Source organism: Heterodontus francisci, chromosome 32, assembly GCF_036365525.1.
Source record: "Heterodontus francisci isolate sHetFra1 chromosome 32, sHetFra1.hap1, whole genome shotgun sequence".
Lineage (NCBI taxonomy): Eukaryota > Metazoa > Chordata > Chondrichthyes > Heterodontiformes > Heterodontidae > Heterodontus > Heterodontus francisci.
The window spans coordinates 2,411,242-2,555,028 of record NC_090402.1 but is presented as its reverse complement, the minus strand read 5'-3'; the positions used below and the strand labels follow the sequence as shown (position 1 = coordinate 2,555,028).

Below are 143,787 nucleotides of genomic sequence, written 5' to 3'. Positions count from 1 at the left end.
AGTGAGTGTGAATGAGTGTGAGTGAGTGTCAATGAGTGAGTGTAAGTGAGGTTGCATCTTCTTAATTCACCCCTTCGTAACCCACCACTTGCCCCTAGGCCCTTCCTCTGGCACTCTGCACTGTGACTCCTCTCCCTGCACAAGGAACAGCTTTTGTGAATCAGAAGGAGAATAAAGAGTGAGACAGTATTCCTCACTTTATTGACGGAATCTTACAATCTGGGATGAATACATTTTGGGAATAATGATCAGAATAGGTCGGGAATATCCCTGAGCCAATGGTGAATCTCTGAGGTCTTCGATCCCTCCTGCAGCTGCTCAGTGGACATTGACTACACCTGGAGCTGCAGAATTTGCAGAGGAAGCTGAAAAACACACAACAAAGTCACAGCTCAGCCACTGCAGTCACTAACTGTCAACACAACGTGGGCAATTTCATCAACAGACATCACAGGTAAAATCTGCGGCAAACTTACTGAGTGAGCTATTTCATTAACATTCAATCATTTCCTGTCAGCAATTACAGAGAAAAACCTTATGTAGGTCAACACCAGTTCTCGCAGGACAGACACTGTATGGGGTTAGATACAGAGTAAAGCTCCCTCTACACTGTCCCCATCAAACACTCCCAGGACAGGTACAGTACGGGGGTTAGATACAGAGTAAAGCTCCCTCTACACTGTCCCCATCAAACACTCCCAGGACAGGTACAGCACGGGGTTAGATACAGAGTAAAGCTCCCTCTACACTGTCCCCATCAAACACTCCCAGGACAGGTACAGCACTGGGGTTAGATACAGAGTAAAGCTCCCTCTACACTGTCCCCATCAAACACTCCCAGGGCAGGGACAGCACGGGGTTAGATACAGAGTAAAGCTCCCTCTACACTGTCCCCATCAAACACTCCCAGGACAGGTAGAGTACGGGATTCCTCCATCTTGAGCGAGAATGAAGACCATTCTCAGCAACCAGATTGTTGACATTCCTGACAGTGTTGATGTCACTTTGAAAGGCCGTATTGTCATTATAAAGGGGCCTCGAGGAACATTGCGCAGGGAATTTAACCACATCAACCTGGAACTCAGTCTTCCTGGCATCAAGAAAAAGAAGCTTCGAGTTGACAAATGGTGGGGTAACAGAAAAGAGCTGGCTACGGTGCGGACAATCTGCAGTCACGTACAGAACATGATCAAGGGCGTCACAGTAGGTTTCCGTTACAAGATGAGATCAGTGTATGCTCATTTCCCCATTAATGTGGTTGTTCAGGAGACAGGATCTCTAGTAGAAATCCGTAACTTCCTGGGAGAAAAGTATATTCGTAGAGTCCGTATGAAGCCAGGTGTTTCATGTATAGTTTCCCAGGCCCAGAAAGACGAGCTTGTCCTTGAGGGAAATGACATTGAGCTGGTATCCAACTCTGCTGCCCTGATTCAACAGGCAACAACAGTCAAAAACAAGGATATCCGAAAGTTCTTGGATGGTATTTACGTCTCTGAGAAGGGTGCAGTTGTTGAGACCACAGCATAGACATAATGGATTAAAGCTGCTCTTATTCAGCAAGCAACAACAGTGAAAAAGAAGGATATTCGTAAATTCCTGGATGGCATCTATGTGAGCGAAAAGACCACTGTTATCCCACAGTTCACTGAATAACACTCAGCTCTTTCGGATACTCAACTCTTTCAGATAATAACAGTTGAATAAATTTTATGGACTGAAAAAAAAAACGGGATTAGATACAGAGTAAAGCTCCCTCCACACTGTCCCCCATCAAACACTCCCAGGACAGGAAAAAAAAAGAAAAAAAAAAACAGGGTTGGCTGCTCTGTGATTGGGAATCCTGAGTGTTGAGTGCCTCAACGAGGTGCAGCTGATAGTGCTGCAATCATTTGCTGGAGGTGCTGCTGGAGAGGGAGAGCGGAGGAGAGAACTGCAAAAACTGTGAACAATTTTTTCTGCAGAGGAGGAAAAGACTTTGGAATAAGGCTGTATTTCAAGGTGGGTGTTGAGCATCAGACTTTTATTTATTTGGACATTTGGGAGAGGTTGGAGGGGCAGGAAGAAAAAGGGGTGGGGGCTGTACAATTCTGCAGGGAGCTGTGCAGTTGCACTAAACATACAAGGAAGCTCCCTCCCCACCTGAATTGCCCAGCCTGGGTCAGCTGAAGCTGCCTGGCTAAATAGACGGAAGGGGATAAATAGTGCCTGGGCAGCTTCAGCTGACCCTGGTGAAGACGCCTCCCCCAACCAGAAGACCAAGTGTGCTGGCAAAGGCTGTTTTAAGTGTGCTGTGTGCACCACCTCCTGAGAGCAAGTCATCCCTCACAGTCTGTCTTTCCCTCTCCTCTAGGCCCTCAGCCTCTCCCCTAACCTGTTGTTTGTTTGTTTGTGAATCTTTCAAGTTATTTGAATTGCAAGCCTACAATTTGGGGTGGGTTTAGCTCTTAGACCCATGGCAAGCCCTTCATCACAGGTGGCAGGGCCCTCTACTACCTATGCAGCTGCAGCCTCTGTGGCTGCCCACGTAACTCAGTCACCTTTTAAATTGCGAACATCCAGCCATGGGGTGAAGAGCTATCCCCACCCCAACATGTCCATTGAGGCCTGCGTAAAGGCAATGGCTGAGGTTGTCGGCCCCTCGGCCATTGTTGCGGCCTCAAAGATGTATGGGAAGGCTGTGTTTTTTCTGAGGACTGAGCGGGCGGTGTCCCTGGACCTGAATAAAGGGCTCACTGGGGGGGACCTTCCTGCTGGTGGACCCTCTGGGGGCCACTGCACAGCGGATAATGTTGTCCAATGTCCTGCCCTTCATTCCCAGTGAGCTCCTCCTCCCCCACCTGCACCGTCTGGGGGAGGTGAGGTCGGGGAGAACCCCAATCCCGCTCGGTCTTCGGGAAAACAGCCTCCGGCATGTTTTCGCTATTTATGCAGTTGGTGTGGGAGGAGGTCTTGGAGGGCCAGTTTAATGTGGAGTTCCAGGGGACGGCCTATCGTGTCTTCTGGACCTCGGACGGGGTGCGATGCCGTGCCTGCAAGGGGGTGGGTCAAGTTTGTAAGAACTGTTCCAACCTCCCGGCTGCCAACTCCATCTTGGCCGCCCAGGGTGGCGCCACTGCACCTCCCCCCACACATCATACAGACACAGCTCAGTCAGTTCTGGAGTCTGTGGTTTTCACAGCCTCCGGCTGGGAGGAGAGTGCCCGTCCAAGTGGAAGGAAGGCGCAGAGTAAAAATAAACACCAAGAGGCGCGTCCCCTGGACACCATGACACAACCCGAGCCTGAGCTCAGCCCAAAGCCCGTTCCCAGGGAATCTACCTGTCTCAGGGCTGGGCTCAGGCCCAGGGTAACTAAAAAAAAAAAAGGAGGGTGCGGAGGCCTCTGATGACATGGAGGTCTCTGAGCCTCTGTGCCCAACTGGGAAAAAGAGGAGAAGGCACCCCTCTACAGAGGTAACACAGGGCCCTGAGGTGCAGGTCCCATCTGTTGGAGGAGAGCTGTCTCCTGTTTCGGGTCCCCCTGCCACAATCACCATCAAGTTTGTAAAGCCTGAGCACGAGCTCCCTACCCCTCAGGATGGAGGAGAGGGGGAGACCCCTATACGTGTGGCCCCTCTGGGGGAAGCCAGTGGAGCCCTGCTTGTGGAGGAGGAGCCTGGGGACGCCTCCCATTCTGCCACTGGGTCGGGTGCGTGGAGTCGAGGACGAGGACGAGGACGAGAAGGGTCGGCCCTCCCAGCCAGAATCCACTGCCAACCAGGAGACACCCGACCCGGTTGTAACTGAAAATGCTGCCCATCTGCTGGGCCTGTGGGTGCTGGCGGAGCGGGAGATGGCCTCCTCTCTCCGCCTCCGGTCTCTGCTTTGGCTGGATCCGGAGTTGGGAACTTCCATCTCTCCTGGACCACTCATTAGCCTGGGGACTAAGGTGGAGGGGGGTCCTGAACCGCTGGTACCCACAGGCTCCAGTTCCATCTTAGAACCCAGAGAGGACTCCTCCGCCATCGATCCTGGGGGTGGGATCGTGATGGAGGTGGGACCAGCTGGCGCGGCCGGGACGTCGCCCCATAGTGTGTGGTGGGTGTGTCGGCTGCTGGCGGTGACGACCCGGAGGAGGATGGGGACTCGGTGTGGGGCACGGAGGATGATCTTGATTCCATCGCCAGTGAGGTGGTGGAGTCCCTCGTGCCTTCCACCAAGTCTCTTCTCATCCCCACGGCGGAACTCCGGGATTTCCTCGCGGCTTGCAGGGGTTGCCACAATAAAGTTCAGCTGGCCCTCGGCCGTTGGTCGAATCTGGCGCTGATCATCCAGTCCGTCCGTGCCGCCCTTAAGAAAGTGGGCAAGGACACGGGCGTGAAACTGGTTGAGAGGCGCCGTTTTAATGTGTTCCTCAGTGGGTTGCTGGGGGAGTGGAGGGCCAGGTGCACTTCCGTTCCCTCCTCACAGTGAGGTGTTGGTGACGGTTTTTTAAAGTATCTTTGACATGAAGATAACAATAGCCAGCCTCAACATCAACGGCAGAAGGGGGTCTCACCACAGATTTCACAATCTCTCAGTCCTTAGGGAAGGGAGATACGCGGTGAGCTTTCTGCAGGAAACCCACACCATTCCGGGAGACGATGCCACCTGGCTCCTGGAGTGGCAGGGTGGGGTCCACATGAGTCACCTCACCCCTATTTCTAGTGGGGTGGTTATCTTGTTGGCCCTGACTTTTCAGCCGGAGATCTTGGGGGTCAAGGAGCTAGTGCCGGGCTGCTTGCTCCACCTCACCATTCGCCTGGGTAGCGTGCCGCTCCACTTTGTGAACGTGTACGCGCCCAGGCCCGGCGCATTGCAAGCGCATCTCTTTGAAGAAGTGTCCGCTCTCTTGAGCTCTATCGATAGCGGCGAGTGCATCATCCTCGGGGGGGATTTTAACTGCACGAGGTGGGGGATCGCTCCGGTCCCCAGCGCAGCCAAGCGTCGGTGGAGAAGTTGAGGGAATTGATCAGCTCCCTCAACTTGGTGGATGTCTGGCGGAATCTCCATCGTGACTCCAGTGCCTTCACGTGGAGGTCTGGAGGAAGAGGGTCCCAAATCAACTGCCTCTACTTTTCGCAGGCGTACGTCTCCCGTGTCTTGGCGGCCCCCATGCGGCTGGTGCCGTGCTCGGACCACCACCTGGTGTGAGCGGAGTTCACTCCGCTCCGCACGCGGGCGGGTTCCGTGTACTGGCACTTTAACAACCGGCTACTGGAGGACGAGCGATTTCGGGACTCGTTCCGTTGATTCTGGGCCGACTGGAGAAGGAAGCAGGGGGGCTTCCCCTCCTTGAGGCTATGGTGGGATGTGGGCAAGACTCACATCCGCGTCTTCTGTCAGGAGTACGCGAAGGGGTCGACCAAGAGGTGGGAAGCCGAGATCGGGCGCCCAGAGAGGGAGGTGCTTGACTTGGAATCCCGCCTCGGTCATGCCGTCATGAACCCGACCCTGTGGCAGGCGTACAAAGAGAAGAAGGGCGCGCTGAGAAACCTGCAGCTCATAGGGTCCCGAGGCACGTACGTGAGGTCGCAGATCCAGATCCTGAAAGATTTGGACTGCGCCTCACCCTTCCTCTACTCGCTGGAAAAATGGCGGGGGGTCCGTAAGCAGCTCGTTGAGCTGCTGGCCGATGACAGCTCCTCCATCACGGATCCGGAGGGAATGGGCCTCCTGGTCCGTACTTATTACAGTGCGTTGTTCTCTCCGGATCCGTCCAGCGAGGACGCGCGCAGAGTTTTGTGGGAGGACCTGCTGCAGGTCAGCCCGGAGGGCGCCGAAGGATTGGAGGCTCCGCTCCCGTTGGCGGAGCTGACCGACGCCCTCCACCAGCTCTCAAGGGGCAAAACCCCGGGGCTGGATGGGTTGACCGTGGAGTTCCTCAGGCGTTCTGGGACATCCTGGGGGAGGATTACGCGCGGGTCCTGGGGGAAAGCCTGGCGACCGGGGAGATGCCCCTCTCGTGGCACAGGGCGGTCATCGTCCTGCTGCCGAAGAGGGGCGATCTCTGCCTGCTTAAAAACTGGCGTCCGGTCTCCCTCCTCAGCACGGATTATAAGATCTTTGCCCGGGCTATGTCTACCCGCCTGGGCTCCGTGCTGGCCCACAGGATCCACCCCGACCAGTCCAACACTGTCCCGGGCCGGTCCATCCAGGACAACATCCACCTGGTCCGGGACCTGATCCATCTTTCCCAGAGGACTGGTCAGTCGGTCGCCTTTCTCTCCCTCGATCAGGAGAAGGCGTTCGACAGGGTGGATCACAAATACCTTTTCGAGACTCTGCGCGTTTTCGGACTTGGGCCGCATTTTGTGGCCTGGGTCCGACTTTTATACGCCGCCGCAGAGTGTCTAGTCAAAGTTAACGGGTCCTTGACGGCGCCCCTTCGATTTGGGAGAGGAGTGCGTCAGGGGTGCCCCATGTCCGGCCAATTGTCCACCATCTGCGTGGAGCCCTTCCTGTGCCTGCTTCGCAGGAGGTTGACAGGACTGGCTCTGCGCGAGCCGGCCATGCGGGTCGTCCTCTCAGCTTAGGCCGATGATGTGCTCCTCGTGGTTACAGATCCCGTTGACTTGCAGAGGATGCGCGACTGCCAGCAGACCTTTTCTGCCGCGTCCTCCGCGAGGATCAATTGGGAGAAATGTTCCGGTCTCCTGGTGGGTCAGTGGCGGGTGGACTCCCTGCCGGAGGAGTTGACACCTTTTGCGTGGAGCACCACGCACCTCCTCTATCTGGGAGTCCACCTTAGCCCTGCTGAGGAAGCCTGGCCGGCAAACTGGCAGGAGTTGGAGGCGAAAGTCACCACTTGGCTGGGGCACTGGACAGGACTGCTCCGAGTGCTTTCCTACGGGGGCTGAGCGCTGGTCATAAACCAACTGGTGGCCTCGATGCTGTGGTACCGGTTGGTCACTTTGGCCCCCCCCCTGCCTTCGTCACCAAGATCCAGAAGAAACTCGTCGATTTCTTCTAGGGCAAGAGGAAACACTGGGTCTCTGCCGCGGTCCTGAGTCTCCCGATCGAGGAGGGCGACCAGTCGCTGGTGTGCGTCCGCACCCAGGCTGCGACTCTCCGCCTTCGGACCCTGCAGAGATACCTGTCCATCGAGCGTCCTCCCAGATAGTGTGCACTGGCGACGTCTTTTTTCCGCCAGTGTCACTGCCTTCAAGACGACACGCAGCTCCCGGTGGAGTCCGTTAGCTGCGCCTCTCTGAGGGAGTTGCCTGTCTTTTACCGGGATCTATTCTGAGTCTGGAACATGGTCGCCTCCAGTCAGGGTGCTCACCCGCCAGCGGAGGAGAGCGCCTCGGCTGTCCGGGTGGCCGACTCCGGGGACGGACCGGTGGGCGGAGGAGTAGCCGAAGCCCCCGGGATGCCCCTCACTGCGGGTGACGAGGGGGCTCGGGAGAGCAGAGCGTTCCCAGCCAAGCTGACCCCCGCTCGGCCGGAACTGCTCATCGGACCCAGGCCCCAAAACCCTCTTCGGGAGCCGGTCCCGCACAACCCGAGCCGCCTCTCGGAAATGCCCTCCGTGCCATTCCAATTGGTGCCGAGGGGTTTCCTGTACGGGCTGCTCCTGCACACTCTCCACTTCCTCGCCCACGTCAGCCAGCCGGACACGCCCTGGCGGTCCGCGTTGCCATCTGGCGGCGAGGGGAAACCCCAATGGAGGTCTCTCTACACGGGGGTCCTCCCCCTTTACATTGGGGACCTGTGGTGGAGGGTGTTGCACAAGGCAGTCCTGTGCAATAGACTTTTAAGCAGGTTCATGGACTCCCAGGCCGCTTGTAATTTCTGCGGCCTGGACGAGTCCGTGTTCCACATATATACGGAGTGTGTGAGGTTGCAGCCCCGCTCTGCGTATTTGAAGGGGCTGCTCCTCAAATTCTGGCTGCACTTCAGTCCCACGCTCCTGATCTTTGGGCACCCGGTGCGGAGGGGCTTGGGCCGGGAGGAGGATCTCCTCGTCGGTCTGCTCCTGGGCCTGGCCAAGGTGGCAATTCACAGCTCCAGGCTGCGGGGGGGTCTCTCCTCCATGATTGCCTGCCCCACTTCCATGGTTACGTTCGCGCCCGGGTGTCCCTGGAGAAGGAGCATGCGGTGTCCGCTGGTACGCTTGAGACCTTCTGCGACCGGTGGGCACTGTTGGGACTGGAGTGCATTGTCGACGCCGAGAATGGCATTTTAATTTGAGTTTTTGGTTTATTTATCTGTTTTAATAAAGTTATTTTAAATATATAAATATATATATATATATATATATATATAAAGGGGGCCTGCAGTATAAAGGACACCTTTTTACAAAAAAAAAGGTTAGATACAGAGTGTTCTGACCAAGGTGGGAGTAATGCACTGTCAATTCAGTCCCGTTACTTGACAGGTTTCATCATATTATTTTAGTTTTCAACTGTGGTTCAGGCTTCACTCTCACCTCTGAGACAGATGGTCATGAAACCAATTCAAGAGCACGACATCCAGGCTGACCCTTCCAGTGCACTACTGAGGGAGTGCTGCACTGTCAGAGGGTCAGTACTGAGGGAGTGCTGCACTGTCAGCAGGTCAGTACTGAGGGAGTGCTGCACTTTCAGAGGGTCAGTACTGAGGGAGTGCTGCACTTTCAGAGGGTCAGCACTGAGGGAGTGCAGCACTGTCAGAGGGTCAGTACTGAGGGAGTGCTGCACTTTCAGAGGGTCAGTACTGAGGGAGTGCAGCACTGTCAGAGGGTCAGTACTGAGGGAGTGCAGCACTGTCAGAGGGTCAGTACTGAGGGAGTGCAGCACTGTCAGAGGGTCAGTACTGAGGGAGTGCAGCACTGTCAGAGGGTCAGTACTGAGGGAGTGCAGCACTGTCAGAGGGTCAGTACTGAGGGAGTGCAGCACTGTCAGAGGGTCAGTACTGAGGGAGTGCAGCACTGTCAGAGGGTCAGTACTGAGGGAGTGCAGCACTGTCAGAGGGTCAGTACTGAGGGAGTGCAGCACTGTCAGAGGGTCAGTACTAATTTGCTGTCTTTTGGATGCGGGTTTATGCTGAGGCTCTGTCTACCCTCTCGGGTTTATGCAAACAATGCCATGGCCACTATTGGGGAAGAGCCAGTGTGCTCTCCTCGCTGTCCAGGTGTTGAAGAAATTTGATTGTCAAAGAAATTCTCCGGACTCAGACCTTGAGCATTAACAAATTTTATTGCATGATATCATGGAGAGCACACCTTTCCTAATCACGGTCCGGTGCTACTCCAAAGCGCTCCAGATCTCTGCGGATTTATATAGTACAACAGATGCCGAGCTGACAGTTTCCCAATTCGTTACAAAACTACAAGATAGACACAGGATGGCCTTCGTGACTATACACCATGTAGAATCCGAGGTCAGCTTCGCATAAGGCTGTACGTAACAAACTATTATTTTCCTTAAGTTAATGCATACTCCAGATACCACATTCGCCCGTTGATAACGTCTGTGTGGGTTGCTGTTTTGCTTAGCAGGTTGCTGCAGACAAACGAGTCATTAAAGCAAAGAGCTGTAGATCCCAATGTCAGCAAAACTGCTACCACAATCCCTCCTTTTTGATCATAAGATCAAAGGAGCAGGTCCTGGGGGATTATCCGGCGGTGGAGGCTCGGAATCAGAAGGGTAGTCCTCGGTCTGATTGGGGCACTGCCTTGTCATCCTCTCCTCAAGCAGTTTCTTATTCCCCTATCTCCCTGGGACCGTTAGGCTGAGCCACCCTCGGACAAGGGGCGTGGGTTTGCCTGGTCAGTATGTTTCTCACACTAACTGTTCCTTAGGAATGTGTCATGTCTGGGTGATGAGATAAGAAGAGTGTTGCTGAAGCACAATGTCTCTCTCTGCTATTGCGCTATACCAGCTGCAAGGCCAAGTTGCCTCTGCAGCCCTGAAGTTATGAAGTCATTTCTGATAAGCTGTCCCTCCCTGCAGCACTGAAGCTAGCTTGTTAGCAATACATGATTGATTAATTATTTCATCTTAAATGTCCCCATAAAATTCTGTTCTTAAAATTCTGTTCTCACAGTCCCCCCTTTGATTCTTCAAAACACTTTTAAGAATCCTTCCCTTGATCCCACCTAGGTGCCTTTGATGGTCTCTATTTGTCTAGAAACAGCCTTCAACACCCGGAAGGGTCGCACTCAATACGTTGCCTGCTTGTGCCACAAGAGGAACCTGCGGGAACTCTGTAAAGGCATATGTTTTGCAGGGGCTTCAATTACTTGTTTACAACATAAAAGGTGGTACACTTGTACAATTACAATTTCATTTAAGCATCACTGTTACATAATCGATTGTACAAACATAATACAATTCCATTCTTAGAGTACATTGATCATTCATTAATTCAAAGAACAAAGAAAATTACAGCACAGGAACAGGCCCTTCGGCCCTCCAAGCCTGCGCCGATCCAGATCCTCTATCTAAACCTGTCGCCTATTTTCTAAGGTTCTGTATCTCTTTGCTTCCTGCCCATTCATGTATCTGTCTAGATACATCTTAAAAGACGCTATCGTGCCCGCGTCTACCACCTCCGCTGGCAACGCGTTCCAGGCACCCACCACACTCTGCGTAAAGAACTTTCCACGCATATCCCCCCTAAACTTTTCCCCTTTCACTTTGAACTCGTGACCCCTAGTAATTGAATCCCCCACTCTGGGGGGAAAAAGCTTCTTGCTATCCACCCTGTCTCTACCCCTCATGATTTTGTACACCTCAATCAGGTCCCCCCTCAACCTCCGTCTTTCTAATGAAAATAATCCTAATCTACTCAACCTCTCTTCATAGCTAGCGCCCTCCATACCAGGCAACATCCTGGTGAACCTCCTCTGCACCCTCTCCAAAGCATCCACATCCTTTTGGTAATGGGGCGACCAGAACTGTACGCAGTATTCCAAATGTGGCCGAACCAAAGTCTTATACAACTGTAACATGACCTGCCAACCCTTGTACTCAATACCCCGTCCGATGAAGGAAAGCATGCCGTATGCCTTCTTGACCACTCTATTGACCTGCGTTGCCACCTTCAGGGAACAATGGACCTGAACACCCAAATCTCTCTGGACATCAATTTTCCCCAGGACTTTTCCATTTACTGGATAGTTCACTCTTGAATTGGATCTTCCAAAATGCATCACCTCGCATTTGCCCTGATTGAACTCCATCTGCCATTTCTCTGCCCAACACTCCAATCTATCTATATTCTGCTGTATTCTCTGACCGTCCCCTTCACTATCTGCTACTCCACCAATCTTAGTGTCGTCTGCAAACTTGCTAATCAGACCACCTATACTTTCCTCCAAATCATTTATGTATATCACAAGCAACAGTGGTCCCAGCACGAATCCCTGTGGAACACCACTGGTCACACGTCTCCATTTTGAGAAACTCCCTTCTACTGCTACTCTCTGTCTCCTGTTGCCCAGCCAGTTCTTTATCCATCTAGCTAGTACACCCTGGATCCCATGCGACTTCACTTTCTCCACCAGCCTACCATGGGGAACCTTATCAAACGCCTTACTGAAGTCCATGTATATGACATCTACAGCCCTTCCCTCTTCAATCAACTTTGTCACTTCCTCAAAGAATTCTATTAAGTTGGTAAGACATGACCTTCCCTGCACAAAACCATGTTGCCTATCACCGATAAGCCCATTTTCTTCCAAATGGGAATAGATCCTATCCCTCAGTATCTTCTCCAGCAACTTCCCTACCACTGACATCAGGCTCACCGGTCTATAATTACCTGGATTTTCCCTGCTACCCTTCTTAAACAAGGGGAAAACATTAGCAATTCTCCAGTCCTCCGGGACCTCACCCGTGTTTAAGGATGTTGCAAAGATATCTGTTAAGGCCCCAGCTATTTCCTCTCTCACTTCCCACAGTAACCTGGGATAGATCCCATCCGGACCTGGGGACTTGTCCACCTTAATGCCTTTTAGAATACCCAACACTTCCTCCCTCCTTATGCCGACTTGACCTAGAGTAATCAAACATCTGTCCCTAACCTCGATATCCGTCATGTCCCTCTCCTCGGTGAATACCGATGCAAAGTACTCATTTAGAATCTCACCCATTTTCTCTGACTCCACGCATAACTTTCCTCCTTTGTCCTTTAGTGGGCCAATCCTTTCTCTAGTTACCCTCTTGCTCCTTATATATGAATAAAAGGCTTTGGGATTTTCCTTAACCCTGTTTGCTAAAGATATTTCATGACCCTTTTAGCCCTCGATTCCTCGTTTCAGATTGGTCCTACATTCCCGATATTCTTTCAAAGCTTCGTCTTTCTTCAGCCTCCTAGACCTTATGTATGCTTCCTTTTTCCTCTTAGCTAGTCTCACAATTTCACCTGTCATCCATGGTTCCCGAATCTTGCCATTTCTATCCCTCATTTTCATAGGAACTTGTCTCTCCTGCACGCTAATCAACCTCTCTTTAAAAGCCTCCCACATATCAAATGTGGATTTACCTTCAAACAGCTGCTCCCAATCTACATTCCCCAGCTCCTGCCGAATTTTGGTATAGTTGGCCTTCCCCCAATTTAGCACTCTTCCTTTGGGACCACTCTCGTCTTTGTCCATGAGTATTCTAAAACTTACGGAATTGTGATCACTATTCCCAAAGTAGTCCCCTACTAAAACTTCAAACACCTGGCCGGGCTCATTCCCCAACACCAGGTCCAGTATGGCCCCTTCCCGAGTTGGACTATTTACATACTGCTCTAGAAAACCCTCCTGGATGCTCCTTACAAATTCTGCTCCATCTGGACCTCTAACACTAAGTGAATCCCAGTCAATGTTGGGAAAATTAAAATCTCCTATCACCACCACCCTGTTGCTCCTACATCTTTCCATAATCTGTTCACATATTTGTACCTCTATCTCACACTCGCTGTTGGGAGGCCTGTCGTACAGCCCCAACATTGTTACCGCACCCTTCCTATTTCTGAGTTCTGCCCATATTGCCTCACTGCTCGAGTCCTCCATAGTGCCTTCCTTCAGCACAGCTGTGATATCCTCTTTGACCAGTAATGCAACTCCTCCACCCCTTTTACCTCCCTCTCTATCCCGCCTGAAGCATCGGTATCCTGGGATATTTAGTTGCCAATCGTGCCCTTCCCTCAACCAAGTCTCAGTAATAGCAATAACATCATACTCCCAGGTACTAATCCAAGCCCTAAGTTCATCTGCCTCACCTACTACACTCCTTGCATTAAAACAAATGCACCTCAGACCACCAGTCCCTTTGTGTATATCATCTGCTCCCTGTCTACTCTTTCCCTTACTCACGCTGACTTCATTATCTAGTTCCTTACAGGCTTTAGTTACTACCTTCTTCCTGTCCACTGACCTCTTCATTTGGTTCCCATCTCCCTTCCACATTAGTTTAAACCCTCCCCAACTGCGTTAGCAAAAGCACCCCCAAGGACATTGGTTCCAGTCCGGCCCAGGTGTAGACCGTCCAATTTGTAATAGTCCCACCTCCCCCAGAACCGGTCCCTCCTGCACCATCTCTCAAGCCACGCATTCATTCTGACTATTCTTTCATTTCTACTCTGACTATCACGTGGCACTGGTAGCAATCCTGAGATTACTACCTCTGAGGTCCTACTTTTTAACTTGGCTCCTAACTCCCTAAATTCTGCTTGTAGGACCTCATCCCGTTTTTTACCTATATCATTGGTGCCTATGTGCACAACGACAACTGGCTGTTCACCCTCCCCCTTCAGAATGTTCTGCAGCCGATCTGAGACATCCCTGACCCGTGCACCTGGGAGGCAACATACCATTCGGGAGTCTCGTTTTCGACCACAGAACCGCCTATCTACTCCCTTTACAATCGAATCCCCTATGACTATAACCCTTCCACTCTTTTTCCCGCCCTTCCGAACAGCAGAGACAGCCACGGTGCCATGAACCTGGCTACTGCTGCCTTCCCCTGGTGAGCCATCTCCCTCAACAATATCCAAAACGGTATACCTGCTGTGGAGGGAGATGACCGCAGGGGACAACTGCGCTGCCTTCCTGCTCTTTCTCTGCCTTTTGGTCACCCATTCCCTTTCTCCCTCAGCAATCCTAATCTGCGGTGTGACCAATTCGCTAAACGTGCTATCCACGACCTCCTCAGCATCGCGCATGCTCCAAAGTGAGTCCATCCGCAGCTCCAGAGCCGTCATGCGGTCTAACAAGAGCTGCAGCTGAACACACTTCCAGCACGTGAAGGAGTCAGGGACATCAGCCGTGTCCCTGAGCTCCCACATTGAGCAAGAGGAGCATAACACGGGTCTGAGATCTCCTGCCATTTTTAATCTTAAGCTTAACTTAGATAAATGAAAAAGGAACGAAAAGTTTTTACCAATCACACGATTAAAAAAAAGAGAAATAGAAAAAGCCTTACCTTATCTACACACCACCGAGTCCTTTTTTTTTTGGTTAGAGGAGGAGGGCGGGAGGGAGACACTACATGTGTAGTGTCTCAGGTTCAGAAACCGGCCAAATATATAAGTTTTTACTTACCCAGAAGCTCCCTGGTCCGCCGAAAACAAAAGGAAAATTAAGTTTAAGTTGAAACTGACCTTCCCAGCTGATCACTCGCTCGCACCCTCTGCTTCCGAATAAGCTGCTGCAATGAAAGGCAAGTTATTTTAAACAGCCCAAATATATAGGTTTTTACTTACCCAGAAGCCCCCTGGTCCGCCGAAAACAAAAGGAAAATTAAGTTTAAGTTGAAACTGACCTTCCCAGCTGATCACTCGCTCGCACTCTCTGCTTCCGAATAAGCTGCTGCAATTTTAAGTATATATGAAAAGGTTATACAATTACCCTTTTATGGCATAACTAATTGTCCCTCCTTTGACAGAGCAAGTTCGAACACTAATTGCTTTTCGGGTAGCTGTCCAACCTGTGTTCATACATCCTCTTACATCGCCTAATTAATTTCTAAAGTTGCCAAATTAAGTAGGTCACATATAACACCATGATTCCCAAAACCACTATCAGGACATGGGAGATAATTCTAAACCAGGGGTGTATCTGGAAGTCTGACCCCCAGTTCCATAAGTCCTCCTGCCATTTATCTCGTCAATCTCATCTTGTAGTATCTTCGACTGTTGTTCCAGATTGTAGTACACTACAGCAATGACTTCTAGCTGCTGTCTCTCTTTACCCAAGTCTGTGGGAAATGGATGAATAGTATATTCATAGTCCCGGAGGTAATTTGTCAAATCCTCCTTAATACTTTCTGTCACAGTTATCGTTTCTGTCTTTTGTTTATGTATCTGTACCAACTCCATCTTCCCTACTCGGGTTGGTATTTGTGGGTTGAACCAAAATGTACTGTTGCTCACCGGACAAGTCCGTTTATGTCCATACTGATACTCCTTCCCTGTGGTGGTTAAGCAATATCTCCCCTTTCCCATATAGGCCCACATGGGTTAGTCCTGACAATGCTTTCCTAGTTTCCATGGTGCAATTTACAGTGGTATTAAATCCACATTTTGATTCTGCCATTTTATTTATAGGATGAGGACATATGACCACCTGGTTTTCCAGACTACACTCAGACAATGGACAATGTTGTTCCAATTACCTCTTTTCCAATTTCCATAACATTTCCATAACATAGGGTAATATATCATAGTATTTTATGTAATCTTTTCCCCTTATCACCCCTATATTTTCTACTTTGTATAATTGCATCCCTAACTTATCTCTCAGAATTACAGGTATTCCCAACACTACTCCAATACTCATAGATCCTGTATTTACACATTCCTGACCTTTCCATACCTTAAGTTTTCTGAGTTGGCACCTGGTAATTTTATCATTTGTGTGACTAGCTAAGTCCTCCAACTGGGTGTCATTGATCCAAACTGGCACCCGTCCTGCACCAATTTGCCTCCAATCTGAGATATTCAATAATACCGGTACCAACTCCAGCTTTATATTATCATATACAATTTTATTAGTTTTTATTATCGCAAGTCCATTTTTTGGTCCTGCAGTTAAGGCAGGGCAAGGGAGACCAGTCACTTGTGACTGCTGGGTCGTAACCTTACTCGTCGGTAATTCGGATGTGGGGGTAATCGTGGGGGTTGGTGCTTTTTGTCTGTTTAATCTCACAACCTGGAATAGGAACTGTCCTTTTTTTTTTAGAGCTTTAATATCTTGCGCTAGGGGGAGTTCGAGGATTGTCTGCACTCACTTTTGCTCTATCTCATGCTTTCCCTGTGTTACTACTATTCCCAAATAAGAAACCTTTTCCTTCATTATCTGTGCCTTTTTCAGCTTAACTTTCACTCTGACCTTCTGGAGGAAGGTGGAATATCGATGGATTATTATAAAATCCCTGGGAGAGACACGTCCAGGTGAACTGTTGTCCCTGGAACGTAAACTTAAAGAACCCAATGCTAATATCCAACACAGTAAACCACTTAGACTGTTTTGTTTTTTTTATTTTCTAAAACTTTGATTGTCCTCTTAAATATCAGATAAATTTCCCTTTGAGTGCTTTAAATAACCACTCATATCAATTAAATTTTGTTTATAGATTCCAATTTCCTATGCCCAGACTTGGTTGTACTTTTTGTACGTTAAAGACAGAAGTGCTTGCAACTCTCTCTCCTTCTCAAGCACTTTGTCTCATTGATAAAGATGCTGTGACATTTGATGTCTGCAATTAAATTCTTAAATTCTCAAAGCTGCTGGATCTCTTGCTGTGGCATCAGTTCTCACATGGCCTTGGAACCTGCCGTCACCTGCTTAAAAAAAACCACAAAGAATCCATTGTGGCTCTGCCCCTGAGCCCAATGGGTTAATTTGTCCACTTATATCTGTCAATTTAGAAATTTAAAATTTAACAATGTCCAATATGTATAAATTTGACTCTCAGCAATGCAAAAAACTGCAGCAGGGTTAAGTTTTTTGTTTGTCTCCAAGGGGGCGGAGCAAAACATTCTCAGCTGCGTCACTTTACGTAACCTTTCTTTTCTGGTCGAAAAGAACTACTGTCCATTTTAAACTTTTTTTCAATCCTTTTGGTATCCTTAGGATTTGAAAACAACAAAATCATTAGTAACATTATCAACTTCAAAGGAAAACATCTCCTTCAGGAAAGACAGCATTTTAGATCAAACTGCATTTGTTTTCAAATTGTTAGCATCTTTTGTAAGAGGTTTCTAATGCCAGGATTTTTTTATAACAAAGATGATTCCAAATTCCAATTCACTGAAATAAATATTTAAAAACCAAAACTGCCAATGTTATATGAACGAATCTTGTGTCTGGAACTGAAGACTCCTCCAAAACTTGACATAATAAACTTGAAAGTTCATTGTGGCCACAAATGAAATTTCCAGTTTTTCAACTTAACAGGTCAATTAACCTTAATAGTATTAATTTAATTCAGACTTATTAACTTATAATACTTATTAACTACACACAGAACAGAATAGCACGTGCTTATTTTAAAAGATAGGTAAATTACGTCATTTTTCTTGTTCTTCAGGCGCCTTTTCAAATGACTGTAATAAAACCAAAAACTAAAGAAAAAGTTATTTAACATTCTTACAACAAAAGATTTAACACCAGCTTTTTAAACAGACAGAATCTTTCCTATATCTCCTTTGTTTATCCAGCTCTCTCTCAAACCAATATCCAATTCCTGACATTTGCTACTTAAAACAGTCAATAAAACATGTCTTTAATTTAAACTCCAGAAGCTAGAACAGATTTTAAACTGGAACTCCAATTAGAGCAGGAGTTGTAAACTTCAAATTGGATTTCTGCCAAACATCTTCAGACCTTCAAGGCTGAAGCTCATCTCTTAGAAAATTGTTCATTGCCTTTTCACAGTTGCAAAACCAACTTTTAAAATAATAAAACTTTAACTTAAAATATAATTCAAGTTAACACACTCAACAATCACTTTTCACACTCATTCAATTCCAAACAACTTAATAGACTGATGCTTTCAACATTAAAGCCAGACAACAAAGAGTTAACGACAGTCAGTTCCACAGAACACAATTTGTACAGAACACAAGCTGTACATCCCAGACATTCAATTCATTCGTGGACGCTTCCAACATTCACACATTCGAATCAAAGACACAGTAACTTGTTTTTATTCTAAAACATAGTCTTTTATGTCACTCTGCCATAAACTTTGTCAAAGATTTTCTTCTTTCTTCAGGCTTAGGGGGCTGATGGCCTTTCGCAATTCTTTAAATTTATCTAAACACCGGAGCATGTAAGCATTATCCCATGAGGGATCGCCGCACCCACTCTCAACACATGTCCTCCAGTAATCAATCTTTTCCAATTTAAAGGAGCCTCCATAAGGCCAGTTGCCGTGGGACCACTCGTATAGATCGGAGGTGAAAGGAATAACATATCTACTGTCACCTGTCTCCCTCCAAACAATATCGGCTGGTGACCCTGGCGGAACCAGAGGGTCTCCTACCTTCGTTTTACATTGCACATATTTACCGGGGCGCTTCTGCGTCTTCCTCGAGGGGGCAAATGGACGTGGGCCGCCCTTCTCAGGTTTACTTGTCCCCGGGGGCGGCCCTTCTTTCTTACGTTTAGAACTCATCGACCCCATCGTCACTTCCTCAGTTCCGAAGCGCGGATCTACGATCTGTGGAGAAATGAACAACAAACCAAACAAAGACAAACTTGCGCTGGCGCCGTTGTCAATCCCTCAAGGTCATCTTAATTGATTACTATTCCCGGCGTTCTATGGCAGCGGTCTTTCCAGTTCCGTCTTGTCACAGCGTCTTTCCCTAACTTGGGATCAGTCTGTGGACTCGGGTCAGGATCACGCAGCCAGCCGGTTCTATACTTTAGGTTCGCTCAGGCTCCCGTAATTAAGGGATCCTGCCGACTACGCCAGATTGTTGAAGAAATTTGATTGTCAAAGAAATTCTCCGTCTCAGACCTTGAGCATTAACAAATTTTATTGCATGATATCATGGAGAGCACACCTTTCCTAATCACGGTCCGGTGCTACTCCAAAGCGCTCCAGATCTCCACGGATTTATATAGTACAACAGATGCCGAGCTGACAGTTTCCCAATTCGTTACAAAACTACAAGATAGACACAGGATGGCCTTCGTGACTATACACCATGCAGAATCCGAGGTCAGCTTCGCATAAGGCTGTACATAACAAACTGCTAGTTTCCTTAAGTTAATGCATACTCCAGATACCACATTCGCCCGTTGATAACGTCTGTGTGGGTTGCTGTTTTGCTTAGCAGGTTGCTGCAGACAAACGAGTCATTAAAGCAAAGAGCTGTAGACCCCAATGTCAGCAAAACTGCCACCACACCAGGGCAATAATTATCTTTCAACCAACATCATTAAAATGACCTGCTCATTATCACATTATTGTTTGTGGGATCCTGCTGTGCAATAATTCACTTCCGTGTTTTCTACAATAGAACAGTGACTACATTTCAAAAAATACTTTATTAGCTATCCACTCACCCCGCGATGGGCAGCTCCTCGGCTGTTATTTTGGAACCTGTGCTGCCATGATACTGATGAAGAGGCAGTGAGTGAGTGAGCTGGGTCTTTGCTGCTCTGTTACACAGGCCGGAGGTGCAGCACTGGATTCGGAGACCGGGTAACTCTTCCTGTTGGCAGTGACGTGCTGTGCCACAGCCACTTGCCAGGACCACCCCCAACACCACTGAGGAAAGGTGACACATCATTGCTCAGACAGAGGTGCGTTGCAATCACTGAGCGACACCACACTGCAGACTTCACACAGCTTGGCCTGGCTCATGACAACACTCCGAGAATCAAGACAAGACAAACTCCAAGAGCACAAGAAATAGGAGCAGGAGTAAACCATATGCTAGTAGACCATTCGGCCCTTCGAGCCTGCTCTGCTATTCAATACAATCATGGCTGATCTGGGGCTTCAACTCCACTTTCCCACCTGCTCCCCATCTCCCTCAATTCCCTGCGAGACCAAAAATCTATCTAACCCAGCCTTAAATGTATTCAATGATGGAGCATCCACAATCCTCTGGGGGAGAGAATTCCAAAGATTCACAATCCTTTGAGTGAAGTAATTTCTCCTCATCTCAGTCCGAAATGATTGGCCCCTTATCCGGAGACTGTGCCCCCGTGTTTTAGATTCCCTGAACAGTGGGAATAATCTCTCGGTGTCTACCCTATCCAGACCCTTCAGAATCTTGTATGTTTCAATGAGATCGCCTCTCATTCTTCTAAACTCCAGAGAATATCGGCCCAATTTACTCAGCCTCTCATCACAGGACAACCCTCTCATCCCAGGGACCAATTTAGTAAATCTTCACTGCACTGCCTCCAGTGCAAGTATAACCTTTCTTAAATATAGAGACCTAAACTGTGCACAGTATTCCAGGTGCAGTCTCACCAAAACCCTGTACAATTGTAGCAATACTTCCTTATTGCTGTACTCCAATCCCCTTGCAATAAAGGACAACATTGCCATTTACCTTCCTAATTGCTTGCTGTACCTGCATGCTAACTTTCTGTGTTCCTTATACAGGTGCACACAAGTCTCTTTAAACATCAACACTTACAAGTTTCACACCTTTAAAAAATATTCTGCTTGTCTATTCTTACGACCAAAATGAATAACAACACTTCCCTCCGTTATACTCCATCTGTCATCTTGTTGCCCACTCACTTAACCTGTCTATATCTCTTTGCAGCCTCTCTATGTCCTCCCCACAACATACCTTTCCACATAGCTTTGTATCATCAGCAAACTTAGATACATTACTCTCCATCTCTTCATCTAAGTCACTAATATAGATTGTAAATAGCTGAGGCCCCAGCACTGATCCTTGTGGCACTCCACTTTTCACTGCCTGCAAACTGGAAAAGGCCCAGTTTATGCCCACTCTCTGCTTCCTGTCTGTTAACCAATCCTCTATCCACGCTAATATATTACCCCCCAACTCCATGAGCCCTTATCTTGCTGATTAACCTTTTGTGTGACACCTGATCGAATGCCTTTTGGAAATCCAGGTATACTACATCTACTGGTTCCCCTTTACCTACCCTAATAGTTACATCCTCAAAAACTCTAATAGATTCATCAAACAGGATTTCCCTTTAGTAAAACAATGTTGTCTTTTTCTAATCATACTGTGCTTTTCGAAGTATACTGTTAAGAATTCCTTAAGAATAAATCCCAACCTTTTCCCGACGACTGATGTGAGGCTAACTGGCCTGATGAAAAATGGTGTAACATTTGTTAACTTCCAATCTGATGGGACTGTTGCTGAATCTAAGGAATTTTTGAAAATCAAAGCTAACGCATTCACTATCTCTGCAGCTATCTCTTTTAGAACCCGCGGATGTAGGCCATCCGGTACCGGAGATTTGTCAGATTTTAGTCCCTTAAGTTTCTCCAATACTTTTTCCCTGCTGATATTAATTTCCTTGATTTCCTCACTCTTTTTAGCCCTGAGGTTACTGTTTATTTCTGGTATGAACAAACCTCCAAAGATAACCACATCCCATCCGCCACACACACTGACTCTCACTGGGGTATGGGTTCCACAGCTGCCAGCCACCTTCTGTTATCTCCCAAGTGGCAATGCATCCTGTGTGAACGTTGACTGAGTGTCAGTAGCTATTGGAATGCCAGTCAGAGTTGACTGTCATCCTGTTCTCACCTGGCACCCATGCTGTCCATAGTAACTATGGAGATGAGGTTCAATTTGTTGTTCTTGTCCTGGCCACTTACCACTCTCAATCCTGATGCAGAATGTGTGTTTGAAGCCTCGATGTGAGGGTGAACAGGTCATTGGCTCAGGATTGGAACAAGCGACACCAAGCCTCCCTCTGCCACTCATCAAGTTACAGTGATAGCACTGGAGTCCATTCACTGGAATAAACAGATTAGCACAGGAGACAAGGATCAACACCCCCCCCCCCCCAAAAAAATAAACCCCCTGAATAAATCGCCAAAGAAAAGCCCCCGAGTAAATCGCCAAAGGAAAGCCCCCGAGAGAAATCCCCAAAAGAAACCCCCTGAGTAAATCCCCAAAGAAACTTTTACTTTTTGGGGGAGGGGGGGGGGGTGGAGAGACCTACCAGGGGAAAGCCACAGTGGCCAGGTCTCTGGCACTGAGCCTGGCTCTGTGGCTCAGAAGGGAAGGGGGGAGAATAGGAGAGCGATAGTGATAGGAGATTCAATGGTTAGAGGAACAGACAGGAGATTCTGTGGTCGTGAACGAGACTCCCGGATGGTATGTTGCCTCCCGGGTGCCAGGGTCAGGGATGTCTCGGATCGATTCTACAGGATTCTTAAGGGGGAGGGGGAGCAGCCAGAAGTCGTGGTACACATCGGTACCAATGACATAGCTAGGAAAAGGGATGAGGACCTGAAAAGCGAATATAGGGAGTTAGGTTGGAAGCTAAAAGGCAGGACGAGCAGAGTAGTAATCTCAGGATTGTTACCGGTGCCACATGCTAGTGAGGCTAGAAACAGGGAGCGAGTGCAGCTGAACACGTGGCTACAGAACTGATGTAGGAGGGAGGGCTTCAGATATGTAGATCATTGGGATACCTTCTGGGGAAGGTGGGACCTGTACAAGGAGGACAGGTTACATCTGAACTGGAGGGGCACCAATATCCTGGGCGGGAGGTTTGCTAGAGCTCTTCGGGAGGGTTTAAACTAGTTTGGCAGGGGGATGGGAACCGGAGCTACGGATCAGTGGATGGGGTAGCTGTTGAACAGGCAGATACCGAGTGCAGAGAGTCTGTGAGGAAGGTTAGACAGTTGACAGGGCAAAGTTGCAGCCAGTATGATGGGTTGAAGTGTGTCTATTTTAACGCAAGAAGTGTCAGGAATAAGGGTGATGAACTTAGAGCATGGATCAGTACTTGGAGCTACGATGTTGTGGCCATTACGGAGACTTGGATATCACAGGGGCAGGAATGGATGTTGGATGTTCCGGGGTTTAGATGTTTCAAAAGGAATAGGGAGGGAGGTAAAAGAGGTGGGGGAGTGGCATTGTTAATCAGGGATAGTATCACAGCTGCAGAAAGGGAGGTCGTTGAGGAGGGTTTGTCTAATGAGTCAGTATGGGGGGAAGTCAGAAACAGGAAAGGAGCAGTCACTTTATTGGGAGTTTTCTATAGACCCCCCAATAGCAACAGAGACACGGAGGAACAGATTGGGAGGCAGATTTTGGAAAGGTGCAGAAGTAACAGGGTTGTTGTCACGGGTGACTTCAACTTCCCTAATATTGATTGGAACCTCCTTAGTGCAAATAGTTTGGATGGAGCAGATTTTGTCAGGTGTGTCCAGGAAGGTTTCCTGACTCAATATGTAGATAGGCCGAGTAGAGGGGAGGCTATATTGGATTTGGTGCTTGGCAACGAACCAGGCCAGGTGGCAGATCTCTCGGTGGGAGAGCATTTCGGTGATAGTGATCACAACTCCCTGACCTTTACTATAGTCATGGAGAGGGACAGGAGCAGACGGGATGGGAAAATATTTAATTGGGGGAGGGGGAATTACAATGCTATTAGGCAGGAACTGGGGAGCATAAATTGGGAACAGATGTTCAGGGAAATGCACGACAAAAATGTGGAGGTTGTTGAGGGAGCACTTGCTGCGACTGCTGGATAGGTTTGTCCCGATGAGGCAGGGAAGGGATGGTAGGGTGAAGGAACCTTGGATGACAAGAGATGTGGAACAGCTAGTCAAGAGGAAGAAGGAAGCTTACTTAAGGTTAAGGAAGCAAGGATCAGACAGGGCTCTAGAGGGTTACAAGGTAGCCAGGAAGGAACTGAAGAATGGACTTAGGAGAGCTAGAAGGGGACATGAAAAGGTCTTGGCGGGTAGGATTAAGGAAAATCCCAAGTCGTTTTACACTTATGTGAGGAACAAGAGGATGGCCAGAGTGAGGGTAGGGCCGATCAGGGATAGTGGAGGGAACTTGTGCCTGGAGTCGGAGGAGGTAGGGGAGGTCCTTAATGAATACTTTGCTTCAGTATTCACTAGTGAGAGGGACCTGGTCGTTTGTGAGGACAGCGTGGAACAGGCTGATATGCTCGAACAGGTTGATGTTAAGGAGGAGGATGTGCTGGAAATTTTGAAAGACATGAGGATAGATAAGTCCCCGGGGCCAGACGGGATATACCCAAGGTTATTACGGGAAGCGAGGGAAGAGATTGCCGTGCCTTTGGCGATGATCTTTGCATCCTCACTGTCCACTGGAGTAGTACCAGATGATTGGAGGGTGGCAAATGTTATTCCCTTGTTCAAGAAAGGGAATAGGGATAACCCTGGGAATTACAGACCAGTCAGTCTTACGTCGGTAGTGGGCAAATTATTGGAGAGGATTCTGAGAGACAGGATTTATGATTATTTGGAAAAGCATAGTTTGATTAGAGACAGTCAGCATGGCTTTGTGAGGGGCAGGTCATGCCTCACAAGCCTTATTGAATTCTTTGAGGATGTGACAAAACACATTGATGAAGGAAGAGCAGTGGATGTGGTGTATATGGATTTTAGCAAGGCGTTTGATCAGGTTCCCCATGGTAGGCTCATTCAGAAAGTAAGGAGGCATGGGATACAGGGAAATTTGGCTGTCTGGATACAGAATTGGCTGGCCCATAGAAGACAGAGGGTGGTAGTAGATGGAAAGTATTCAGCCTGGAGCTCGGTGACCAGTGGTGTTCCGCAGGGATCTGTTCTGGGACCTCTGCTCTTTGTGATTTTTATAAATGACTTGGATGAGGAAGTGGAAGGCTGGGTTAGCAAGTTTGCCGATGACACAAAGGTTGCTGGAGTTGTGGATAGTGTGGAAGGCTGTTGTAGGTTGCAACGGGACATTGACAGGATGCAGAGCTGGGCTGAGAAGTGGCAGATGGAGTTCAACCTGGAAAAGTGTGAAATGATTCATTTTGGAAGGTCGAATTTGAATGCAGAATACAGGCTTAAAGACAGGATTTTTGGCAGTGTGGAGAAACAGAGGGATCTTGGGGTCCATGTCCATAGATCCCTCAAAGTTGCCACCCAAGTTGATAGGGTTGTTAAGAAGGCGTATGGTGTGTTGGCTTTCATTAACAGGGGGATTGAGTTTAAGAGCCGCGAGGTTATGCTGCAGCTCTATAAAGCCCTCGTTCAACCACACTGGGAATATTGTGTTCAGTTCTGGTCGCCTCATTATAGGAAGGATGTGGAAGCTTTAGAGAGGGTGCAGAGGAGATTTACCAGGATGCTGCCTGGACTGGAGGGCATGTCCTACGAAGAAAGATTGAGGGAGCTAGGGCTTTTCTCATTGGAGCGAAGAAGGATGAGAGGTGACTTGATAGAGGGGTACAAGATGATGAGAGGCATAGATAGAGTGGATAGCCAGAGACTTTTTCCCAGGGCGGAAAGGGCTATCACCAGGGGGTATAATTTTAAGGTGATTGGAGGAAGGTTTCGGGGAGATGTCAGAGGTAGGTTCTTTACACAGAGAGTGGTGGGTGCGTGGAATGCACTGCCAGCGGTGGTAGTAGAAGCAGATACATTAGGGGCATTTAAGCGACTCTTGGATAGGTACATGGATGATAGTAGAATGAAGGGTATTTGATCTTAGAGTAGGTTAAAGGTTCGGCACAACATTGTGGGCCGAAGGGCCTGTACTGTTCTATGTTCTATAGTCACATGGAAATATGAAATTGTGGCGATAACGGAGATCTGGCTCAAAGAAGGGCAGGACTTGGTACTAAATATTCCCTGATACAAGGTGTTCAGGAAAGTTAGGAAAGGAAGGAAAGGGGGAAGGGTGGCAGTATTGATTAAGGAGAACATTGTAGTGCTGGAGAGAGAGGATGTCCCTGAGGAGTCAAGGACAGAATCTACTTGGTTAGAGCTAAGGAACAAAAATGATGTAATTACATTGCTCAGTGCAGTCTGTAAGCCACCAACTAGTGGGAAAGATATAGAGGAACAAACTTGCAAGGAGATCAGAGAGGTACAAGAATTACAGAATAGTTATAATGGGGGACTTTAATTATCAGAATATCGACTGGGGTAGGAGTAGTGTAAAGGGCAGAGAGCAGCAAGAGTTCCAAGAATGTGTTCAGGACAATTGTCTCCAGCAGTAGGTTTCCAGTCCAATGAGAAAGAAGGCATTGTTAGACCTGGTTCTTGGAAATGAGGTGGGCCAAGTGGATCAATTACCAGTAGGAACATTTAGGGGACAGTGATCATTTTATCCTAAGGTTTAGGTTGGCTACGGAAAAGGACAAGAAACAATCCAGAGTAAGAATAATTAACTGGGGAAAAGCCAACTTCAATGGGGTAAGAATGGATTTGACCCAGATAAATTGGAATCAAACGTTGGCAGACAAAACTGTAACTGAACAATGGGTTACCTTTAAAGAGGAGATAGTTCGGACAGTCAAGGTATATTCCCACGAAGGGGAACAGGTAGGGCTAACAGATCCAGAGCTCCCTGGATTACAAAAGCGATAGAGATTAAGATGAAGCTGAAAAAATGTGCTCAGGACAGATGTCAGGGGAATAACACAACTGAGAACCAGGCTGAATATAGAATGTTCACAGGAGAATTGAAAAAGCAAGTAAGAGAAGCAGAGAGTATGAAAAGAGACTGGCAGCTAACAAAAAAGGAAATCCAAAAGTCTTCTAGAGACATATAAATAGTAAAAGGATGATAAAAAGAGGAGTGGGGTCGATGAGGAACCTAAAAAGGGATTTATACATGGAGGCGGGGGCATGGCTGAGCTATTAAATAAATACTTTGCATCTGTCTTTACCAAGGAAGATGATGCTGTGCAGGTCATGGAGGTAAGTTAGACATTTGAAGGGTTTAATTTTGATAAGGAGGAGGTGTTGGATAGGCTGTCTGTACTTAAAGTTGATAAGGCGCCAGGCCCGGATGAGATGGATCCAAGGATACTGAGAGAAGTGAGAGTGGAAATTGCGGAGGCACTGGACATAATTTTCCAGTCTTCCTTAGACTCTGGAGTGATGCCTGAGGACTGGAGAATTGCAAACATTAAACCCTTGTTCAAAAAAGGGCATAAAGGTAAGCCCAGCAACTACAGGCCAGTCGGTTTAACCTCAGGGGTGGGAAAGCTTTTAAAATCGATAATTTGGGACAAAATTAACAGTCACTTGGGCAATACAGGTTAATTAGGGAAAGCCAGCATGGATTTGTGAAGGGTAAATCATGTTTAACTAACTTGGAGTTTTTCAGTGAGATAACAGAGAGGGTTAATCAGGATAAAGCTGTTAATGTGGTGTACATGGACTTCCAAAAAGCATTTGATAAAGTACCACATAACAGACTTGTGATCAAAGTTAGAGCTCATGGAATAAAAGGGTTAAGAAACATAGATACAAAATTGTCTGAGTGACAGGAAACAGAGAGTAGTGGTTAATGAATGTTTTTCGGGCTGGAGGAAGGTTTGTAATGGAGTTCCCCAGGGATCAGTGTTGGGACCCTTGCTTTTCCTGATATATATTAATGACCCAGACCTTGGTGTACAGAGCACAATTTCAAAGTTTGCAGATGATATGAAACTTGGAAGCATTGTGAACTGTGAGGAGGATAGTGTAGAACTTCAAAAGGACATAGACAAGTTGGTGGAATGGGCAGACAAGCGGCAGATTAAATTTAATGCAGAGAAATGTGAAGTGATTAATTTTGATAGGAAGAATGCAACGAAACAATATAAAATAAAGGGTACAATTCTAAAGGGGGTGCAGGAGCAGAGGGACCTGGGTGTATATGTGAACAAATCATTGAAATTAGCAGGAGAGGTTGAGATAGTGGTTAATAGATCATACAGTATCCTAGGCTTCATTAATAGGAGTATGGAGTACAAAGGCAAGGTGGTTATGTTGAACTTGTATAAGACACTAGTTCAGCCTCAGCATCAGAGTATTGTGTCCAGTTCTGGGCACCGCACTTGAGGAAAGATGTGAAGGCATTGGAGAGAGTACAGAAAAGATTCACGGGAATGGTTCCAGGGATGAGGAACTTCAGTTAAGTGGATGGATTGAAGAAGTTGGGAATGTTTTCTTTGGAGAAGAGAAGGTTGAGAGGAGATTTGATAGAGGTGTTCAAAATCATGATGGGTCTGGAAAAGGTAGATAGGGAGAAACTGTTCCTATTTGTGAAAAGATCGAGAACCAGAGGGCACAGATTTATGGTAGAGTTATACAGCAGGTAACTGGCGAAAGCAGCAACAGTGACAGAAGGAAAAACTTTTTTATGCAGTGAGTTGTTAGGATCTGGAATGCATTGCCTGAGAGTGAGGTGGAGGCTGGTTCAATCGAGGCATTCAAGAGGGAATTGGATAAATATCTGAAAAGGAAGAATATGCAGGGCTATGGGGAGAAGGCCGGGGAATGACATGGGGTAAATAGATCTTTCGGAGAGCTGCGCAGACACGACGGGCTGAAAGGCCTCATTCTGTGCTGTAACAGTTCTGTGATTCTGTGATTGGTTACAGCATTGCCTGCTGCAGGCTGAGCCTACGAGTTGTAACTTGCTGCTCAGGCACTGGGTCCTGGGAGAGAAACTTCCTAAAACTCAGCCCCGTCACTCATGGATTTTCTCTCCATCCAGCCTAATATAAAGGGTGCTGTTTAGTGTCAGTCCATGCTGGTCAGGGCTGGTCAGTGTCAGTCCATGCTGGTCAGGGCTGGTCAGTGTCAGTCCATGCCGGTCAGGGCTGGTCAGTGTCAGTCCATGCCGGTCAGTGTCAGTCCATGCCGGTCAGGGCTGGTCAGTGTCAGTCCATGCCGGTCAGGGCTGGTCAGTGTCAGTCCATGCCGGTCAGGGCTGGTCAGTGTCAGTCCATGCCGGTCAGGGCTGGTCAGTGTCAGTCCATGCCGGTCAGGGCTGGTCAGTGTCAGTCCATGCCGGTCAGGGCTGGTCAGTGTCAGTCCATGCCGGTCAGGGCTGGTCAGTGTCAGTCCATGCCGGTCAGTGTCAGTCCATGCCGGTCAGGGCTGGTCAGTGTCAGTCCATGCCGGTCAGGGCTGGTCAGTGTCAGTCCATGCCAGTCAGTGCTGGTCAGTGTCAGTCCATGCCGGTCAGGGCTGGTCAGTGTCAGTCCATGCTGGTCAGTGTCTGCCCATGCCGGTCAGGGCTGGTCAGTGTCAGTCCATGCTGGTCAGGGCTGGTCAGTGTCTGCCCATGCCGGTCAGGGCTGGTCAGTGTCAGTCCATACCGGTCAGTGCTGGTCAGTGTCAGTCCATGCCGGTCAGGGCTGGTCAGTGTCAGTCCATGCCGGTCAGGGCTGGTCAGTGTCAGTCCATGCTGGTCAGGGCTGGTCAGTGTCAGTCCATTACCGGTCAGGGATGGTCAGTGTCAGTCCATGCTGGTCAGGGCTGGTCAGTGTCAGTCCATTACCGGTCAGGGCTGGTCAGTGTCAGTCCATGCTGGTCAGGGCTGGTCAGTGTCAGTCCATTACCGGTCAGGGATGGTCAGTGTCAGTCCATGCTGGTCAGGGCTGGTCAGTGTCAGTCCATGCCGGTCAGGGCTGGTCAGTGTCAGTCCATGCCGGTCAGTGCTGGTCAGTGTCAGTCCATGCTGGTCAGGGCTGGTCAGTGTCAGTCCATGCCGGTCAGTGCTGGTCAGTGTCAGTCCATGCTGGTCAGGGCTGGTCAGTGTCAGTCCATGCTGGTCAGTGTCAGTCCATGCCGGTCCGGGCTGGTCAGTGTCAGTCCATACCGGTCAGTGCTGGTCAGTGTCAGTCCATGCTGGTCAGGGCTGGTCAGTGTCAGTCCATGCTGGTCAGTGTCAGTCCATGCCGGTCCGGGCTGGTCAGTGTCAGTCCATGCCGGTCCGGGCTGGTCAGTGTCAGTCCATGCCGGTCAGGGCTGGTCAGTGTCAGTCCATGCCGGTCAGGGCTGGTCAGTGTCAGTCCATGCCGGTCAGTGCTGGTCAGTGTCAGTCCATGCCGGTCAGGGCTGGTCAGTGTCAGTCCATGCCGGTCAGTGCTGGTCAGTGTCAGTCCATGCTGGTCAGGGCTGGTCAGTGTCAGTCCATGCTGGTCAGTGTCAGTCCATGCCGGTCAGGGCTGGTCAGTGTCAGTCCATGCCGGTCAGGGCTGGTCAGTGTCAGTCCATGCCAGTCAGGGCTGGTCAGTGTCAGTCCATGCCGGTCAGGGCTGGTCAGTGTCAGTCCATGCCGGTCTGGGCTGGTCAGTGTCAGTCCATGCCGGTCAGGGCTGGTCAGTGTCAGTCCATGCCGGTCAGGGCTGGTCAGTGTCAGTCCATAGCGGTCAGTGCTGGTCAGTGTCAGTCCATGCCGGTCAGGGCTGGTCAGTGTCTGCCCATGCCGGTCAGGGCTGGTCAGTGTCAGTCCATGCCGGTCAGGGCTGGTCAGTGTCAGTCCATAGCGGTCAGTGCTGGTCAGTGTCAGTCCATGCCGGTCAGGGCTGGTCAGTGTCTGCCCATGCCGGTCAGGGCTGGTCAGTGTCAGTCCATGCCGGTCAGGGCTGGTCAGTGTCAGTCCATAGCGGTCAGTGCTGGTCAGTGTCAGTCCATGCCGGTCAGTGCTGGTCAGTGTCAGTCCATGCTGGTCAGGGCTGGTCAGTGTCAGTCCATGCTGGTCAGTGTCAGTCCATGCCGGTCAGGGCTGGTCAGTGTCAGTCCATGCCGGTCAGGGCTGGTCAGTGTCAGTCCATGCCAGTCAGGGCTGGTCAGTGTCAGTCCATGCCGGTCAGGGCTGGTCAGTGTCAGTCCATGCCGGTCTGGGCTGGTCAGTGTCAGTCCATGCCGGTCAGGGCTGGTCAGTGTCAGTCCATGCCGGTCAGGGCTGGTCAGTGTCAGTCCATAGCGGTCAGTGCTGGTCAGTGTCAGTCCATGCCGGTCAGGGCTGGTCAGTGTCTGCCCATGCCGGTCAGGGCTGGTCAGTGTCAGTCCATGCCGGTCAGGGCTGGTCAGTGTCAGTCCATAGCGGTCAGTGCTGGTCAGTGTCAGTCCATGCTGGTCAGGGCCTGCCCATGCTGGTCAGGGCTGGTCAGTGCCAGTCAGCATTCACCAGTGCCAGTGACTGCCAATTAGTACCAGTCAGTGCCAGTTAGTACTGGTCACAACTTATATATACTTACCTTGTTGTTTCGGCTGTTTCTTTTTACAGCGGCGACAGGGAGAGTGAGGTGGCAGCTGGGTAAGTAAGTCCTATATATTTGGGCAGCGGCTGAACCCGAGGCACTACACCTGTAGTGTCTCCCACCCGCCCTCCTCCTCTAAATAAAAAAAAAAGGACTCGGTGGTGTGCAGATAAGGTAAGGCTTTTTCTATTTTTTTTTTCCTGTGATTAGTGAAAACTTTTCAGTTCCTTTTTCGTTTATCGAAGTTAAGACTAACTTAAGCTTAAGATTAAAAATGGCAGGAGATCTCAGACCCGTATCATGCTCCTCTTGCTCAATGTGGGAGCTCAGGGACACGGCTGATGTCCCTGACTCCTTCACGTGCTGGAAGTGTGTCCAGCTGCAGCTCTTGTTAGACCGCATGACGGCTCTGGAGCTGCGGGTGGACTCACTTTGGAGCATCCGCGATGCTGAGGAGGTCGTGGATAGCACGTTTGGCGAATTGGTCACACCGCAGATTAGGATTGCTGAGGGAGAAAGGGAATGGGTGACCAAAAGGCAGAGAAAGAGCAGGAAGGCAGCACAGGTGTCCCCTGCGGTCATCTCCCTCCAAAACAGGTATACCGTTTTGGATACTGTTGAGGGAGATGGCTCACCAGGGGAAGGCAGCAGTAGCCAGGTCCATGGCACCGTGGCTGGCTCTGCTGTTCAGAAGGGCGGGAAAAAGAGTGGAAGGGCTATAGTCGTAGGGGATTCGATTGTAAGGGGAGTAGATAGGCGGTTCTGTGGTCGAAAACGAGGCTCCCGAATGGTATGTTGCCTCCCAGGTGCACGGGTCAGGGATGTCTCAGATCGGCTGCAGAACATTCTGAAGGGGGAGGGTGAACAGCCAGTTGTCGTTGTGCACATAGGCACCAATGATATGGGTAAAAAACGGGATCAGGTCCTACAAGCAGAATTTAGGGAATTAGGAGCCAAGTTAAAAAGTAGGACCTCAGAGGTAGTAATCTCAGGATTGCTACCAGTGCCACGTGATAGTCAGAGTAGAAATGAAAGAATAGTCAGGATGAATGCGTGGCTTGAGAGATGGTGCAGGAGGGAGGGGTTCAGATTTTTGGGACATTGGGACCGGTTCTGGGGGAGGTGGGACTATTACAAATTGGACAGTCTACACCTGGGCCGGACTGGAACCAATGTCCTTGGGGGTGCTTTTGCTAACGCTGTTGGGAGGGTTTAAACGAATGTGGCAGGGGGATGGGAACCAAATGAGGAGGTCAGTGGACAGTAAGGAGGTAGTGACTAAGGAAAAGAGTAGACAGGGAGCAGATGATGAATGTAAAGGGACTGGTGGTCTGAGGTGCATTTGTTTTAATGCAAGAAGTGTAGTAGGTAAGGCAGATGAACTTAGGGCCTGGATTAGTACCTGGGAGTATGATGTTATTGCTATTACTGAGACTTGGTTGAGGGAAGGGCATGATTGGCAACTAAATATCCCAGGCTATCGATGCTTCCGGCGGGATAGAGAGGGAGGTAAAAGGGGTGGAGGAGTTGCAGTACTGGTCAAAGAGGATATCACAGCTGTGCTGAAGGAGGGCACTATGGAAGACTCGAGCAGTGAGGCAATATGGGCAGAACTCAGAAATAGGAAGGGTGCGGTAACAATGTTGGGGCTGTACTACAGGCCTCCCAACAGCGAGTGTGAGATAGAGGTACAAATATGTAAACAGATTATGGAAAGATGTAGGAGCAACAGGGTGGTGGTGATAGGAGATTTTAATTTTCCCAACATTGACTGGGATTCACTTAGTGTTAGAGGTCTAGATGGAGCAGAATTTGTAAGGAGCATCCAGGAGGGTTTTCTAGAGCAGTATGTAAATAGTCCAACTCGGGAAGGGGCCATACTGGACCTGGTGTTGGGGAATGAGCCCGGCCAGGTGTTTGAAGTTTCAGTAGGGGACTACTTTGGGAATAGTGATCACAATTCCGTAAGTTTTAGAATACTCATGGACAAAGACGAGAGTGGTCCCAAAGGAAGAGTGCTAAATTGGGGGAAGGCCAACTATACCAAAATTCGGCAGGAGCTGGGGAATGTAGATTGGGAGCAGCTGTTTGAAGGTAAATCCACATTTGATATGTGGGAGGCTTTTAAAGAGAGGTTGATTAGCGTGCAGGAAGGACATGTTCCTGTGAAAATGAGGGGTAGAAATGGCAAGATTAGGGAACCATGGATGACAGGTGAAATTGTGAGACTAGCTAAGAGGAAAAAGGAAGCATACATAAGGTCTAGGAGGCTGAAGAAAGACGAAGCTTTGAAAGAATATCGGGAATGTAGGACCAATCTGAAACGAGGAATTAAGAGGGCTAAAAGGGGTCATGAAATATCTTTAGCAAACAGGGTTAAGGAAAATCCCAAAGCCTTTTATTCATATATAAGGAGCAAGAGGGTAACTAGAGAAAGGATTGGCCCACTCAAGGACAAAGGAGGAAAGTTATGCGTGGAGTCAGAGAAAATGGGTGAGATTCCAAACGAGTACTTTGCATCGGTATTCACCGAGGAGAGGGACATGACGGATGTTGAGGTTAGGGACAGATGTTTGATTACTCTAGGTCAAGTCGGCATAAGGAGGGAGGAAGTGTTGGGTATTCTAAAAGGCATTAAGGTGGACAAGTCCCCAGGTCCGGATGGGATCTATCCCAGGTTACCGAGGGAAGCGAGAGAGGAAATAGCTGGGGCCTTAACAGATATCTTTGCAACATCCTTAAACATGGGTGAAGTTCCAGAGGACTGGAGAATTGCTAATGTTTTCCCCTTGTTTAAGAAGGGTAGCAGGGAAAATCCAGGTAATTATAGACCGGTGAGCCTGACGTCAGTGGTAGGGAAGCTGCTGGAGAAGATACTGAGGGATAGGATCTATTCCCATTTGGAAGAAAATGTGCTTATCGGTGATAGGCAACATGGTTTTGTGCAGGGAAGGTCATGTCTTACCAACTTAATAGAATTCTTTGAGGAAGTGACAAAGTTGATTGATGAGGGAAGGGCTGTAGATGTCATATACATGGACTTCAATAAGGCGTTTGATAAGGTTCCCCATGGTAGGCTGATGGAGAAAATGAAGTCGCATGGGGTCCAGGGTGTACTAGCTAGATGGATAAAGAACTGGCTGGGCAACAGGAGACAGAGAGTAGCAGTGGAAGGGAGTTTCTCAAAATGGAGACGTGTGACCAGTGGTGTTCCACAGGGATCCGTGCTGGGACCACTGTTGTTTGTGATATACATAAATGATTTGGAGGAAAGTATAGGTGGACTGATTAGCAAGTTTGCAGACGACACTAAGATTGGTGGAGTAGCAGATAGTGAAGGGGACTGTCAGAGAATACAGCAGAATATAGATAGATTGGAGAGTTGGGCAGAGAAATGGCAGATGGAGTTCAATCAGGGCAAATGCAAGGTGATGCATTTTGGAAGATCCAATTCAAGAATGAATTATACAGTAAATGGAAAAGTCCTGGGGAAAATTGATGTCCAGAGAGATTTGGGTGTTCAGGTCCATTGTTCCCTGAAGGTGGCAACGCAGGTCAATAGAGTGGTCAAGAAGGCATACGACATGCTTTCCTTCATCGGACGGGGTATTGAGTACAAGGGTTGGCAGGTCATGTTACAGTTGTATAAAACTTTGGTTCGGCCACATTTGGAATACTGCGTGCAGTTCTGGTCGCCACATTACCAAAAGGATGTAGATGCTTTGGAGAGGGTGCAGAGGAGGTTCACCAGGATGTTGCCTGGTATGGAGGGCGCTAGCTATGAAGAGAGGTTGAGCAGATTCGGATTATTTTCATTAGAAAGAGGGAGGTTGAGGGGGGACCTGATTGAGGTGTACAAAATCATAAGAGGTATAGACAGGGTGGATAGCAAGAAGCTTTTTCCCAGAGTGGGGGATTCAATTACTAGGGGTCACGAGTTCAAAGTGAGAGGGGAAAAGTTTAGGGGGGATATGCGTGGAAAGTTCTTTACGCAGAGGGTGGTGGGTGCCTGGAATGCGTTGCCAGCGGAGGTGGTAGACGCGGGCACGATAGCGTCTTTTAAGATGTATCTAGACAGATACATGAATGGGCAGGAAGCAAAGAGATACAGACACTTAGAAAATAGGCGACATGTTTAGATAGAGGATCTGGATCGGCGCAGGCTTGGAGGGCCGAAGGGCCTGTTCCTGTGCTGTAATTTTCTTTGTTCTTTGTCAGTGCTTGTCAGTTCTGGACAGTGCCAGTCAATGCTGGTCAGTAACAGTCAGAGCCTCAGTGTCAGTCAGCGCTGTAGTCCCGGTCAGTGCTGGTGTATGACCCATGTCCCAGGCTCACTGTAGTTCTGGCTTTTCTCTAATTCAGGGATCACTTGAGAAAATCTCCAAACACTCGGCACCTCGACTGCTCAAAACATGTAATTGTCCCACAGGTTTCGCAACCTTCACCACCTGCCCAGCCCAGCCACACTGTCCAGACCACCCGCCCAGCCCAGCCCCGTCCAGACCACCCGCACCGTCCAGGCCAGACCACCCAGCCAGTCCAGACCACCCACACTGTCCAGACCACCCGCCCAGACCACCCGCACCGTCCAGGCCAGACCAGCCAGCCAGTCCAGACCACCCACACTGTCCAGAACTCCTGCCCAGCACTGGTCAAATGGGGTTCTTGTGCCTGAATCTGACCCACTTTACCCCACTTGTACAGTGAGGGAAAGGGTCGAATGAACTCTCCATTTCTTTTCTGGTTCACTGCATTGCTGTGAGCTACACATGATCGATCAGCAAGTGGGTCTCTCGGTTGGACACAGCTGGGTGAATTCTGAATGAATTGCGAGACAGGCACAGAAACAAGGTTAATATTTTACATTGAGGCAAAAATGAAACTTGGACTCTGGGAATAGTGAAGAGAACAAGTGAGATTTTAATGAGAGTCTGTAACAGACAATAGACACATGGACTCTAAGACAGTCGGTGGACAGAGTAGACATGTTGCTGTTTCAGGAATGACTGCTGATCCCAGGAAGAGCTATTCCTGAGACGCAAGAAGCTGGGAACGGTGGCGGAGCAGAGGGATTTAGAGGATCCAACTACAGAAATCACCGAAAGCTACTGGATGGTGACTGGAATGTTGGCTTTTTAACCTGCCTCTCATTCTTGTGTCATGTGCCATTGTTGTTTGTGATGTTTCCATTAAATTAATTTACATCTCAGTAACACTGGACTCTTGTCCTGCAACATCTCAGACTGAGCTAACAGTGCAACAGCTTCTTTTGTCAGAACCCCCCAGATAGGGTCAAACTGCAGCCTCCCCCACAATCATGATTCCCAGTTAGGCTCTCAGCTGTATTTCCGAGGCTCTCACTCTCCTGTTGATTGGTCGTCTGGCAGTAAACTGTCAGAGCCTAGCAGTGGACGCGATTCCTCGTCAGAAACCAGCTCCTGATCCCGGGACAGAACACACAGGGTGAGCAGGTAGAGCAGGGACCCTGAAACGAGAGAGAGCAATTCAAAACCCAATAGAGGAGGCAACACAGGCAGGGCTTGAGAGTATTTGAACACTGAAAAATGACATAATAACAACTTGTATTTATATAGCACCTTTAACATAGTACAACACCGCCAAGGTGCTTCACAGGAGTGTTATCAAACAAAATTCAACACCGAGACCAAATAAGGGCATGTTAGGACAGGTGACCAAAAGTTTGGTCAAAGAGGTTGATTTTTAAGGAGCGTCTTAAAGGAGGAGAGAGAGGTGGAGAGGTTCAGGGAGGGAATTCCAGAGCTTAGGGCCCAGGCAGCTGAAGGCACGGCCGCCAATGGTGAAGCGATGGGGATGGGCAAGAGGCCAGAATTGGAGGAGCGTAGAGATCTCAGAGTTGTCGGAGCTGGAGGAAGTTACAGAGATAGGGAGTGTTGGCGGGGCTGGAGGAGGATACAGAGATAGGGAGTGTTGTCGGGGCTGGAGGAGGATACAGAGATAGGGAGTGTTGTCGGGGCTGGAGGAGGATACAGAGATAGGGAGTGTTGTCGGGGCTGGAGGAGGATACAGAGATAGGGAGGGGTGTAGGGGCTGGAGGAAGTTAGAGATAGGGAGGGAAGTCATAGAGTCATAGCAAGTCATAGAGACAGTTGTCAGGGCTGGAGGGGGTTACAGAGACAGGGAGGGGTTACAGAGACAGGGAGGGATTGAGGGCTGTGAGAAGGAATATAGGTGTAATAGGCTTGATTGCGTAGAATTTAGAAATAGTTAGTGTATTATGCCTTTAGAGTTAAAGATTGAATAAATGGTTGGTTTTCAGAGCTCACTGAAGTTCCCCTTTAAGATGGTAGAGTTAAACATTTCAAGGTCTCTGTTAGAATAGAATCTCTGTTACCAGGGGCTTGGAAGATAAACACACAAATTGAAATATCCTGTATGACCTCAGTAAGAGGTAGCAATAAAACTTAATTGGTTTATGGGGTTGTTGTTCAGACAGGTCGGCTCCGGAGGTTGCTGTGGGTACCATGGAAAGGGTAATTAACAACAAATGGAATGTACTCACAGGAGCAAGAGAGGTCAGGTAAACACAATTATGAACATTTTGACCAGATAAAAGCTCACAAACTTCAAATTCCAGTAAAACATTAAATTAAAGATATAGATTTTAAAAGGGAACACAGGTCACATCTAATGCAAATGTCATAGGACACCTTAGAAATAGTATAAAAATACAAGGTTATGAAGCAAACACTTAGGAGTGTTGAATCCTCAAACAACACTTCACATCCCATGCCTTATTTGGGGATTTAAGGTACACATTTACTTTAAATTTTCATGGATATTCTAAGATAATTTTGCTGTAACATTAGCAAGGTTAAACTTTTGGATTCTATGTTAGAAATAAAAATGTGTTATACCTCTCAGTAATATTTAATATTGTGATATATTTATCCACTTAAGTTTATTGCATGTTAAATTCTTTAACAAATATATAAAAGTGAATAAATCATCTCATGTAGTATTCTGTATACAACTACAAGAACCCCCTCTCTGTCTCTTTAAGTGGAGAGATATGCATTGAAGAGAGTTTCCCAGACCCTTATAATATCTGGGATATTTATGACTTAGCCATAAAAATATTAGAAGTTGGCTATCCGAAAGATGGTAAAATTCTCTGTTGGTTTTCTTTGAGGAAAAGCTGGTGCAATTCTTTGGACCCAAATAAGTGTCTGAGAATTTGTCTGGTTTGAACTTGTTTAAAGGAGATTTGTGGGGATGTGCTCCTGATTTGGTTTAGTCCCTACAAGGTCATAAATCACTTCAGCTGGAGGAGGTTACAGAGACAGGGAGGGATGAGGGCTGGAGGAGGTTACAGCGATAGAGAGGGTTGTAGAGCTGGAGGCAGAGGAGAGGAATATAACTTTCAGAGAGGACTGTGATGTTTGCTTCTTGTGGCTGGGATCACAGCTGTCCAGAAAGCATCGTCAGGGATAACAGCATTTGATGGTAAATAAATGGATCCTAGAGAATGTTCCTGAGCATTTGGGGAGGTGACGCACCAGTAATGTACATGCCAGGGCACAGCACAAGCAGAGCAACCCGCAGACCCCAGAGCACAGTTAGTGGCGTAACCAGTAATGGGGCGTTCCCCCCAACATTAGAAATGATGAAGATGTAGATAGCCACAGCAGGAGTGCGAATCGAGGGGGTGACCAGCTCAACAATAACGGTTAATGTGACGCCGATTCCCATCTCACCTGGGGGGGCAAAGAGAGAAAAAGAGAGACAGCATTGTCACTGGCAGAGAAAAGTAATGTCACTACGCAAAGGCTCACAGCAAGAGAACGCCGACTCTGCCCCCACACGCGCGCGCCGACTCTGCCCCCACACGCGCGCGCCGACTCTGCCCCCACACGCGCGCGCCGACTCTGCCCCCACACGCGCGCGCCGACTCTGCCCCCACACGCGCGCGCCGACTCTGCCCCCACACGCGCGCGCCGACTCTGCCCCCACACGCGCGCGCCGACTCTGCCCCCACACGCGCGCGCCGACTCTGCCCCCACACGCGCGCGCCGACTCTGCCCCCACACGCGCGCGCCGACTCTGCCCCCACACGCGCGCGCCGACTCTGCCCCCACACGCGCGCGCCGACTCTGCCCCCACACGCGCGCGCCGACTCTGCCCCCACACGCGCGCGCCGACTCTGCCCCCACACGCGCGCGCCGACTCTGCCCCCACACGAAACAGATTTAATGAAATTTTAATGCATTTCCCCCCCCCTTGGCATTTCCAAACATTCCTGCCCTTTCTCCCCCAAAAAATGTCAGCAACTTTGCCCTTTACCCCTTCGATCACCCACCCCTGACCAATCCGCAACATTTTAACTTCACTCCCCCCTCCCCACAGGTTTTGCACCACGTTTGTCCAAACAGGGATTCGAAGGCATGGTATTGTCGGCTGCTGGAATGAGGATTGGTTCAGTGATCTAGGAGGCAGCGAGACCCTCAATATATAAGCAATGTAAATTAGTTTACATATTTAAATGGGGATCCTGTTCCAGAGCAGCAGGGGGGCTGCCACGAGGGCTCGCCGCCGCCAAGATCGGCACAGGGCCTGTTACCGTCGGGGTCGGTGGTGGCCTCCACCGCACTGATCTTCATTGCACCCCCCCCACCAAACATTCATGACGGTGGAGGGGCTCGAACATCCAGCCCCACATGTCTGATACATCCACCATGTCTCTAGGGAAAGTTCACCCTAGTTGCAAACAGATACATTGAGTTAATATGGAACTGGGACTCACCCATTATATTGGCTGGGATTAATGAGAGGAAACAGTATGGAGGATTCAGCCAGAGAGCTCCAGCCACAAAGGGTGCAGCTGCTACCTGCAGGAAACAGAGGCCGTGAGACACAAACACCAGTAATTCCAGCACTTAATCTCCCGAAACCCCGAGCTGCAGCCTTAAACTCCCCAAATAAACATTTACAAACCACAGCTAGCTGCTAATCAGGTTCCCCATTTCGTTGCTCCTGTCCTGACAATAAATTCACACAGGGGAGGGGTCAGGGGGACAGATTCCCTCAGGCACCAGTCATTCCATGACCACCCCCCACACAGTAGCTCAACCCAGTGCCCATTTCTCACAGGCTGAATATTCAACCATGTGTGATGGGTGAATCAGAGTAAGTAAATCCCACCCTCAACCCTGAGCTCAAATCAGATCCTGCCACCATGGGGGTCACCATCAGGAGCAGGATCCCAGCTCACATTTCCTCTCTCAAACTCACCGAGACCAACTACAGCCCAAGGCTGACATCAGCACAGGCCAAGGACGGACTCTGGGACTGCACTGCTCGGCAAAGAACTTGCATTTCTATAGCCTCTTTCATCACCTCAGGATGACCCCAAAGCGCTTTAGAGCTAATGAAATACTTATTATAGGGCAATCACGGTAGTAATGGAGGAAATGTTGTGCATGACCTGAAGGGTGACCCATCTTAGGGATTACATCAGAGGAAGTGATGTCGAGTTAGTTGCAGGTGGAGCCTGACACAATTAGCTACATTGCCATGTGCTCCTGCACTGACTATTGTGTATAAATGTCCCAGTTCTATTAGAATAAAACCCCACGTTTATTCTGAATATTACTTGCATTCCTATGACTCTGAAGAACAGATCACACACCAAAAGACAAGGAATATTACAGGAAACACAGCAACCAATTTGCACCCAGAAATGCCCCTGCTCTTCAAGTAGTGTCTGTGGGATCTTTTACATCCATCCAAGAGGGCAGACCTCCAACAGTACAGCACTCCCTCAGTACTGACCCTCCAACACCGCAGAGCTCCCTCAGTACTGAACCTCCAACAGTGCAGCACTCCCTCAGTCCCGACCCTCCAACAGTGCAGCACTCCCTCAGTCCCGACCCTCCAACAGTGCAGCACTCCCTCAGTTCCGACCCTCCAACAGTGCAGCACTCCCTCAGTTCCGACCCTCCAACAGTGCAGCACTCCCTCAGTTCCGACCCTCCAACAGTGCAGCACTCCCTCAGTTCCGACCCTCCAACACCGCAGCGCTCTCTCTTTACTGACCCTCCGACAGTGCAGCGCTCCCTCAGTACTGACCCTCCGACAGTGCAGCACTCCCTCAGTACTGACCCTCCGACACCGCAACACTCCCTCAATACTGACCCTCCAACAGTGCAACACTCCCTCAGTACTGACCCTCCGACAGTGCAGCACTCCCTCAGTACCGACACTCCGACAGTGCAGCACTCCCTCAGTACGGACCCTCCGACAGTGCAGCACTCCCTCAGTACGGACCCTCCGACAGTGCAGCACTCCCTCAGTACGGACCCTCCGACAGTGCAGCACTCCCTCAGTGCTGATCCTCCGACAGTGCAGCACTCCCTCAGTGCTGATCCTCCGACAGTGCAGCACTCCCTCAGTACTGACCCTCCGACAGTGCAGCATTCCCTCAGTACTCACCCTCCGACAGTGCAGCACTCCCTCAGTACTGATCCTCCGACAGTGCAGCACTCCCTCAGTGCTGACCCTCCGACAGTGCAGCACTCCCTCAGTACTGACCCTCTGACACTGCAGCACTCCCTCAGTGCTGACCCTCTGACAGTGCAGCACTCCCTCAGTGCTGACCCTCCGACAGTGCAGCACTCCCTCAGTGCTGACCCTCTGACACTGCAGCACTCCCTCAGTGCTGACCCTCCGACAGTGCAGCGCTCCCTCAGTGCTGACCCTCCGACAGTGCAGCGCTCCCTCAGTGCTGACCCTCCGACAGTGCAGCGCTCCCTCAGTACTGACCATCTGACAGTGCAGCACTCCCTCAGTACTGACCCTCCGACAGTGCAGCACTCCCTCAGTACTGACCCTCCGACAGTGCAGCACTCCCTCAGTACTGACCCTCCGACAGTGCAGCACTCCCTCAGTACTGACCCTCCGACAGTGCAGCACTCCCTCAGTACTGACCCTCCGACAGTGCAGCACTCCCTCAGTACTGACCCTCTGACAGTGCAGCACTCCCTCAGTACTGACCCTCTGACAGTGCAGCACTCCCTCAGTACTGACCCTCTGACAGTGCAACACTCCCTCAGTACTGACCCTCTGACAGTGCAGCACTCCCTCAGTACTGACCCTCTGACAGTGCAACACTCCCTCAGTACTGACCCTCCGACAGTGCAGCACTCCCTCAGCATTGCATTGGAAGTATCAGCCTGGACTTTGCACTCAAATGTCTGGAGTGCGACTTGTCCCCATGACGATCAATGTTGTCCAACATACGCCCCGCAGTGCAAAGGTTTATTAAAAGTCCACCAGAAAACCCTGAATGTGTCTGAAGTTCAGAAATGGATGTTCCCAATGTCAGCTCTGAAACTGACTTGTGATATTTCTTAAAAGTGTTCAGCTGTCTGCTGCACATTCCCACTGCAACTGTCAGAGAGAGAGAGGGAGGGAGGGAAAGAGGGGACAGAGAGAGAGAGAGGGAAAGAGGGGACAGAGAGAGAGAGAGAGAGAGAGGGAAAGAGGGGACAGAGAGAGAGAGAGAGGGAAAGAGGGGACAGAGAGGGAAAGAGGGGACAGAGAGGGAAAGAGGGGACAGAGAGGGAAAGAGGGGACAGAGAGGGAAAGAGGGGACAGAGAGGGAAAGAGGGGACAGAGAGAGAGAGAGAGAGAGGGAAAGAGGGGAGAGAGAGAGAGAGAGAGAGAGAGGGAAAGAGGGGACAGAGAGAGAGAGAGGGGGGAAAGAGGGGACAGAGAGAGAGAGAGGGGGGAAAGAGGGGACAGAGAGAGAGAGAGGGGGGAAAGAGGGGACAGAGAGAGAGAGGGGGGGGAAAGAGGGGACAGAGAGAGAGAGGGGACAGAGAGAGAGAGAGAGGGGACAGAGAGAGAGAGAGAGGGGACAGAGAGAGAGAGAGAGGGGACAGAGAGAGAGAGGGGGACAGAGAGAGAGAGAGGGGACAGAGAGAGAGAGAGAGAGAGAGAGAGGGGGACAGAGAGAGAGAGAGAGAGAGGGGACAGAGAGAGAGAGAGAGAGGGGACAGAGAGAGAGAGAGAGGGGACAGAGAGAGAGAGAGAGGGGGACAGAGAGAGAGAGAGGGGGGACAGAGAGAGAGAGAGGGGGGACAGAGAGAGAGAGAGAGAGAGGGGACAGAGAGAGAGAGAGAGAGAGGGGACAGAGAGAGAGAGAGAGAGAGGGGACAGAGAGAGAGAGGGGACAGAGAGAGAGAGAGAGAGGGACAGAGAGAGAGAGAGAGAGAGGGGACAGAGAGAGAGAGAGAGAGAGGGGACAGAGAGAGAGGGGGGACAGAGAGAGAGAGAGGGGGGACAGAGAGAGAGAGAGGGGGGACAGAGAGAGAGAGAGGGGGGACAGAGAGAGAGGGGGGACAGAGAGAGAGAGAGGGGACAGAGAGAGAGAGAGGGGGGACAGAGAGAGAGAGAGGGGGGACAGAGAGAGAGAGAGAGGGGGGACAGAGAGAGAGAGAGAGGGGGGACAGAGAGAGAGAGAGGGGGGGGACAGAGAGAGAGAGAGGGGGGACAGAGAGAGAGAGGGGGGGGACAGAGAGAGAGAGGGGGGGGACAGAGAGAGAGAGGGGGGGGACAGAGAGAGAGAGGGGGGGGACAGAGAGAGAGAGGGGGGGACAGAGAGAGAGAGGGGGGGACAGAGAGAGAGAGGGGGGGACAGAGAGAGAGAGGGGGGGGACAGAGAGAGAGAGGGAGGGGACAGAGAGAGAGAGGGGGGGACAGAGAGAGAGAGGGGGGGACAGAGAGAGAGAGGGGGGGACAGAGAGAGAGAGGGGGGGGACAGAGAGAGAGAGGGGAGGGGACAGAGAGAGAGAGGGGAGGGGACAGAGAGAGAGAGGGGAGGGGACAGAGAGAGAGAGAGAGGGGGGACAGAGAGAGAGAGGGGGGACAGAGAGAGAGAGGGGGGACAGAGAGAGAGAGGGGGGACAGAGAGAGAGAGGGGGGACAGAGAGAGAGAGGGGACGAGGGGTCAGAGAGAGAAAGGGGGATAGAGAGAGAGAGAAAGGGGGATAGAGAGAGAGAGAAAGGGGGATAGAGAGAGAGAGAAAGGGGGATAGAGAGAGAGAGAAAGGGGACAGAGAGAGAGAGAGAAAGAGGGGACAGAGAGAGAGAGAAAGAGGGGACAGAGAGAGAGAGAAAGAGGGGACAGAGAGAGAGAGAAAGAGGGGACAGAGAGAGAGAGAAAGAGGGGACAGAGAGAGAGAGAAAGGGGGGACAGAGAGAGAGAGAAAGGGGGGACAGAGAGAGAGAGAAAGGGGGACAGAGAGAGAGAGAAAGAGGGGACAGAGAGAGAGAGAAAGAGGGGACAGAGAGAGAGAGAAAGAGGGGACAGAGAGAGAGAGAAAGAGGGGACAGAGAGAAGGAGGACAGAGAGAGAGATAAAGGGGGAGAGAGAGGGAGATAAACAGAGGGAGAGAAAGGGGGACAAACAGAGAGGGGGAGTGATGGCACAAAGAGAGAGAGAGTAAAGAGGGATCGAGATATGGACAGAGTGAGAGAGTGATCAAGATCACTCTTGACAGAATGATATCTATCTGGAATACTCCACATCACTACAACAAATGTGCGGGCAAACATTGACTATTTGTGCAAGCAAAACAAATGCCAGGTTTCTCACTAAACCAGTGACCAACATAGTGAAGAGAAAGTAAGTCAATTAATAATCTTCTCATTTAAAGCTTCTTCACAAAAATGCACATTTGTTGCTGTTTTGATAAATAGTAAGATAAATTTTAATGCCTTTATCTTTCTGAAATTGTCTCACCGTCCCCCCATGTAAGATTTTAATGTGGCCCCCCCACATGAAAAGGTTAACACCCTGGTCTAGAGATTGAGGGCCAGAAGACTGGAGAAGTAAATGAGACTGTGGTCAGAGTATCAATCACTCACCTGACTGAGGACGAGGACCCAGACCCGTGCGTACAATCCTCTTCTTTTAACCAATTGGTCCGAAATAAACCCTCCAGAGACAGCTCCGAGACAGCCTCCAACTAGCGGTATCCATGACAACCAGTGGCCCACATCCACACCGCTATAGTACAGATTGAAATACAGCTGGGTATTGTAGGCCCAAACATATCCTCCTGAAATCGGTAAAACACAAGCTAAAACCATCACTGCAGCCAGGAGTGGAGTGCCCTGTAGTAACTGACCTTTCACCTTTCTCCATTCATTTTCAGGCTGTGTCTAGGATTAATTGCCCTGAGAGTTTCTTACAACAGAGAGAGTCGCATTGAGCCACTTCAGAGAGCTGTCAAGACTCAAGCATGTTGGTGTGGGACTGGATTCACATCTCGGCCCAGACTGCATAAGTGAAGGCAGGATTCCTTCCCTAAAGGACATAAAGTGACCAACATGGACTTCATGCTCACCTTTATACTTCCAGATTTTGAATTCAGACTCTCAAGCCACCCCTTGTATAATTTGAATTTATGATCTCTGGATTATGAACTCTACACTCCTGAATCCACAATTGACAGTTCCCCTGTACAGATCCTCCCATGTTTGGAGAGCATTCCATGTTCCTGGACACCATCTCACACCTCCCTCGATACCGAGCAGCCCATCACACACTGCTTTCAAATAGTACAGATTGAGATCTCGTCCTGTATGAAATGAGTCTGGGATAGTTCCAGACAGTACCCGACAGCAAAAATAACAATACATCAATATAACTAAATCATAAACTGTGAAAGTTGAAAATGAACAGCCAGATCCAAAGATCCAGGTGGGAGCAATTCCTCACAGAGGAATGTTTGATAGGGACAGTGTAGAGGGAGCTTTACTCTGCATCTAACCCCGTTTTTTTTTTTTTTACAGTGTAGAGGGAGCTTTACTCTGTATCTAACCCCCTTTTTTTTTCTAACTCCATTTTTTTTTTAGGTGGCCTTTATACCCCAGGCCCCTTTTATATTTTTCACATCGAGGGGGCCTTTATCCCTCAGGCCCCCTTTATGTACATATTTACAGTTTTAAAATAACTTTATTAAAACAGATAAATAAACAAAAAAACTCAAATTAAACTCAAATTAAAATGCCATTCTCGGCGTCGACGATGCACTCCAGTCCCTGCGGTGCCCACCGGTCGCGGAAGGCCTCAAGCGTACCGGCGGACACCGCATGCTCCTTTTCCAGGGACACCCGGGCGCGAACGTAACCGCGGAAGAGGGGCAGGCAATCGGGGAGGACGGACCCCCCGACGGCCCGCAACCTGGACCTGTGAATTGCCACCTTGGCCAGGCCCAGGAGCAGACCGACGAGGAGATCCTCCTCCCTGCCCAAGCCCCTCCGCACCGGGTGCCCAAAGATCAGGAGCGTGGGACTGAAGTGCAGCCAGAATTTGAGGAGCAGCCCCTTCAGATACTCAAATAGGGGCTGCAACCTCGCACACTCCGTATAAATGTGGAACACGGACTCGTCCAGGCCGCAGAAAGTACAGCTGGCCTGGGAGTCCGTGAACCTACTTAAAAGCCTATTGCACGGGACTGCTCTGTGCAGCACCCTCCACCCCAGGTCCCCGATGTAAAGGGGGAAGATTCCCGCGTAGAGAGACCTCCATCGGGGTTTCCCCTCGCCGCCAGATGGCAACGCGGACCGCCAGGGCGTGTCCGGCCGGCTGACGAGGGCGAGGAAGTGGAGAGTGTGCAGGAGCAGCCCGTACAGGAAACCCCTCCGCGCCGATTGGAATGGCACGGAGTGCATTTCCGAGAGGCGGCTCGGGTTGTGCGGGACCGGCTCCCGAGGAGGGTTTCGGGGCCTGGGTCCGATGAGCAGTTCCGGCCGAGCGGGGGACAGCTCGGCCAGGATCGCTCCGCACTCCCGAGCCCCCTCGCCACCCGCAGTGAGGGACGTCCCGGGGGTTTCGGCTACTCCTCCGCCCGCCGGACCGTCCCCGGAGTCGGCCGCCCGGACAGCCGAGGCGCTCTCCTCCGCCGGCGGGGGAGCGCCCTGACTGGAGGCGACCATGTTCCAGACTCGGAAAAGATCCCGGTAAAAGACAGGCAACTCCCTCAGAGAGGCGCGGCTAACGGACTCCACCGGGAGCTGCGTGTCGTCTTGAAGGCAGTGACACTGGCGGAAAAAATACGTCGCCAGCGCACACCATCTGGGAGGACGCTCGACGTACAGGTATCTCTGCAGGGTCCGAAGGCGGAGAGTCGCAGCCTGGGTGCGGACGCACACCAGCGACTGACCGCCCTCCTCGATCGGGAGACTCAGGACCGCGGCAGAGACCCAGTGTTTCCTCTTGCCCCAGAAGAAATCGACGAGTTTCTTCTGGATCTTGGTGGCAAATACAGGGGGCGGGGCCAAAGTGACCAACCGGTACCACAGCATCGAGGCCACCAGTTGGTTTATGACCAACGCTCGGCCCCTGTAGGAAAGCACTCGGAGCAGTCCTGTCCAGCGCCCCAGCCGAGCGGTGACTTTCGCCTCCAACTCCTGCCAGTTTGCCGGCCAGGCTTCCTCAGCGGGGCTAAGGTGGACTCCCAGATAGAGGAGGTGCGTGGTGCTCCACGCAAAAGGTGTCATCTCCTCCGGCAGGGAGTCCACCCGCCACTGACCAACCAGGAGTCCGGAACATTTCTCCCAATTGATCCTCGCGGAGGACGCGGCAGAAAAGGTCTGCTGGCAGTCGTGCATCCTCCGCAAGTCAACGGGATCTGTGATCGCGAGGAGCACGTCGTCGGCATAAGCCAAGAGGACGACCCGCATGGCCGGCTCGCGCAGAGCCAGTCCTGTCAACCTCCTGCGAAGCAGGCACAGGAAGGGCTCCACGCAGATGGTATACAATTGGCCGGACATGGGGCATCCCTGACGCACTCCTCTCCCAAAGCGAAGGGGTGCCGTCAAGGACCCGTTAACTTTGACTAGACACACAGTGGCGGCGTATAAAAGTCGGACCCAGGCCACGAAATGCGGCCAGAGTCCGAAAGCGCGCAGAGTCCCGAAAAGGTATTTGTGATCCACCCTGTCGAACGCCTTCTCCTGATCGAGGGAGAGAAAGGCGACCGACTGACCAGTCCTCTGGGAAAGATGGACCAGGTCCCGGACCAGGTGGACGTCGTCCTGGATGGACCGGCCCGGGTGGATCATGTGGGCCAGCACAGAGCCCAGGCGGGTAGACATAGCCCGGGCAAAGATCTTATAATCCGTGCTGAGGAGGGAGACCGGACGCCAGTTTTTAAGAAGACGGAGATCGCCCTTCTTCGGCAGCAGGACGATGACCACCCTGCGCCACGAGAGGGGCATCTCCCCGGTCGCCAGGCTTTCCCCCAGGACCCGCGCATAATCGTCCCCCAGGACGTCCCAGAACGCCCTGAGGAACTCCACAGTCAACCCATCCAGCCCTGGGGATTTGCCCCTTGTGAGCTGGTGGAGTGCGCCAGTCAGCTCCGCCAACGTGAGCGGAGCCTCCAATCCTTCGGCGCCTTCCGGGCTGACCTGCGGCAGGTCCTCCCACGAAACTCTGCGCGCATCCTCGCTGGACGGATCCGGAGAGAACAACGCACTGTAATAAGTCCGGACCAGGAGGCCCATTCCCTCCGGATCCGTGATGGAGGATCCGTCGTCGGCCAGCAGCTCAACGAGCTGCTTATGGACCCCCCGCCATTTTTCCAGCGAGTAGAAGAAGGGTGAGGCGCGGTCCAAATCTTCCAGGATCTGGATCCGCGACCTCACGTACGCGCCTCGGGACCCTATGAGCTGCAGGTCCCTCAGCGCGCCCTTCTTCTCTTTGTACGCCTGCCACAGGGCCAGGTCCGTGACGGCATGACCGAGGCGGGACTCCAAGTCGAGCACCTCCCTCTCAAGGCGCCCGATCTCGGCCTCCCGCCTCTTGGTCGACCCCTTCGCGTAATCCTGACAGAAGACGCGGATGTGAGTGTCGCCCACAACCCACCAAAGCCTCAAGGAGGGGAAGCCCCCCTGCTTCCTTCTCCAGTCGGCCCAGAATCGACGGAACGAGTCCCGGAATCGCTCGTCCTCCAGCAGCCGGTTGTTAAAGTGCCAGTACGCGGACCCCGCCTGCGTGCGGAGCGGAGTAAACTCCGCCCACACCAGATGGTGGTCCGAGCACGGCACCAGCCGCTGAGACGCGGGAGACGTACGCCTGCGAAAAGTAGAGGCGGTCGATTCGCGACCCCCCTCCTCCAGACCTCCATGTGAAGGCGCTGGAGTCGGGATGGAGATTCCGCCAGACGTCCTCCGCGCTCGGGACCGGAGTGATCCCCCACCTCGACGGTGCAGTTAAAATACCCCCCCGAGGATGATGCACTTGCCGCTATCGGTGGAGCTCAAGAGAGCGGACACTTCTTCAAAGAAGCGCGCTTGCAAAGCGCCGGGCCTGGGCGCGTACACGTTCACAAAGTGGAGTGGCACGCTACCCAGGCGAACGGCGAGGTGGAGCAAGCGGCCCGGCACTAGCTCCTTGACCCCCAAGATCTCCGGCTGAAAAGTCGGGGCCAACAAGATAGCCACCCCACTAGAAATAGGGGTGAGGTGACTCATGTAGACCCCACCCTGCCACTCCAGGAGCCAGGTGGCTTCGTCTCCTGGAATGGTGTGGGTTTCCCACCCCCAGGATCGATGGCGGAGGAGTCCTCTCTGGGTTCTATTGTGAAACTGGAGCCTGTGGGCGCCACCAGCCCAGGACCCCCCTCTACCTCCGTCCCCAGGCCAACGAGTGGTCCAGGGGAGACATAAGATCCCGACTCCGGAAATCCAGCTGGAGCCGAGACCAGAGGCAGAGAGAGGAGGCCATCTCCCGCTACGCCAGCACCCACAGGTCCAGCAGATGGGGCAGAATTCTCAGTTTTCACCAGGTCAGGTGTCTCCTGGTTGGTGGTGGACTCCGGCTGGGAGGGCTAACCCTCTGGGGCGTCGCCCTCCCCTTCATTCATGGCACCCGACCCAGTAGCAGTGGCGGAATGGGCGGCGTCCCCAGGCTCCCCCACCACAAGCAGGGCCCCACTTACTCCTTCAGGAGGGGCCTCATGTACCGGGGCCTTCCCCTCCCCTCCATCCTGAGGAATAGGGAGCTCCTGCCCGGACTTTGCAGCCTTGGTGGTGGCGGTAGGGAGAAACTGAAGATCCGAAACAGGAGGCAGCTCCCCTCCAACAGATGGGCCCTGCACCTCAGGGCCCTGTGTTATTTCTGTGGAGGGGTGCCTTCTCCTCTTTTTCCCACTAGGGCGCGGAGGCTCAGAGATCTCCATGTCATCAGAGGCCTCCGCCTCCGCACCCTTTTTTTCCTTTTTAGTCACCCTGGGCCTGAGCCCAGCCCTGTGACAGGTGGATTCCATGGGAATGGGCTTTGGGCTGAGCTCAGGCTCGGGTTGAGTCAAAGTGTCCAGTGGACGCGCCTCATGATGTTTCTTTTTTCCCCGCGTCTTCCTTCCGCTCGGACGGATGCTCCCCTCCCCGCCGGAGGCTGTGAAAACCACAGCCTCCGGAACCGACTGAGCGGTGTCTGTTGGATGTGCGGGGGGAGTGGGAGGAGGTGCTGTGGAACCACTCTGGGCCGCCGAGGTGGAGCTGGCGGCCGGGAGGTTGGGGCAGTTCTTCCGAACATGCCCCACCCCCTTCCAGACGTGGCACCGCACCCCGTCCAAGGTCCAAAAGACGCGGTAGGCCGTCCCCTGGAACTCCACATTAAATTGGCCCTCCGTGTCCTCCTCCCGCGCCAGCTGCATAAATAACTGGCGGCGGAAGGAGTAGACATGTTGGAGGCTGTGCTCCCGAAGACCAAGCCGGACTGGGGTGATCCCCGACCTCACCTCCCCCAGATGGTGCAGGTGCGGGAGGAGGAGCTCACTGGGAATTAAGGGTGGGACGTTGGACAACATTATCCGACGCGCAGTGGCCCCCAGAGGGTCCACTGGCAGGAAGGTCCCCCCCACAGTGAGCCCTTTACTCAGGGCCAGGGACACCGGCCGCTCGGTCCTCAAAAAGAACACAGCCTTCCCATACATCTTTGAGGCCGCAACAATGGCCGAGGGGCCGACAACCTCGGCCATTGCCTTTACGAAGGCCTCAATAGACATGTTGGGGTGGGGATAGCTCTTCACCCCATGGCTGGATGTTATTAATTTAAAGGGTGACGGGGCCACGTGGGCAGCCACAGAAGCTGCAGCTGCATAGGTAGTAGAGGGCCCCGCCACCGGTGATGAAGGGCTTGCCATGGGTCTAAGAGCTAAACCCACCCCAAATTGTGGGCTTGTACACCAAATATCAGCGATTCACTGAAAATATTGAATATGTATTAAAGACAAGCAAACAAACAACAGGTTAGTGGAGAGGCTGAGGTAATAGAGGAGAGGCAAAGGCAGGCTGTAAGGGATGACTTGCTTTCTGGAGGTGGTGCTCACAGCACACTTAAAACAATCTTTAAACTTGGTCTTCAGGTTGGGGGAGTCGTCTTCACCTGGGTCAGCTGAAGCTGCCCAGGCACTATCTATCCCCTTCCGTCTGTTTAGCTGGGCAGCCTCAGCTGACCCAGGCTCGGCAATTGGGGTGGGGAGGGAGCTTCCCTGTGTGCTTTTGCAGCAGCACAGATTCCTGTTGAATTGGCAGTCCCACCCCTTGTTGTTCCAGCCACTTGTTCCTCCCCCAACAGTCCAAAGTAAATTACTGGTGTTCAGCACCCACCTCCAGACAAAGCCTTGTTTCCAAAAAATGTCTCTTTCTTCTCTTTAATGGAGATTGTTGTTGAAGTTTAACCTCTGCTTTGTTGTAACTGCTCTCCCTTGCTCAGCATAGCTCCTCTCTCCACCTCTGCAACCTCCAACTGCCACCAGCACTCTCAGCTGAGGCTCATTGCTGCAATCAGCAGTCAACACTCCACTTAGCCAGCAGCCAACCCCAGTGCTGTACCTGTCCTGGGAGTGTTTGATGGGGACAGTGTAGAGGGAGCTTTACTCTGTATCTAACCCCAGTGCTGTACCTGTCCTGAGAGTGTTTGATGGGGACAGTGTAGAGGGAGCTTTACTCTGTATCTAACCCCTTGGAAGTTACTCTTTCATTGATGTGAGAATGGTAACAGATGGTGTAGCAGACTCACAGCTTTTGCAAAGCTCATTTGAGAGCAGTAAGATTGAGTGAGGCAAATGGAACAGATGGATTTAGAATTGGAGCCTGATGATAAATACAATGTGCAGTGCTGTGAAAGTATTCCTGAGTAGGATATTAAAGGGTAAGGGAGTAAGGGGGAGAATGGGGTTAAACTTGGTATGCTAGAACATTCTATGGCTCTGTGAAGCATTTCAGTTTTACGTTATGGCTTTGATATATCTGCGATGTGATAAAGACACTGTTGGCACTATATAAATGCACGTCCCTCATTTACCTGCATTCCTGACAGACCCAGCGAGACAGAGGAGCAGGAGTGGGGGTCTGATGAATGGTCGCAGACACTGCAGTACTTTCTGGCCAAGGGTCAGCCTGTGGGTCACGGTAGTTTTGTCATCATCATCACTTGTCTTCGCAGCTCGAAATTCACGAACTGTCAGCAGCAGAATGGCGCTAACAATGAACCCTGGGATAGCGCTAAGGAAGAAAGCCCATCTCCAACCCTGAGGGAAACACAGTGTCAGAAAATCACAGCATTTCACAACTGCTTAAAGCCTGCTCAAACAAAATCAGAGAATGCCATACACCCAGAATATTAACCTGACCTCCCCTCTCAGCTGCTCAATCCTTTTCCGATTTTATTTTTCCCTCCTCTCAATAGTGACCTTGGGTTTGGGCCAGTGATGACCCATCGGGTCAGTGATGGCCCATCGGGCCAGTGATGACCCATCGGGCCAGTGATGATCCATCGGGCCAGTGATGATCCATCAGGCCAGTGATGACCCCATCAGGTCAGTGATGACCCCATCGGGCCAGTGATGACCCCATCGGGTCAGTGATGACCCCATCGGGCCAGTGATGACCCATCGGGTCAGTGAAGACTCCATCGGGCCAGTGAAGACCCATCAGGCCAGTGATGACGCATCAGGCCAGTGATGATCCATCGGGTCAGTGATGATCCATCGGGTCAGTGATGACCCATCAGGCCAGTGATGATCCATCGGGTCAGTGATGACCCATCAGGCCAGTGATGACCCATCAGGCCAGTGAAGACCCATCAGGCCAGTGATGACCCATCGGGTCAGTGAAGACCCATCAGGCCAGTGAGGACCCATCGGGTCAGTGAAGACCCATCAGGCCAGTGATGACCCATCAGGCCAGTGAAGACCCATCAGGCCAATGATGACCCATCAGGCCAGTGATGATCCATCGGGTCAGTGAAGACCCATCAGGCCAGTGAGGACCCATCGGGTCAGTGAAGACCCATCAGGCCAGTGATGATCCATCGGGTCAGTGATGACCCATCAGGCCAGTGAGGACCCATCGGGTCAGTGAAGACCCATCAGGCCAGTGATGACCCATCAGGCCAGTGAAGACCCATCAGGCCAATGATGACCCATCAGGCCAGTGAAGACCCATCAGGCCAGTGAGGACCCATCGGGTCAGTGAAGACCCATCAGGCCAGTGAAGACCCATCAGGCCAGTGAGGACCCATCGGGTCAGTGAAGACCCATCAGGCCAGTGAAGACCCATCAGGCCAGTGAGGACCCATCGGGTCAGTGAAGACCCATCAGGCCAGTGAAGACCCATCAGGCCAGTGAGGACCCATCGGGTCAGTGAAGACCCATCAGGCCAGTGAAGACCCATCAGGCCAGTGAGGACCCATCGGGCCAGTGAGGACCCATCGGGTCAGTGAAGACCCATCGGGTCAGTGATGACCCATCGGGTCAGTGAAGACCCATCAGGCCAGTGAAGACCCATCAGGCCAGTGAGGACCCATCAGGCCAGTGAGGACCCATCGGGTCAGTGAAGACCCATCGGGTCAGTGAAGACCCATCAGGCCAGTGAAGACCCATCAGGCCAGTGAGGACCCATCAGGCCAGTGAAGACCCATCAGGCCAGTGATGACGCATCAGGCCAGTGATGATCCATCGGGTCAGTGATGACCCATCAGGCCAGTGATGACCCATCGGGTCAGTGATGACCCATCAGGCCAGTGAAGACCCATCAGGCCAGTGAGGACCCATCGGGTCAGTGAAGACCCATCAGGCCAGTGAAGACCCATCAGGCCAGTGATGACCAATCAGGCCAGTGATGATCCATCGGGTCAGTGATGACCCCATCGGGTCAGTGAAGACCCATCAGGCCAATGATGACCCATCAGGCCAGTGAAGACCCATCAGGCCAGTGAAGACCCATCAGGCCAATGATGACCCATCGGGTCAGTGATGACCCATCAGGCCAGTGAAGACCCATCGGGTCAGTGAAGACCCATCAGGCCAATGATGACCCATCAGGCCAGTGATGACCCATCAGGCCAATGATGACCCATCAGGCCAGTGATGACCCATCAGGCCAATGATGACCCATCAGGCCAGTGATGACCCATCAGGCCAGTGAAGACCCATCAGGCCAGTGAAGACCCATCAGGCCAATGATGACCCATCGGGTCAGTGATGACCCATCAGGCCAGTGAAGACCCATTGGGTCAGTGAAGACCCATCAGGCCAGTGAAGACCCATCAGGCCAATGATGACCCATCAGGCCAATGATGACCCATCAGGCCAGTGATGACCCCAGGCCAGTGAAGACCCATCAGGCCAATGATGACCCATCAGGCCAGTGATAACCCATCAGGCCAGTGAAGACCCATCAGGCCAGTGATGACCCATCAGGCCAGTGAAGACCCATCAGGCCAATGATGACCCATCGGGTCAGTGATGACCCATCAGGCCAATGATGACCCATCGGGTCAGTGATGACCCATCAGGCCAATGATGACCCATCAGGCCAGTGAAGACCCATCAGGCCAGTGATGACCCATCAGGCCAGTGAAGACCCATCGGGTCAGTGAAGACCCATCAGGCCAGTGATCCATCAGGCCAATGATGACCCATCGGGTCAGTGATGACCCATCAGGCCAGTGAAGACCCACCAGGCCAATGATGACCCATCGGGTCAGTGATGACCCATCAGGCCAATGATGACCCATCGGGTCAGTGAAGACCCGTCAGGCCAGTGAAGACCCATCAGGCCAATGATGACCCATCGGGTCAGTGATGACCCATCAGGCCAATGATGACCCATCGGGTCAGTGAAGACCCATCAGGCCAATGATGACCCATCAGGCCAATGATGACCCATCGGGTCAGTGATGACCCATCAGGCCAATGATGACCCATCGGGTCAGTGAAGACCCATCAGGCCAGTGATGACCCATCAGGCCAATGATGATCCATCAGGCCAGTGAAGACCCATCAGGCCAATGATGACCCATCAGGCCAATGATGACCCATCGGGTCAGTGAAGACCCATCAGGCCAGTGATGACCCATCAGGCCAATGATGACCCATCGGGTCAGTGAAGACCCATCAGGCCAGTGATGATCCATCAGGCCAGTGAAGACCCATCAGGCCAATGATGACCCATCGGGTCAGTGAAGACCCATCAGGCCAATGATGACCCATCAGGCCAGTGATAACCCATCAGGCCAGTGAAGACCCATCAGGCCAATGATGATCCATCAGGCCAGTGAAGACCCATCAGGCCAATGATGACCCATCGGGTCAGTGATGACCCATCAGGCCAATGATGACCCATCGGGTCAGTGATGACCCATCAGGCCAATGATGACCCATCGGGTCAGTGAAGACCCATCAGGCCAATGATGATCCATCAGGCCAGTGAAGACCCATCAGGCCAATGATGACCCATCGGGTCAGTGATGACCCATCAGGCCAATGATGACCCATCGGGTCAGTGATGACCCATCAGGCCAATGATGACCCATCGGGTCAGTGATGACCCATCAGGCCAATGATGACCCATCAGGCCAGTGAAGACCCATCGGGTCAGTGAAGACCCATCAGGCCAGTGATCCATCAGGCCAATGATGATCCATCAGGCCAGTGAAGACCCATCAGGCCAGTGATGACCCATCAGGCCAGTGAAGACCCATCAGGCCAATGACGACCCATCGGGTCAGTGATGACCCATCAGGCCAGTGATGACCCATCGGGTCAGTGAAGACCCATCAGGCCAGTGATGACCCATCAGGCAAGTGATGACCCATCAGGCCAATGAAGACCCATCAGGCCAGTGATGACCCATCAGGCCAATGAAGACCCATCAGGCCAGTGAAGACCCATCAGGCCAATGATGACCCATCAGGCCAGTGAAGACCCATCAGGCCAGTGATGACCCATCAGGCCAGTGAAGACCCATCAGGCCAATGATGACCCATCGGGTCAGTGATGACCCATCAGGCCAGTGAAGACCCATCAGGCCAGTGATGACCCATCAGGCCAGTGAAGACCCATCAGGCCAGTGATGACCCATCAGGCCAGTGATGACCCATCAGGCCAGTGAAGACCCATCAGGCCAATGATGACCCATCAGGCCAGTGAAGACCCATCAGGCCAGTGAAGACCCATCAGGCCAATGATGACCCATCGGGTCAGTGATGACCCCATCGGGTCAGTGATGACCCCATCGGGTCAGTGATGACCCATCAGGCCAGTGAAGACCCATCAGGCCAGTGATGATCCATCGGGTCAGTGATGACCCCATTGGGCCAGTGATGACCCCATTTGGGCCAGTGATGACCCCATCAGGCTAGTGATGACCCCATTTGGGCTAGTGATGACCCCATTGGGCAAGTGATGACCCCATCAGCCCATAATGACCCTATTGGGCCAGTAATTACCCCATTTGGGCCAGTGATGACTCCATTGGCCAGTGATGACCCCATTGGGCCAGTGATGACCCCATTGGGCCAATGATGACCCCATTTGGGCTCGTGATGACACCATTGGGCTGGTGATGACCCCATAGGGCCAGTGATGACCCCATTTGAGCTGATTATGACACCATTGGTCCAGTGATGACCCCATTGGACCAGTGATGACCCCATGGGCCAATGATGACCACATTGGTATATCAATGGCTGCTTTGGGCTCACTCATTGCTTCCGCAAACCAACCTCTGGGACGACCTCATGTTCCCTCCTGTTCAGGGGGCTATCCGATCCCAGGACGTCCCAAAGCACTTTACAGCCAGTGAAGTACTTTTGTCGTGTAACCATTGTTGTAATGTAAGAAATGCAGCAGCCAATTTATGCACAGCAAGCTCCCACAAACAGCAATGTTGTAATGACCCAATAGTCTATTTTTGTGTTGCTGGTTGCAGGATAAATATTGTCCCAAAACACCAGGGTGAACTGCCCTGTCTTTTTCCAAGTAGTGCAATGGGATCTTTTACATCCACTTGGGAGGGCAGACGGAGCCTTGGTTTTACTTTGTGGGACACAAACCCAGGTGTTTGTTTTCAAAGTTGTTTCAATGACCTTCTCAGCTGTGTTGTCCATTTTGGACATACATGTCTTAATTTTTCTGTGTTCTGAGGTCCACTCACAACAGGCTCCATTTGAGGGAGAGGCACCTGCGACAAGAGGAAATAGTTCAGTGGTGGGGGGTAGTGAGGGGCCCTGCAGGGCTGGAGGTGAAGCTTACCTGCCCCAGGATGTTGGCCCTGGTAACATAGTTCCCGACAGCATATGACAGGCTGTAGCCAGCGTAGATTCCCCAGTTATAGAAGCCCATGGCCAAACCTCGGGACACCTTTGGGAAGTAATCCATGATCAGACTGACTGCGAACGGTGTGCACCCGGCCTCACTGTGAAATAGAACATAAGACATGAAAACCGACAGAAAAATTCACATCTCCACAATTTCATTGAATGATACAGCACAGAAGGAGGCCATTTGGCCCATTGTGCCTGTGCCAGCTCTTTCAAAGAGCTATCCAATTAGTCTCACTCCCCCTGCTCTTTCCCAAAAGCTTTGCAAATGTTTCTTTCCCCTTCAAGTATTTATCCAATTTCCTTCTGCTTCCACTGCCCTTTCAGGCAGCGCATTCCAGATCACAACAACTCGCTGTGTAAAAAAACAATCTCCTCCTCTCCCCTCTGGTTCTTTTACCAATGATCTTAAATTTGTGTCCCTCTGGTTACCAACACTCCTGCCACTGGAAACAGTTTCTCCTTATTTACTCAATCAAAACCTGTTACGACCCGGTGTGAAAGGGGTCTAGGGTTCCCTTTCAGCCTTCACCTGGTCTTACCGTAACAGGGTTTAATTTTAAACACACCGTGTTTTTAGCTCCCTCTTGGTGAATCCTTGTTCACCGCTTTCCAATTATAAGGCAAAGAAACCAGCACAAACAGGTTTTCTTAGATTTAAAGAAGAAAAGTTGAAATTTATTAAACTTGAACTTAAACTCTAATTCGGTTGATGCCTACGGGTATATGACACGCCCAAGCTAGCAAACATACGTGATACACACATGCAAATAAAGACAGAAAAGAGCAGAAGAAAAATAAAGTGGAATGTTTGAGGCAATATCTGAAGAGTTGTTGTTACGGTTCTTTGAGCTCACTGTAGAGTCCTTGATTGTAGGTAGATTTTGCTTTTCGTTGGGGCCCAGTATTCTTCTTAAACCTTGTTCTCTTTAGGAGACTTCTCTTGCTTGAGGTTCATGTGTCTTCAGTAGATTCAGAGGCTTGTGAGAAAGAGATGGGAGCAGAAAGGAGAGATCTTCTCAGTCCAGGAGCAAACAGAGACTCTGACTTCCAACTCTCTGTGGCCAGTTCAAAAGGAAATCCTGGAACAGCAGGTTCCAGGATGTGACCAGCTGGTCTAACCAGTTTTGACCCTTGTGGATTGTATCCTCCTTAGCAGGCCCTGGTATGCGCTTCCTTACCTTCGATGTCTGCTAGTATGAAAATGTTTTTTTCCAGCCACAGCTGATCCGTTTAACAAGTCATTTCCTCACTCCAACAACAGTTAAAAATCAATGTTCATGACAAAATTGATGTGCCTCATTCTTGGTAGGTGGGGGCCTAGCATGACAAAACCCTTTACAATTTTGAACACTTCAATTAAATCTCCTCTTAACCTTCCCTGCTGTAAGGAGAACAATCCCAGCTTCTCCAGTCTCTCCCTGTAACTGAAGTCCCTCATCCCTGGTGATGACGATGGCAGATTCTTCGCAGGTGAAGTATATGGGAAGGCTTGTCTCTGTGGTTTTTGGCGTGATCGTTGGTGACTGAAGAGGCCAATTCTTGATCTTCAGGCTCTTGAGCAGTTGGGGCACAAGAACTCCTGGTTTGTAGGGGCTCTGGTAGAAGCAGATTCCTTCCATTGTTGGTGCCTTTCTTCAGCAGCCTCACGTCTGTTTGTTTTGAACTTGTAGGTTGCTTTCCTGGTTGTTGTGTGCCAGCTGTCTCTGTCAGCAGCATCCTGCTCCCACACCCGTTGGTCATTGTCAGTCACAGAGAGCTGTCTTTTCAGCTGGTCTTTGAAGTGTTTGTGAGCTACATGTTAATTTCACTTACCGGAGCATAATTCACCATAAAGCACTGCTGTTGGCATTCTGGAATCCTCCATGTGTGACACACGTCCTGCCCAATGCAATTGGCATTGTAAGAGAATGCATTCAATGCTGGGCAGATTGGCTCTGTTGAGGACATCATTGTTTGTGGTGTAGTCCTGCCATCTGATGTTCATGATGGATTGAAGACAGTGTTGATGGAAGCTCTCCAGCAGTCACATTTGTTTTCTGTACAGAACCCATGATTCTGACTCATACAAGAGGGTGGCGATGATAATCGCTCTGGAGACTTGAATTCTGGGAGAGATGCGTAGTGAATGGTTTCCCCAGATACACTTTGCAAAGTGGACAAAGGAGCTGTTGGCCTTAGACAGTCAATTGCCTATGTCCTTGTTTGCAGTGGCATCATTTGAGGTAATGCTACCCTAGACTGGGAATTGTTCCATTGCATTGAGGTTGCTGCTGTCAATGTTGATCTGCAGTGGATTGTAATTTCCTCAGGGCTGTGGTTGGTACAGCTCTTCTGTTTTCTTTAGGCTAATAGTAAGGCAAAAGGCATTTGCTGTCTCAGAGAAACAGTTCACAATGAGCTGCACTGCCTCCTCTGTCTGTGCCAGAAGGGGGCAATCATCAGCAAACAGAAGCTCCTCGATAAGCTCTTCTGCAGTAATAAGATCAGAAAGTTCTGGATCTACTCAGCAGGTCTGGCAGCAACTGTGCAGAGAGAAAAGAGAGTTAATGTTTCAGGTTGGTGTGACTTTTCATCAGAACTAAGCTCTGCTGTGGTTTTGGTATTTGCCAGCAGTTGTCACAGGTTGAAGAGACTGCCATCTGTTTGGAAGTGGATGGATCCGTCAAGCCTACCTTTGTCTCTTGAAGCATCCTGCTGAAGAAAATAGAGAAAGGGGTCAGTGCCAGAACACACACTTGCTTAACACCATTGGAGGTAGTGAAGCTGTCTGAGAGGGCTCCATTCTACTTGACCAGACCTTTCTGGCCTTCATGCAGTTGACAGAGAATGATGAGCAACATTAGAGGGCACCCCGATTTAGATAGTATCTTCCAAAGTCCGTCCTGGCTGTATCGAATGCCTTGGTGAGGTCTACAAACGTAACGTACAGGCCCATGTTTTGCTCTCTACACTTCTTCTGAATCCATCTCAGCACAAAAATCATGTCTGTAGTTTACCTATTGGGTCTGAATCCGCAGTGACTTTCGGAGAGATATTCTTCAGTTATTGTCAGAACAAGTCTATTTAGAAGCACTCTGACCAAGATTTTACCTGCAATGGAGGGTAAGGTGATGCCTCTGTAGATTGAACAGTCAGACTTCTCTCCCTTGTTTTTGTACAGGGAGATAATCACTGCATCTTGAAGCTCCTGAGGCTCCGTCCCCTTCTCCCAGCATGTTGTAAATCAATCTGTAAGCCTATCAAGGATCATCTCTCCTCCCTGTTTATAGACCTCGGTTAGAATCCCATCCATTCCGCGGTCTTAGTGTGATTTTAATTATGCTGTAGTGGTCTTGGTCACTTCATGGGTTGGTCATTCATCCAGCTCAGACTTCACTTCCCTCTGTATGATCTTTGTGATGGATGCCTCCAGCACCATCCGCTGGTCACCAAGTAGGCTCTCAAAATGTTCTGACCATCAATGTAAGATAGACTCTTTATCTATGAGGACAAGAACACAAGAACTAGGAGCCGAAGTAGACCATATGGCCCATTGAGCTGGGTTGTGCCATCCAAAGATTTTAGTGATGCCTGCACCTGGTAGAAAGGTCCATATACAGATCTCAAGGTTTTATAGAAGGATTTCATATCTCCCATATCTGCATACGTTTGTATTCTATAAGCAAGAGCTGTCCATCAGTTGTTTTGGATGACTTGGAGGTTGGTTTGCAGAGTGCTGCAGACCTCTCTGTGTGCAGCTTCTTTTAGCCTGGTCAGCAGGACATGCAAGTTATCTATTTTGGCAGGAGTGTTTCTTTTGAAGTAGAAGCTCTTGGAGTTCCATGTCATTTTCATCAAAGCAATCCTGGATTCTTCTGGTTGAGAAGCTAATCACTTTGGCAGCTGTTTCTTGGGGCAGATTTCAACAGTTCCCATTGCGCTGCTGGGTTAATATCACTGCCCAGAGTTGGGTCACTGCCACTGCAGCACAGACACGATGGGCCGAAGGGCCTGTTTCTGTGCTGTATAACTCTATGACTGCCGAGTTTTGGAAAACTGCTTTTACATCTGGTAGATAGATTCTATGGATTTGTAGTTTCCTTGTTTGTGGGCCTTTTCTTTAGGGTGTTGGATTGATTCTGAAAGCAACGTTAGCTTGGACTAAACTGTGTCAGTGTAACAAGAAACTAATAAAGAAAGGGAAAAGAGATTATAAACGCAAGCTAGTGAGAAACATAAAGGCGGACTGTAAAAGGTTCTTTAGGTATGTGAAAAGGAAACGATTAGCAAGGACGGATGTGGGTTCATTGCAGGCGGAGACAGGAGAGTTTGTGATGGAGAATGAGAAAATGGTGGAGAGACTAAACAATTACTTTGTGTCTGTCTTCACGGAGGAAGAGACAGAAAATCTCCAAGAAATACTAGGGAACCAAGGGCCTTGTCAAAATGAGGAACTGAAAGTAATTCGTATTAATAAAGAGGCAGTACTCAAAAAATTAACTGGACTGGAAGTTGATAAATCCCAGGACTAGATGAGCTACATCCCAGAGTATTGAAGGAGGTGGCTCTAGAGATAGTGGATGCATTGGTGATTATCTTTCAAAATTCTATAGATTCTGGAAGGGTTCCTGCAGATTGGAAAAAGAGAAAACAAAGAAATTACAGACCTGTTAGTTTGACGTCAGTATTAGGGAAAATGTTAGAATCTATTATAAAGGATGAGATAACTGGACACTTAGAAAATAATGATATGATTGGGCAGAGTCAACATGGATTTATGAAAGGGAAATCATGTTTGACAAACCTGTTGATGTTTTTTGAGGATGTTATTTGTAACATAGATAAAGGAGAACCAGTGGATGTGGTGTATTTGGATTTTCAGAGGATTTTGATAAGGTCCCACACAGGTGGTCAGTAAAAAATTAGAGGACATGGAATTGGGGATAATATACTGCTATGGATTGAGAATTGGTAAACAGACAGAAAGCAGAGAGTAGGAATAAATGGGTCATTCTCAGGATGGCAGGCTGTTACTAGTGGGGTACCACAAGGATCAGTGCTTGGACCACAGCTGTTCACAATCTATGTAAATGATTTGGATACGGGACCTAACTGTAATATTTCCAAATTTGTGGATGACAGAAAACTAGGAGGGAATGTAAGTTGTGAGGAGGATGCAAGGAGGCTTCAAGGGGATTTGGACAGGCTAAGTGAATGGGCAAGAACATGGCAGATGGAATATAATGTGAATAAGTGTGAAGTGATTCACTTTGGTAGAAAAAACAGAAAGGCAGAGAATTTCTTAAATGGTGAGAGGTTGGGAAGTGTTGATGTCCAAAGAGACCTGGGTGTCCTTGTTCATGAGTCACTAAAAGCTAGTTTGCAGGTGCAGCAAGTAATTAGCAAGGCAAGTGATATATTGGCAAGGGGATTTGAGTACAGGAGTAAAAATGTATTGATTCAATTGTATAAAGCCTCGGTGAGACTACACCTGGAGTATTGTGTACAGTTTTGGTCGTCTTATCTAAGGAAGGATATACTTGCCATAGAGGGAGTGCAACGGAGGTTCACTAGACTAATCCCTGGGATGGCGGGATTGTCTGATGAAGAGAGATTGGGGAAACTGGGCCTGCATTCTCCAGAGTTTCGAAGAGTGAGAGATGATCTCATTGAAACTTACAAAATTCTTACAGGGCATGACAGGGTAGATGTAGATAGGATGTTTCCCCTGGCTGGTGAGTTTAGAACCAGGGAACACAGTCTCAGAATAAAGGGCAGGCCATTTAGGACTGAGATGAGGAGGAATTTCTTTACTCAGAGGGTGGTGAATCTGTGGAATTCTCTACCCCAGAGGACTGTGGAAGCTCAGTCATTGAGCATGTTCAAGACAGGAATTGATTGATACTAATGACGTCATGGGGATAGTGCGGATAAATGCATCAAGGTAGATGATTAGCCATGATCTATTTGAATGGTGGAGCAGACGTGATGGGCCGAATGGCTTAATCCTGCTCCTATTTCCTATGTTCCTATAGCAGTCAACACTGAGCATATCTCTGGTGTGTAGTATGTCCTATATGTCTCATTGGCGCACCAGAATATAATCCAAAAGGTATCGGTGCTTTGAGCATGGATGGCTCCAGGTGGTTTTAAATCTGTCTTTCTGCTGGAGGAGAGAATTAGTGATGTTGAGTTCGTGCTCCACGCAGAATTCCTACAGAGGTCGACCATTATCATTACAGTCGTCAATGACATATCTACTCAAAACACCTTGTCAATGCTCTTGGTCACATCGAGCTCTTGTGTTTAAATCTCCAAGTATGATGAGCTTATCTTTGGAGTTAATGTTCAGTCGAAGGTTGTGCAGGTCACGGTCGAAGCCTTCTTCGGTCACTATATCGGCTTGTAGGGTAGGAGCATATTTACTGATAATAGTGGTGAACTGGTTGCCATGGATTGGTACTCGGTGGGATATGAGTTGATCAGAAAAACCAGTGGGGAGGTTCTGAAACCTGCTGGCAATGGAGTTCTTAATCATAAATCCAACAGCTGAGAGGCGTTATTCATCTTTACCTTTCTCCAAGCAGAAAAGTGTATAACCTGCTCCACGCTCTGTCAATGACATCTGCTCAGTGAAGCAAACTTCACTGAGTGCTGTGATGTCCAGCCCAGCAAGCTCTCTGGCTACGATTCTGTAATTTCTTTCACAGTGTCTCTGGTCATCTAAATCTGACATTGTGCTGTTACGACCAGGTGAGAAGGGGTCTAGGGGTTCCCTCTCAGCCTTTGCCTGCTTTAACCGTAACAGGGTTTAATTTTACAAACACCGTGTTTTTGGCTCCCCCTTCAGTGAATCCTTGTTCACCACTCCAATTGTAAGGCAAAGAAATCAGACAGGTTTCCTTAGGTTTAAAGAAGAAAGATAGAAGTTTATTAATCTTAAACTCTAATCCGATTAACAACTACAAATATGCGACGTGACCACGCGAGCATGCAGACATGATAAACACACACGCAGATAGAGACAGAAAAAGTAGAAAGAATAAAGAGGAACAGTTTGAGCAATATCTGTTAGTTATTTACTGTCCTTTGAGTTCAACGTGGAGTCTTTGGTTGCCGGTAAATCCCGCTGTTTGTTGGGGCCCAGTTCATGCTTCAACTTGTTTCAATGACGGAGTCTTTTCTCTCTTGAGGTTTGCGTGTCTTCTGTGGGTCCGGTGGCTTGGGAGAAAATGATAGAGAGAGACAGCCAGGCGAGAGACTTGCTTGTTCCAGCTTCAGTTGCACACTGCCTTCCGAATTCAAACTGTCCTGTGGCTAGTTCAAAAAACCTGGACCAGACAGTTAGTCATGTGACCAGCTGGTTTAACCAGTCCTGGCTCTGTGGATTGTATCATCTTAGCAGGGCCTGGAATGCACTTCTTTACACCTTCAATGTCTGATGATGAAAATCCATTTGGGTTAATTGGAGCAGCGAATAGTCCTTTGTGTCCACAAGCAGCATCTCTTAGTATGCAAATGTCCTTCCAGCCCAGTGTCTGGTGATCTTCAAACAAATCATTTCTTCACTCCAGCAACAGTTTAAAATCAATGTTTATTAGACAAAATTAATATGCCTCATTCTTGGCATGTGGGGGTCCGCATGACAGTGTGAACATTCCAGCACACAAGTTTTAGGATGTTTTGTCTCTTTTTTTTTGTTTTCATTACCACTGTCTTTCGCACCAGATGCCTGTCGGCTACAGTCGGCCAACCAGATGAGTTGTGACAAGCAACGTTTGGGCTTTTGGAGCAGGCAGTGCTCTCCCGAGAGAAGGCTAATTGGTCACTCAGAGGCTGCCAGATGATGTTGTTCTCTCGGGGTAACAGGTAAGTGACCAGATAACTGAGTGTCTGACATGCAGGACTGAAGCCGGGACAGTCAGTGTCATCTTGGACCTGCCAATTCCTCCTCTCCCATCACTGCAGGAATTTTCTTCCCACCTGCTCTGTCTGTTTAAAATGGGAATCAGCTCGCGGAGACTAATGGAGGTGGGTGGGGGGGGGGGGGGGGGGGGGGGGTGGGGTGACAGTCACTCAGTGACTCAGTCTGTTCCCAGCAGCAGCCACAGACGTCCCATCTCCTCAACCCCCCGCCTCAGCACTGAACCCCCTCAATAAACCCCCTGCCTCAGCACTGAACCCCCTCAATAAACCCCCTGCCTCAGCACTGAACCCCCTCAATAAACCCCCTGCCTCAGCACTGAACCCCCTCAATAAACCCCCTGCCTCAGCACTGAACCCCCTCAATAAACCCCCTGCCTCAGCACTGAACCCCCTCAATAAACCCCCTGCCTCAGCACTGAACCCCCTCAATAAACCGCCTGCCTCAGCACTGAACCCCCTCCATAAACCCCCCATGCAATTGTCTGAGCACTGAACCCCCATCGCACTCGGTGATAATCCCCCTCAGTAACTAACCCCTGAATAAAAACCTGTGCCCGCAACCACCACCCACTCTCCCACCCCAAGCCCCAGGGTTGGAAAACACGGCCCTGCCTGGCAGTGCTGACCACCCACCCAGGGAGAACCCCCCTACCCCCGCTCTGCTAGTCTACTCCAGACCTAATCCCACAGTCCTGTACCTTCCTCTACTGCAATTGTTGATCCATTTCCCCAGAACACGTAGAACAATCTCAGGCTGCATTCAATGCTCCAACAATCCTCGAAAAAAAGAGATTTCTCCTGAGCTCCCTGCTTTAACTCAACTAACTAGAGGAAATATTCTCCTTATTCACTTTATCAAACAGGTTATTAAATCTCCTCGGTCTCTCCTGCAGCAAAAACAGTCTGAGGATCTTCTCCTGATGTCTTCAGTCTCACCGCCCAGTCCCAGACCCTCTCCCTATCCCTGTTTCCAGGGACACTTTCTGCCCTGGGCAGTATCTGGAGTGACAGCTGCAGGGTCCGGATCTGAGTCTGGAACCCCTCGACTTCCCCCGAGTCACTCCCGTTCCTCTCGGCTGCCATTGCTCAGTTCCACTATCTAACCCTCGCAGACTCTCTTGTAGTGTTTGGAGTCTCCCTTCATTCCTGGTACCATTCGAATAAATTCCCTCGGCACCTTTGTCAAGAACCTTGGGTCAGAACTGAATCCAATGCTGTTTCCACACACCTTCTACCCACCATGTCCCGGGATACAGGGATCCGGGGAGAATCCAGGATGAGTTCACCCCCTCCCTTACTCGGGGTTGCATAGTGCTCCACCCACTGCCCCAGCAGAGGCTAATCAACCCAGTACAGACTGCACCCATTTCCCAGATCTCCCCCCACTCCCCTCCGTCCACTCCCCTCCATCCACTGCCCTCCACCCACTCCCCTCCGTCCACTCCCCTCCGCCCACTCCACTCCACCCACTCCCCTCCACCCACTCCCTTCCCCCCAACCCCCCTCCACCCAACTCCCCTCCTCAATCCCCTTCACCCAACTCCCTTCCACCCACTCCCCTCCCCTACTCCCCTCCAATTAACTCCCCTCCCCCACTCCCCTCCAACCAACTCCCCTCCGCCCACTCCCCCCACCCAACTCCCCTCCACCCACTCCCCTCCACCCAACTCCCCTCCGCCCACTCCCCCCACCCAACTCCCCTCCACCCTACTGCCCCCACCCCACTCCCCTCCACCCACTCTACTCTGCCAACTCCCTTCCGCCCACTCCCCTCCGCCCACTCCTCTCCCCCCACTCCTCCCCCCCACTCCCCTCCACCCACTCCCCTCCACCCACTCCCCTCCACCCAACTCTCCTCCACCCAACTCCCCTCCCCACACCCCTCCACCCACTCCCCTCCACCCATCTCCACTCCCCCCACTCCCCTCCACCCAACTCCCCTCCCCCACTCCCTTCCACCCAACTCCCCTCCCCCCACTCCCCTACACCCAGCTCCCTCCACCCAACTCCTCTCCCCACACTCCCCTTCCTCCTCTCCCTCCAACCAACTCCCCTCCCCCCACTCCCCTCCCCCCACTCCCCTCCACCCATCTCCCCTCCCCCCACTCCCCTCCACCCAACTCCCCTCCCCCCAACTCCCCTCCCCCACTCCCTTCCACCCACTCCACTCCCCCCACTCCCCTCCCCCCAACTCCCCTCATCCCACTCCCTTCCACCCAACTCCCCTCCACCCACTCCCCTCCACCCACTCCCGCCACCCACACCCCTCCACCCAACTCCCCTCCCTCCACTCCCTCCAACCAACTCCCCCCCACTCCCCTCCACCCACTCCCTTCCACCCACTCCCCTCCCCCCATTCCCCTCCCCCCACTCCCCTCCCCCCACTCCCCTCCACCCTCTCCCCTCCACCCACTCCCCTCCACCCCACTCCCCTCCACCCACTCCCCTCCACCCCACTCCCTTCCACTCACTCCCCTCCACCCAACCCCCCTCCACTCCCCTCCACCCAACTCCCCTCCACCCTCCACCCGACTCCCTTCCACCCTCCACCCAACTCCCCTCCTAATTCCCTGCTCCAGCCCCTGATTTTCTATTGTCTGACACAAAATACAAGCAGTGAACATGGTTAAATTCCAGTCGCTGCTTCTACAGGTAGTACAGGAGAGGCTCCGATATGGGCCCCGCTCTCCAGACCCTGCTTTAGCCTCTGGGGACACGGAGCAGAGTCACTGCCTACACCTCATTTCAAACACCAATTGGAAAGTAGTGAGGATTGTGCTGAGGAGAAAAGTTTGTTGATCATTATCTGGGCCCAGGAAGCACAATAACTGGGCCAGGGGCTGGCAAACAGTTGGTGACAGTAAGACAACATGGAGGGTGCAGACATCACCTGATCCCTTGCCCAAAGCGCAGTAGTACCAGGTGCCAGTAACGTTTGGCAAATCCCATCAGCAACGTCATGAGGCTCCAGAGAAAGAGGCTGACAGACAGGAAATTCTTCCGATTCACCCGATCAGCCACAAATCCAAAGAAAATTCCTGAGGCAGAAACACAGAAAGCTGCCGTTAATGCAGCGCACCAGGATCTGAGGGAAAGACTGGGACAATCAAAGAACCTGTGACTACAGCACAGAGGTTAAATCAAACTGTGTGGCAGCAGGTGATACAGAGCAGTGAGCAGAGCCCAGGTTCAAATCCTGCTCCATGCTAACTCAGCCAAATTAGCAATAGGCTCAAACATAGAAAATAGGAGCAGGAGTAGGACATTCGGCCCTTCAAGCCTGCTCCACCATTCATTCTGATCATGGCTGATCATCCAACTCAGTAACCTGTTACCGTTTTTGCCCCATACCCTTTGATCCCTTTAGACCCAAGAGCTATATCGAACTCCTTCTTGAAAACATACAATGTTTTGGCCTCAACTGCTTTCTGTGGTAGTGAATTCCACAGGGTCACCACTCTCTGGGTGAACAAATTTCTCCTCATCTCAGTCCTGAAAGGTTTACCCCATATCCTGAGACGACGACCCCTGGTTCTGGACTCCCCCACCATCGGGAACATCCTTCCTGCATCTACCCTGTCAAGTCCTGTTAGAATTTTATAGGTTTCTATGAGATCCCCCCTCACTCTTCTGAACTCCAGCAAATATAATCCAAACCGACTCAGTCTCTCCTCATACGTCAGTCCCACCATCTCAGGAATCAGTCTGGTAAACCTTCACTGCATTCCCTCTGTAGCAAGAACATCCTTCCTCAGATAAGGAGACCAAAACTGCACACAGTATTCCAGGTGTGGCCTCATCAAGGCCCTGTATAATTGCAGCAAGACATCCCTGCTCCTGTACTCGAATCCTCTCGCTATGAAGGCCAACATACCATTTGCCTTTTTTACCACCTGTTGCACCAGCATGCTTACCTTCAGCGACTGGTGTACGAGAGCACCCAGGTCTCGCTGCATATTCCCCTCTGATCTCAGCCTGAAGGATCAAGAGGAGTAATTCAGGGAGGGTTCCTGCTCACTGATGACTAACAAGAAACCCTATCTTGGGTGAGGTTAGGACTTCCTGGTTCAGAGAATGGTACAACTCAGACCGAGGCCATTCGGCCCATCAAGCCTGTGCTGACTCTTTGAAAAAGCTATCCAATTAGTCCCCACTCTTCCTGCTCTTTCCCCACAGCCCTGCAATGTTTTCCTTTTCAAGTATTTATCCAGTTCCCTTTCAAAAGTTATTATTGAATCTGCTTCCACCGCCCTTTCAGGCAGCGCGTTCCAGATCACAACAACTCACTGTGTAAAAAACATTCTCCTCATCTCCCCCTCTGGTTCTTTTGCTAATTACCTTCAATCTGTGTCCCTCTGGTTACTGACCCTCCTGCCACTGGAAACAGTTTCTCCTTATTTATTCGATCAAAACCCTTCATGATTTTGAACACCTCTATTAAATCTCCCCTTAACCTTCTCTGCTCTAAGGAGAACAATCCCAGTTTCTCCAGTCTCTCCCTGTAACAGAAATCCCTCATCCCTGGGATCATTCTAGTAAATCTCCTCTGCATCGTCTCCGAGGCCTTGACATCCTTCCTGAAGTGTGGAGCTCAGAAATGGACACAATCCTGCAGCTGGGGCTGAACCCAATTATTTATAAAGGTTTAGTGTAACCTCCTTGCTTTTGTATTCTGTGCCTCTATTAGTAAAGCCCAGGATTCCACATGCGTTTTAAAAGCCTTCTCAACTTGTCCTGCCACCTTCAAAAATTTGTGTACATAAACGCCCAGCTGTCTGTTCCTGCACCCTCTTTAAAATTGTACCATTTAGTTTAGATTGAATTTAAAAGAAATCAATGGAGCTGGCAGGAAAGTGGAGTCGAGGTTACAGTCAGATCAGCCATGACCTTATTGAATGGCGGAGCAGACTCGAGGGGCTGAATGGCCTACTCCTGTTCCAAATTTGTATGCTCTAAATTCTTAATCCCTCACAGTGGGAATCCCCCTCAGTGAGATCCTACTTTATTTGTACTTCATGCAATGATGCTACATTTCAAATATTTTAAAAATTAGAAAACGCTTAAAGTAACAAAAGAATGTCACTGCCAAGTCCAAATCTGTCCTCAGTGTGTGGCGGACACTCACACTCACACGCTCACACACACTCACACGCTCACACACACTCACATGCTCACACACACTCACACTCACACGCTCACACACACCCACACGCTCACACACACTCACACTCACACGCTCACACACACTCACACGCTCACACACACTCACACTCACACGCTCACACACATACACTCACACACATACTTACACTCACACTCATTCACACTCACACACATACACACATATTCACACTTACATTCACACACACACTGACACACTCACACACACACTGACACACACACATACACACACTCACTCACACACACTCACACTCATTCACACTCACACACACACTCACACACAGACTTCCCACTCCCTAACCTGGTGTACTGAGCACCTGTAACACCTTACCTACTGCCCTGGGAACTCCTGACTCGATGTGACTCAGTACAACACCAGGTGGTGTATCTATATGTTGAGCCAGAAGGTGAGCAAATGCTTACAGGATTAAGGCAGACACAGAAGAACAGCATCTGTTCCAAACATCATTTGTAATTTCAGTATAGTGTTTCAGTGTAATGTGGGCTTTTCTATGTCTAAAGAGTAAGTTTCAAAATTTGCCGATGATACCAAACTTGGAGGTGTGGCAGACAGTGAGGACGATACAAATCGACTGGAACAGACATAGACAGGCTCTCAGAATGGGCAGAGAGGTGGCAGATGGAATTTAATACTGACAAGTGTGAGGTGATGCATTTTGGCAGAAGGAACAGGGAGAGACAATATAGACTTAATGGCACAGTTCTAAAGAGTGTGCAGGAACAGAGGGACCTGGGGGTGAATGTGCATCGATCTTTGAAGGTGGCAGGACATATTGAGAGAGTGGTTAGTAAAGCATATGGGATCTTGGGCTTCATAAATAGAGGTATTGAGTACAAAAGCAGGGAAGTTATGCTGAACCTTTATAAAGCTCTGGTTAGGCCCCAACTGGAGTAATGTGTTCAGTTCTGGTCACCACACTTTAGGAAGGATGTGAGGGTCCTTGAGAGGGTGCAGAGGAGATTTACCAGAATGGTTCCAGGGATGAGGGATTTTAGTTACAAGGTTAGTTTGGAGAAGCTGGGATTGTTCTCCTTGGAGCAAAGGAGATTGAGGGGAGATTTGATCGAGGTGTACAAGATTATGACAGGTTTAGACAAGGTAGATAAAGAAAAGCTGCTCCCATTAGCTGATTGTACAAGGACCAGGGGACACAGATTGAAGGTTTTGGGCAAGAGATGTGGGGAATGTGAGGAAGCACTATTTTACACAGTGAGAGGTAATGACCTGGAACTCACTGTCTATGAGGGTGGTGGAAGCAGAAACAATGAATGATTTCAACAGGAAATAGGATGGGCACTTGAGGGAAATAAACTTGCAGGACTACAGGGATAGAGCAGGAGAATGGGACTGACTGGATTGGTCTACAGAAAGATGGCATGGATTAGATGGGCTGAATGTCCTCCTTCTGTGCCATAATGAAGCTATGACTCCTGATGTGCTGGGCAGATTAGACAACATTATTTGATGGAAACACTGACCTGTGAAGGTGAAAATGAGGATGAAGACAGGACCAGCCATCACCTGATATTCCCATCCAGCTCCATCATAGTTCCACTGACAATATCGCGTCTTGTTCTCATTCAGGAGAGCCAGGCAGCTGGGAATCAATGCAGGCTTTGATTATCTCAGAATTCACTGGCTCTCTGTTGACTCTGTGTTTCATTTGCTTCAAGTTTAAGTTCCTTCCTCTGCAGCACACTCCCCGCATCGACACAACATTCTGTGACTGTCAGCTGAATTTACAAACATCTCGTTCAAAATCACCCTCAAGTCAGTTCAGCCCCATTCACACTCTTCAATCTTCCGCTACATCTGCCACTATCCTGAGCTCACAATCAGGAAATACCTCTAAAAAAACTTGCTAGTAATATAATGGCTAATAATGGTTTATACTCATATTAAGAAAGTAGCTAAGGCAGATTTGAGTCATTTCAGACATGCACAGGCGACACTGTAATAGACAACAAAGTAATGGCAGATTTATTAAACACTTTGCATCTGATCACAACAAGGAAGACAATAGAAATAACATTAACTGATAGAAGGGAAACAAAAACTAAATCAAAGGGAGGAATGTACTGCATCAATATTAGTAACAAAATGGTAATGAAGAAAATACTGGAACTTAGGATCGATAAATCTCCAGTAGCTGATGGTTTCCACGCCAGAGTATTACAAGAAGCAGGTGAGGGGATTATAGAAGTGTTAGTTATTGGCATGGATAATCTGACACAGGCATTCTTTTCAGCCGTGAACATAGGGAGAATAAGATAGGGGCTCATACTCGCACACTCCCATGTGTTCATACACACGCACACACACATACAGACACACACATGTACATACATACAGACATGCACACGCACACACATTTACATTCCCACTCCCAGACACACACTCTGTCCGCTCTAGAAAGCATTGAGGTGAAGCTTTGGCCTGGCTTTGAAGGAGAATGTAAAAGGATTGTTACAAATTATTTTGTTTAGGTCAAGCAAGATGAGCCACTGATGTGTGGAACTGTGGTGTGTTCATTATTTTGTATTATTACAGAAAAACAAATTGTACTGAACAAACTAAGTGAGTTCAATCATAAATTCATGTCCACTGCATCTTATTGAGTGTTTCTCAGTCAATCTTTGAAAGGACTGAATAAACACATATGCAAAAAAAAATTAATCTCCAGTTCAGATCCCTAGGGATTGGTGAATGTGGGGTCCTGTTGCTACATCCTGGGTTATGTTAATAAGTAGTTACATATGGGGCAGCATGCTGCATCCCTCAATGTAAGGGGCTCAGACGGTTCACAGCAGGTGCCAGCACTGTGCTACCCAAGTAAATGCATATGGCTAGACCCTAAAGTTGTGACACTTTACTGCCCCCTCACATTGCTTGTACACCTTAAATCAGTAACCAATCATAAGCCCAAGTCTAACACTTGATCCATTCTCTTTAACAGGTGAGCTTGCATCACATAAAGATTCTCAGAGACTGCCACCCTCAGGAGTATACCACTATAGTTGTCCACCTGAAGTAACATCTGCTACCTGGGCCGACTCACCTATCTAAATCTGCCTGTAATTTGTATGGAATCACTAACATCCCAAGTACATTACCAGTGTCCTTAAAGAAAGGGATTGGTTAAGGACTGCTTCAATCCAGCACCCCAATGAGGAGCACCCTTTGTAGGGAGCATGCAGGAAATCATGGGTTTGCAGTCTGTGAGATTCCATCATTTATTTATTAATCCATCCTTGTCATTTTAAAAATGTTTTTCAGTTTTTTATGCAGTGAGCTGTGATCTGGAGTGCACTAATTGAAAGGGAATTGGATAAATACCTGAAGGGGGAAAATTTAGAGGGTTTTGGGGAAAGTTCAGGGGAGTGGGGCTAACTGGACAACTCTTCCAAAGAGCCTGCACAGACACGATGGGCCGAATGGCCTCCTTATGAGCTGCAAGATTCTACAATTCTATAATCCACCCTACACATCCCACTCTACTTAATTATATTGTGATTTTTCCATGTGCCCTGTTACCACATTCTTAATTATAGATTCTAGCATTTTCCCAACACTGATGTTAAGCTAACTGGCCTATGGTTCCCTGATTCCTCTCTCCCTCCTTTCTTGATTAGCAAGGTTACATTTGCTGCTTTCCAATCCATGGGGACCACTCCAGAATCTAGGGAATTCTGAAAGATCAAAACCAATGCATCCACTATCTCTGCAACCACCTCTAGGATGTTGGCCATCAGGTCCAAGCAATTTGTCATCTTCTGGTTCCATTAATTTCTCCAATATTTTTTCTTGACAATATTTATTACTTTAGGTCCTTTACTCTCATTAAACCATTGGTTTCCCACAATTTCCAGTATGTATACAAGCCACACTCCAGAGACATAAAACTGCACTGTCAGAGGGTCAGTACTGAGGGAGTGCTGCACTGTCAGGGGGGCAGTACTGAGGGAGTGCTGCACTGTCAGGGGGGCAGTACTGAGGGAGTGCTGCACTGTCGGAGGGTCATTACTGAGGGAGTGCTACACTGTCAGAGGGTCAGTACTGAGGGAGTGCTGCACTGTCAGGGGGGCAGTACTGAGGGAGTGCTGCACTGTCAGGAGGGCAGTAATGAGGGAGTGCTGCACTGTCAGGAGGGCAGTAATGAGGGAGTGCTGCACTGATGGAGGTGCCGCCTATCGATGAGATATTTAACCCAGGCCCTGTCTGTCCTGTCCAGTGGATGTAATATGGTATTGGAAGAAGAGCAGGGGAGTTCTCCCCGGTGTCCTGGGGCCAATATTTATCCCTCGAACAACATCACTAAAAACAGATTATCTGGTCATTATCACATGGTTCTTTGTGGGATCTTGCTGTGCGCAAATTGGCTGCTGTGTTTCCTACATTGTAACAGCGACTTTACAGGGAAACAATTGTTACTTGGCTATAAAGCGCTTTGGGATGTCCCAAAGTTGTGAAATCTGCTATAGTCAATGTTATTTCAGCTTCCAGACACACTGAAAGGAACAGCAGCTGCCACGAAAACTCTCTCAGACTCAAAACCACTTGGGTATTTCCAGTTTCTATTTAAGTTGTTAAATTCTTTCCATTTTCATAAACGCTACTTCTTGCTGAAATAAAGTGCTTTCTGCTTATTCTAGCCTGTTCAGTCAGTTCCAGATTCTTGCTGTGAACTTTGCGATTCTAGTGCAGGTCTCTGGCCCACCCTGACATCTCCTCAGATCCACCTAGCTCCTTCCCTACGACTCACCATCACCACCTCTCACTAACACTGACTCCAGAGCTGCTCAAACCTCATCCACATCTTCTGCTACCTGACCTTTCCCTCCCCAGGTCTCTCCAAACTCCGAATTTCCACAAGTCAGGTGCTGTCAGCAGCATCACTGCCAATTTCCTTCCAACAGTCCCCTGCTTTCCAACTCTGATTTAACGGGTATTCCTGGAGGTTTGACCATGTGACATTTGTTTATATCTCTCTCCTCACCCCGACAGCCCATTTCCCATCTCCCCCCCCACTCCCAATTCCCCAGTCTCCACATCCCCGGGCTTCATGCCCCATTCCCGGGATGCCAGCCCTGGTCTCTCTCTGATTTACTCACCTGTCCTGGGAGCTAGCATTGTGGCATTGTGCTCTGCTCCACTCTGCACTCTCCCTGGGGAGACAACTCTTTTCCCCAAACTGAATGTCCTGGGCTAGGGGCTGGATTACAATGGCCAGGAGGTAGCGGTCCAGTTGATTGAGGAGGTAGGTGAGTAAGAGGCAGCAGAGCACGTGGAGTGGGTAGGCACCAGCCTGACAGATGCTCGGCCACTTCATTGCCCTAAAAACTCAGACACAACTCTCTGCAACTCTCAGCCTCCTTGGCAGAAAACGTTCCACAAAATGACAGCAGCTGCAAATGGTGTCAAACAGTTAATGAAATGCTGAGGTTTCACACAGCCTCACTTCCTTTATCTTACTCCAACTAAATATAGAGACTCCAGAAATAAGCAACAGACACAGAGACACCAACAAAATCAGCCAACTGGGAGAGACGCCCCCCCCCGCCAGAGACAGTCAGCTGGGAGAGACCCCTCCCCAGAAACAGTCAGCTGGGAGAGACACCCCCCCCCACCCCCCCCAAAGAGAGCCAAGTGGGAGAGACCCACATACATCCCTGCCTGAGACAGTCAGCTGGGAGAGACCCCTCCCCAGAGACAGTCAGCTAGGAGATAGCCCTCCATCCCAAGAGAGACAGAGAAAACCCACAACCTGCTCCACCGAGAAGGACAAGGGCAACAGATGCATGGGAACACCACCACCTGCAAGTTCCCCTCCAAGTCACACACCATCCTGACTTGGAACTATATCGCCGTTTCTTCACTGTCACTGGGTCAAAATCCTGGAACTCCCTTCGTAACAGCACTGTGGGTGTACCTACCCCAAATGGACTGCAGCGGTTCAAGAAGGCAGCTCACCACCAGCCTCCCAAGGGCAATTAGGGATGAGCAATAAATGCTGGCTTTGCCAGTGACACTCACGTCTCATGAATGAATAAAAAAAATTGCAGCTGTGGTGCGTTGGTGGTGGTGGAGGGAGTGAATGTTTGTGGATGGGGTGCCAATCAAGCAGGCTGCTTTGTCCTGGATGGTGTGGAGATTCTGGAGTGTTGTTGGCGCTGCACCCATCCAGGCAAGTGGAGAGTATTCCAGCACACTCCTGACTCGTGCCTTGTAGTTGGTGAACAGGCTTTGGGGAGGTGGGATACTCATCACAGAATTCCCAGCTTGTTATCTGCTCCACTACTATGGTGTTTATGTGGTTGGTCCAGTTAAGTTTCTGGTCAGTGGTAACCCCAGGACGTTGATAGTGGGGGATTCAGCGATCATAATGCCATTGAATGTCAAGGGGACATGGTTAGATTCTCTCTTATTGGAGAAGGTCATTGTGTTGTGTTTATGAATTTTATTTGTCATTTATCAGTCCAAGTCTGAATGTTGTCCAGGTCTTGTTGCATCAGGATACGGGCTGCTTCAGTATCTGAGGAGTTGCGAGTGGTGCTGAACATTGTGCAATCACCAGCGAACATCCCCACTTCTGATCTTATGATTGAAGGAAGATCATTGATGAAGCAGCTGAAGATGGTTGGGCCAAGGACACTGCCCTGAGGAACTCCTGCAGTGATGTCCTGGGACTGAGATGATTGACCTCCAACAACTACAACCATCTTCCTTTGTGTTGAGTATGGTTCGAGTCCCTGATCACAATCTAGTCATTCCTTACACGAAGAAGCGAATTATTATTGAGATTACCTTTGATGCCCAGTTGCCCTGATGGCACAGACCGTGCAGGCTGACAAATCAATAATGAATTACCAGATAATGGTCAATGTATGGGACCTGTTCCCCAGTGAGAGTCAATGTGTGTGGGACCCATACCCCAGTGAAGGTCAGTGTGTGTGTGGGACCCGTACCCCAGTGAGAGTCAGTGTGTGTGTGGGACCCGTACCCCAGTGAAGGTCAGTGTGTGTGGGACCCATACCCCAGTGAGAGTCAGTGTGTGTGTGGGACCCGCACCCCAGTGAAGGTCAGTGTGTGTGGGACCCATACCCCAGTGAGAGTCAGTGTGTGTGTGGGACCCGTACCCCAGTGAGAGTCAGTGATGTGTGGGACCCGTACCCCAGTGAGAGTCAGTGATGTGTGGGACCCATACCCCAGTGAAGGTTAGTGTGTGTGTAAGACCCGTACCCCAGTGAGAGTCAGTGTGCGTGGGACCCGTACCCCAGTGAGGGTCAGTGTGTGTGGGACCCGTACCCCAGTGAAGGTCAGTGTGTGTGTGGGACCCATACCCCAGTGAAGGTCAGTGTGTGTGGGACCTGTACCCCAGTGAGAGTCAGTGATGTGTGGGACCCATACCCCAGTGAGAGTCAGTGTGTGTGTGTGGGACCCGTACCCCAGTGAGAGTCAGTGATGTGTGGGACCCATACCCCAGTGAGAGTCAGTGTGTGTGTGTGGGACCCGTACCCCAGTGAGAGTCAGTGATGTGTGGGACCTGTACCCCAGTGAGAGTCAGTGTGTGTGGGACCCGTACCCCAGTGAGAGTCAGTGTGTGTGGGACCCGTACCCCAGTGAAGGTCAGTGTGTGTGTGAGACCCGTACCCCAGTGAGAGTCAGTGTGTGTGGGACCCGTACCCCAGTGAGGGTCAGTGTGTGTGGAACCCGTAATCCAGTGAGAGTCAGTGCGTGTGGGACCCATAGCCCAGTGAGAGTCAGTGTGTGGGACCCGTACCCCAGTGAGAGTCAGTGTGAGTGGAACCCGTACCCCAGTGAGAGTCAGTATGTGTGGGACCCGTACCCCAGTGAGAGTCAGTATGTGTGGGACCCGTACCCCAGTGAGAGTCAGTGTGTGTGGAACCCGTACCCCAGTGATGGTCTCTGTGTGTGGGACCCTTCCCCCAGTGAGAGCCAGCATGTGTAGGATCTATATCTGTTAGTGACAGACTGCACCCACTTGTCCTGTACCCCATTGTTATAGTGACAAACAATAGGTGTGTTTTGATAATAAATTGACATTCGATATTGAGTCTCCATTCTGTAATAGTGTGTATTTAATAGAAATGGATTGCAGTGTGAAATCTGTTTCCAGTCGACATACTACTTCCTCCCCAACAAAAAAAACACACGCGGTTTTTATTATGTTCAAACCTCTTGTATTAACCGAGAAGCGAGGGGGGAAAATACACCTAAACCTCAGACAGCTGAAAGTCTTGACGCCAGAAGAGATCATCACAACTATTAGACTATTCACAGGTAATGGGAAGTTATTTCCTCAGTGTCTATTTATTACACAGTACGGTCAGCAACTCAAACCAACTGAAATGTTAAAAGATACTGGCTCCAAATTCACGAGGCCCTGTACAAATCATGTCCAGGAAAAGCTGTCAGCATTGCAGATCACAGGAAAAAGTTCAGGTAAAACACATTTCAGCACCAATTTCCAGCCAACCCCTCAACCTCCCGACATCTCCTGCATACAAACTCCAATTCAGAGGCTGCAATGTATCTCCCCCCGTGCTCTGGCCAGTTTGCTCAATGAATTGGACGGACCAGAAAATCCCAGGTTCCCCCACTGAAATGAGTTCTTGTCACAGACAAAAGGGTCCTTTCTGTGACCTTGAAAGCTTGAGCCACTTTCCAGGAGTTAAAGCCTCTGCTCAGGAGCAGGAGCGTTGGCCAATTCTGATCTCCCTTCCTCAGCTCAGCGGCACTAAGACCAATCGTAGCCATGACTCACCTCGATCAGCCACCAGAGCAGGGAGTGAACTGGGCCCTGCTGCATTACTCCATCCCGCACAAAGAGCTGTTCCTCCCCAACCAACCAGCCGTGGACTTGGAATGCTAAATGTAGCCCATCACTGAATTAAAAATGTAAATACCTCCCAGTGTAGTCCCAGGACGGTGGTGTTGCTAACTCAAGGTTGTGCTATGGAAATCAGATCACAGTTATTCCCATACAGTATGAAACTGGGAATGGGAGCAGAATGGCCAGTACCACGGGCCTGACACCTGGTGACAGTACACCATGCTCCATGGAAGCAATCACAATAGGAGCTCAAGGTTACAAGGATTAATCATCAGCTGTAACAGTGATAGACCTGGTGACCTCAGAGATGCTCCCATTGGTGATTTAGGTCCACACATAACATGGCAGCTCCTCTCCCCCGGGCAATATGCACTGACAGCTGGCTGTCTAACGGTACCATCTAAAGGGGGTGGGGACAAACCTAACAGGCCCTCTGGGCACAAGCTTCTGCACAGCCCACCCCCAAGATGGCAGGGAGTGCTGGAAGCAGTGCTGCGAAGGCTGAAAACTGCTGGGAGAGATCGGTACACAAGCAGCATTGAGGGTACGTTTACCAGGCTGAATCTTCCCACATGGCAGTCGATCTTAGACTGGGCAGGGGTTTGGCAAACCAGAACCCCATGGCAGGACTGTCCAAGGTCACAGGAGTCAGTGGCAGTGACCAGTCAGTACAGTTGGTCAGTTACCTGGGGCCGTGGCTGGAGCTGCACTGGGGGGAGACGGGATCTCGAGACAAGGAGACACAAAAAAAAATTTAAAAGACAAAGATAGTTGCCTGGCTAATTTAAACTCTCGGCCAACCAGCAACAAATTTACAAAAACATTTTACCAACAACTAAACCTGCTTTTAAAAAAATGAGTTTTCACAAGAATCCAGATGGGTAAAAACCACAAATGATTTGGTCACTAAAAAAACTTTAGTCAGGTGTGTGTGTGTGTGCAGGCGTGTCTGCACTGCTTGAGTGAATTTTTTTAAGCGTACAATAATTTGCTAAGTGTTATGAATCCGCAGTAAAAAACGGGATTTGTTCCGATGCTCCCACTGGGTCTGTAATCCCATGTCACCGGTCCAGGCAGGGTCTGCACAATCTCAGACATCAGGAGTTCGAGGGGCCTGTCCCCACGTTAGGCAGGCAGGAACAGGGTGCACTTCTCAAAGTGGAGATGATGCTCTCTAACAGTCACTCCTCCACAGTTTGATTGTCTTGTCATTCTCCAGTGCTGCTGATGCGATGATGTTTTCTGTTGGGTGACAGGCTGTGGAGATCACAACGTCTGCAATGGAAATGGAATAATGAGTCGATGAGTACAGAGAGAAAACCTCTCCAATACATGTCACAACCCTGTGCAGTGAGCTTAGACAGACTAATGGGCAGAGATCAGGATCACACAATTGCTGCTGGATGTCTGCTGCAGTCAGGGGCTGTGGTTGCATGACATCAACATGGGGCCTAGCTGTACAGTTAGAGCTAGGCCATTCAGGGGTGATGCCAGGAAGCACTTATTCACACAAGGGGGCTAAATGGCCTCCTCCTGTTCAGATTGCTTCCCAGAAGCAAACAGCCCAGCCCAAGGGAAATAAGCAAAATTGTAACAAGCTCTAATTAAAACCATACATACGCAATTGAGGGAAATAACACAGCTTAGTCTGCATGGGATCCAGTGAACAGGAGAGAATGTACAAGAGCCAGAAACCTGCACAACACCATTAATGCAACTTGCATTTATATCACACCTGATATCATCCTCTGGGTATCCAGAAGCACTTCACAATGAAGTGCTGTTACAGTGTGAAGTATTCTGTAGGGAAGTTCAGCAGCAAAGCTTTCAACCAAAGCACATACTTTGGAAACTCTCCTTAAATTCCACTTCCTCATTACATCTCCCACACTTTGTAAACCTCCATCACAGCATCCGCTTCACCCATACTCACCACCCCCATCCCCCCACTTCCTTCAATCACCTCCCGAACTCTGTGGCAGGATGTGAATAGTGATATTCCCCCAAGGATCTGTACTGGGACCTCAGGTTTTGATCATTTTTCTCAATGACTTGGATGAAGGAATAGTGAGTTGCATATACAAGACTGCTGGTGACACCAAGTTAGTTTAGTTTTTAGTTTAGAGATACAGCACTGAAACAGGCCCTTCGGCCCACCGAGTCTGTGCCGACCATCAACCACCCATTTCTACTAATCCTACACTAATCCCATATTCCTACCACATCCCCACCTGACCCTATATTTCCCTACCACCTACCTATACTAGGGACAATTTATAATGGCCAATTTACCTACCAACCTGCAAGTCTTTTGGCTTGTGGGAGGAAACCGGAGCACCCGGAGAAAACCCACGCAGACACAGGGAGAACTTGCAAACTCCACACAGGCAGTACCCAGAATTGAACCCGGGTCACTGGAGCTGTGAGGCTGCGGTGCTAACCACTGCGCCACTGTGCCGCCCTGGCAGCATGATAAACACTGCACAGGCGAGCAGAACGTTGTAAAGAATTCTGATGAGAGATCACAGAGCTGAAACACGAACTCTGTTTCTCTCTCCACAGATGCGGTCAGACCTGTTGATTGTTTCCAGCATCCACAGTATTTTGCTTATGTGAAGTTGTAAAGTGACATTGATCGATTCAGTGAGTGTGTAGAACTATGACAGCTGGAGTTCAATGTGGGGAAGTGTGAGGTCACCCACTTTGCACCCAAGAAAGATCAGTCAGAGAACTTCCCAATGGGGAGAAGCTGAGAGATTTAGGGGGCCAAGTAAAGAAATCAATAAAAACTATTAAAAAGTCAAATGGAATGTTAGCCTTCACCTCCAGAGGACTGGACAATATGTTACAGCTGTATGGAGTTCTGGTCAGACCCCCTTCTGCAAACTGCATTCAGTCCTGGGCACCTCAGGATGGATATATTGTCCTTGGAGGGGGTGCAACACTGATTCACCAGAATGATACAGATAAAAAGGGTTAAATTATGAGAACAGGTTACGCAGACTAGGCTTGTATTCCCCCGAGTGTGGAAGGTTAAGCGGTAATCTAATTGAAGTGTTTAAAATGATTTGTAGGGTAGACAGAGAGACACTTACTCTGGCGGGGCAGTCCAGAACAAGGGAGCATAACCTTAAAATTAGAGCCAGGTAATTTCTATTGTTAATGAGATGTGAGCGTCACTGGCCGGGCCAGCATTTATTGCCCATCCCTAATTGCCCTTGAGAAGGTGGTGGTGAGCTGCCTTCTTGAACCTATGCAATCCATGTGGGGTAGGTACACCCACAGTGCTGTTAGGAAGGGAGTTCCAGGATTTTGACCCAGCAATGATAAAGGAACGGCGATATAGTTCCAAGTCAGGATGGTGTGTGACTTGGAGGGGAACTGGCAAGTGGTGGTGTTCCCATGTGTCTGCTTTCTTTGTTCTTCCAGGTGGCAGAGGTCATGGGTTTGGAAGGAGCCTTGACGAATTGCTGCAATGCATTTTGTAGATGGTACACACTGCTGCCACTGTGTATCAATGGTGGAGGGAGTGAATGTTTAATATGTGGTGCCAAACAAGCGGGCTGCTTTGTCTTGGATGGTGTCGAGCTTCTTGAGTGTTGTTGGAGCTGCACTCATTCAGGCAAGTGCACAGCACTCCATTACATGTCTGACTTGTGCCTTGTAGATGGTGGACAGGCTTTGGGGAGTCAGGTGGTGAGTTAATCGCCATAGAATTCCTAGCCTCTGACCTGCTCTTGTAGCCACAGTATTTATACGGCTACTCCAGTTCAGTTTCTGGTCAATGGTAACCTCTAGGATGTTGATAGTGGGGGATTCAGTGATGGTAATGCCATTGAACGTCAAGGGGAGATGGTTAGATTCTCTCTTGTTGGAGATGGTCATTGCCTGGCACTTGTGTGGCGCAAATGTTTATTGCCACTTTTCAGCCCAAGCTGGATATTGTCCAGGTCTTGCTGCATTTCTACACGGACTGCTTCAGTATCTGAGGAGTCGTGAATGATGGTGAACATTGTGCAATCATCAGCGAACATCCCACTTCTGACCTTATGATTGAAAGAAGGCCATTGATGAAGCAGTTGAAGATGGTTGGGCCTAGGACACTACCCTGAGGAACTCCTGCAGTGATGTCCTGGGACTGAGATGATTGACCTCCAACAACCACAACCATCTTCCTTTGTGCTCAGTGCAACTCCAACCAGTGGAGTCAGGATGTCAGGAAGCACTTCACACAAAGGGTCATAGAAATCTGGAACAGTCTCCCCCAAAAAGCTGATGGGGCTGGGGGTGAATTGAAAATGTCAAAACTGATAGATTTTTGTAGGATAAGGGTAATAAAGGTTATGGAACCAAGATAGGTAAACGGAATTAAGGTACAGCTCGGCTATGATCTAACTGAATTGGGGAACAGTCTGAGGGCTTACTCCTGTTTCTGTAGTCCTCTGTTTGTAGAACTTTGAGGGTTTTATGTTTTATTTGGTGCAGTTGGGTAACACTCACCTGAGTCAGAAAGTCAAAGGTTCAAGCTTCACTTCACACTTCAAGTACTTTAGTGAATGTGAGGAGTGTTCGTGCTGTTTTTGAGGGAGTAAATAGGAGGATTGTTGAGGGTAGCGTGTTTGATGTAGTCTACATGGATTTAGCAAGGCTTTTGACAAGGTCTCACATGGCAGACTGGTCAGTAAATTAAAAGCTCAGGGAATTAAGGGGAAAGTGACAAACTGGGAGGGTGGAGTTCCGGACCGGTAAGTATAAAATACTTACCTCGGGGATTCGCGGCCTCCATCCAGGGAGACGACTCGGAGGGCGGAGTTCCGGTCCGGTGAGTATAAAAACCTTACCTCGGGGATTCGCGGTGTCCATCCAGGGAGACGACTCGGAGGGCGGAGTTCCGGACCGGTGAGTATAAAAACCTTACCTCGGGGATTCGGGGCCTCCATCCAGGGAGAAGACTCGGAGGGCGGAGTTACCGACCGGTAAGTATAAAAAACTTACCTCTGGTAAAAAAAAAACTGAAGAAGTGATGTCACAGGAAAGCTGTGACCTGATTGGCTGGGAGGGAATTTGTACTGAATTTGAAAATAAAACATTGATAAAAATTGATTAAAACCCTAATTAACTAATTAATAGGTAGAGTAACTAAACCAGAAGGAGATTACTGTATTTAGTATTTAATATTTATAGTAGGAATCTAGCACTAGGGACCATATAGTTAATTATAACAATTTAGTAAGGATTTAATAAGTATTTATTTATTTTAAATTAATTTATTAATTAGTGCTAGAAATGTCAGTTAGAGGGGTGAAGTGCTTCACCTGTGAGATGTGGGAAGTCCGTGACACTTCCAGCATTCCGGACAACTACATCTGCAGGAAGTGTACCCAGTTGCAGCTCCTCACAGACCGCATGGATCGGTTGGAGCGGCAACTGGATGCACTTAGGAGCATGCAGGTGGCAGAAAGCATCATAGACAGGAGTTTTAGAGAAGTGGTTACACCCAAGGTGCAGGCAGATAGATGGGTGACCGCTAGAAGGGGTAGGCAGTCAGTGCAGGAATCCCCTGTGGCTATCCCCCTCTCTAACAGGTATACTGTTCTGGATACTGTTGGGGGGGATGGCCTATCAGGGGAAAACAGCAGCAGCCAGAGCAGTGGCACCACGGCTGGCACTGTTGTTCAGCAGGGAGGGACAAAGTGCAGAACAGCAATAGTTATAGGGGACTCTATAGTCAGGGGCACAGATAGTCGCTTCTGTGGACGTGAAAGAGACTCCAGGATGGTATGTTGCCTCCCTGGTGCCAGGGTCAAGGATGTCTCTGAACGGACAGGGGGCATTCTGAAGGGAGAGGGTGAACAGCCAGAGGTTGTGGTACACATCGGTACCAATGACATAGGCAGGAAGAGTGGTGAGGTCCTGCAGGGAGAGTTTAGGGAGTTAGGTAGTAAGTTAAAAAACAGGACCTCTAGGGTTGTAATCTCTGGATTACTTCCTGTGCCACGTGCCAGTGAGGCTAGAAATAGGAAGATAGTGCAGCTAAACACGTGGCTGAGCAGCTGGTGGAAAAGGGAGGGTTTCAGATATCTGTACCATTGGGATCTCTTCAGGGACAGATGGGACCTGTACAAGAAGGACAGGTTGCATCTAAACTGGAGGGACACAAATATCCTGGCTGCGAGGTTTCTTGGCGTCACTCGGGAGGGTTTAAACTAGTGTGGCAGGGGGGTGGGAACCAGAGCAGCAGGACAGCAAGTGAAATAAATGAGGGGGAACTAGTAAATAAGGCCAGTAAGACTAAGAGGAAGAGCAGGCAGGAAGATGTTGCTGAGCACAGCGGGACTGGTGGTCTGAAGTGCATTTGTTTCAATACGAGAAGTATAACAGGTAAGGCAGATGAACTTAGAGCTTGGATTAGTACTTGGAACTATGATGTTGTTGCTATTGCAGAGACTTGGTTGAGGGAAGGACAGGATTGGCAGCTAAATGTTCCAGGATTTAGAAGCTTCAGGCGGGATAGAGGGGGATGTAAAAGGGGTGGGGGAGTTGCATTACTGGTTAAGGAGAATATCACAGCTGTACTGCGGGAGGACACCTCGGAGGGGTCATGCAGTGAGGCAATATGGGTGGAGCTCAGCAATAGGAAGGGTGCAGTCACGATGTTGGGGGTTTACTACAGGCCTCCCAACAGCTAGCGGGAGGTAGAGGAGCAGATATGTAGACAAATTTTGGAAAGATGTAAAGGTAACAGGATTGTAGTGGTGGGTGATTTTAACTTCCCCTCTATTGACTGGAACTCACTTAGTGCTAGGGGCTTGGATGGGGCAGAATTTGTAAGGAGCATCCAGGAGGGCTTCTTGAAACAATATGTAGATAGTCCAACTAGGGATGGGGCCGTACTGGACCTGGTATTGGGGAATGAGCCCAGCCAGGTGGTCGAAGTTTCAGTAGTGGCGCATTTCGGGAACAGTGACCATAATTCTGTAGGTTTTAAGGTACTTGTGGATAAGGATAAGAGTAGTCCTCGGGTGAAGATGCTAAATTGGGGGAAGGCTAATTATAACAATATTAGGCAGGAACTGAAGAATTTAGATTGGGGGCGGCTGTTTGAGGGTAAATCAACATCTGACATGTGGGAGTCTTTCAAACGTCAGTTGATTAGAATCCAGGACCAGAATGTTCCTGTGAGGAAGAAGGATAAGTTTGGCAAGTTTCGGGAACCTTGGACAACGCGGGATATTGTGAGCCTAGTCAAAAAGAAAAAGGAAGCATTCGTAAGGGCTGGAAGGCTAGGAACAGACAAATCCCTTGAGGAATATAAAGACAGTAGGAAGGAACTTAAACAAAGAGTCAGGAGAATTAAAAGGGGTCATGAAAAGTCATTGGCAAACAGGATTAAGGAAAATCCCAAGGCTTTTTATACGTATATAAAGAGCAAGAGGGTAACCAGGGAAAGGGTTGGCCCACTCAAGGACAGAGAAGGGAATCTATGTGTGGAGCCAGAGGAAATGGACAAGGTACTAAATGAGTACTTTGCATCAGTATTCACCAAAGAGAAGGACTTGGTGGATGATGAGCCGAGGGAAAGGATAATCTCAGTCATCTCATTATCAAAAAGGAGGAGGTGTTGGGTCTCTTGCAAAGCATTAAGGTAGATAACTCCCCAGGACCTGATGGGATCTACCCCAGAATACTGAGGGAGGCAAGGGAAGAAATTGCTGGGGCCTTGACAGAAATCTTTGCATCCTCATTGGCTACAGGTGAGGTCCCAGAGGACTGGAGAATAGCCAATGTTGTTCTTTGTTTAAAAAGGGTAGCTAGGATGATCCAGGAAATTACAGGCCGGTGAGCCTTACGTCAGTGGTAGGGAAACTATTAGAGAGGATTCTTCGGGACAGGATTTACTCCCATTTGGAAACAAACGAACTTATTAGCGAGTGGCAGCATGGTTTTGTGAAGGGGAGGTCGTGTCTCACTAACTTGATTGAGTTTTTTGAGGAAGTGACGAAGATGATTGATGAAGGAAGGGCAGTGGATGTTATCTATATTCTTCTTTGGCCTCCTTGTCTCGGGAGACAATGGGTAAGCGCCTGGAGGTGGTCAGTGGTTTGTGAAGCAGCGCCTGGAGTGGCTATTAAGGCCAATACTAGAGTGACAGACTCTTCCACAGGTGCTGCAGATAAAATTGGTTGTCAGGGCTGTTTCGCAGTTGGCTCTCCCCTTGCGCTTCTGTCTTTTTTCCTGCCAACTGCTAAGTCTCTTCGACCCGCCTTTATGGCTGCCCGCCAGCTCTGGCGATCGCTGGCAACTGACTCCTACGACTTGTGATCAATGTCACAGGACTTCATGTCGCGTTTACAGACGTCTTTAAAGCGGAGACATGGACGGCCAGTGAGTCTGATACCAGTGGTGAGCTCGCTGTACAATGTGTCCTTGGGGACTTCAGTAAAGCCTTTGACAAGGTCCCTCATGGCAGACTGGTACAAAAGGTTAAGTCACACGGAATCAGAGGTGAGCTGGCAAGATGGATACAGAACTGGCTCGGTCATAGAAGACAGAGGGTAGCAGTGGAAGGGTGCTTTTCTGAATGGAGGGATGTGACGAGTGGTGTTCCACAGGGATCAGTGCTGGGACGTTTGCTGTTTGTAGTATATATAAATGATTTGGAGGAAAATGTAGCTGGTCTGATTAGTAAGTTTGCGGACGACACAAAGTATGGTGGAGTTGCGGATAATGATGAGGTTTGTCAGAGGATACAGCAGGATATAGATCGGTTGGAGACTTGGGCGAAGAAATGGCAGATGGAGTTTAACCTGGAGCAGTGTGAGGTAATGCATTTGGGGAGGACAAACAATGCAAGGGAATACACAATAAATGGTAGGATAGTGAAATGAGTAGAGGATCAGGGGAACCCTGGAGTGTATGTCTACAGATCCTGAAGACAGCAGGACAGGTAGATAAAGGCGGTTAAGGAGATGTCCAGGATGCTTTCCATTATTGCCCAGGGAGGTTATGGTAGAACTGTATAAAACAATAGTTAGACCACAGCTAGAGTACTGCATACAATTCTGGTCACTGTATTATGGGAAGGATGTGATCACATTAGAGATAGCACAGCAGAGATTAGTAAAGATGCGGCCAGGGCTGGAGAATTTCAGCTATGAGGAAAGATTGGAGAGGCTGAGGTTGTTTTCTTTGGAACAGAGGAGGCTGAGAGGAGATTTAATTGAGGTGTATATAATTATGAGTGGCCTAGATAGAGTGGACAGGAAGGACCTATTTCCATTAAAAGATCAATAACCAGGGGCACAGACATAAAGTAATCAGTGGAAGGATGAAAGGGGAGTAAGGAGTCCTTTTTTTCACCCAGAGTATGGTGGGGTCTGGAACTCACTGCTTGAAAGGGTGGCAGTGACAGAAACCCTCATCGCATTGGAAAAGTACTTGGATATGAATTTGAGGTGCCGTAACCTACAGGGCTTATAGTCCGAGAGCTGGAAGGTGGGGTTAGACTGGATAGCTCTTTTTCAGCCAGCACAGACACGATGGGCAATAAATCTTTGTATGTTGTAGCCCTAATGTGCTCGATCCCACATGTGCTGCGTATAGGCAGGGGCCTCGGTTGCTCACCTGTGTGTCCCTGTAATTTCTGCACTATTTCCTTCGTCTGGAGGTTCCAGATATACACAAAATTATCCTCAGATCCTGAAACAATCCACTTCAAAAAGAAAAATCACAATTATTAATCACAAAAAGCAAACATTATTATACAATTTAAAGCACAGAAATAGGCCATTTGGCACAACTACTCCTTACTGGTGTTTCTGCTCCACACGAGCCTCCTCCCACTCCCTCTCCATCTCACCCTATCACCATATCCTTCTATTCCTTTCTCCCTCATGTGTTTGTCCAGCTTCCCCTTAAATGTATCGATACTATTCACCTCAACCACTCCCTGTGGGAGCGAGTTCCACATTCTCACCACTCTCTGGGGAAAGAAGTTTCTCCTGAATTCCCAAATGGATTTATTGGTGACTATCTTATATTTATGGCCCCTAGTTCTGGTATCCCACAAAAGTAGAAACATCTTCTCTATGCCTACCCTATCAAACTCCTTCATAATTTTAAAGACCTCGATCAGGTCACCCCCTCAGCCTTCTTTCTCTCTTCTACAGAATAAGCCCCCAGCCTGTTCAGTCTTTTGATAGGTATAATCTCCCAGTTCTGGTACAACCCTTGCAAATCTGTCTCCAGTGCCTCTATATCCATTTTGTAATATGAAAATCAAAACTGTGCACAGTTAAGTGTGGTTAAACGTACACAGATGAACTTGTAACCTAAAATATCTCACTCAGATCACATCTGGCAGTGCTGAGATTAATACTGGGAATATAGTCCCCGCACCCTCGGAGCGCTACAAACCTACAGGGAAAGAGGCCCCATCCCTGATCTGTGCCATGTTCGCGCAGCGGGCTAACCTATAAATGCCCTCAGGGTTCCTGCGCCCGCAACCCCATCACTAGCCAGTAACCCCTGCTAGAAATTGACAAGGTTGGTCCACTGTACTGCTCTCCACAGTTCAATAACTCACCATAACTCATGCAAGAAGAATGATGACTTGGGGAAGAGGCACGCAAGGGAGGCTGGATCACAGATACCAGCAGCCAGCCAACAGCTTCAGGAGAGGAGGGGCAAATGTGGAACGCCATTACCCTGTAGCCCCGTAATGAAATCGGAGTGACAGGGAACCCCATTACCCTGCAACCCCGTAATGAAATCGGAGTAACAGGGAACCCCATTACCCTGTAACCCCGTAATGAAATCGGAGTGACAGGGAACCCCATTACCCTGCAACCCTGTAATGAAATTGGAGTGACAGGGAACTCCATTACCCTCAACCCTCTAACGAAATCAGAGTGACAGGGAACTCCATTACCCGCATCCCTGTAATGAAATCAGAGTGACAGGGAACTCCATTACCCTCAACTCTGTAATGAAATCAGAGTGACAGGGAACTCCATTACCCTCAACCCTGTAATGAAATCAGAGTGACAGGGAACTCCATTACCCTCAACCCTCTAATGAAATCAGAGTGACAGGGAACCCCATTACCCTCAACCCTGTAATGAAATCAGAGTGGCAGGGAACCCCATTACCCTGCAACCCCATAATTAAATCAGAGTGACAGGGAACCCCATTACCCAGCAACCCCGTAATTAAATCAGAGTGACAGGGAACCCCATTACCCTCAACCCTGTAATGAAATCAGAGTGACAGGGAACCCCATTACCCTGCAACCTCATAATGAAATCGGAGTGACAGGGAACCCCATTACCCTGCAGTACTGTAATGAAATCGGAGTGACAGGGAACCCCATTACCCTGCAGTACTGTAATGAAATCAGAGTGACAGGGAACCCCATTACCCTCAACCCTGTAATGAAATCGGAGTGACAGGGAGCCCCATTACCCTGCAACCCCATAATGAAATCGGAGTAACAGGGAACCCCATTACCCTGCAGTACTGTAATGAAATCAGAGTGACAGGGAACCCCATTACCCTGCAGTACTGTAATGAAATCAGAGTGACAGGGAACCCCATTACCCACAACCCTGTAATGAAATCAGAGTGACAGGGAACCCCATTACCCTCAACCCTGTAATGAAATTGGAGTGACAGGGAACTCCATTACCCTCACCCCTGTAATGAAATCAGTGTGACAGGGAACCCCATTACCCTCAACCCTGTAATGAAATCGGAGTGACAGGGAACCCCATTACCCTTCACCCTGTAATGAAATTGGAGTGACAGTGAACCCCATTACCCTCAACCCTGTAATGAAATCGGAGTGACAGGGAACCCCATTACCCTGCACCCTGTAATGAAATTGGAGTGACAGTGAACCCCATTACCCTCAACCCTGTAATGAAATCGGAGTGACAGGGAACCCCATTACCCTCAACCCTGTAATGAAATCAGAGTGACAGGGAACTCCATTAACCTCAACCTTGTAATGAAATCAGAGTGACAGGGAACCCCATTACCCTGCAACCAGTAATGAAATTGGAGTGACAGGGAACTCCATTACCCTCAACCCTGTAATGAAATTAGAATGACAGGGAACCCCATTACCCTCAACCCTGCAATGAAATCAGAGTGGCAGGGAACCCCATTACACTGCAACCCCATAATTAAATCAGAGTGACAGGGAACCCCATTACCCAGCAACCCCGTAATTAAATCAGAGTGACAGGGAACCCCAATACCCGCAACCACGTAATGAAATCGGAGTGACAGGGAACCCCATTACCCTCAACCCTGTAATGAAATCAGAGTGACAGGGAACCCCATTACCCTGCAACCTCATAATGAAATCGGAGTGACAGGGAACCCCATTACCCTGCAGTACTGTAATGAAATCGGAGTGACAGGGAACCCCATTACCCTGCAGTACTGTAATGAAATAAGAGTGACAGGGAACCCCATTACCCTCAACCCTGTAATGAAATCGGAGTGACAGGGAGCCCCATTACCCTGCAACCCCATAATGAAATCGGAGTGACAGGGAACCCCATTACCCTGCAGTACTGTAATGAAATCAGAGTGACAGGGAACCCCATTACCCACAACCCTGTACTGAAATCAGAGTGACAGGGAACCCCATTACCCTCAACCCTGTAATGAAATTGGAGTGACAGGGAACTCCATTACCCTCACCCCTGTAATGAAATCAGTGTGACAGGGAACCCCATTACCCTCAACCCTGTAATGAAATCGGAGTGACAGGGAACCCCATTACCCTTCACCCTGTAATGAAATTGGAGTGACAGTGAACCCCAATACCCTGAACCCTGTAATGAAATCGGAGTGACAGGGAGCCCCATTACCCTGCACCCTGTAATGAAATTGGAGTGACAGTGAACCCCATGACCCTCAACCCTGTAATGAAATCGGAGTGACAGGGAACCCCATTACCCTGCACTCTGAAATGAAATTGGAGTGACAGTGAACCCCATTACCCTGCACTCTGAAATGAAATCAGAGTGACAGGGAACCCCGTTACCCTCAACCCTGTAATGAAATCGGAGTGACAGGGAGCCCCATTACCCTCAACCCTGTAATGAAATCGGAGTGACAGGGAGCCCCATTACCCTCAACCCTGTAATGAAATCGGAGTGACAGGGAGCCCCATTACCCTGCAACCCCATAATGAAATCGGAGTGATAGGGAACCCCATTACCCTGCAGTACTGTAATGAAATCAGAGTGACAGGGAGCCCCATTACCCTCAACCCCATAATGAAATCGGAGTGGCAGGGAGCCCCATTACCCTGCAACCCCGTAATTAAATTGAAGTGACAGGGAACCCCATTACCCTCAACTCTGTAATGAAATCAGAGTGACAGGGAACCCCATTACCCTCAACCCTGTAATGAAATAAGAGTGACAGGGAACTCCATTACCCTCAACTCTGTATTGAAATCAGAGTGACAGGGAACTCCATTACCCTGCAACCCCGTAATGAAATCAGAGTGACAGGGAACCCCATTACCCTGCAACCCCGTAATGAAATCAGAGTGACAGGGAACCCCATTACCCTGCAACCCCGTAATGAAATCAGAGTGACAGGGAACCCCAGTACCCTCAACTCTGTAATGAAATAAGAGTGACAGGGAACTCCATTACCCTCAACTCTGTAATGAAATCAGAGTGACAGGGAACCCCATTACCCTGCAACCCCGTAATGAAATCAGAGTGACAGGGAACCCCATTACCCTGCAACCCCGTAATGAAATCAAAGTGACAGGGAACCCCTTTACCCTGCAACCCCGTAATGAAATCAGAGTGACAGGGAACTCCATTACCCTCAACTCTGTAATGAAATCAGAGTGACAGGGAACTCCATTACCCTGCAACCCCGTAATGAAATCAGAGTGACAGGGAACTCCATTACCCTGCAACCCCGTAATGAAATCAGAGTGACAGGGAACCCCATTACCCACAACCCCGTAATGAAATCAGAGTGACAGGGAACCCCATTACCCTGCAACCCCGTTTTGAAATCAGAGTGACAGGGAACCCCATTACCCTGCAACCCCGTAATGAAATCGGAGTGACAGGGAACTCCATTACCCTCAACTCGGTAATGAAATCAGAGTGACAGGGAACTCCATTACCCGCAACCCTGTAATGAAATCTGAGTGACAGGGAACCCCATTACCCTGCAACCCCGTAATGAAATCAGAGTGACAGGGAACTCCATTACCCTGCAACCCCGTAATGAAATTGGAGTGACAGGGAACCCCATTACCCGCAACACCGTAATTAAATTGGTGTGACAGGGAACTCCATTACCCACAACCCTGTAATGAAATCAGAGTGACAGGGAACCCCATAACCTGCAGTCCCGTAATGAAATTGGAGTGACAGGGAACCCCATTACCCTCAACCCCATAATGAAATTGGATTGACAGGGAACCCCATTACCTGCAGTCCCTTAATGAAATTGGAGTGACAGGGAACCCCATTACCTGCAGTCCCGTAATGAAATTGGAGTGACAGGGAACTCCATTACCCACAACCCTGTAATGAAATCAGAGTGACAGGGAACCCCATTACCCTGCAACCCCGTAATGAAATCAGAGTGACAGGGAACCCCATTACCCTGCAGTCCTGTAATGAAAGACGAACTGTTGGTCTTACCTTGCCACCAGTAACAGAGAAGTTGGCGAATATGCAGTACTTCTCGTTTTTGTGCCCTGTGTAGGTCTTTAAACACTGAAACACACACAGTGAGGGTCAGAAACTCATCCGAGCCAAGCATTGATGCACACCATCAGCAAACAACATTAGCTAAAGCACTTGGGGAAATATACAGGCAAATTACCAACCATTTCATTGGACATGAAGATGGTGCAGGTAAAATATTTAAATATGAAATCCCTCACTAAGTCTGACTCTGGCAATTCTGCATCTCTTTGATACAGGCCCACAGGTCTGTTTGTTGCTGGCATAGCAACTAATGCCCTGACTGCCTGAGTCTCGGGGAAGGAGCACATGTCGGCTCACATTTTCAAACGGTATTTTTTTTTAATTGGTAGGTGGCTCCTCCTTCTGGCCTACTTGCAAAATGTATTTTCACTGAATTAAACAGCCCAGAAGGAGGCCATTCAGCCCTTCGTACCTGCGCCAGCTCTTTGAAAGAGCTCTCCAATTAATCCAACTCGCCTGCTCTTTCCTCGTAACCCTGAAAATTTCTCTCTTTCAAGTATTTATCCACTAAATCTGCTTCCACCAACCACCCTTTCAGGCAGAACATTCCAGATCACAACAACTCACTGAGCTTTAAAAAAAAAATTCACATTTTTGTAGCGTCAGGTACTAAGTTCCACTGTCCGCACAGGTCTCAGGTTCCAGCTGAATGAGTTGATCAAAGACAAAGGCAACAATTCGGGATATAATTGGACTCATCACTGTTGGATAGGGAAATAAAATTAGACACTTTCTTTCAGGCCTGCTCAAACGTGCGCCTGACTGAGGTTCAGCAGGACGTAGAGCAGGTTGAGTCATGATACCCGAACTGCATGCAGACATTCATTACGAAGGTCAAACGTGAAGAACGCCCATCTGAGTCAAACATTACAGGGCACCTGTACCCAGTGAGAGTCAGTGTGTGTGGAACCCGTACCCCAGTGAGAGTCACTGCGTGTGGAACCCGTACCCCAGAGAGACTCACTGCGTGTGGAACCCGTACCCCAGTGAGATTCACTGCGTGTGGAACCCGTACCCCAGTGAGAGTCACTGCGTGTGGAACCCGTACCCCAGTGAGAGTCACTGCGTGTGGAACCCGTACCCAAGTGAGAGTCAGTGTGTGTGCAATTGTACCCCAGTGAGAGTCAGTGTGCGTGGAACCCGTATCCCAGTGAGAGTCAGTGTGTGTGGAATTGTACCCTAGTGAGAGTCAGTGTGCGTGGAACCCGTACCCCAGTGAGAGTCAATGTGTGTGGAATTGTACCCTAGTGAGAGTCAGTGTGCGTGGAACCCGTACCCCAATGAGAGTCAGTGCATGTGGGACCAGTACCCCAGCGAGAGTCAGTGTGTGTGGAACCCATACCCCAATGAGAGGCAGTGCGTGTGGAACCCCGACCCCAGTGAGAGTCCGTGTGTGTGGGACCCGTACCCAAGTGAGACTCATTGCGTGTGGAACCCGTACCCCATTGAGACTCACTGCGTGTGGAACCCGTACGCCAGTGAGAGTCAGTGCGTGTGGAACCCCTACCCCAGTGAGAGTCAGTGTGTGTGGAATTGTACCCTTGTGCGAGTCAGTGTGTGTGAACCCATACCCCAGTGAGAGTCAGTGTGTGTGTACCCGTACCCCAGTGAGAGTCAGTGCGTGTGGGACCAGTACCCCAGCGAGAGTCAGTGCATGTGGGACCAGTACCCCAGCGAGAGTCAGTGTGTGTGGAACCCATACCCCAATGAGAGGCAGTGCGTGTGGAACCCCTACCCCAGTGAGAGTCCGTGTGTGTGGGACCCGTACCCAAGTGAGACTCATTGCGTGTGGAACCCGTACCCCATTGAGACTCACTGCGTGTGGAACCCGTACGCCAGTGAGAGTCAGTGTGTGTGGAACCCGTACCCCATTGAGACTCACTGTGTGTGGAACCCGTACCCCAGTGAGAGTCAGTGTGTGTGGAACCCGTACCCCAGTGAGAGTCAGTGTGTGTGGGACCCGTACCCCAGTGAGAGTCAGTATGCATGAAACCCGTATCCCAGTGAGAGTCAGTGTGTGTGGGACCCGTACCCCAGTGAGAGTCAGTACGCATGAAACCCGTATCCCAGTGAGAGTCAGTGTGTGTGGAATTGTACCCTAGTGAGAGTCAGTGTGTGTGGAACCCGTACCCCAGTGAGAGTCAGTGTGTGTGAACCCGTATCCCAGTGAGAGTCAGTGTGTGTGGGACCCGTACCCCAGTGAGAGTCAGTATGCATGAAACCCGTACCCCAGTGAGAGTCAGTGTGTGTGGGACCCGTACCCCAGTGAGAGTCAGTACGCATGAAACCCGTATCCCAGTGAGAGTCAGTGTGTGTGGGACCCGTATCCCAGTGAGAGTCAGTGTGTGTGGGACCCGTATCCCAGTGAGAGTCAGTGTGTGTGGAACCCGTACCCCAGTGAGAGTCAGTGTGTGTGGAATTGTACCCTAGTGAGAGTCAGTGTGTGTGGAACCCGTACCCCAGTGAGAGTCAGTGTGTGTGAACCCGTATCCCAGTGAGAGTCAGTGTGTGTGGGACCCGTACCCCAGTGAGAGTCAGTGTGTGTGACACCCGTACCCCAGTGAGAGTCAGTGTGTGTGCACCCATACCCCAGTGAGAGTCAGTGCGTGTGGGACCAGTACCCCAGCGAGAGTCAGTGTGTGTGGAACCCGTACCCCAGTGAGAGTCAGTGTGTGTGGGACCCGTACCCCAGTGAGAGTCAGTGTGTGTGGGACCCGTACCCCAGTGAGAGTCAGTGTGTGTGGAACCCGTACCCCAGTGAGAGTCAGTGTGTGTGGGACCCGTACCCCAGTGAGAGTCAGTGTGTGTGGGACCCATACCCCAATGAGAGTCAGTGCGTGTGGAACCCCTACCCCAGTGAGAGTCAGTGTGTGTGGGACCCGTACCCCAGTGAGAATCAGTGCCTTCAACTGTGGAAGGAAAAGGATTCAAAATAAAATCCATCAGACTTGCAACACGTACCTTTCCTTTACTGTAGTCCCAAAGTTTCAGAGTGCTGGAAAATAGAGAAATATTTGTGTTAGTAAATAAAATTCAAGATTTGTCCAAGTTAGGTCACAGCTGCTCCTGCCCCAGACCGGAGCAGCTCGCTCCCCTTCCCTGACCCAGCTTACCTCACCAGAAAATCTACAGCATGGGAAAAGGAACATCTTTGTCACAATAGGTTCAAGTGAATCCCAGGAGATCACACCACACTACCCCACTCCAGCACAGGGACTCTCAATACCAAGTATGCCGTCCAGCTGAGGGGTCGTTTCACCATCCCAAACCACTTTCTGCTGTAATTCTAACGTGTGGTCAGGCTCGGTGTTACACAGCTACTGCGATTAAATCATGGGAAAGGGCAGTGACATGGGGCGAGAGGAAGGGGAAGGCGTGACCATGGGATGGGGGTGGGGAAAACGCCAGGCAAGGGGGGTGGGAACCCTGGGCAATACCAGGCAAGGAGGGGTCAGCCCTGGGCAAGAGGGTCAGTTTACACACCCATTCTGATCTCCTGCGCAGAATCAGATTTCCTACTCTCTGAGTGAGGAGGGTGTGGGATGGGAGATTAGAAACAGCCAGCAGACAGAGAGATTCCAGGTTTGGGAAGAACGTTTTCTCTCACACCAGTCAGGAGGTGGAGTTTTGGATCACGAGACACCAAGGCTGCGATCAGTGAACAAGCAGTTGGTAGGAGCTCCTTACTTGTCAAGTGTTGCTGCCAGAATGTATTTCCCGTTTGGGGAGAATTTCACGAAGGACACAGGAGGATTATCATCATCTGTTGAGAGAAACACAGTCAATGTGGAGTTGAGACTGCCCACTGGCCCTGAGGCTGCACAGAGGGCTGAACTGGACCAGCAACAGCCCCCAGGGAACATGAATAAACAGTAAATTTTCAGCACTGTGCATGCAGATGGATCTGTTTGGCCTGGGTCCTTGGTTAATGATAGTCACATCCAGTGTGGATCTAAGCCCTGTAGACTGGGAAATTTCCAGACATTCCTCCTTGGTCTGTGCAGATCTCAGTCAGAGCAGGGTTCCTGCTCCTGATCACTGTCCAGTGACCTCTGTGTGAGAGAGAGGAAAATCAGCCTGGGTTCCTGCTCCTGATCACTGTCGAGTGACCCCTGAGTTAGAGAGGAGAAAATCAGCCAGGGTTCCTGCTCCTGATCACTGTCCAGTGACCTCTGGGTTAGAGAGGAGAAAATCAGCCCGGGTTCCTGCTCCTGATCACTGTCGAGTGACCCCTGAGTTAGAGAGAGAGGAGAAAATCAGCCAGGGTTCCTGCTCCTGATCACTGTCCACTGACCCTTGGGTTAGAGAGAGAGGAGAAAGTCAGCCAGGGTTCTTGCTCCTGATCACTGCTGGAAAATATGTGGACAGAATCAGGCAAAACCAAGATACCTGCCATAGGTGAATAGCTTGCCAACCCACACTATCTTGTCTCACTTACAATGATTGGCCACAAGTGGAAATATACCAGGGACAGGGAGAATCAGCTGTGAGGCTAGGCCAGCATTTTATATTTTAGTTTACCGAGTGCAACAGTGCGGCTGGATACAAATGAACACAGTCGACATCTCGGCAGTCAGAGTGCAGGGCCAGACTTGCACTGTTCCCCTGCTGCCGCATCCCTCCAGTTCACCAGCCCACGCCCAGGACCTCAGGATCACTTACCGATCAATGTTTTAAGGCATTGGCCCGATGCAGTGTCCCAAATTCGGCTGCAAGAACAGAAAAAAACGCTGTTTAAAAAGGATCTGTGCCCAAAACAGCTTTCCTCTTTCAGATGCCAACCAACACCTTGTGCTTTTGGCCATTCAACTGAGGGATTTCAGTTATGTGGACAAACTGGAGAAGCCATAGAGCAGAATAGGATAAGGGGAGATTTAATAGAGGTGGTCAAAATTCAAAAGGGAATTTAATCAAATTAATAAGGAGTAACTGTGTCCACTAGCAGGAGGATTAGTAATCAGAGAACACAGATTTAAGATAATTGGTAGAAGACCCAGGAGAGGTGAGAAGAATTTTTTTCAAAGTGAGTTGTTGTGATCTGGAATGCGCTGCCTGAAAGGGCGGTGGAAGCAGATTCAATAATAACTTTCAAATGGGAATTGGAGAAATACTTGAAGAGGAAGAGTTTGGAGGGTTGTGGGGAAAGAGCAGGGTGAGTGGGACTAATTGGATAGATCTTTCAAAGAGCTGGCACAGACATGATGGGCCAAATGGCTTCCTTCTGTGCTCTAAGATTTTCTGCTAAAGTTCTTTTAAATTAGGAAGTTGGCTGTTCTGCAAAACACACAAGCTACAATCAGAGGCTTCAATACTGAGACTCAGAACTAAGGAAGCTCCCCAACCTGGAGCAGCCAGGGAGAGGCACAGCATGCTGCCTTGTTTACACACTCCGTTCAGGATGACAGCAACAGAGTTTCAAACACCCGCTGCTGGTGCTAGAGAGATATCTCCACCCAGGTTTGTCGTATTATTCGTAAATTACAACAGTGACTATGCTTCAAAACTGCTCTATTGACTGTAAAATGCTTTGGGATGTCCCAGGGTTATGGAAGGTGCTACAGAAATTTGATTCTTCCCTCCTTATTGTGGCCAATATTGCAGGAATTTAAATGCAAGTGAATAAACATGGAGCAAAATTCACAAAGTAACTGCTGCAATCCAAGTAACACTTACCACAGCCCATCGTAACTACTGGAGACAATGAGGGATCCATCTCTGTTAAAATGTACCTGGGAGGACGAATTCAATACGAGACCCATCATATAAACAGCCAAGGCAGCATCTCAGTGCAACACAAACCTCCACAAGATGGCAGTATTGCACAATGACACCAATTCCCTCCAAAAGTGACCAACATTTTATAAAATAAACCCATGCACGGGGGTTATAAATAACAACAAATGATAACCACTATTGTTATATATAGGGGCATAGACTCCAAGGGTGAAGTTATGATTTGGTACCTTTGTTCATCCATAGTCAGAGACTGCATGCAGTTTGGACAGCCTATTATAAAAACCATAGAGAGCAGAGTGTGATTCAGCAGGAAAATGCCAGGAATGGGAGACTGCAGTTGAGTGTTGAAATACTGGGACTGTTTACACTGCAGCAGAGAAGGCTAACAAGAGATTGAATGTTGGTTATTCAATTTATGTGAAGAGCTGTGATCAGGTGAACGGGGAAAGATTATTCCTTCTGACTGGGGAGTCAGTGTCAAGGGATCAATTTAAAGGTCCTCAGAGTGGTGGGTGGGATTAGGAGACATTTCACACAGAAGGTTGCGGGAGCGTAGAATACTTCATTGCAGGCAGCGACAATTGCATCCTTTAAAGGAAAATTGGATAAATATTTGCTGTAGAGAAAGATACAGGGCTATGGGATGAGAGCGAGGCAGTGGGGTTGAGACAGGGCTATGGGTTTGGGATTGAGACAGGGCGAATTTTTTTTTTAAATATTCATTCATGGGATGAGGGCATCGCTGGCCAGGCCAGCATTTATTGCCCATCCCTAATTGCCCTTAAGAAGGTGGCGGTGAGCTGCCTGCTTGAACCGCTGCAGTCCACGTGGGGTAGATACACCCACTGTGCTGTTAGAAAGGGAGTTCCAGGATTTTGACCCAGCGACAGTGAAGGAACGGCGATATAGTTCCAAGTCAGGATGGTGTGTGACTTGGAGGGGAACTTGCAGGTGGTGATGTTCCCATGCATCTGCTGCTCTTGTCCTTCGAGGTTGTAGAGGTCGCGGGTTTGGAAGGTGCTGTCTAAGGAGCCTTGGTGCATTACTGCAGTGCATCTTGTAGATGGTACACACTGCTGCCACTGTGCATCGGCGGTGGAGGGAGTGAATGTTTGTAGATGGGGTGCCAATCTAGCGGACTGCTTTGTCCTGGATGGTGTCGAGTTTCTTGAGTGTTGTTGGAGCTGCACCCATCCAGGCAAATGGAGAGTATTCCATCACACTCCTGACTTGTGCCTTGTCGATGCTGGACAGGCTTTGGGGAGTCAGGAGGTGAGTAGGGTAGATGCTGTATGACAGGGTAGATGCTGAGAGGATGTTTCCCCTCATGGGGGAATCTAGAACTTGGGGGCACATTTCCAAATAAGGGATTTCCCTTTTAAGATGGAGATGGGGAGGAATTTCTTCTCTTAGAGGCTCGGTAATCTTTGGAATTCTCTACCCGGGAAAGCAGTGGAGGCTGGGTCATTGAATATATTCAAGGTTGAGTTAGACAGATTTTTCATTGACAAGAGAGTCAAGGATTATGGGGGGAGCAGCAGGAAAGTGGAGTTAAGGCCACAATTGGATCAGTCATGATCTTATTGAATGGTGGAGCAGGCTGGAGGTGCCGAATGGCCGACTCCTGTTCCTAATTCTTATGTTCTTAGGGGTTGGTGAGTGAGGAGGGTCCGGGGAGCGAGGTGGGGCCGAGTTTGGGATTGAGGTGGGGATATAACCTTTTGCACTGTAAACTTCTCTGGTTCAAAGTAATACTGGATTCACAAAGTGCTGCCACTGGCTCAGGAATAATGTATAATACAAATCAAAAGCTCAAACATTTCCCAGTCTGTGCTTCCTCTGTAAGAGAAATGTCCTGCCAGATACCAACACTTACAGCAGATACAGGGTCAGAATGAGCTGGTAGCGTCTTCAGGCACTTCCCTGTCTTTACATCCCAGATCCTTACGCTCTCATCAAACTGTTAGAAACAAAATAGTGAAATCTAAAATCAATCAAGTTTGCAAACTAAGCATCAAAGAAGCCCAGACACTTTGCAATTCAGCTACACTGAGACATAGTACCTACAACTAGTGGTTATAGAGTAACTCAACACAGTAAAGCTACCAGGGGCACTCAGGAGCTTTAAGGTGGTTGGGAGGAGTAGGAAAAACATGATAAAAATAGACAAAGAGCAAAGTCAACAAACTCCTTCATTCTTTTTTCATCGCTAATCTGAAAACAAACAGGCTTCTTTAAAAAGCAGACCATGTATATTCCACAGCATGACCCTGGGCTTAACTGCTGTCTTGACCCTGCCAATGGGAACAACTGTACTTTGGTTTCAGGTGGAAGCTCTGAACTCAGTGGAGAGCACTCTTGCCTCAATCAGAAGATCATGCGCTCATGCCCCACTCCAGAGATTTGAGCACATCATCCAGGTCAACACACCTAAGGGAACGCTGCACTGTAAGATCATCAAAGAATTACAGCACAGAAGGAGGCCATTCGGCCTGTCATATCCGTGACGGCTCCCTGCAAATTTTTTCTCTTCAGATATTTATCCAATTCCCTTTTGAAAGCCACGATGAATCTGCCTGCACCACACACTCAGGCAGTGCATTCCATATCCTAACCACTCGCTGTGTAAAAAAGCTTTTCCTCATGTCACCTTTGCTTCTTTTGCCAAACACCTTAAATCAGTGTCCTCTGGTTCTCGACCCTTCCGCCAATGGGAACTGTTTCTCTCTATCTACTCTGTCCAGAACCCTCATGATTTTGAACACCTCTATCAAATCTCCTCTCAACCTTCTCTTGTCTAAGAACAGCCCCAGCTTTGCCAAATAATCCTCATATCTGAAGTCTCTTATCCCTGGAACCATTCTCTTAAATCCTCTCTAATGTCTTGACATTCTTCCTAAAGTGTGGTGCCCGGAATTGGACACAATACTCCAGCTGAGGTGGAATCAATGTTCCATAAAGGTTCACCATAACTTCCTTGCTTTTGCACTCTATGCCTCTATTTATAAAATCCAGAATCCCGTATGCCTTTTTAACCGCTTTCTCAAGCTGCCATGCCACCTTCAACGATTAATGTGCACATATACCCAACCCAGGTCCCTCTGCTCCTGCACCCTCCTTTAGAATTGCACCTATTATTTTATATTGCCTCTCCTCGTTCTTCCTACCAAAATGAATCACTTCACACTTGTGTTAAATTTCATCTGCCACTTGTCTGCCCATTCTGCCATCCTATCGGTATCCTCTTGAAGACCATCATGATCCTCCTCACAGTTCTCAACACTTTCAAGTTTAGTTGTGCTGTCTTTTGCATGTGATGTTAAACCGAGGTCCCTCTGCCCTCATGATTCAGGGAACTACAGGAGGAGCAGGACTGGAGGAGGATACTGGGATAGGGAGGGATGAAGCCAGGAATGGATTTAAAAACAAGGATGAGAATTTTAACATCAAGGCGTTGCCAGGCTGGAAGCCAGTGTTTTTTTTTATTCATTCATGGGATGTGGGCTTCACTGGCCAGGCCAGCATTTATTGCCCATCCCTAATTCCCTTGAGGTGGTGGTGGTGAGCTGCCTTCTTGAACCGCTGCGGTCCATGTGGGGTAGATACACCCACAGTGCTGTTAGGAAGGGAGTTCCAGGATTTTGACCCAGCGACAGTGAAGGAACAGCGATATAGTTCCAAGTCAGGATGGTGTGTGACTTGGAGGGGAACTTGCAGGTGGTGGTGTTCCCATGTATTTGCTGCCCTTGTCCTTCGAGTTGATGGAGGTTGTGGGTTTGGAAGGTGCTGTCTGAGGAGCCTTGGTGCGCTGCTGCAGCGCATCTTGTAGATGGTACACACTGCTGCCACTGTGCATCGGTGGTGGAGGGAGTGAATGTTTGTAGATAGGGTGCCAATCAAGCAGACTGCTTTGTCATGGATGGTGTCGAGCTTCTTGAGTGTTGTTGGAGCTGCACCCATCCAGGCAAGTGGACAGTATTCCATCACACTCCTGACTTGTGCCTTGTAGATGGTAGACAGGCTTTGGGGAGTCAGGAGGTGAGTTACTGGCCACAAGATTCCTAGCCTGTAGCCACGGTATATATATGGCTACTCCAGTTCAGTTTCTGGTCAATGGTAGCCCCTAGGATGTTGATAGTGGGGGATTCAGCGATGGTAATGCCATTGAATGTCAAGGGGAGATGGTTAGATTCTCTCTTGTTGAAGATAGTCATTGCCTGGCACTTGTGTGGCACGAATGTTACTTGCCACTTATCAGCCCAAGCCTGGATATTGTCCAGGTCTTGCTACATTTCTACACGGACTGCTTCAGTATCTGAGGAGTCACGAATGGTACTGAACTTTGTGCAATCATCAGCGAACATCCCCACTTCTGACTTTATGATTGAATGAAGGTCATTGACGAAGCAGCTGAAGATGGTTGGGCCTAGGACACTACCCTGAGGAACTCCTGTAGTGATGTCCTGGAGCTCAGATGATTGACCTCCAACAACCACAACCATCTTCCTTTGCGCTAGGTATGACTCTAACCAGCAGAGGGTTTTCCCCCTGATTCCCATTGACCTCAGTTTTGCTAGGGCTCCTTGATGCCATACTCAGTGAAATGCTGCCTTGATGTCAAGGGCAGTCACTCTCACCTCACCTCGAGTTCAGCTCTTTTGTCCATGTTTGAACCAAGGCCGTAATGAGGCCAGGAGCTGAGTGGCTACTGCAGTTTAGTTTCTGGTCAGTGGAAGCCCCAAGGTGTTTGATAGTGGGGGATTCAGTGGTGGTAATGCCATTGAATGTCAAGGGGAGATGGTTAGATTCTCTCTTGTTGGAGATGGTCATTGCCTGGCACTTGTGTGGCGCGAATGTTACTTGCCATTTATCAGCCCAAGCCTGGATATTGTCCAGGTTTTGCTGCATTTCTACATGGACTGTAGTGTAGGCCAGTGAGCACAGGCTGTGATGGGTGAACGGGACTTCTTGCAAGTTAGGGTTTGGGCAGCAGAGTTTTGGATGAGCTCGAATTTGAGAACTTTTAGAATCTGTCCCCCAGTGAGAGTCAGTGTGCGTGGAACCCGTACCCCAGGAAGAGTCAGTGTGTGTGGAACCTGTACCCCAGTGAGAGTCAGTGTGTGTGGGACCCATACCCCAGTGAGAGTCAGTGTGTGTGGAACCTGTACCCCAGTGAGAGTCAGTGTGTGTGGGACCCGTACCCCAGTGAGTGTCAGCACTTTCAGGGGAAGAATCGAAAACAAAATCTATTCATTGAACACAGCTTTACGGTTCAATACTGAAGATAACAAAAAGTTCCCAGCTTTGATCTGTTACTCACCGATCCAGAGACAATCAGATTCGACTGAGGGTTGAAGTTACAGCAGAAAACATAGTTACTGTGACCTTTCAGCGTCTTCAAACATTTGCCCTGAAATCATAACACAGCCAGAGCTCAATACAGTCCAGAGAAAGGAAGACCCTTCATTTCTATAAAACCTCTCACAACCCTCTCCCAAAGCACTTTATAGCCAACAAAGATCTCTTTGATGTGTAGTCACTGTTGTTTTGCAGAAAACCTTATAGCCAATGGGTGCACAGCAAGATCCCACAAATAACAATGGGATAATGACCCAATATTCTGTTTCAGTGATGTTGGTTGAAGATACATATTGGCTCAGGACACTGAGGAGAACTCCCCTGCTGTTATTCCAATAGTTGCCATGGGATCTTTTATATCCAGTTGAGATAGCAGACAGGGCCTTGGTTCAACACCTCATCCCAAAAAGGCACGTCTGACAGTGCAGCGCGCCCTCAGTACTGCCCCTCCAACAATGCGGCCCTCCTTCAATACAAAACAAGAGTGTGATGGAATACTCTCCACTTGCCTGGATGGGTGCAGCTCCAACAACACTCAAGAAGCTCGACACCATCCAGGACAAAGCAGAAGCTTGACTGGCACCCCATTAACAAACATTCACTCCCTCCACCACTGACGCACAGTGGCAGCAGTGTGTTCCATCTACAAGATGCACTGCAGCAACTCACCAAGGCTCCTTCCAAACCCATGAACTCTACCACCTAGAAGACAAGGGCAACAGACACTTGGGAACACCTTGTTGGGGCGGCACAGCGGCGCAGTGGTTAGCACCGCAGCCTCACAGCTCCAGTGACCCGGGTTCAGTTCTGGGTACTGCCTGTGTGGAGTTTGCAAGTTCTCCCTGTGACCACGTAGGTTTCCGCCAGGTACTCCGGTTTCCTCCCACAGCCAAAGACTTGCAGGTTAATAGGTAAATTGGCCATTGTAAATTGCCCCTAGTATAGGTTGGTGGTAGGAGAATTGTGGGGATGTGGTTGGGAAAACGGGATTAATGTAGGATTAGTATAAATGGGTGGTTGTTGGTCAGCACAGACTCGGTGGGCCGAAGGGCCTGTTTCAGAGCTGTACCTCTCTATGACTATGACCACCACCTGCAAGTTTCCCTCCAAGCCACACACCATCCTGATTTGGAACTATATAACAGTTCCTTCACTGTCGCTGGGTCAAAATCCTGGAACTCACTTCCTAACAGCACTGTGGGTGTACCTACATCACATGGACTGCAGTGGTTCAAGAAGGCAGCTCACCACCACCTTCTCAAGGGCAATTAGTGATGGACACTAAATGCTGGCCTAGCCAGCGCTACCCACATTCCACGAACAAACAAATAAGCAAACAGGACTGACCCGCCGACAGTGCAGCACTCCCTCAGTACTGCCTCTCTGACAGTGTGACGCTACCTCACTACTGCACCTCTGGCAGCGTGACGCTCCCTCAGTACTGACCCTCCAACAGTGGCTGGGGAGGGCGGGTCGGAGCCAGTGACTATAGAAAAGGGATGGAGCCGATGGCTGGGCATAGTACTTTGTACCCAGTATATTCAAGCAAGCACAGCAACTGTTTGCTTGAGGGCTGACGTTGCTGCACCAGTCTGTGCGGCTCCTGGTGGCTGTGTCAGAACACGAGGTTACCTTTCTCCTGGGAGCTGTGTGCCCTGGTGAGTCTGTGGGCCAGAATGAAATTGTCATGCAGAGCGGGGAGGAGCAGCAGTGCCCTGGTACTGGACACTGCGAGCTGCAGTCTGACCAGGGGCCTTGTTTCTGGGTCCACTAGCACAATCTATCATTTATCTGTTTTCAGGGTGTGGCTGATGCTGGCCTCAAGGCACCAAGTCTCCATCACAATGTGTGGGACAAGAGTCATGTGTTGGCCAGGCCAGACAGGCTCCCAGGTGGGTTTGTTTTTTCACAACGACAATCCAGAAGTTTTTCTTGTCCTTTTTCTGGTGCTGGCCATCGAATTCACTGAATACCAGGGATTTACGCTCTCTAGGTTTGGGCTGCTAGTCTAGTACCATAACCTTCAGGCTACTGCATCGCTCTGTGGGACTACATCTACGTGAGAAGGCACGCAGAATTGTGTTCTGCTGCTAGGGCTGAGGGGAAGGAAGAGGAAATCTGCAGACCAGTATAAATACCTCACTGCTCTCTTGGGCCACCTCCCAGGAAGAGGTTCAGGAGGAGCAGAGGGGCCTCACTGGAAAAAAACATTTTTAAAAGGGAACCATGTAAAGCAATTGAAATAAACCAGACATTATTCCTCCATTACTCACAGTCACTGAATGAATTACAAGCCCATCCACCCGTCAGCTTGCCTGAGTCGGCCCCAAGACAAAGTGAAGTCTAACTTCCAACTACCTCCCAACATTCCCCAAGCTGCTGATAATTTGCTCCCTATAGGCTGTGATCAACACTGACTGACTCACTTACCGAGTTCACGTCCCATATTTTAAGGGTTTTGTCATCTGAAGCAGACACCAACAGGTTAGAATCTGTGGACCAGGCAACATCCGAGATTCCCTATTTCAAAACAAGATTACAGGCATTTAAAAATCTCTGCAGTTTACACATGTAAAAGTAATGGGAACCCACATTGTCAAGAGCACTTTGCATGAGGAACACCCAGCTTTCACACTCCCAGAACTCTCATGCATTTCACAACCAATGAGGCATATCTGCTGTTATGCGGACAAATGGTAGCGAAACTGTGCACAGCAAGATGACACAGATAGCAAATGAGAGAAATAATGAGGTCATCTTATAGGGGAGGGATTGAGCTAATGTGGCTGGGGGTGGAGGGCCAGAATATAGCAGAGAGGAGAATCAAGTGCATAGAGGACTGGGAGACACAACCATCATTAGAATAAAGAGTGGTTCAGACATAGGAGTAAACAGACAGGGTGTGCAAGGCAAGTTAGGATGAGTTTGTGCATTCCAAATGTGGTAAGGTTAGTGTTGCAGGCACAAGTGGCCAACTACATTGGATTATAATATTATGGCAGTGAGAGAGACTTGACTCAAAGAAAGGAAGGAAGGGAAATGTAATTTTTTATTCTTTGTTGATGGGATCTGAGCATCGCTGGCTAGGCCAGCATTTATTGCCCATCCCTAATTGTCCTTGAGAAGGTGGTGGTGAGCTGCCTTCTTGAACCGCTGCAGTCCATGTGGTGTAGGTAAACTCACAGTGCTGTTAGGGAGAGAGTGCCAGAATTTTGACCCACTGACAGTGAAGGAACGGCAATATAGTTCCAAGTGAGGATGGTGTGTGATGTGTGACTTGGAGGGAAACTTGCAGGTGGTGGTATTCCCATGTGTCTGCTGCCATTGTCCTTCTAGGTGGTAGAGGTCGCAAGTTTGGAAGGTGCTGTCGATGACTCCAGGCTACAATGTATTCAGGAGCGATAGGGAAGGAAAATAAAAGGATGGGGTGCAGCAAAATTGATCACAGATACTGCTGCAGCCATGGATGGAGGGGGGGGTGGTGCGATAATGTTCTTCAGGGTTCAAAGACAGAGTCTCTTTGGTTAGAATTAAGGAATAGAGGAGCTATTATAAAAACAGAAGATGCTGGAAATTACTCAGCAGGTCTGGCAGGATCTGTGGAGAGAGAAACAAACTTAATGTTTCAGGTTAAAGACCTTGCATCAGAACTGGAGAGAGGTAAGAGATTCAACAGGTTTTGAGCAAGTACAGAGGCAGGGAAAGGGAGAAGGGAGGGAAGAACAAAAGGGAAGGTCTGTGATAGGGTGAAGGGAAGGAGAGATTAAATGGCAAAAGGAATGATGGTCAAAGCCAAAGGAGATAGTAATGGGACAAGTAAAGAAACGAAAGATGGATGCGTCAATTGGGAATAGCAGAAGCATCACCAACACTTGCGGTCTGAAAAAGTGAGGGCAGAGTTTATAATCTGAAATTATTGATCTCAATGTTGAGTCCGGAAGGCTGTAAAGTACCTAATTAAAAGATGAGATGCTGTTCCATGAGCTCATGTTGAGAAAAGGGAGGCTGTTGTAAATGTCAGGCTCATAATATGGTAGAGAAGAAAGCTGAATATAGAAAGTGCACAGGAGAAGAGCACTGAAAAAGGGAATGAGGTGCAAAGAGAGAGCATATGAATAGATTAGTAACTAACATAAAAGGGAACCCAAAAGTCTTTTATAAACACAAATAGTAAAAAGGTAGTCAAAGGAAGGACGGGGCTGATTACTAACCAAAAGGAGATCTTCTTGTACAGACAGAGGGCATGGCTGAGATACTAAATAAGTGCTTTGCATCTGTCTTTACTTGAAGAGGATGATGCCAATGTCATAGCAAATGATGAGGGCATAGTGAGATTGGACAAGATAAAAACAAAGAGGAAATAAAACAGTTGGCAATGCTCGAAGTAGAAAAATCACCCGGTCTGGATGAGATGCATCCCAGGTTGCTGAGGGAAGCAAGAGTAGAAATTGCAACGGTTCTGTTCACAATCTTTTGATCCTCTGTAGATATGTGGGTGCTTCCAGAGGACTGCAAATGTTACACCTCTGTTCAAAAAAAGGGAGAGGGATAAATCGGGTAATTACAGGCCTGTCAACCGAACATCAGCGGTAGGGAGAATTTGAGAGACAATAATCTGGGACACAATTAATTGTCACTTGGAAGAACATGGGAAGAACCTGAGTTAATAAATCACAGCCAGCAAGGATCTGTTAAAGGCAAATCATGTCTGACCAACTTGGTTGAGTACTTCAATGAAACAACTGAGAGGATTGATGAGGGCGGGGGTGGCGGAGGTGAGGGCAGGGGACGCGGAGGCAAGGGCAGGGGGGGTCAGAGGCGAGGGTAGGGGCGGGCGAGGGCCGGGCAGCAGGCAAGGGCAAGGCAGTTGATGTTGTGTATACTTATTAGCAAAATTGAAGGCCATGGAATTGAAGGGATAGCGGTAGCAGAGATAGAAAATTGGCTAAAGGACAGAAAGCAGAGAGTAGTGGTTGTTATTCTAGAGAGGAGGAAGGTATACAGTGGTGCTCCCCAAGGGGTGGGTATTTGGAGCAATGCTTTTTTTGATATATTTTGAATGACGTGGACTTGGGTATACAGGACATAATTTCAAAGTTTCTACATGACACAAAACAGTGGTAGTAAACAGTGAGAAGGATAGTAACAGACTTCACGCAGACAGACACAGTGTGGTGAAATGGACAGACACGTGGCAGATGCAATTTGACGCTGAGAAATTTTGGAAGGAAAAATCAGGAGAAGCAATCTAAACTAAACAGTACAGTATTAATGAAGGTGCAGGGAGACCTGGAGGTTCATAAAGAGAAATAGGCTCTTGGGCTTCCCACACTCACCAGTTTGTGTCCTGATATGGTTTTCTCAAACTTGCCATCGTAAGCACCCCATATTTTAATCAATTTATCAGCAGCTGTGGACAAGATACAAAACAGGTTTCAGGATCGAGACAGAGTAAAACTCACCTCCAAAGGCCCAGAGAACTGCTTTGCTCATTCAGCCCACTGCTGTAGTAGGATTGAACCCCTGCTTGTGATTCTCCCTCACAGTGCCACCTCAACTGCTTGCGTGTAGTGTGCTGCTTAGAAAGTTGAGGTGGCAACACGCTGAGTCAGTCAATCTGCCTCCCACTCACCTCTATGTGACTGACTCAGGAATTGATGTGAAGCTCTCTTCCTCTAGACCTCAGTTGGTTATAGCTGCGAATCAGGGCCTCACAGACCAGAGGGTCACAGGTTCAATTACCAGCTGGGCAAGCAACGGGGTGCTACAACTGGCCTTAGTACCACAGAGAGAGAGAGAGAGAGAGAGAGAGAGAGAGAGAGAGAGAGATACACAAAAAAATACTCAGCAACAGCTCCTGCCTGACCACACTCCAGTGGCTGATGTTGTGAGAAAGTGCAGAAATTAGGCACCATCAAGAACAGACTCGGTTATGATGCCTCTTTTTTTTTAAAGAGTCAACCACTTTCCTAAGAGTCTGGAGTTACATACAGACCAGACCAGGCAAGAACAGCAGATTTCCTTCTCTTAATCAATGACAGTTTCACGGCACCATTACTGAGACTAGCTTTCAATTCCAGATTTTTACTAATTAATTGAATTTAAGTTCCACTAGCTGCCATGATGGGATTTGAACTCGTGTCCCCAAGTCATTAGCATGGGCCTCTGGATTACTAGTTCAGTGACATTAGCACTACGCCAGCATCTCCCCTTGAAGTTGAGCTGCCTGCTGATACTCACTGTCTCATGAAGAATGGCTGAGATACTGGAGATAAGGCTCTACTTTGAGGTAAAGCTCTGCTCCAGCCACAGTCATTGGATTCAGGAGCACATACCCTGCCTGACTGAAGCCTGTCCTAAACCAGGGGCATGGCAGACAAACTTCAGCATCCTCACCTCATATTAACTGGAATTAGCTAAGGCACCACACACCGGTGGGGGAGGTGGGGGGGGGGGGGGGGGGGGGGTGCGGAACCTGGGACCTTCTGGTCAGTGTAGCTCAACCCAGCCCCAACCGGGGTGGCATTTAGCCACTAACTGCTAGGACTGATTCCTGAAAATAAAACCCTGTGCTGAATGTTTTCACATTACAGGATCACCGACTGCAATCACTGAATAAATGAGTAAAGATACAGATTTACTTACAGGAACTTGCCAGCCACTCTCCATTTGGACTAAACTTCACTGACGACACGGCCTTTGTATGTCCGGCCAGCGTGAATTTCAAGGTGTAGTTCGGTTTCACTGCAGAAGGCTGTTATTCAAACACACAGGAGAAATTTTATAAAAAGCAACTTGTCTCCATCCACACCATGTGACCACATAAACAAGAAACAAGCTCCCTCCAGCCTGATGTCTCGAAAGGTGAGGAGTGCAAGTACCATTTCAATATGGGTCAAATCTGTAATCATCTCCCCATAATCACCATGGATACCATGGGGCAACAATGTGAAATATCACAGAAGCAAACACCTACCCAAAAATAAGTCAGTTCATCAGTTTTCCCTTACAGTTTTTGCAAATGCTGTTGTTTATCTCTCTGCTGTGATTTGTTTAACTCCTCGCTGTACAATCTCTCTTTCTGCCATGCAGCAAGACCTGGACAACTGTCAGGCTTGGGCTGAAAAGTGGCAAGTAACATTGGTGTCACACAAGTGCCAGGCAATGACCATCTCCAACAAAAGACAATCTAACCATCCCCCCATGACATTCAACTGCATTACCATCGTTGAATCCCCCACTATCAACATGCTGGGAGATACCATTGACTAGAAACCTAACTGGAAGAGCCACATAAATACTGTGGCTGCAAGAGCAGGTCAGAGGCTGGGGATTCTGCAGTGAGTAACTCACCTCCTGATTCCCCAAAGCCTGTCCACCATCTATAAGGCACAAGTAAGGAGTGTGATGGAATACTCTCCACTTGCCTGGATGGGTGCAACTCCAACAACACTCAAACACGACACCATCCAGGACAAAGCAGCCCGCTAGATTGGCACCCTATCCACCACAGAAGCAGTGACAACAGCGTGTAGCATCTACCAGATGCACTGCAGTAACACACCAAGGCACCTTTGATAGCACCTTCCAAACCCTAGGACAAGGGCAACAGATGCATGGGAACACCACCACCTGCGAGTTCCCCTCTTAAGCGACAGTGCTTAAGCTACAAGGCGGCACAGTGGGGCAGTGGTTAGCACCGCAGCCTCACAGCTCCAGCGACCCGGGTTCGATTCTGGGTACTGCCTGTGTGGAGTTTGCAAGTTCTCCCTGTGTCTGCGTGGGTTTCCTCCGGGTGCTCCGGTTTCCTCCCACAGCCAAAAGACTTGCAGGTTGATAGGTAAATTGGCCATTATAAATTGCCCCTAGTATAGGTAGGTGGTAGGGGAATATAGGGACAGGTGAGGATGTGGTAGGAATATGGGATTAGTGTAGGATTAGTATAAATGGGTGGTTAATGGTCGGCACAGACTCGGTGGGCTGAAGGGCCTGTTTCAGTGCTGTATCTCTAAATCTAAAAAAAAATCTAAAATCCATCCTGACTTGGAACTATATCGCTGTTCCTGGGTTAAAATCCTGGAACTCCCTTCCTAAAAGCACAGTGGGTTTACCTACCTCACATGGACTGCAGCGGTTCAAGAAGGCAGCTCACCACTACCTTCAAGGGCAATTAGGGATGAGCAATAAATGCTGGCCTGGCCAGCGACACCCACATCCCATGAACGAATAAAAAAATTAAATAGGCCTGTGTTTAAACCTCCCATCAGATGCTGGTATATGCCTGCACCAATTGCCAACCCCAGCTGGTGCACAATGATGGCTGACCCTAGATGAAGTGCCGAATCTCTGGAGTGAGGCTTGAACCCACAATCTTCTGACTGAGGTGAAAATGCTACCCACTGAGCTATCAATGAACTGCCTGTGTCTGGTGTGGGGACTTCCCCAGCGAATATATTTTACTACTCGCCTTGTTTTGGTTGGAAGAGGAAGGTGCTGACTGTGCTTTTGTGCATTCCGACTCGGATTTTTTGTCTTCAGTCGCCATCGTTGTCGACTGCACGAGCCAGATAGTGTCCTGGTGTTTCGATGGAAAGGGGCACAGCTCGTGCCTAAACCCAGGCTGAAAACCACCACCTTCTCAGGTACAGCCGGTGTGGCACAGTCTCTGTAAAAACTGGACAAAAAAGAAAACTGGCAGTCAGAAACAAAGCTCAAATTCACATGGACAACACGAGGGAACATTGCAATCTCACGCAGCTAGAGGCTGTAATCACTTAACAAATCCCTGGACAGACTGACTTAGGATCAGCTTTAAATTAACAGTATGAAACAAACTATTCACTTATGTCTCATTGAAAAACATCAGGTTACAGAAAAGAAAAATCACAATAGACACAAACAGAACCACTGAGCTGGTTCGCATTGCAAGTAAAGGGTGCAGGAGAGTCAGTGCCATGCAGGTATGGGAACTGGATTGCATCTGTCTAGTATCAGAGAGCAGGCAAATTACAACAAATGGCCAGAGAGACTCCTCTCCCTGAAGAAGTTGGGGGGGTGGGGAAGGGGGGTGGTGGGAATTTGTTGAACTCCTGCGGCTGCCCTTTTTATATCACCAAGGTGAGAGATGGGGCTGGTGGTGAGGTAAAGAATCAGGATGCATCACAGGAGGCCCCCTGCAGGATATGTCAATCAGATAAGAACACCATGCAGCGGCACTTCACAGGTGTCCAATCAAAGTAGGCCATTTAGCCCATCAAATCTTGTGTCTAAAATCCCTCAGGCCTGGAACCATTCTGGTAAATCTCCTCTGCACCCTCTCAAGGACCCTCACATCCTTCCTAAAATGTGGTGACCAGAACTGGATGCAATACTCCAGTTGTGGCCTAACCAGAGCTTTATAAAGGTTCAGCATAACTTCCTTGCTTTTGTACTCCATATCTCTATTTATGAAGCCCAAGATCCCATATGCTTTGCTCACATTACTCTCAATATGTCCTGGCACCTTCAAGGGTCTATGCACACGAACCCCCAGCTCTCTCTGTTCCTGCACACTCTTTACAACTGTGCCATATAGTCTACATTGCCTCTCCCTATCCCTTCTGCCTAAATGCATCATCTCTCAGTTCTCTCTACGAAATTCCATCTCCCATTCTGCGAGTCTATGTCCTGTTGTAGTCGATTGATATCATCCTCACTGTCTGCCACACCTCTGAGTTTGATATCATTGCCAAATTTTGAGATTCAAAGTCATTTATATCTATCCAAAAAAAGCAGTAGTCCCAGCACAGGCCCTTGCGAGAACACCAGTCTACGATCCTCCAGTCTGAAAAACCATTTACCATGACAATGTTAATTTTTCAAAATTTGCTAAGATTCTGGAAAGGTTCCATCAGACTGGAAAGTAGCAATTAAAACCCCTCTATTCAAGAAGGTGGGAGGCAGAAAACAGTTAACTATAGACTAGTTAGCTTCACGTGTCATGGGGAAGGTGTTAGAAGCAATCATGAAGGAGGTTATAGCTGAGCACTTAGAAAAATTCAAGGTAATTGGGAATAGTCAGCATGGTTTTGAGAAAGGGAAATCATGTTTAACCAATTTATTGGAGTTCTTTGAAGGAATAACATGTGCCATGGATAAAGGGGAGCCCATTGACGTACTGTACTTGGATTTCCAGAGGGTATTTGACAAGGTCCACATAAAAGGTTACTGCGCAAAGTAGGAGCTCATGGTGTAGGGGGTAACATATTAGTTTGGATAGAAGATTGGCTGGCTGGCAGAAAACAGAGAGGATGCACAAATGGGTCCTTTTCTGACTGGCAGGATGTGAAGAGTTGAGTCCCGCAGGGGTCTATGCTGGCAATTCAACTTTTTACAATTTACGTCAATGATTTAGATGAGGGGAGCGATGGCATGGTAGCTAAATTTGCAGATGACACAAAGATAGGTAGGAAAGTATGTTGTGAAGATGACATAAGGAGGTTGCAGACCGATATAGATAGGTTGAGTGAGTGGGCAAAAATCTGGCAGATGGCGTATAATGTGGGAAAGTGTGAAGTTGTTCACTTTGGCAGGAAGAATAAAAAAAGCTGAGTATTACTTAAAACAGAGAATGACTGCAGAATTCTGAGGTGCAGAGGGATCTATATGTTTTAGTGCATGAGTCACAAAAAGCTAGTATGCAGGTACAGCAGGCAATAAAGAAGGCTAATGGAATGCTATCCTTGATTACGAGAGGAATTGAAAATAAAAGGATATGATGCTTCAGTTATACAGGGCATTGGTGAGACCACATCTTGAATACTGTGTGCAGTTTTGGTCTCCTTATTTAAGGATGTAAATGCATTGGAGGTGGTTCAGAGGAGGTTTACTAGATTGATACCTAGAATGAGCAGGTTACCTTATGAGGAAAGGTTGGACAGACTGGGCTTGTTTTCACTGGAGTTTAGAAGAATGAGGGGAGGCTTGACTGAAGCATATAAAGATCCTGAACGGTCTTGATGATGTAGATGTGCAAAGGATGTTTCCTCTTGTGGGTGAGTCCAGAACTCGGGGGCACTGTTTTAAAATTAGGGGTCGCCCTTTTAGGACAGAGACGAGGAAAATTTTTTTCTCTCAGAGTGTTGTGCGATTTTGGAACTCTCTGCCTCAGAAGGTGGAGACGAGGTCATTGAACACTTATAAGGCAGCGGTAGATTGATTCCCTTGCCTAACAAGAACCTAAGGTTATTGGGGGTAGACAGGAGTGTGGAATTCGAAACACAAGCAGATCAGCCATGGTCTTATTGAATGGTGCAGCAGGCTTGAGGGGCTGAATGGTCTACTTCTCCTAATTCGTATGTCTTGCTGTGTTCTGTCTTAAAGCCAATTTTTAAAATCCAAGCTGACATTGACCCTCGATTTTGTTAATCAGCCTTTTAATGTAGTACCTTATCAAACGCTTTAAAATCCATATAGCAATATCCACTGCATGCCCAGCATCAAGCTTCTGTGTTACTTCATCAAAAAATTCAATTAGTCAAGCACAATCTACCTTTTACAAAACTCTCCTTAATTAACTCAAACCTCTCCAAGTGCTTACAGATTTTTTCCCAGATTGTTTCTAAAACCTTATTCACCACTGATGTTATACTGACTAGCCTGTAGTTACTAGGAGTGTCCTTACACCCTTTCTTGAATAAGGGTGTCATATTTGCCATTCTCTAATACCCTGGCACCTGCCCTGTATCTAGGAAAGATTGGAAGATTACGGCAAGCCCTTCCACTACCTCCACCACCCTCAGCAACCTGGGATGCAAGCCATCCAGAGCAGGTGGCTTATTCACTCTAAACATAGCCAGCCTTTCCACTACATCCTGCTTATCAATTTTCACCCCATCTATCATCCTCTACCATCTCCGCTTCTACCGATATTTTGTCAGCATCCTCTTCCTTAGTAAATGAATGAACGGTACACAGTTTTCACAATCAGCACAATAAATTTCCCTACGTGCCTCAGTTTTCAACATTGGCTCCCTCCATCTAAACGACTCAAGCTAATCTGGTGCAGGCTTTCTAAACACTTTTCCACTGATGTGGGATCAGATGGCTCCGCAAAGTCTGCTTCAGCTAAGCCTCCCACTGTCTGAATGGAATACAGCGACACTGTGTCCCTTCATCCGATGCATGAAGTCATCTCCTCACAACGGCTTGCAAGGTTTGAGATTGCACATAATGCTCATGTCAGCTAATCCATACTTCAGGTTACTGATGCGGAGAACAGTCCAGGTTGCTAGTTTATTATTGAGGAAAAATGCTACTTCGAGCATTACAAAATATTAAAACTTTAAGTGTTCAGCTCAAACAACACAGGAAAAATCTAACTACAGCCCTCTTGTATTCATCACCTACAGCTTCTTAGGGGCACTACCTACACTAAGTATTAACAAACCCACCAGCAGCTGATTCACATCCCATCAATCTCCCGAGTTGCTTACTCTAGTCTGGACCTGATGATGCATAACCCTCAGCAACCCTATCGAGCTAAACTTTCACACTCACATCCAGTCAATTATAAAGAATGCCTCATTCTGTTACCAGAACACTCATCTGCTGCTGCTGCCGAGACCCCTGCATCACCTCGAGCAGCCACTCTTCCACTGCTTTTCTCGCCAGGATATTATGCTCCCAACTTTCATCTAAGCTCAGCCAGCTCATTCCAGGACTCCGTGGATAATATGGCCAATGCTCCGGTGCAGCGCTGAGGGAGTGCTACATTGTCACGAATGCCGTCCTTTGGATGAGGTGCTACCCAGTGATCCCACCTGCCACCATCAGTCCTTCAGGTGGGTGCTAAAGACCCTATGGCTCTATCTGAACCAGCAGGTGAAATTCTCCCATCACCCTGGCCAACACTGCTCCCAGTTAAAAGCAGAATATCTGTAACAGCCCATTCCTCTGATTCTTGGTATGGGATCTTACTGTGCATAAAATGGCTGCCACATTTGCCTACATAGCAACCACTGTACTTCAAAATGATTATACAGAGTGCACTAAGACATATCTAAGCAACAAGGCTTTGAAAAATTACATTTTTTAAGCAATCTTCAGTTAATCCAGAATGCCATCCCAACATAACTTGAATAAAACTGGAAATGCACAACAGCCTTGACTCTCCCCACTTTCACAGGCCCCAAACAGAACTGAATTTCTTGACCCTCCTTTACAAATCACAACATGTTTCCTCTCGTCTAAATCTCTAGCACAATTTCCTTTCATATAACATTTGCAACACAGCAAGGCATTCCACAGTGCCGCACAATCTGGGCAGGGAAATTTGCAGTCTGAGGGAGGTGACTGGCATGGCCACCAATGACGGAGTGTGGAAAAAGCAGAGTCAAATGACAGAGTGTGAACAAGATGGTCGTGGCACGTGTACACAATTTGGAGTCGTTGAGAGAAAGGAATGGGGAGCATAGGGATGTCAACAATGTCAGGGTGGGAGGTGAGCCACACTGTGAGCGCAAGAATGAGACAGTGCAGGTACATCTTTGAGTCAAATCCTGGGGAGACTGACATCTACATAAATGGAGCTCACGCATACCTAGGCATTCTTTAATGCAAAAAGTACCATAAAAATGTAAACCCTTTAATGTTCCCGGGCCAGCACACAACTGCAAAATTAGCACTTAAACCAAGTCCATCTATTTAAGCTAACTGTAAATAACGAGGAAACAGTCATTGATAGATAAGTCAACTAGGGTGACAAAAGAAGTTTCAGTGAAACACAGAGAGAACCAGCCCAGAAAAACTATACAAAGGTCAAATATAACAGCAAATAAATAATAGGAAATGTTAAGTACATGATTAAGGGACAGGCCCAAGTTTTTTTTATTCTTTCATGGGATGTCAGCATTGCTGGTAAAACCAGCATTTATTACCTATCCATCATTGCCCTAGAGGTGGTGGTGAGCTGCCTTCGTGAACCGCTGCAGACCGTGTGGGATAGGTACACCCACAATGCTGTTTGGGAGGGAATTCCAGGATTTTGACTCAGCAACAGTGAAGGAACGGCGATATAGTTCCAAGTCAGGACAGTTTGTGACCTGGAGGGGAACTAGCAGCTGGTGGTGTTCCCTTGTGTCTGCTGCCCTTGTCCTTCTGGGTGGTAGAGGTCACAGGTTTGGAAGGTGCTGTCAAAGGAGCCTTGGGTGAGTTGCTGCAATGCATATTGTAGATGGTACAAACTGCTGCCAATGTTTGCTGGTGGTGCAAGGAATGAATGTTAAAGGTGGTGATTGGGGTGCCAATCAAGCGGGCTGTTTTGTCCTGGATGGTGTTGAGCTTCTTGAGTGTTGTGTTGGAGTTGCACTCATCCAGGCAAGGCGAGTATTCCATCACACACCTGACTTGTGCCTTGGCGATGGTGGTTCTGATGAAAAGTCACAGATCTGAAACATTAACTCTGTTGCTCTCTCCACAGACGCTGCCTGACCTACTGAGTATTTCCAGCATTTTCTGTTTTTATTTCAGATTTCCAGCACCTGCAGTATTTTGCTTTTATTATACAGATGATAGGCAGGCTTTGGGGAGTCAGATGGTGAGTTACTTGCCTGAGAATTCCCAGTCTCTGACCTGCTCTTGCAGCCGCAGTATTTATACGGTTGTCCAGATAAGTTTCTTTTTTACTATTCTTTCTTGGGATGTGGGCGTCACTGGCAAGGCCAGCATATGTTGCCCATCCCGAATTACCCTTGACAACTGGTGTCTTGCTAGGTCATTTCAGAGGTCAGTTAAGAGTCAACCACATTGCTGTGGGTCTGGAGTTACATGTAGGCCCGACCAGGTATGGATGGCAGATTTCCTTCCCTAAAGGGCATTAGTGAACCAGATGGATTTTTACAACAAAGGATGATAGTTTCATGGCATCCTTACTGAGATTAGCCTTCAATTCCAGATTTTTATTAATTCATTGAACTTAAATGCCACCAGCTGCCATGGTGGGATTTGAACCCATGTCCCCAGGGCATTAGCCTGAGCTAATGGTAACCCCTCCAGGATGTTGATAGTGGGGGATTCAGCTATGGCAATGCCATTGATTGTCAAGGGGAGGTGGTTAGATTCTCTGTTGTTGGAGATAGTCATTGCCTGGCACAAATATTACTTGTCACTTTTCAGCCCAAGCCTGATGTTGTCCAGGTCTTGCTACATGTGGACACAGACTGCTTCAGTATCTGAGGAGTTGCAAATGGTACTGAACATGGTGCAATCATCAGCGAACATCCCCACTTTTGACTTTATGATGGAGGGAAGGGCATTGATGAGGCAGCTGAAGATGGTTGGGCCAAGGACATTATCCTCAGAAACTTCCACAAATTGATGGGCTGCAGTGACAGCTGAAACTGACTGGATGAGCAGAACAATTAAGACTTCAAAAAGAGACATTAGATGGAACATAGGTTCCGAAAGGAAATCAAATCAAATATGCTCCCTTTGGCTTTGTGCCAGGCTCTTGTCTGAAAACCAAAGAGGAGGTGGTGGTGGAAGCAGAGTCTTTGAATATTAAGGCAGAGGTAGAGATTCTTGATAAACAAGGAGATGAAAGGTTATTGGGCATAGGCGGGAATGTGGAGTTAAGGTTACAATCAGATCAGCCATGATCTTATTGAATGGTGGAGCAGGCTTTTGGGGCCGAGTGGCCTACTCCTGCTCCTAATTCGCATGCTCGTAGAAAAAGGAGAAAAAAAGGAAAAACACCAAGTGAAGATGGAGGAGGAGAAGAAGGGGAAGTCCTCTCAGGCGACCAAGCAAGCGCAGTCCAAGAAACACAGCAGCAAGAAGCCCGTTAGTGCAAATTCTCTGACCAGATAAGACACCTAGAAAATGCTGTAGCAGCACTGATTCTGTAGATAGAGACTCGAATTACAGACGTGTTAAATCTATTAACAGAAGCATCGAGTACAAAAGCAAAGAAGTTATGCTAAACCCTTTCTAAATCACTGGTTAGGCCCCATCTGGACTACAGTGTTCACTTCTGGGCACCACACTTTAGGAAGGATGTCAAGGCCTTGGAGAGGGTGCGGAGGAGATTTACTAGAATGATTCCACAGATGAAGGACTGGAGAAACTGGGATTATAAGAGCCTAGAGCAGAGAATTCTAGGAATTTTTTGATGAAGTAAGGAGAAGATTGCTGAAGGGATGCAGTGGATATTGTCTATATGGATTTTAAGAAAGCATTTTACAAAGTACCACATAAAAGGCTGGTTAACAAAATTGAGGCTCGTGGAATAGGAGGGTCAGTATCAGCTTGGATAAAAAAAAATTGGCTTAAAGACAGAAAACAGCAAGTTGTGGTAAATGGTGGTTTTTCAGACTTGAGAATGGTAGACAGTGGTGTTCCCCAAGGGTCAGTGCTCAGACCACTGCTTTTTTTGATATATATAATTACATGAATATTGGAATACAACATAAAATCTCAAAATTTGGCAATGATAAATTCAGTTGCGGCAGACAGTGAGGATGATACCAATCGACTGCAACAGCACATAGATAGGGCTAGCAGAGTGGGCAAACCCGCGACCTCTACCAAATAGAAGGACAAGGGCAGCAGATGCATGGGAACACCACCACCTGCAAGTTCCCCTCCAAGTCACACACCATCCTGACTTGGAACTATATCGCCGTTCCTTCACTGTCGCTGGGTCAAAATCCTGGAACTCCCTTTTTAACAAAACTGTGGGTATACCTACCTCACATGGACTGCAGCAGTTCAAGAAGGCAGCTCACCACCACCTTCTAAAGGGCAGTTAGGAATGGGCAATAAATGCTGGCCTGGCCAGCGATGCCCACATCCCATGAATGAATAAAAAAAAAGACAAGTGGCAGATGGAATTTAATAGAGAAGTGTGAGATGATGCTTGTTGGCAGAAGGGATACAGCGAGACAATATAGACTAAATGGCACAGCTCTAAAGAGTACATATAGGGACTGAGGGAGCTGGGGGGGGCTCATGTGCATAGATCTTTGAAGGTGGCAGGACATATTGAGAAAGTGATTTGTGAAGCATATGGGATTTTGGGCTTCATAAATAGAGGCATTGAGTAGAAAGGCAGGGAAATGAGAGGTGGCATAATTGGGTCATTTTCTAGTTGGCAAGATGTAATGAGTGGTGTGCAACAGGGATCTGTGCTGGAGCCTCAACCTTTTACAATTTATATAAATGACTTGGATGAAGGGATTGAAGGTATGGTTGCTAAATTTACTGATGACACAAAGATAGGTAGGAAAGTAACTTGTAAAGAGGACATAAGGGGGCTACAAAGGGATATAGATAGGTTAAGTGAGTGGACAAAGACCTGGCAAATGGAGTATAATGTGGGAAAGTGGGAAATTGTCCACTTTGGCAGGAAGAATAAAAAAGGAGCATATTATCTAAATGGTGAGAGATTGCAGAGCTCTGAGATGCAGAGGGATCTGGGTGTCCTAGTGCATGAATCGCAGAAGGTTCGTATGCAGGTATAGCACGTAATTAGGAAAGCTAATAGAATGTTATCGTTCATCGCAAGGGGAATTGAATACAAAAATAGGGAGTTTATGCTTTGGCTATACAGGGCATTGGTGAGACCACATCTGGAGTACTGTGTACAGTACTGGTCTCCTTATTTAAGGAAGGAGATAAATGCAATGGAGGCAATACAGAGAAGGTTTACTAGACTGATACCTGGAATGGGTGGGCTGTCTTACGAGGAAAGATTGGACAGACTAGGCTTGTATTCCCTGGAATTTAGAAAAGTAAGAGGCAACTTGATTAAAACATACAAGATCCTGAGGGGTCTTGACAGGGTGGATGTGGAAAGGATGTTTCCCCTTGTGGGAGAATCTAGAACTAGGGGGTCACTGTTTAAAAATAAGGGGTCGTCCATTTAAGACAGAGATGAGGAGAAATTTTTTCTCTCAGAGGGTCGTGAGTCTTTGGAATTCTCTTCCTCAAAAGGCAGTGGAAACAGACTCGTTGAATATTTTTAAGGCAGAGGTAGATAAGATTCTTGATAAACAAGGGGGTGAAAGGTTATCGGGGGTAGGTGGAAATGTGGAGTAATCAGTTCAGCCATGAACTTATTGAATGGCAGAGCAGGCTCGAAGGGCCGAGTGGCCTACTCCTGCTCCTAAGTCGTGTGTTTGAAGTTATGCTGAATCTTTATAAAGCTCTGGTTCGGCCAAACTAGAGAATTGCGTCCAGTTCTGTTCACCACACTTTAGGAAGGATTTGAGGGTCCTTGAGGGGGTGCAGAGGAGATTTACCAGAATGGTTCCAGGGTGAGGGACTTTAGTTACAAGGTTAGGTTGGGGAAGCTGGGGTTGTTCTACTTGGAGCAAAGGAGATTGAGGGGAGATTTGATGGAGGAGTACAAGATTATGACAGATTTAGATAAGGTATACAAAGAAAAGCTGTTCCCATTAGCTGATAGTATAAGGATGAGGGGACACAGATTTAAGGTTTTGGGCAAGAGATACAGGAGAATGTGAGGAAGAACTTTTCTACACAGTGAGTGGTAATGACCTAGAACTCTCTGCCTACCAGGGTGGTGGAAGCAAAAACAAACAACTATTTCAAAAGGAAGTTGGATAGGTACTTGAGGGAAATAAACTTGGAGGGCTATAGGGATAGAGCAGGGCAATAGGACTGATTGGATTGCTCTGCAGAGAGCCGGCATGGACTGGGTTGAATAGCCTTCTTCTGTGCCTTAATGACGCGATTCTATGAAGGATACAGAAGAAAAATAAGAGATTAGAAGTTTAAGATCGGACATGAAGACTAGCAAGGAAAAAGTAACAGATTTTATAAACACATACAAGTAGAAGACCAGCGAGGGAGAGATTAGGGCCAATTAGAGATGGAAAAGGAAATAATCTAATGGAGGTTGAAGGAAGGGCTGATACAACATGAAGACTTTGTCTCAGTTTTCACAGGAGTGGTGTAGTGGGAATAAAAAGATACAAGGGGGAACGGTTGCAGGCCGTAACTATAGGCAATGTGGAGCTTATAAAATGGGTGTATCTCAAAGTGGAAAATGTTCGGGACCCCAATGGCAGTATCCTGGGATGCTGAGGGAAGTCAGAGAGGAAACAGCACAGGTTCTGACCACAATCTTTCAAACATCCACAGATATGGAAGTTGTGCCAGAGGACTGGAGGGTTGGTCAATTGACACCTCTTGTTCAAAATGGGTGAAAGCACAGAACAGTCGGAGAAGCATCAGTAGTGGCGAAACTTCTAGAGACCATAAGAAATAAAATACAAACTCATTTTGAAAAAGTGTGTTAATTAAGGACAGCTTGCATGGATTTATAACAGTTGCGTCTGACAAATGTAATAAGAGTTCTTTAAGAAAATAGGGGGCATTTATAAAGGAAATGCAGTGGATGTTGTTTTTATGGATTTTCAAAAGGCATTTGAGGTGCTACATACGAGGCACGTTGATAAAATGAAGACATTTTATTAAAGTGAGTGTGGCACGTGGATAAGAAATTGATTAAAAGACAGAAAACAGATTAATGAATGTTTTTCAGATTGGAGGGATGTGAACAATGGTGTCCCAGAGGTCAGTGTGGGGACAACTGCTCTTCGCACTGTAGCGTAATGCACCAGGTTTGGATCTTGGGTCACATCTTCAAAGTTTGCAGATGACACAACAATAAGAGTGGTTAACCATGAAGACTGCAAGTAACTTCAAGAGCATATAAAACAAAAACAAAAATCCTGCAGATGCTGAAAGCCTGAAATACAAACAGCAAATGCTGGAAACACTGAGCAGGTCAGGCAACGTCTGCGAAGAAAGGAAAAGGGTGATGTTCACATTTTAGGCCCGTGACCATCGTCAGGATTGTCAACTTCATTCAAGAGGACAGAGACTGGTGGATAGATGCCACATAAAATATAGAGAATTGTAAAGTGGCATATTTTGGGAGGAATAGGGTGAGGAAATATGCACTCAATGGCAAAACGTTAACAGGAGTAAAGGAGCAGAGTCTGAAGGGTTCAGGTGGACAAATCTTTGAAAGTGGGAGGACCTAGAGATAAAGCTATAAAAATACACACATGGGACCCGAGGCTTTATAAATAGGGGCAGAGTACAAAAGCAAAGAGGGAGTGTTAAACCTGTGCAAATCATTTTCAAGACTAGTAAGAACAGTGTGTTCAGTTCGGGGCCCCTAACGTGAGGAAGGATATCAAGGCCATGGAGGGTGCAACAGAGTTTTACTGAGGAACCCAGGAATAAGAGGCTTTAGTTACATGGAGAGATCAGAAAGAGAGGGGCTGGCTGATTCAAAGATTAAGAGGAGAGAGGGGTGCTCAAAAATGTGGGAAGCTTTGCTGCAATAAAGAAAAACTACTTCCACTGGTCAGTGTGTATTAACTAGATGGCAAAAATATAAGATTGTCACCGAAAGAACGTGGGGGGAGATTAGAAACTTTTGTTTTGCACAGAGTATTGTTAGGATATGGCATATCCAACCAAAAAGATGGAGTGGAAGCCACAAAAACCTTTAAAAGGAAAGCCAGTAATTATTTAAAAGGAATAAGTTTAAAAAGGTCTGGGGAAAAAGTGGATAGCTCATTCAGAGAACCAAAATTAGGCTGAATGGTCTCAGTCCACAATGCACAATTCCGTGATTCTGTTCTACACTTCCTGTTCCTGATTACTCTCCTGTAGGAGTATGTGGCTGTTGGTTATGGAAGGGAATGGTGTAGCCCACTGTGCACAGCACCTTGGCTGGTGCATCTAGGATGGTGATACAGGTGAAGTATCAGAAATCAGCAATTAACTAAACGACAGCAAGTGTTTGCGTCTTCAGGAGAGGAGAAAAAAGGAGCCCAAAAACCCATGATATTCCATCTGAAAACCTGTCCAGCCACAAACATGCTTGCTGCAAAACAGTAGTTGGGAAGCTCAAATTGCAGATACATATGTTCTGTGATACAAACATTGAATATTTATCGACTGAAAATCTAGTGACAACTATGCCAGCCCGACAGATTAACCTCTCCCCAGCCCCCTCTTCTACAGAAACACCCACATTCCTGCCTGTAACATGGGATGAACACAAATAAAATCACAACACAGTAAACCACAGAAAAGTTGCGGCACAGAAAGAGGCCATTCAGCCCATCGTGTCTGCGCCAGCGGAAAAAAACTAGCCGCCCTTTCTAATCCCACCTTCCAGCACCTGGTCTGTAGCTGCAGGTCCAGGTACCTTTTAATAGAAATAACCTTTAATAGACATTGCTTAAAAAAAATGTGGAACCTTCATGCGAGGAATTATTTCACCAGATCTGAGTATTTCCAACATTTTGTGTTTTTCTTTCATTGTGTTGGATCATTTTTACACGAGAAACAGCAGACTCACAGACTCCAATACTAGCTGCTCAGGCTTCTCTTCCCCAGTGTCTGGATGCTTCCAAAATAACATATCATACTCGCCTTCCCTCTCCCCCCACCAAAGACACCCATCTCGCCAGGCTACAGTTCCAGGGGTACTGGGCAGTCCTCTGGTGCCCCAAAGTTCTTGGTGTAAAAGGCAATGAATAGAGATATTTAACCACAGGGGCATCACAGCCCATCCTGTCCTGACTTAATGGTGACCTACAAGGAACGATTAAAGTGATCAGAGTCACAGACTGGCTCCTCCTCTCCTCTCCCCCCGCCACCAGGCCTACCCAGGGGCACTGAGGCCAATTTAATTCTTCCTACCCAATGTAACCCACCACGATTCAGCACAGTCCAGAAGTGGGACCCACACCCTCCTCACTGGGCAGAGACTCTTACCTCGGACTAAAGCCAGCAGATCGGGGGGTAATGTGGGGCTCCCGAGGAGTGAAGATGGGAGCTGGAGGCGTGTCCCGAGGGAGGTTTGGGCCCAGAGCTTGGTGGGGTGGGTGTGCGAAGCAATGGGACCTCAGTGCGATAGGGGCTGGGCCTGGGCTCCGGAGGCGGGTTGGGGGCTCGTGTAATTGATTCCCGGGCCGCAGGCCTGAGCTTCGGGCCTCCACTCCCGCCGCTATTACCTGGGCCTGGCGCCGGCACCGCCGCTCTCCCCACGCAGCCTGGGCCTGGCGCCGCCGCTCTCCCCGCGCCGCCTGGGCCTAGCGCCGCCGCTCTCCCCGCGCAGCCTGGGCCTAGCGCCGCCGCTCCTTCAGCTCGATGTGGCGGGAGCGCCCAGTACGCCTGCGCCGCGCCAAACCCGGGACGCCGGCCAGCGACAAAGAGACAAACGGCCAAGAGGAGACCCGAGACCTGGAGACTCCACCAGCAGCGCTTCCTAGCGACGGCAGAGCCGTGTCTCCCAATTAGGAACACGTAGCTGCTGCAGGGCCAGAGCTGCAATGTACTGTCGGAGAGGGCAATGGAAGCAAGCACATAATAACTTTCAAATACTTAAAGGAAAAAGAGACTTTTGCAGGGCTGTAAGGAAACAGCATAAGAGTGGGCCGAATTACATAGGTGTTTCAAAAAGGCACAATGGGCCGAATTAGGGAAGGAAAGAGTGGGCATGAAAGAATATTGGCAAGCAAAATCAAGGTGAACCCAAAGATGTTTTATCAATACATTAAGAGTAAGAGGATAACGGAGAGAGTAGGCCCCATAAAAGACCAAAAAGGTAACCTATGTGTAGGAGTGGAAGGTATTGATATGGTTCATAATGATTACTTTGTGTCTGCCTTCACAAAAGAGGGGGGCGATGCAGATATTGTAGTTAAGGAAGAGGGGTGTGAAGTATTGGATGTGATAAACATAGAGAGAGAGGAAGTATTAATGGGATTAACATCCTTGCAAGTTGATAAATCACCAGTGCCAAATGAAATGTACCCTAGGCTGTTAAAAGAAGCAAGAGAGGAAATAGCAGAGGGTCTGACCATCATTTTCCAGTCCTCGCTGGATACAGGTGTGGTGCTGGAGGTTTGGAGGACTGCAAATCTCTACCTCTGTTTAAAGAGAGAGCGAGGGATAGACGGAATAATTACAGGCCAGTCAGTCTAACCTCAGTAGTGGGCAAATTATTGGCATCTGTTCTGAGAGACAGGATAAACTGTCACTTAGAAAGGCACAGGTTAATCAAGGATAGTCAGCATGGATTTGTTAAGGGAAGATCTTGTTTGACCAACTTGATCGAATTTTTTGAAGAAATAACAAGGACGATAGATGAGGGTAGTGCAATTGATGTGGTCTACATAGATTTTAGCAAGACTTTTGATAGGGCCCCACATGGCAGACTGGTTAAAAAATAAAATCCTATGGGATCCGGGGAAATGCGGCAAGGTGGATACAAAATTGGCTCAGTGGCAGGAAACAAAGGATAATTGTTGACTGGTATTTTTGCGACTGGAGGGCTGTTTGCAGTGGCATTCCGCAGGGATCAGTGCTGGGTCCCTTGCTTTTTGTGGCATATATTATCAATTTGGACGTAAATGTAAGGGTCATGACCAAGAAGTTTGCAGATGACACAAAGATTGGCTGTGTAATAGATAGCGAGGAGGATAGCTGTAGGCTGCAGGAAGACATTGATGGCCTGGTCAGATGGACAGAAAAGTGGCAAATGGAATTCAACCCTGAGAAGTGTGAGGTGATGCATTTGGGGAGGTCAAACAAGGCAAAGGAATACACGATTAATGGGTCCCCCCACAATGTAATTTTTACAGATTTTTATGAATAAAGTATATTTTGGAAATAAAAAAAAAAAAATGGGTCCCCCCACCAAGCTGAACTGAGGGGCTGGATCCATGGGAAACCCCTCGAACTGTATCGGAGAAATTTTGTGTGCTGTAAATGTAAAAATGTATATGGCATGACAATGAAATGGAAGAGTTGTGAGGCAACTCATGATTGTATAGAAGGAAACTGATCACCTTTGTACTGTTTGTATTTTTTGACTTGATGCTGTTTTAAACTGTTTGGAAATGTAATTTTTACAGATTTTTATGAATAAAGTATATTTTGGGAAAAAAAATGGGAAAATACTGAGACGTGTAGAGGAAGTAAGGGACCTTGAAGTGAATGTCCACAGATCCCTGAAGGTAGCAGGACAGGACGATAAGATGGTTAAGAAGGCATATGGAATCCTTTCCTTTATTAGCCGAGGTAAAGAATATAAGAGCAGGGAGGTTATGCTGGAACTGTATAACCCATTGGTTAGGCCACAACTTGAGTACTGTGTGCAGTTCTGGTCATCTCATTACAGAAAGGATGTAATTGCACGAGTGAGGGTACAGAGGAGATTTACGAGGATGTTGCCAGGACTGGAAAAATGCAGTTATGAGGAAAAGTTGGATAGGCTGGGATTGTTCTCCTTGGAACAGAGAAGGCTGAGGGGAGATCGGATTGAAATGTACAAAATTTTGAGGGGCCTGGATACAGTTAATGTGTAGAGTCTAGCAGAGAGGTCAGTGACTAGGGGGCATAGATTTAAAGTGATTGGTAGAAAAATTAGAGGGGAGATGAGGAAAAGTCTTTCACCCAGTGAGCATCTGGAACTCACTGCCTGAAAGGGTAGTTGAGGCAGAAATGCTAAACTCATTCAAAAGGAGTCTGGATATGCACCTGAAGTGCTGTAAACTGCAGGGCTACAGACCAAATGCTGGAAGGTGGGATTAGAATGGGTGGAACATTTTCCAGCTGGCACAGAGACGATGGGCCAAGTGGCCTCTTTCTGTGTTGTAAACTTTCTATGATTCTATGCTGTATCATTCTATAATCATCTGGGAAAGTGACCCATTCCAACCATTAACCTGTCTTTGTTCATTATGCATGCTGACCCACCTGCTATGTTGAAAAACTAGGAAGAGCGGAGGTCTAAGCAGATTTAGAGGTCCATGTATACAATCACTAAAAAGTAATAGGTGTAGAAAATAATCAAAAAAGGCTAATGGTATGCTGGCCTTTATATCTAGAGGTTTAGAATATAATGGTGAGGAAATTTGCACAAAGGCTATACAAATCCCTGGTGAGAAAACATCTGGAGTAATGTGTAGAGTTCTGAGCATTGCCCCTTGGGAAGGATCTATTGGCCTTGGAGAGTTTTTACTTATTCGTTCATGCGATGTGGGTGTTGCTGGTAATGCCAGCATTTATTGCCCATCACTAATTGCCCTTGAGAAGGTGCTGGTGAGCTGCCTTCTTGAGCTTCTAGGTACACCCACAGTGCTGTTAGAGACAGAGTTCCAGGATTGTGACTCAGCGGCAGTGAAGAAACAGCGATAAAGTTCCAACTAAGTTGCGACTTGTCAGGGAACTTGCAGGTGGTGATATTCACTTGCGTCTGCTGCCCTTATGCTTCTAGATGGTAGATGGTTTGGAAGGTGCTGTCGAAGGAGCCCTGGTGAGTTGCTGCAGTGCATCTTGGAGATGATACATGTATCGGTGGTGGAGGGAGTGAATGCTTGTGGATGGGGTGCCAATCAAGCGGGCTGCTTTGTCCTGGATGGTGTCGAGCTTCTTGAGTGTTATTGGAGCTGCACCCATCCAGGCAAGTGGAGAGTATTCCATCACACTCCTGACTTATGGCTTGTAGACTGTGGACAGGCAATGGGGAGACAGGAGGTGAGTTACTCATTGAATGTCAAGGGAAGATGGTTAGATTCTCTCTTATTGGAGATGGTCATTGCCTGGTACTTGTGTGCTGTGATTGTTACTTGCCACTTATCAGCCCAAGCCTGAATGTTGTCTAGGTGTTGCTGCATGCGGGCATGACGCTAGAGTATCTGAGGATTTGCGAATGGTACTGAGCACTGTGCAATCATCAGTGAACATCCCCACTTCTGACCTTAAGATGGAGGGAAAGGCATTAATGAATCAGCTGAAGGTGGTTGGGCCTAGAACACTAGAGTCATTGATGGCACAGAAGGCCATTCAGCCCATCGAGTCCATGCCAGCTCTCCACGAGGCTCTGCAGTCAGTCCCACTCCCCAGGCTCAATCCCCATAGCCCTGCAAGTCTCTTTCTCTTAGGTGGACATCAAACTTCCTCTTGAGGTCACCATCTCCACTTCCACCATCCTTGTGGGCCGTGAGTTCCAGGTCATTACCACCCACAGCGTAAAAAGTTCTTCCTCATATTCCCCATGCATCTCTTGCCCAAAACATTCAGTCTGGGTCCCTTAGTTCTTGTACCATTTGTTAATGGGAATAGTTTTTCTTTGTCTAACTTATCTAAACCTGTCATAATCTTGTACACTTCTATTAAATCTCCCTTCAATCTCCTTTGTTCTAGGGTGAACAAACAACTTCTCCAACCTAACCATGTAACTAAAATCCTCCATCCCTGGAACCATTCTGGTAAATCTCCTCTGCACCCTCTCAAGGACCCTCACATCCTTCCTAAAGTGTGGTGACCAGAACTGAAAGCAGTACTCCAGTTGTGTCCTAACCAGAGTTTTATAAAGGTTCAGCATAACATCCCTGCTTTTGTACTCAATGCCTCTATTTATGAAGCCCAAGATCCCATATGCTTTATTAACCACTCTCTCAATATGTCCTACCATCTTCAAAGATCAATGCACATGCACCCCCAGGTCCCTCTGTTCCTGTACACTCTTGAGAACTGTGCCATTAAGTCTATATTGTCTCTCCCTATTCCTTCTGCCAAAATGCATCACCTCACACTTGTCAGTATTAAATTCCGTCTGCCACCTCTCTGCCCATTCTGCTAGTCTATCTATGTCCTTCAGTAGGTGGTTCAATATCATCCTCACTGTTTGCCACACATCCAAGTTTGGTGTTGTCAGATTTTGAGATTCTATTCTGTATTCCAAGATCCTAGTCATTTATATGCAGCAAAAATAAAGCAGTGGTCCCAGCACTGACCCTTGGGGAACACCACTGTCTACCATCCTCCAGTCTGAAAAACAACCATTTACGACGACTCAGTTTTCTGTCCTTGAGCCAATTTTTAAACTCAATTGGACACTGACTCTCCTATTCCATGAGCCTTAATTTTGTTATCAAGCCTTTTATGTGGCACCTTATCACATGCTTGCTTAAAGTCCATATAAACAACATCTACCGCATTCCCTTCATCAACCTTCTCTGTTACTTCATCAAAAAATTCAATTAGTCGAGCATGATCTGCCCTGATGAACTGCTGCAGTGATGTCCTGGGGCTGCGATGGTTGACCTCCAACAACCATAACCATCTTCCTTTGTGCTAGGTATAACTCCAACCAGTGGAGAGTTTTCCCAATTCCCATTGACTTCAATTTTGTTATGACTCCTTGATGCCACACTTGATCAAATGCTGCCTTGATGTCAAGAGCTCTGTACCGCTGTAACATAAGTTCCACCCCTTTGTATTCAGCCCTTGAGATAAAGGCCAACATTCCATTAGGCTTTTAAATTATCTTTAGTATCTGTCCACTAGCATTTAGTAATTTCTGTACCTCAACCCCTAAATCTCTCTGCTTCTCCCCAGCTTCTCCCCATTTAGAAAATACCCTGACTGATCTTTTTCAGCTCCAAAGTGGATGACCTTACACTTCCCCACACCAAGCTCCCGCTGTCACAATTTTGCACACTAACTAAATCTATCAATGTTGCATTGCAACTTTCTGCTCCCATCTACATTTTATTTTCCCTCCTAACTTAGTGTTGTCAGCAAATTGCACTAACTTGCTGAAACAAAGCGGGAGCACTTTTTCTCCACTTGAAAAAATCAAAACTGAAAGCTGCAACAATATCAAAACATTAAATAATGAACAATAAAATGTTGTGCCACACTGGAGAATGCAGCAGCACCAAAACTCCCTGATGAGAAACACTACTTCTGAAAGAAAAGAGCCAAACTTAGCTGTTTTTTCTCATTGCTCAGAAGCAAGCAAATTGTTCCAGAAAATCCCCCATCAAACATTCACTTTTGGCGAATCATTCTCTGTCCCCAGAAAGTCCCCCCCAAAATAACTTGCAATGATGATAAAAACTATCACTTTTTCTAATTTCACAAGCTATAGTAATCAGGCCTGTCAGGAGAATGTTCGAGGACGCTCCAACTTTTATAAAAGGTTTGCATATTTCTATAGAACCTGTGCAGAGAATCCATGTTTGTTACATGCAATGGAGAATTACAAAGTAGGAAAACTGGAGAAAAGGTGTAAAACAGGGCTCCGAGTGCCCAGCGAGCTCTGTTCAATGAGCTGTAACAGGCCAAATGCCATTCCTGCTCTGTATTGATTTCAACTGGTGCAGCAGTGGGACCTCCGTACTCAGTAATCCTGCTCAAAGCTAAAGGCAAGAGAAAATTTGCATTTTTATAATAACCCTTCACGTCCCCAAAATGTGCCAAAGCACTTTACAGTCAAAGAACAAAGAACAGTACAGCACAGGAACAGGCCATTCGGCCCTCCAAGCCTGCGCCGATCTTGATGCCTGCCTAAACTAAAACCTTCTGCACTTCCGGGCTCCGTATCCCTCTATTCCCATCCTATTCGTGTATTTGTCAAGATGCCTCTTAAACGTCGCTATCGTACCTGCTTCCACCACCTCCCCCGGCAGCAAGTTCCAGACACTCACCACCCTCTGTGTAAGAACTTGCCTCGCACATCCCCTCTAAACTTTGCCCCTCTCACCTTAAACCTATGTCCCCTAGTAACTGACTCTTCCACCCTGGGAAAAAGCTTCTGACTATCCACTCTGTCCATGCCGCTCATAACTTTGTAAACCTCTATCATGTCACCCCTCCACCTCCGTCGTTCCAGTGAAAACAATCTGAGTTTATCCAACCTCTACTCATAGCTAATGCCCTCCAGACCAGGCAACATCCTGGTAAACCTCTTCTGTACCCTCTCCAAAGCCTCCACGTCCTTCTGGTAGTGTGGCGACCAGAATTGCACATAATATTCTAAGTGTGCCCTAACTAAAGTTCTGTACAGCTGCAGCATGACTTGCCAATTTTTATACTCTATGCCTCGACCGATGAAGGCAAGCATGCCTTATGCCTTCTTGACTACTTTATCCACCTGCGTTGCCACTTTCAGTGACCTGTGGACCTGTACGCCCAGATCTCTCTGCCTGTCAATACTCCTAAGGGTTCTGCCATTTACTCTATACCTCCCACCTGCATTAGATCTTCCAAAATGCATTACCTCACATTTGTCCGGATTAAACCCCATCTGCCATTTCTCCGCCCAAGTCTCCAACTGATCTATATCCTGCTGTATCCTCTGACAATCCTCATCACTATCCGCAACTCCACCAACCTTTGTGTCGTCCGCAAACTTACTAATCAGACCAGCTACATTTTCCTCCAAATCATTTATATATACTGCAAAGAGCAAAGGTCCCAGCACTGATCCCTGTGGAACACCACTAGTCACATCCCTCCATTCAGAAAAGAATAAACTACTTTCCAAGTGTAGTCACTGTTGCAATGTAGGAAATGTGATGGCTAATTTGTGCACAGCAAGATCCCACAAACAGCAATGTGATAATGACCAGGTAATGTTTTAGCGAAAACAAAAACAGAAAATGCTGGAAATACTCAGCAGGCCTGCCAGCATCCGTGGACAGAAAAACAGAGTTAACGCTTCAGGTCAATGACCTTTCATCAGACTCTGCTGAGTATTTCCAGCATTTACTGTTTTTGTTTCAGATTTCCAGCATCCGCAGTATTTGCTTTCGTGTTAGCGATATTCATCGTTAGATAAATAGTGGCCAGGAGACTGAGAGAACTCTCCTGCTCTTCTTAGAAATGGTGGCAGTGAAGTCTTTTACTTGCTCGAGACGTCAGGTGGGCCTTGGTTTAATGTCTCATCCGAAAGACAGCAGATCCGACAGTGCGGAATTCCTTCAGTACTGACCCTCCGACAGTGCAGCACTCCCTCCGTGTTGACCTTCCGACAGTGAGGCACTCTCTCAGTACTGACCTTCCGACAGTGCAGAATTCCTTCAGTACTGACCCTCCGACAGTGCAGCACTCCCTCAGTGTTGACCTTCCGACAGTGAGGCACTCCCTCAGTACTGACCTTCCGACAGTGCGGAATTCCTTCAGTACTGACCTTCCGACAGTGCGGAATTCCTTCAGTACTGATCCACCGACAGTGCGGAATTCCTTCAGTACTGACCCTCCGACAGTGCAGCACTCCCTCAGTACTGACCCTCCGACAGTGCGGAATTCCTTCAGTACTGACCCTCCGACAGTGCAGCGCTCCCTCAGTGTTGACCTTCCGACAGTGAGGCACTCCCTCAGTACTGACCCTCTGACAGTGCAGTGCTCCCTCAGTGTTGACCTTCCGACAGTGAGGCACTCCCTCAGTACTGACCTTCCGACAGTGCAGTGCTCCCTCAGTACTGACCCTCTGACAGTGCAGCACTCCCTCCGTGTTGACCTTCCGACAGTGAGGCACTCGCTCAGTACTGACCTTCCGGCAGTGCAGAATTCCTTCAGTACTGACCCTCCGACAGTGCAGCACTCCCTCAGTGTTGACCTTCCGACAGTGAGGCACTCCCTCAGTACTGACCTTCCGACAGTGCGGAATTCCTTCAGTACTGACCTTCCGACAGTGCGGAATTCCTTCAGTACTGACCTTCCGACAGTGCGGAATTCCTTCAGTACTGACCCTCCGACAGTGCAGCACTCCCTCAGTACTGACCCTCCGACAGTGCGGAATTCCTTCAGTACTGACCCTCCGACAGTGCAGCGCTCCCTCAGTGTTGACCTTCCGACAGTGAGGCACTCCCTCAGTACTGACCCTCTGACAGTGCAGTGCTCCCTCAGTGTTGACCTTCCGACAGTGAGGCACTCCCTCAGTACTGACCTTCCGACAGTGCAGTGCTCCCTCAGTACTGACCCTCTGACAGTTTGGAGCTCCCTCAGTACTGACCCTCCGAAAGTGCTGCGCACCCTCGCCACTCAACTCCCCACCCCTACTCCTTCCCCAACTCTCTCCCCCATCCTCCCACCTCTCTCCCCCATCCCCCCCCACCTCTCTCCCCCATCCCCCCCCCACCTCTCTCCCCCATCCCCCCCGACCTCTCTCCCCCTTCCCCCCCCACCTCTCTCCCCCATCCCCCCCCGACCTCTCTCCCCATCCCCCCCCGACCTCTCTCCCTCATCCCCCCCCACCTCTCTCCCCCATCCCCCCCCACCTCTCTCCCCCATCCCCCCCTACCTCTCTCCCCCATCCCCCCCCCACCTCTCTCCCCCATCTCTCTCCCCCATTCCCCCCCCCCACCTCTCTCCCCCATTCCCCCACCTCTCTCCCCCATTCCCTCCCACCTCTCTCCCACATTCCCCCCCACCTCTCTTCCCCCCCCCACCTCTCTCCCCCCCTCCCCTCCCCCAACTCTCCCCCTTCCCCTCCCCAACTCTCCCCCCCAACTATCCCCCCTCCCCCAACTCTCCCCCCCATCCCCCCACTCTCCCCCCCTCCCCCAACTCTCCCCCTCCCCCAGCTCTCCCCCCTCCCTCCCAACTCTCTCCTCTCCCCCCCCCGCAACTATCTCCCCTCCCCTCCCCCCCTCCCACCCCCAACTCTCCTCCCCTCCCCCAACTCTCCCCCCTCCCCTCCCCCAACTCTCCCCCCTCCCCAACTCTCACCACTCCACTCCCCTCCCCCAACTCCCCCCCCAACTCTCCCCTCCCCCAACTCTCTCCTCTCCCCCAACTCTCTCCCCTCCCCTGCCCTCCCCCCACTCCCCTCCACCCTCCCCCCACTCTCCGACTCCCCTCCCCCCACTTCCCTCCCCTCCCCCCACTCTCCCCCTCCCCTCCCCTCCCCTCCCCCCACTCTCCCCCTCCCCTCCCCTCCCCCACTCTCCCCCTCCCCTCCCCTCCCCCCACTCTCCCTCCCCTCCCCCACTCACCCCCTCCCCTCACTCCCCTCCCCCCACTCACCCCCTCCCTCACTCCCCTCCCCCACTCACCCCCTCCCCTCACTCCCCGCCCCCACTGTCCCTACTCCCCTCCCCTCCTCTCCCCCCACTCCCCGCCCCCACTCTCCCTACTCCCCTCCCCTCCCCCCACTCTCCCCTCCCCACCCCCCCTTACCCCCCACTCTTCCCCCCCACTCTTCCCCCTTCCCCCCCCACTCTTCCCCCCTTCCCCCCCCACTCTCCCCCCCTTCCCCCCCACTCTCCCTCCCCTCTTTCCCCCCCACTCTCCCCTCCCCTCTTCCCCCCCACTCTCCCCTCCCCTCTTCCCCCCCCACTCTCCCCTCCCCTCTTCCCCCCCACTCTCCCCTCCCCTCTTCCCCCCTTACCCCCCCCACTCTCCCCTCTCCCCTCCCCTCTTCCCCCCCCCACTCTCCCCTCCCCTCTTCCCCCCCCACTCTCCCCTCCCCTCTTCCCCCCCCACTCTCCCCTCCACTCTTCCCCCCCACTCTCCCCTCCCCTCTTCCCCCCCCCCACTCTCCCATCCCCTCTTCCCCCCCCCACTCTCCCCTCCCCTCTTCCCCCCCCACTCTCCCCTCCCCTCTTCCCCCCCCACTCTCCCCCCCCCCACTCTCCCCTCCCCTCTTCCCCCCCACTCTCCCCTCCCCTCTTCTCCCCCACTCTCCCCTCCCATCTTCCCCCTTTCCCCTCCCCTCTTCCCCCCCTTCCCCCCCACTCTCCCCTCCCTTCCCCCCCCCACTCTCCCCTCCCTTCCCCCCCCACTCTCCCCTCCCCTCTTCCCCCCTTTCCCCCTCCCCTCTTCCCCCCTCCCCTCTTCCCCCCCCACTCTCCCCTCCCCTCTTCCCCCTTTCCCCCTCCCCTCTTCCCCCCTCCCCTCTTCCACCCCCCCACTCTCCCTCCCCTCTTCCCCCCCACTCTCCCTCCCCTCTTCCCCCCCCACTCTCCCCTCCCCTCTTCCCCCCTCCCCCCCCACACTCTCCCCTCCCCTCTTCCCCCTCCCCACCCCACACTCTCCCCTCCCCTCTTCCCCCCTTCCCCCCACTCTTCCCCCCTTCCCCCCCACTCTTCCCCCCTTCCCCCCCCACTCTCCCCTCCCCTCTTTCCCCCCCCCACTCTCCCCTCCCCTCTTTCCCCCCCACTCTCCCCTCCCCTCTTTCCCCCCCCACTCTCCCCTCCCCTCTTCCCCCTTTCCCTCCCCTCTTCCCCCCCCTCTTTCCCCCCCCCACTCTCCCCTCCCCTCTTCCCCCCCACTCTCCCCCCCTCTTCCCCCCCACTCTCCCTACCCTCTTCCCCCCCCTCCCCCCACTCTCCCCTCCCCTCTTCCCCCCCCACTCTCCCCTCCTCCCCCCACTCTCCCTCCTCCCCCCCCCACTCTCCCCTCCTCCCCCCCCCACTCTCCCTCCTCTCTTCCCCCCACTCCCCTCCCTCTTCCCCCCCCACTCTCCCCCTCCCCCTCTTCCCCCCCTCCCCCCACTCTCCCCTCCTCCCCCCCCCCACTCTCCCCTCCTCTCTTCCCCCCCACTGCCCTCCCCTCTTCCCCCCCCACTCTCCCCTCCCCTCTTCCACTGCCCTCCCCTCTTCCCCCCCCCACTCTCCCCTCCCCTCTTCCCCCCCCACTCTCCCCTCCCCTCTTCCCCCCCCCACTCTCCCCCTCCCCTCTTCCCCCCCCCACTCCCCTCCCCTCTCCCCCCCCCACTCTCTGCTCCCCCTCTTCCACCCTTCCCCTCCACTCTCCCCTCCCCTCTTCCTCCCCCCCCTCACTCTCCCCTCCCCTCTCCCCCCCCACTCTCCCCTCCCCCTCCCCCCTTCCCCCCCCACTCTCCCCCTCCCCTCCCCCCCCCACACCCCCCACTCCCCTCCCCACTCCACTCTCCCCCTCCCCCCCACACTCCCCTCCCCTCTTCCCCCCCCCCCACTCTCCCCTCCCCTCTTCCCCCCCCCACCTCCCCTCCCTTCCCCCCCCACTCTCCCCACTACCCCCCCCACTCACCCCTCTTCCCCCCTTCCCCCCCCACTCTCCCCTCCCCTCTTCCCCCCTTCCCCCCCCACTCTTCCCCCCTTCCCCCCCCCCCACTCTCCCCTCCCCTCTTCCCCCCTTCTCCCCCCCCACTCTCCCCTCCCCTCTTCCCCCCTTCTCCCCCCCCACTCTCCCCTCCCCTCTTCCCCCCTACTCTCCCCTCCCCTCTTCCCCCCCCCACTCTCCCCTCCCCTCTTCCCCCCCCACTCTCCCCTCCCCTCTTCTCCCCCCCACTCTCCCCTCCCCCTCTTCCCCCCTTCCCCCCCCACTCCCCTCCCCTCTTCCCCCCTTCCCCCCCCATTCTCCCCTCCCCTCTTCCCCCCCTTCCCCCCCCACTCTCCCCTCCCCCTCTTCCCCCCTTCCCCCCCCACTCTCCCCTCCCCTCTTCCCCCCTTCCCCCCCCACTCTCCCCTCCCCTCTTCCCCCCTTCCCCACCCACACTCCCCTCCCCTCTTCCCCCCTTCCCCACCACACTCCACTCCCCTCTTCCCCCCTTCCCCCCCCCACACTCCCCTCCCCTCTTCCCCCCTTCCCCCCCCACACTCCCCTGCCCTCTTCCCCCCTTCCCCCCCCACACTCCCCTCCCCTCTTCCCCCCTTTCGCCCCCACTTTCCCCTCCCCTATTCCCCCCTCCCCCCAACTCTCCCCTCCCCTCTTCCCCCCCCACTCTCCCCTCCCCTCCCCCCCCCACTCTCCCCTCCCCCCCCACTCTCCCCTCCCCACTCTCCCCTCCCCACCCCTCCCCTCCCCTCTTCCCCCCCCACTCTCCCCTCCCACTCTCCCCCCCCACTCTCCCCTCCCCTCTTCCCCCCCCACTCTCCCCTCCCCTCTTCCCCCCCCCACTCTCCCCTCCCCCCTTCCCCCCCCCACTCTCCCCCTCCCCCCATCCCCCCGCCACTCTCCCCTCCCCCCTTCCCCCCCCACTCTCCCCTCCCCTCTTCCCCCGTCCCACTCTCCCCTCCCCTCTCCCCGTCCCACTCTCCCCTCCCCTCTTCCCCCCCCACTCTCCCCCTCCCCTCTTCCCCCCCCCACTCTCCCCTCCCCTCTTCCCCCCCACTATCCCCTCCCCCACTCTCCCCCTCCCCTCTTCCCCCCCCCCACTCTCCCATCCCCTCTTCCCCCCCCACTCTCCCCTCCCCTCTTCCCCCCCCACTCTCCCCTCCCCTCTTCCCCCCCCACTCTCCCCTCCCCTCTTCCCCCCCACTCTCCCCTCCCCCCCACTCTCCCCTCCCCTCTTCCCCCCCCCCCCCCCACTCTCCCCCTCCCCTCCCCCCCACTCTCCCCTCCCCTCCCCCCCCACTCTCCCTCCCCTCTCCCCCCCCACTCTCCCCTCCCCTCTTCCCCCCCACTCTCCCCTCCCACTCTCCCCTCCCTCTCCCCCCCCACTCTCCCCTCTCCCCCACCCCACTCTCCCCTACCCTCCCCACTCTCCCCTCTCCCCCCCACACTCTCCCCTCCCCTCTCCCCCCCCACTCTCCCCCTCCCCTCTTCCCCCCCCACCTCTCCCCTCCCCTCTTCCCCCCCCCCCCCACTCTCCCCTCCCCTCTTCCCCCCCCACTCTCCCCTCCCCTCTTCCCCCCCCACTCTCCCCTCCCCCTCCCCACTCTCCCCTCCCTCCCCTCTTCCCCCCCCCCACTCCCCACTCTCCCCTCCCTCTTCCCCCCCCACTCTCCCCTCCCCTCTTCCCCCCCCACTCTCCCCTCCCCTCTCCCCTCCCCACTCTCCCCTCCCCAATCTCCCCCCCCACTCTCCCCTCCCCTCTCCCCTTCCCTCTCCCCTCCCCAATCTCCCCCCCACTCTCCCCTCCCCTCCCCTCTCCCCTCCCCAATCTCCCTCCCAATCTCCCCTCCCCCCTCTCCCCTCCCCTCCCCCTCCCCACTCTCCCCTCCCCTCTGCCCCCCCACTCTCCCCTCCCCTCTTCCCCCCCACTCTCCCCTCCCCACTCTCCCCTCCCCTCCCCCCACTCTCCCCTCCCCTCTTCCCCCCCCCCACTCTCCCCTCCCCTCTTCCCACCCCCACTCTCCCCTCCCCCTCTTCCCCCCCCACTCTCCCCTCCCCCCCCACTCTCCCCTCCCCCCCCACTCTCCCCCTCCCCTCTCTTCCTCCCCTCTTTCCCCCCACTCTCCCCTCCCCTCTTCACCCCCACTCTCCCCTCCCCTCTTCCCCCCCACTCTCCCCTCCCCTCTTCCCCCCCACTCTCCCCTCCCCTCTTCCCCACACTCCCCCTCCCCTCTTCCCCCCCACTCTCCCCTCCCCTCCCCCCCCACTCTCCCCTCCCCTCTTCCCCCCCACTCTCCCCTCCCCTCTTCCCCCCCACTCTCCCCTCCCCTCTTCCCCCCCCACTCTCCCCTCCCCTCCCCCCCCCACTCTCCCCTCCCCTCCCCCCCACTCTCCCCTCCCCTCCCCCCACTCTCCCCCTCCCCTCCCCCCACTCTCCCCCCCCACTCTCCCCTCTCCCCCCCCCACTCTCCCCTCCCCTCTCTTCCCTCCCCTCTTCCCCCCCACTCTCCCCTCCCCTCTTCCCCCCCCACTCTCCCCTCCCCTCTTCCCCCCACTCTCCCCTCCCACTCTCCCCTCCCCTCTTCCCCCCCACTCTCCCCTCCCCTCTTCCCCCCACTCTCCCCTCCCCTCCCCCCCCCCACTCTCCCCTCCCCTCTTCCCCCCACTCTCCCCTCCCCTCTTCCCCCCCACTCTCCCCTCCCCTCTTCCCCCCCACTCTCCCCTCCCCCCTTCCCCCCCCCACTCTCCCCTCCCCCCTTCCCCCCCCCACTCCCCCCTTCCCCCCCACTCTCCCCTCCCCCCTTCTCCCCCCACTCTCCCCTCCCCCCTTCCCCCCCACTCTCCCATCCCCTCTTCCCCTCCCCTCTTCCCCCGTCCCACTCTCCCCTCCCCTCTTCCCCCCCCCCACTCTCCCCTCCCCTCTTCCCCCCCCCACTCTCCCCTCCCCTCTTCCCCCCCCACTCTCCCCTCCCCTCTTCCCCCCCCCCACTCTCCCCTCCCCTCTTCCCCCCCCACCCCTCTTCCCCCCCCCACTCTCCCCTCCCCTCTTCCCCCCCCCACTCTCCCCTCCCCCCCCCTCTTCCCCCCCCCACTCTCCCCTCCCCTCTTCCCCCCCCACTCTCCCCTCCCCTCTTCCCCCCCACTCTCCCCTCCCCTCTTCCCCCCCACTCTCCCCTCCCCCCCACTCTCCCCTCCCCTCTGCCCCCCCCACTCTCCCCTCCCCTCCCCCCCACTCTCCCCTCCCCCCCACTCTCCCCTCCCCTCCCCCCCCACTCTCCCCTCCCCTCTTCCCCCCCCACTCTCCCCTCCCCTCTTCCCCCCCCACTCTCCCCTCCCCTCTTACCCCCCACTCTCCCCTCCCCTCTTACCCCCCACTCTCCCCTCCCCTCCCCACTCTCCCCTCCCTCCCCTCTTCCCCCCCCCCCACTCCCCACTCTCCCCTCCCCTCTTCCCCCCCCACTCTCCCCTCCCCTCTTCCCCCCCCACTCTCCCCTCCCCTCTCCCCTCCCCACTCTCCCCTCCCCAATCTCCCCCCCCTCTCCCCCTCCCCTCTCCCCTTCCCTCTCCCCTCCCCAATCTCCCCCCCACTCTCCCCTCCCCTCCCCTCTCCCCTCCCCAATCTCCCTCCCCAATCTCCCCTCCCCCCTCTCCCCTCCCCTCCCCCCTCTCCCCTCCCCACTCTCCCCTCCCCTCTGCCCCCCCACTCTCCCCTCCCCTCTTCCCCCCCACTCTCCCCTCCCACTCTCCCCTCCCCTCCCCCCACTCTCCCCTCCCCTCTTCCCCCCCCCCACTCTCCCCTCCCCTCTTCCCACCCCCACTCTCCCCTCCCCTCTTCCCCCCCCACTCTCCCCCTCCCCCCCCACTCTCCCCTCCCCCCCCACTCTCCCCTCCCCTCTTCCCCCCCACTCTCCCCTCCCCTCTTCACCCCCACTCTCCCCTCCCCTCTTCCCCCCCACTCTCCCCCTCCCCTCTTCCCCCCCCACTCTCCCCTCCCCTCTTCCCCCCCACTCTCCCCTCCCCTCTTCCCCCCCACTCTCCCCTCCCCTCCCCCCCCCCACTCTCCCCTCCCCTCTTCCCCCCCACTCTCCCTCCCCTCTTCCCCCCCACTCTCCCCTCCCCTCCCCCCCCCCCACTCTCCCCTCCCCTCCCCCCCACTCTCCCCTCCCCTCCCCCCACTCTCCCCTCCCCTCCCCCCACTCTCCCCCCCCCACTCTCCCCTCTCCCCCCCCCCACCTCCCCCTCCCCTCTCTTCCCTCCCCTCTTCCCCCCCACTCTCCCCTCCCCTCTTCCCCCCCACTCTCCCCTCCCCT

General features: G+C 49.9%; 2 protein-coding genes and 1 pseudogene across 3 annotated transcripts; 1 reads left to right on the top strand and 2 right to left on the bottom strand.

The window, feature by feature from the left end:
- The first annotated feature begins 934 nt into the window (after positions 1-934).
- On the top strand, positions 935-1,727 carry LOC137347400 (large ribosomal subunit protein uL6 pseudogene; annotated as a pseudogene).
- Positions 1,728-36,021: 34,294 nt separating this feature from the next.
- On the bottom strand, positions 36,022-76,325 carry LOC137347399 (protein spinster homolog 1-like). Its single transcript, XM_068011836.1, has 9 exons — positions 76,009-76,325; positions 72,376-72,494; positions 68,585-68,732; positions 57,719-57,881; positions 52,486-52,711; positions 45,033-45,226; positions 39,907-39,991; positions 38,663-38,860; positions 36,022-36,609 (listed from the first exon to the last, which is right to left on the bottom strand). Exons 1-9 carry the CDS (start codon positions 76,224-76,226, stop codon positions 36,482-36,484), a joined length of 1,479 nt encoding a protein of 492 aa, XP_067867937.1. The 5' UTR covers positions 76,227-76,325; the 3' UTR covers positions 36,022-36,481.
- Positions 76,326-78,978: 2,653 nt separating this feature from the next.
- On the bottom strand, positions 78,979-127,818 carry wdr5 (WD repeat domain 5). 2 transcript variants are annotated; one of them, XM_068012017.1, is made up of 15 exons: positions 127,765-127,818; positions 127,654-127,731; positions 114,078-114,284; positions 112,256-112,364; positions 110,947-111,020; positions 108,041-108,130; positions 105,573-105,662; positions 102,129-102,212; positions 100,190-100,245; positions 99,179-99,225; positions 98,204-98,279; positions 97,478-97,511; positions 94,448-94,522; positions 89,376-89,463; positions 78,979-81,026 (listed from the first exon to the last, which is right to left on the bottom strand). In XM_068012017.1, the coding sequence occupies exons 3-15, from the start codon at positions 114,153-114,155 to the stop codon at positions 80,926-80,928; spliced, it is 1,002 nt and encodes a 333-aa protein (XP_067868118.1). In that variant the 5' UTR covers positions 114,156-114,284; positions 127,654-127,731; positions 127,765-127,818; the 3' UTR covers positions 78,979-80,925. The 2 variants fall into 2 exon arrangements, with proteins under 2 accessions (XP_067868118.1, XP_067868119.1); XM_068012018.1 differs by lacking the exons at positions 127,654-127,731; positions 127,765-127,818 and adding an exon at positions 127,415-127,647.
- Between the last annotated feature and the right edge of the window lie 15,969 nt (positions 127,819-143,787).

Bases quoted from the DNA above. Each gene is read 5' to 3' on its own strand.
- wdr5 (XM_068012017.1), bottom strand. From the start codon at position 114,155: ATGGCGACTGAAGACAAAAAATCCGAGTCGGAATGCACAAAAGCACAG. The intron at 97,512-98,203 runs GTAAGGAGCTCC...TCTATTTTCCAG, and splicing joins CTGGCAGCAACACTTGACAA to CACTCTGAAACTTTGGGACT. The intron at 89,464-94,447 runs GTAAGACCAACA...TTCTTTTTGAAG, and splicing joins TCTCTGTTACTGGTGGCAAG to TGGATTGTTTCAGGATCTGA.
- LOC137347399 (XM_068011836.1), bottom strand. From the start codon at position 76,226: ATGAAGTGGCCGAGCATCTGTCAGGCTGGTGCCTACCCACTCCACGTG. The intron at 72,495-76,008 runs GTGAGTAAATCA...ATTGATTCCCAG, and splicing joins AATGCTAGCTCCCAGGACAG to CTGCCTGGCTCTCCTGAATG. The intron at 38,861-39,906 runs GTGAGTCCCAGT...TTGCCCCCCCAG, and splicing joins AATCCCAGCCAATATAATGG to GTGAGATGGGAATCGGCGTC.